The sequence below is a fragment of the Suillus clintonianus genome, assembly GCF_016758775.1.
Source record: "Suillus clintonianus strain FC179 chromosome Unknown DEU56scaffold_90, whole genome shotgun sequence".
NCBI classification, from domain to species: domain Eukaryota; kingdom Fungi; phylum Basidiomycota; class Agaricomycetes; order Boletales; family Suillaceae; genus Suillus; species Suillus clintonianus.
The window spans coordinates 456-134,918 of record NW_024539314.1 but is presented as its reverse complement, the minus strand read 5'-3'; the positions used below and the strand labels follow the sequence as shown (position 1 = coordinate 134,918).

The window sequence follows — 134,463 nt, the reverse complement described above, 5'->3', positions numbered from 1 at the left end:
CAAGTCATCTTCACCTTCTTGCGCCTACCAAACCGAATGAAGATGTATCACAAGGGCACATTCTTCCCATCTCCCATCCTGGAGCAGTAGAGACACAGAAAATCAGATTTTCCAATCTCCACAGTCTTGAGATTGTCTTTGAGCAGGAGATACTTGCTCGCACCAAAAGGGACAAAAGGTGCTGATCTCCACAGCTGGGGTGGGGAAAGGAATTGGTGCAATGATATGAGCTGGGTTGAGTACAGGCTTGGTATTCATGTCACCAGAGTCATCATGGACAGTGTCATTACCTGGAGAAGGACCACCAGTCAAATCTACCATACTAGATACTAGCAATGTTGAAGTCTCTAGGTCCAGCTCTTGATATGCTGCTGAAGATTGCACCAATGCTGGCCTTTTTGGGAAGTAATCATTAGCAGACTTGGAGGATCTTTTCTTTGCAGGCATGTTTCAGATGTATGGGTGAGTTGAATATATTGGAAAAAATAATAAAGTTTGGTATCTTTATTATTCGTGTTCTATATAGTGCTCCACCATTGTTTGAAGATCTGATTAACAATAACAAATGCAATTTGTCAGTCTAGTCCAGGCTCAACACCATAATCAAAACTCTGCCTTGGCATCTTAGGCCTGGAACTGCAAAAACAAATTAATCTTTGAAGTTTGAACAACATATGCCAGTGTTATATCCATGTAAAATAGACCTGATCTCAGGTCAGCGAACCCCATGTCCCCAGCATGAGTCTCCAGAGGGCACAGTGTCTAAAAGCTCTAAACCAACAGTTTGACCGCTGCCCAATTGTTCTTATGCAGACTTGTACACAATACATAGAGCCTTATGTATGTTACAAATGTGTGTGACAAATATTACCAAACTATGAAGTATCTAAACCTTAAACAATAAATTGATAACACAGGGAGCTGAGTAGTTCATTGCTTCTTTCTGTCCTTCATGTAGCAACACCCAGAAGAGTATGTGGTATGGTATGCCAATTGTTACAGTGATTTAGTCAAATTGTCTCTGCCCAAAAAAGCTGAGAAGTACTTCCCCAGGGCTGACTTGGGGAAGATTTTAGAACTGGCAACCATTGTGGACGGCAATGGTTAAATGTCTGGCCATTTATTTACACAACATCTTGTTCCCATCTCACATGGTGCATCAAATGAGCATCCCACTCATGTCTGGCATGTCAATACAATAGCCCCACTCAATGCCATTTTATTTTGGCGATTTTATTTTCTACAAGTGATTTACAAGTGACAGGCTGTGTGATTTTGAGAGAAATAAAATGTGTTCTAATTGAGGTTGACTATGTTATTTTATTTCTGAAGCACGGCAGCACTCGCTAAAATTAGAATATGCTGAGGAGGCACATTGAACGACACAGCTCGAAGGCTTGAAGTCCAACACTGACAGTCATGATGACACCTGCTCGACAAACTCATTTCTACACTGATTTGGCCTCTGGTTTTCGTCGGTTGCCTCAAAAATTGCACTTGAAATCACACCAAACCACCAAACTGTACTAGAAGGTGCGTTACAGATTGATCCTTTCAATGATGGATGTGTCCGTCCTTGCTCACTAATCTTATCCACCAGTCATGATCGTGTCAGGACTTGGCCTCCAGATTGAATTTCAAGCCACCAACAAAACTGGCAGACTCGGATGGTCACGAAATTGGCACCTTGGGCGGACCCACTTCATCAACTTCAAGTTGAATGTCTTTCAACATGGGAGATAACTTGGACTTGGGGTTCCCCACACCTGTCAACACACCATAGCGTATCACAGCAGTGATGACCGATACCTGTACACTCCTAATACTGTTGGGCACTTTGGTAATACCCACGTGCTGCTAAGTACTAAGTCCCAGACATTGTCACATCGGTCCTTTCTGACACAAGTCCGTGTAGATTCCAATCAGATGATAGTTGTTGAACAAAACACCTCTAATCTGCCCTACAATGAGGTCCAGGCATCATATGATCATATTTACCCTCAGCATGTTGACTTGGGGCCTCATTCAAATCCCCACAATTAACAGGTTGATCAATTGTCTTTTATTCACTCAAATACGCCGGCTACAGCACACCTTCAGTCCTATCACTTGGCTGACTCAGAGGGCCTCGCCCCCCCTCACCATAAGCACACAAATCAGTCATCACAAGTGACTTACATTAACTCAGGATCATCTTACACCGCCTCCCATGACCAGTACTACACCAACCAGGCACCAACTCATGTCAGCTCCAGTACATCAATCCCAGTGTCCACAACACCTTTCCCGGCCCTAACCAAGTCACATAATCCACTTATGCATGACTTAGCAGACTATCATTACTGTTTCGGCAACACATAATACCACATGAACCTGTCCTGCAACACCCAAGTCATTCACTCGATTGGACGTACGTAAGGCCAGTGACCAGTTTGAGGGGGGCCTCTAAACAGATTGGCTGAAATCATCATGATTTCAACCGCCTGTGCTACCACCGAACTTCCAGTCAACACACTCCATATACCACATCTGGTAGATCCTCTAATACTTCTCACAATGTTGAGCATGGTGAAGTCTCATATCACAGTGCGCTGCCTCCTGTGCTGAATGCTCTGAGTCAGCCTGCGGCCCTGGTTGTGCCACCTCACGTAACACCAATGCTGCCTCCTGGGCCAGATTCTCAGTCCACAGTCCTAATTCTGCCACCCGCACCCACAACACTGCCTCCTACTGTGCTGTCAGCATCAACTCAATTTGTGTTCTGCGGTCTTGAAGACCTTACAAAGGTCAAATATACAGCCTTACTTGAATGAAATGCCACATCTTCTCTAATTGTTTCTTTGCGGATGCGCCCACTGTCAAGGCATTGGCGCAAAAGTCCTTTGATGCTGCCACCTCAGGCAATGGTAAGTTTTGCAAACTTTTGCCTTAGGAACTATTACTAATGACATTGAGTGTAGCCGAGCTCTTGTCGCTCATTTCAGAGGTTCATATAGTGGGTGGGGTTTGGGATGCGTGGTGAGGCATGTGGTAGCTCAATAGCAGGTGTTCTGGAGAAGGAGCATGATAGGTAGGAGGTTGGAATGTACCTTGAGGATATCAGTGGCTGTGGACTGCATAGCACCAGTGATTGTAAGGGTCACAGTGCACTGGACGGTTGATAGGTGTTTTGCAACCCCGATAGACCCTCTCTGTAGGTTGGCTGTTCCCTCTTGGTATACTGGCGAGAACCAAAGGTCGGCAGCACAAATCATTTTGGGGATTGCAATGAACAAGAGGACTGTAAATGGTGAATGCCGAATATGAGGCTTAGTATTACATAAGTTTTGAAACCTTAAAACATAGCCACTTGAACTTTTGATACATACATTCTGAGTTTTGAGCTAGCGAACTCAAAAGGTATTGAACACATTAGTTAACTACAGAGAGGGGGGTTTTCTACTGTAGAACACACTTAGGTAGTTATCCAAATAAGAAATGTGCGTATAAGTGCGTTGCACACCAAATATCAATTTTTGAGTGTAATTTTCAGAACATGTGATCAAAACACGTGATATCAATATATGCACATCATACGTGCTGTCCTTCTTGATGTGTCTTGTGTTCCCTCTTTAACATAAATCAATACACTCATAGATTCCTTACAATGGCACATTCATACATTCACATCAACTTATGACATTTCCGACAACGATAGCAACTGGGACTCAGATACAAGTTCCAGTTCTCAGAACTCATATCAGACAGACTTAGACTTACAATCTCACTGTCATTCTCTTTCAATCGATTCCACCGACTCATCTGGACCTTGACACCCCTTGGACACCTTCCTTGAATCGGTAGTGACACTGGCAGATCTACCAGATCCCTATGAATTAGCCAGAACCCCTAACAACTCAGCCTCCATCTGGTCAGACAACCCGTTGCCAATCACCCCATTTGGACCCGGAACCAGAATATGATGAAGAAGACTTACTTTTATTAAATACCCCCGGTGCGCTCTATCAGCTATTTCTCAAGGACAAGCTTCAAGTCTGGATCAATTCCTCCAAGTGGTGGGAACTTTTATGTCCGGACTGCGCAGAGTGGTGTCAAACTGACATACACTCTGGTATCAATCTGTGGATACCCGCGCAATTTGCATCCCTCAGTAATCATCAGGGGGGTAAGAAATGCCAGCAGAGGGCGGCTCAAAAGAAGCCAAGTGCACCTCAGAAGGACAACAACGTGTTTGATGTCCCATCAACACATTGTTCGTTTATTACATCAAATCCCACAAGATAAATTTAATTTCGGTTCCATCTTATCACACATATGATCGATCGATCAAAAATTTAGAGCATTACCCTCTCCTCCTCCTCAGTGTAATTGCGCTGGACTTGTTGTAGTCTGGCCTGAAGACCTTTGCCCATTCGTCATGGTATTCCCTTGGAAACATTACCATGAAGGTGCGGACTCAGTCTCCTTCCTTGTCGACCTCACAAATCCCAGCAAACCCTGAATTCATTCTAAGTGCTGCAAGCTTACATCTCCTCTCAAGGATGTGCCATGTGATGAGTGTGCTGACATCTCTCAGCACATCAATCACCTCACGGACACTGCACAGAACCCCAAGTCACACACTAATTACTGCTTTCTGGGCCTTGCACATATGCAAGACCTCGCCAAAGGGTATGCTAATCAAACAAGGCTGTTGAGACTTCAGGTGAATTTTTTTATGTACTTCTACGTGTGCTAACTAGCTATATCTAGGGACCAACTGATTCGTGTAAATACATGCATGCGCTGACCCAACTGGACGACTACCAGCATCTTGTCATGGCGATCTCTGAGAACATCAGGAAAAACCCCTTTGTCTATATAGATCCATATAGCTCTATATAGACATTATAGACATTATAAATTCCATAGAAAGGTGCCTATTATTACAGACTATTACAGACTATACAGCTTGACTATAGAGGACCTTCTACTATATAGCTCTATAGAGATCCTTATTTTCCAACTATACTATAGGTGTTTTCTCTCATTATAGTGCTCAAGTACCAGGAAAATTGTTCAAAGCAGTAATATTTCAACTAAGAGCAGAAAGAGCAGGAGAGGAGAGGAGAAAGAGTAGGAGGAAGGGAGACAGCTAGCAAAATAGAGTTAGAAAAATAACAAGAGAAAGAAAAATAATAACCTTACCAAAAGGCAAAAAAACTCGAAATTTGATAGAGGGCCAGAGAGAAAGAGGAGCAGGAGAGAGAGAGAGAGGAGAGAGAGAGAGAGGAGAGAGAAGCAGAAGAGGGAGAGGGCCAGAGAAAAGCAAGAGCTGAAGCAGAGCAAGAGTGTCAGAGAAAAAACAAAAGAAAGAAGAATAGACTCACCAAAGGGAGAAGGAACCAACATCAAAGGCCCCACTACCAACACCACCAACCACCAACACCCAGGACTTGGCAGGAGAAATAAGAAGGAAGAGGTGCAACAAAAATAAGGAAAAGAGTGAAGAAAGAGAAGATGGTTGAGAGGACTTACACGGTAAAAGTCAACCGTGAAAATTTGTGCAGCGTCCTGCACAAATTCCCACAATAGTTAAGGCAACTCATTAGGGGAAAGACTTAGCAAAATTTTCGCACATTTGACTACTACCATTAGGATTTTGACAAGGAGTGACTATGGTAGACCTTATGAATTTTTTTGAAGAAAATAAAAGTTATAGCCCTTGTCAAGGGGAGTCTTTCCATAGTCTCGTGACATTTTGTGGTTGAGATCCTGTGGTTGAGATCCTAATGAGTTATGAGCAAAATACTACAAAGCACTTTGGTGTGTTCAAGAAAGTTCAGGCACACAAGTAATGTGACTGATGTGTGCTTATTAGGGACTAGGATTTTGATTAAGGACCATGACAAGGAATGACTAGGGTAGACCGTGGGAATCTTTCCGATGAAAATCAAAGTTGTAGCCCTTGTCAAGGGTAGTCTTTCCATAGCCCCATGTCATTTTTTAGTTAAGATTCTAATGAGTTATAAGCAAAATACTACGAAGTGGTGTGTTCAAGAAAGTTCAGGCACACAAATAGCATGGACTTCAGGGACCGTATTAGATTGTTGTAGTAAATTTTGGTTGAATAATCGGTCTAGTAAATATGCATATCAATCCTTATGGTAGTTTCAACATCTTTTCTTTTAAAAATTTGCTATATTGTTCTATTGGCTACTATAATAGCTATAATAGATCTTGTTGACAAAATGTCAAATGATATAGGTCTATAATTACTTGTTAAGTTATATAAAGTCAGGGTTCTCCCACATAACTCTATATAGCCAAAGGGTTTTTCCTGATGAAGGACATTCCTCGCCTTCAGCAGATCGTGAATGTTGCGCTATGCAATGGGGCCAGCATCCGGGAAATAGTCAACAAGCTTGAAGATGCACATGAGGACGCATATTGCCCACGAGGCTATGGGGCAAGTGACCTAGATATTGTGACCTTGGTTTTCTGGCTTGGTAGTAGTCAACTACTTTTCGCCCTCAACCATAGTCTTGGTCTCCCTTCCATATGCACTCTTCGCACCAGGTCCACCTTCACCAAACTCACACTGACCATTGGTCCCATCCGCAACAAACAACTTGATGAAATATTCATTCTGTTGTGCTCAAGTCTTGCACTAACATCACGACACCTCGTGGAGTGAGCCTAATGATAGATGAAATAGCCCTAGAAGAAATGGCGGTCCACTTCAGCAAGTACAACAAAGTTGTGGGCCTCTGCTGGAAACACTCCCGCCTTGTCAACCCTGTACTTCGTACTTACAAGTCTGCTGTCACCATCACACAGAAAATCCATGATAGCGAGGTGCACCTCGGAAAAGAACTTACTGTCATCGGAGTTGCGTGTTTTGGTGAGGACAAACTCTACCCTATTTTAGTGGCACCCAAATGCAAGATCGAAGGTGCTGGTGATATGGAAGGTGTTCCACAACCGGAGCAGCTACTGTTAGACCACTGTGGTCCTTTGCCAATGACAGTGATGCAACACAATGTGCCGCATGTCATAGACTCTTTCTCAAGACACCCTTGTCAACAAACTCGCAGCTATATGGTGTACTTAGTAACATGCCTGGCTTGAATACACTGACAGGTGATGGCAAGGTTACCCTCAACTTCGACTTCAAGCACATCTTTCAATGTATGTACCCTTTATCAATTAATTTTGAATTGTTCTAACCATACTTCAAGTCTGTGCACACTCATCCGCTCCCCCACAGGCATCGTGCTCAATAACGGTTGCGTAATTAACACCATGATGCTCTCAAGGTACCTTGTATGGTTACCCGCATATGACGAAGCTAGCATTATGAAGCTCCTCCACCCCAATGATCCGCAAGATGTCCCCCGGGCCATAGAACTCATGCAGACCATTGTTGACTTCTATAAGTCTTAGCACACTATTCTCAACAACTCATTCTCAACTGACATTGACACACATGCTGACTTGGTATCAATCACTCTTCTCAGCAACATCATCGAGTCTATCCTCGTCCCGTTCATCAATCCTAACCTCTCCCTCACCGAACAAGTTCACTACCTCAGCCGCTATGCCCACCTCACATTCACCATCTTCCGTGTTCACCAACATTCATTCATGCCATTCCAGCTATACTACAACACTCAGACAGCCATCAAGAACATCATATTCACAATCACAAAGCAGCAAGTTCTTGATCTGTACACATCATTCTTCCTTGGTAATTGCGGAGATGATCGCCTTGAACTCATGTTCGAGGCTGTTCATATGCCCAGGCCATTGATCGCCTAGGTGCTGCCAAGGACATAGATGGTGTTTTCAAGCAGATACTCGAACTCTGATCCTCGTCATCAGCATCTCAGCCTCAGCAAGTGGATTGTGCACATTGATCACATCAATTGACTGATGTGGAAGGGTGATATCATTAGCGGCCGCTGTGATCTTCCATCAGTGTGGCAACATGGGCATGAGATGGCAGTCACTATTCTGACTTCTTCTCAGATCAATCACATCAATTATTCTTACACTGAGCTCTCCTGTGATCCCAGAACAGATATGATATGTTACGTCCTATGGGTATGGATAAGTACTTCGGCATCACAGACGAGGAGCGGGAGGACTCCAGTTGAGTACCCAAGATCCTACCTACCATGCCTGTCCCTTTGCCATCACTATGGAAAGCCGGATGCGCGCTCCGTTACATGATGTGACATGCACCAAATGAGGCAATCACATGGTTAAGACACCGGACACCTCGAATGCAAGAAAATTTTATAGTGCCATACAGTCCAACGAGTACATTTCGCTGCAATCTAATGTTCTACAGAACTTCTACTTCATTGTCATTCACGTCCTTGTTATTCTCGTCATTCACTTCCTTTACAAATGCTTTCAGCCCAAAACCAGGCCATTCGCAGTACTTATTACAGGCATGCTGGGTTTTGAAATTGCTGACGGACTCTGCAATATTTCCATCGCCAAAAATATCAAGCTCATCGCTGACCGACCTATCTGAACATCAGCATGTCAAGGTATTGAGTATCCGAGCAACGTACAGATCAGTCATGATTTGAGGATCCGTGAGTAGTACTGTACTCCCTGAATACAATGTTTCATTCCAGCCGAGCATTGAGTGTATCAATGAGACGTACCCTGATAGTCGGATATGAACACAAGTTGGCCGGTCTTGACGTACTGGACATGCTGCGTGAAAGCAAAAAATTCTGCCATGTCATAGCCGTAGTCCAATTCATCGAGCAATGGATTGGCATCCATATTGTGGATGAACTTGAGAAACATATCATCACCACCCTCAATGAGCTCCTCGAGGAGGAAGGCAGCTCGCATTGACCCCGTCTTCGCTCCAGACTTGCTACCACCCTGACTGTAGCACAATGCAAGGCCGGCTTCCACAAATTGAACACGTGGGACCATGAATGGCGGGGGTTTGGGTGAAGATGCGATGGAACGATCAATAAAGTCGTACGTGAGCTGTAACAAAGATTTGGACCAATATAAGACGTTGGCTTCCCTGAATAGCTTGGGTAGCTCGTCAGCGAGTGCAAACCAGCCGACTTTATAAGGTCCAGCCTTCATAGCAGTTGGAAATACTTTATAGAACGGACGTTTGACCACAACCTTATGATGAGGGACTGATCCGAGACTGGTCCTGGGAGAAGCTGTGAGTGTGAGCCATCCGGCATGCGCGGTCTTGAAGCCCCCGATTCCAATGAAGCCTTCCGTCGATGTATCAATAGTGAGCTGTCCAATGGATGACTTGGCTGTGTCCACCGAAAACGAATGATATTGTGCGTTTTGCAAGAGATCGGTAATGGCACGGGTAGGGATGTGGCGGAATTGAATGTTTTCGTTCTGTAGTCCAAAAACTGTAAAATAATAGTAAGCGCTCGCCACTGACACAATTTGAGAAATTGATGAATGTATGTACCTTTCTTGACATTTAAGTTGGCACTTCCTGCGATCTTCAAGACTTCTTTCAGTCGATCCCGATCCGGTGAACAGAGAGCTGCAGGAGGGATGTTCTTCTTTCGAGGCAGAGAGGAAGTATCACTGAGACCACGCTGGTGGGTTCTCTTGGTAGAGACCGTCACAGAATTGTTGGTGGTCGTAGAGGGTAAGAAAAGTGCATTAAGCTCATTCTCAGCGAGTGAAGTTGTTGCTGACTCGGATGAGGGAACATTGCGGCTGACGGCTGTGTCAGCAGCGGCATGTTCACTAGACTGGCTCGTTCGGGTAGCTTTTGCTTGCTGGACAGCAAAATAATGGTTAGTAGTAAGCAGACAACTTGAAGACAAAATGCATACCATTTCAGCACGAAGTTCCAGCCAATTTTCATATTCACTCCACTGAACCTCTGGGACAACAACCATCAGTGCGAATTGTTTAGACTTGAAAATTGATTTGTTGCCTTTGCGAGATGGTTGTAGGCATTGGTCGTAGAAATAAGGAACTGATCGTGGGTGACCGGATAGGTCCACCCATGCGGCATCCCGGATTACGAACTCCTCGACACACCAGATAAATTCTCTGCCAAATTTGTGTAACTTTGGGATGACAGTCTCCAATGCTAGCTTAATGAGCCTAGGCGCATCAATTTGCGCATCAATGTCCTTCTTACCTTCACATATATTCTAAGGAGAAGTGTAAGCAAGCCACAGTATATTTAACATGTAGACATACTCCGATAGTAACTCCACATTTTTTGCGAGCTCCAGCACCTTCATGAACTGCCGTAATTTCGAGCATAATGGTCTCTGCTAGAGACGAAGAATACACAATTTTACCCCAGCGGTCACGCTCAGCAGCGTAGAGGGCATGTTGCGATGAATACCCGATGGCACCCATAAATGGAGTTACCGACGATGAACCTTGCCATGACGTTGGAATTCTGACATCTGGCCCTCTAGCGTGAGAGCTGCCAGGTACGGCAACTACAGGAGGCAGATTAGGTGTAGCTGTTGTGATATAAATAAATTATGAACCTCCATGGTGTTACACTGTAAGCGTAGACTCAGGTAAGAGCTCTGTACTAAGTCTCTACGTGAGACGAAGATAATGCAGAGGTTCGTTATCGTTTATCGTTGGGTCAAAGCTTGGTGACGAGAGTCGGCAAGCGAAGACAAGACTAATGGTATCGATCAAGTATAGGCACTTAAGACGAAGAGTCTTTTAGTGAAATCGTATACGAGAGCTGTCTTGCTCAAGGAAGGTCTATCAGAAGACTGAGTAGATTCAAGTTAGAGAATACAAGACAAGACGATCGACTACTTATAGGTAAAGGTTAGTTCAGGGCAAGACTACCAAGGCAATGGTAAGGGTACAGGGTACAAGATAAGAGATATGAGATAAGACGGCGATCAAGGATGCTGTACAAGAAGGTGATAAGACGTCATATGGCAGTACATGATAGGAGAAAAAGATAGGAGGGTCCGGTCCGTAGTATGTTATCGTAACATATGGTAACACAAATCTGGGGCTTACATTTATGTTGCGCAGCATTGACAGACTGCTGTATAGTACATGGATCGGGAGGGATGCGGTATTGCGAGGTTCGGCCACCAGTAGGTCTCACAGAAGTGGCTCGTTTCTTCCCGTAATGCGTGTGGCGGGATGCACACACATAACGCCTGCGTTGACCTGGCTTGATTGTCGCAATGTAGAAACATGGCTCTCCGGTCCTGATAGTAGCCTGGCAAGACGGACAGTCGCAGATTCGGTCTGCTTTAGCATAGGCATCTTCAGTATACTGGGTGAGAAGTTCATAGTCTAACATAGCACTCTGAAGGCAGCATGCTAAGTGGATGCCAGACTTAAATATTGATTGCGGCATGTTCAAATAAGTGTGGTGCCGCGGATGGCATATGACCTGCGCACCTCTTGCAGCATTCCAATAGCCTCAAGTCCATCTCACAAAGTCGGATGGCATATGACCAGCGCACCTCACAGACTTTGCAACTTGGTGTGGTGTGTTGATGAGATTCCTCTCCGACCTATGAGAGATACTCCAATAAGAAATACATAGCTCAGAATTGATTGAAAGACTGACCAGATGAGGCCTTGTTCACACATGTGAGATGATAGGAAAATTGTCACCGATTTCTCGGGGTCACTCAAGAACATGAGGAGCTTCTCCTTGCGCTGTTTGCCTGCAGATTACCTTCATTGAGTCGGATGGCATATGACCGACACTTGGCACAAGAACACGAGGAGCTTCTCCTTGCACTGTTTGCCTGCAGATTACCTTCATTGAGTCGGATGGCATATGACCGACACTTGGCATATGACCAGTATGGGAGTGATAAACTTCTGTTGAGTTGAGTTCGAGTGAATATGCCGTGGATCTGGTAAAGAGAATATGTCGATTGGGCGTTTAGAGATAAGGAGACTGTGCCATGACTGGTAAAGTGAGGCACAAGTGGGGCATGAGTGGTGAAGCCTAAATGTTTGGGGCAAGTCCGGGCATGAATTGCCATGTGGCCACGGCATGAACTCCTAGACTACTGAAGTGGTAAGTCCAACGCAAGTTACTACTAATATAAAGGTGACGACACAAGCCTAGCAGTAAGCATGCCGCAATGCCCAACCAGAATAAACCCACATGTACGTACCTTTCAAGTCACTCCCACTAACTTCATTCTGAACTCGAAGTAGCGCCGCTGGACGAAATTGCACCTCATATCCTTCGCCTTTGGAAGGCCCGCCAGAATGATCAGCAGATCGTTCAGGAATTACAAAAGCACATCGACACTATGCACTACGGTATCGGGTGAGCAGTGTTTAAACAGGGTCACATGGTTGAAACCATTCGTGATGCGATGCTTGCCCTACGTGATACCTATCCAAATGCTGGAGCCCGCGAGATGGTGAGCTTGCTATATCACAAAAGAGAAATGAGTGTTGCTAGGTAATACATTTATCTATACATTGTAAGCGCTGATTGCTGACCCATAAGTTTTGTACCTTAGGAGGGTTGTGACAGAGTACTTTGCTTTGTATGAACTGGAACTTGTGCGTCAGCACAAAGCTTGTCGCCTTCGAAGGAGACGCTTCTGGGCAGCAGGCGTGAACAATTTATTCGCCGTCAATCAGCACGACAAGTGGCTTCGATTTGGCCTCGGGTTGCACACTGGCATCGAGCCTTTCTCAGGTCGCATAATGTGGATTCGGGTCTGGCACTCCAACCAAAATCCGCAACTCATTCTGAGTTACTACCTCGACACAATTGAGGCTCTCGGTCGTAAGTGTTTTGTATTTTAAAGCATGAACCTAGATTGATACAAATGTTAGATATGCCAATGGTCACTCAAAGTGACCCTGGGTCAGAAAATTACGGAATCGCAAACGCCCATACCATGCTGTGACAGTGGCATGATGAAGCTTTGCATGGTATGCTCCAGCACCGCTGGATGCGAAGTAAGAAAAATGTCATGCCGGAGATTGCGTGGTCTCAACTGCGCCGCCGGTTCACACCTGGATTCGAGAATCTTCTCGATTATGGTGTTAATTCTGGTTGGTATGATTCCAGTAATACCCGAGAATTGTGCGTCATTTTCCTTTTCTTTAAGTGTTAGTCTTAATGTTTGTCTGCAGGATGGTTTTCCGCTGGGTTTTCATACCATGGCTTCAGCAGGAGCTGGATGCATATTGGGAACATGTTAACCACACCGCCATCTTTTGCATTGACGTGCTATCTAGATTCTTCCTCATGGAGTACCTAATCTCATCTACCATTCAGCTGAAGATTTTGGCGCTTTGGATTTCAAGGTATGTGTTACACCAATTCTGCCATTGTCAACAGTACTCTAATCTCAACACTATCATAGATTAAAATTGAACCCGAGGCCCTCAATTATGTCCGAAACCTTTACATCAAGTCTTCTCACATTGTATTCGACCTGGTGCCAGAGGCTTTTGGCAAATGCATCCAGCATTGTTATGACGATCTCAGTCGCCCGGTTGTCACACGGCAAACAGCCTGGAACACATATCGGCTTTTATTAGATGCACTCCGCACGGCTGACGAGTTACCACAGCATATTCAGCTGCTGGATGATGAAGTCGAAGATTTTGTTCCACTTTTAGATGACTATCGAGACTTACCTTCTTGTGAGGAGCCCAATGGCGCCTATTACATGGGCGGTGTGGGCGGAGGGCTTGGCCTTGGTTCATTGTCTCCAATCACAACAGTGCAAATGCTGATATTTGCTAGATACTGAACACCTTCATCAGCTAGATGTTCTTTCATCTAATGATGAGCCTGACATTACCCTCGGGACTGACGAAAACTTGGTCGGTCTTGATCACGCTGGTTTGGTAGTTTGGGAGTTCTCAGACTGTGAAAGTGATGATGAAATAGTAGATGAATGGTGATTTTCTTTCCTTGTCGTACCCTTTGCTATGATTACAGATCACGAATGTTTTGGTTGATTGGATTGGGTGATCACATGACGTGAAGGTGGCTGTGCCTTGGAACCATACACCAAAATCGAGGAGGTTTCGACATTCGCCCGATAACAAATGTAAGACCAAATATAGTAAACTGGAGTTGTGTACATCGATACGCACACATTGATGTCAAGCCATCAAAAAGCATTGCGATGTGATTGTCCGATCAAAACGTCGTACTGGTACGAAACTTCAACAAGTACAAAGAGAGAATTATGTGAGTCAGGGACCGGCGCTCGCGCCGCTATAGTATATTTAGTATTCTTGGATGGCGGTATGCGGAGTCCTACTGCCCGTTATGGATGTGTGACACTTATTAATGAGCGCGCGTGTCCAGCTTTCCATAATCACAGGTCTTGGAGACTGTGTTGCCGTTGTTGGCAGGTGACAGGAGTAGTGAGCTTCAGGGGATGATTTTGATATATTGAATGCTCACCTTTTGTCAAACATGCGACCGAACTGGAATGCGGCTGAATGGCTTGATGCACCTGTTATTGTGCTTAATTTGTATAACATCAAAACTTACCGACTTAAAACAAGGCAAACATGATTGATGACAAAACTCATGTCAAAGGTGTTTTCGCCTTGGGACAACCAACGCAGGCCACTGAAATGATGTATGTCACATTTGGAAACCAGATCGCTACTTTGGACGACATTATCCAAAGCAGTTAATATAAAAGAGTGGACTGCGCATGCTGGAACTGACCAAACGGGTGCACCAGAGTTTATCATAGTCAACACAGAACAGTTGTATTCTGTAAGCATCAATCAATAAACGGAAAAAAAATGACTAAGGATTCCCAAGGTACCAAAGGCCGCACAGCAAGCAATGCAAGGAAAGTGACTGAGGGTTACCAAGAAAGCCCTCGCTGGCATTGGTGAACGTTCGGAAAGCAAGCCTGTCGAGGGAACATCACCTACTGATGGAAGCGCTAAAGACAGTGGCAGTGAGGCTGCGATCACGACAAACACATTCTACGAATCATCCATCCTTCCGGATTACAGAGGTGACTTGTTTCAGCATGTCAATGCGAAACTCAGGCAGCTAGACATCAGTAAACTGATTGTGCCTGCAGATTGGTATTCGAGCCTCAGATGTGGTACTCTTGTCATGATCAGGGCAACTTTACACACCTTCAATTGGAAGGAACACAGGGTAAGTTTCTCCGCTTCACTACAAGAAAGCCATATTAGTTAAACAACCACTTAGGTGTATCAGCTAAATGCGCATACCATCTGTGTAATGGATCCCTCTGAGTTGGAGATAGAGCCGTTAAGCTCCCAACCCAACAGATTTGATTATGGCGTGAACACGTCATCCTCAAAATCACGTGCATCAGACACCATGGCGGGAGTCCAGTTGAAAAAGAGGAGTAGGGAGGATTAAATAACAGAGGACATCTGAAGTGTATGATTAAACTGACTGGGATAGGGCGCTGTATAAAGAACTGCATGAATCAAAAATTTCGGAATGAACATGAAGTATAGGGGTACACACTTGTATTGCTATGAAAAGCATGGGCAGCACACGCCTGGACAAGCAGCATTGTTTCTGGCAAGAAGGGACCAATATGAACCCAAAGGAAAACACCATAAATGATGAAACTGCCCCAACAGGGGACAAAGACTGGATTAAATCACCGCCATCGGCAGGTTCATCATGGTTTATATCATTATAAAGAATGCATGAAGTTTCTAGAACAGCAGAAGAAGATAAGTGGAGTCATGAAAAGATACGACAAGACACAATGACCTCGAGAACCAGATGAGCATCTGAAACTCAATGGGCAGCGAAAAGATACGACAAGACACAATAACCTCGATAACCAGATGAGTATCTCAAACTCAATGTTGGTTGTGAGCGAATGGCCATCATAAGAGGCTGTGAGAATTTCAATTGCTGTGTTGATCAAACAACCTAGGCCTGAGGCCTGAAGACGGTCAATGTCTGAGTTTGAAATTGGTTGACGGAATTGCCCCTGATAGCATCCTCGTCTTCATCACACCCACATGACTTCATTTATTGGCCGTGTTCTTGTATCTGTTGAGTTTGACTCAACATCACAATGTTCTCTCGTTTCTTCTTCAGTTGCTCGTTCGCTTGGCCACTTGGGCTCTGGATTTTGTGTTGAGTTCAAACATGGTGTATTTGAACTGAAGGCAGAACACAAACCACGTTCATCATACAAGATATCATGCAATAGATTGCCATACAATTCGACATCAGGATTAGAACCCGATTCTGTCTCCAAATCAAATCTGCCAGCCATCCATGCTAGATCAATGATTCGACCTTTATGAGTACAGAGGTCAGGACGCTTCAAACGAGTAAGGTCTATCTCATTCAAGGACAAACTGATCCCAAAATCCTTCAAAGGAGTCACAATGTGTTCCCCAGTCATTCCCCGTTTTTCCAGCCCGATCTCCAAGCCCGTCTCTCAAAAAGCCTCCAAACTTACCTTCTGCTCCAAAACGGTCAAATCCTTAATCTGTTTCTTTAACAAAGACACAGCGCAAGTTGATTGACGACCAGTTACGGCTGCTGGACTCTCAGCTACATGTGGACTAGATAAAGCTTTGCGGTCCAAGTTGTTCAAGTCTTCAATAAGCTTAGATCTTATATTTCATCTTCATTACCCTTCCAACGCTAACATGCCCTGGATCACTAAGATGGTGCGTATTGTGTCTTTTGAAGTTTTATATTTACTTTACACTCCTCCTACATTACAATAGGGAAAGATAAACATTGTCGTCCTTCATGACGAAGACACGATGCATATTGACGAAGACGAACCCCGAGACACTAATACAGTGAGTGTCATTTGTCGTGCGATGCATTATATTGACACTGTCCTTCTACGCTGTCACAGGGACAGATGGACGCCGTCGGGCTCACTGACGAAGACGTGATGGATATCAACAAAGACGAACAGCAGGTCACTAACATGGTGCGTATCACATGTCCTACAGTGTTTAATATTTACGCTACACTTATTTTGTCACACTACTATAGGAAGAGATCAACACCGTTGAAGACACGATGGATGTTGATGAAGACGAGCCCCGTATTACTAACACAGTGAGTAGTACTATTGTATGTCTTGTGGTGCTTCATACTGATACTACGCTCTTCTCATGGTGAGACTCGGAGATGGACGTTGTTGCGGTTGATGATGACGCTGTGATGGATATTGATGAGGAATGATTAGATTCCGGTATGTATTGCAATGTGTTCTGTGACACTCTATTCACGCTATGTTCACCCTTCTTTTACTAACATAGGGAGACACAGATTCTGATTAAATAATGTACTACTACTAGCACTATCATGATATCTCAAACCACTGTGCAAGCCATTTTCACATCCCCTATTTGACCGACTTTTCTAAGTTTGAATTCGCGGCGATGCTACCAAGCCATAAGGCCACAGTGTTTTAGAACATTTGAATAATTCGGTTTTCAAGGGGTAAAAGGAATTTTTCCAGGGCTCCCACAAAACCAAATTATGATAAACACGAGGGATAGGACTCATAACAATGGTGATAGCGAGGTAAGCAAAAAAAAGGATACATCATTCAATCAGCACGTTCAAATAATTTGGTTTTTGTGAAGAAAATGGATTCTTCCAAGACTCCCCGAAAGCCCTATTGAAATGAACGCGGTGTTTTGACACCACGATGACAAGCTTCATAGCAATGGTGATGATGAGGGGAAAAAATGACGGTGTTTCTGTACGAACTAAATCACTGACTGCCTTTTATTTACAGCTGATAAAAGAATATATCCATCGTTAGAATTGAATGCTCACGACAAAGCTATCAAGAAGTACAGATACAAGGTGGTGAAGAGAATGTAAGGGTGTTTCTAACATGTTCAATATTGTTGACACACACAACATCCGAAGCAATAAGAAAAAAGAATGACAACGCACATATTCAATGACAGAATCATTCTTCTCGGCACGACTTGTGGACTCTTCAATTACTACAATTCAAGACCGCTTTTTCTGCGGATTAAATGTATTCACATGAATGACGCGACAATGTTTAAAATCAGTCACTTATGTACACAGAGACCACTGTGGGTCGCACCTCCAAAGCGTCTAAAACACTGTGGCCTTATGGGTTGCCTGTAATAGTCTATCCTATGTCCACAGCATCCTGGAAACTGTGGTCATGTGGTTTGACTGTAATAGGTGACTTCGTCAATATTCCATGCAACTGAAGGCGACGATTCGACCACATCATCATAATGGACGTTGACCCACAGCACTACAATAACCACATCAAAGGTGGACTTTAGGACAATGTTATTCAACAGCTGATGGCGCTCCCCAAGGGGATGTCATTAGGAGAGGGTACCTATAAAGATGACTTTGTGAAGGACAGCAATGTCCACACCGGGAACTTCGCATACAAATGCAAAGACAATGGATCAGAATATGAGACTGTACTCTGGGACTATTATTCCTACAGTCGGTTCCATGGGAGGGTTATCAGAGCTCGGTGTATCAGCTAAACATGCATACCATCCGCGTAATGGATCCCTCTAAGTTGGAGATAGAGCCGTTCAGCTCCTGACCCAATGGGTTTGATTATAATTTTTGATTAGTAATTTTTGACTTAATTCATTTCGGCAATTGATAAAAAAAAATTATGAACCTGAGTCTTCTAGTGCAGATAGAAGGACAAAGTAGTTGATGAGTCCTCTCTGGCAATCAAGTTCTGCACCACCTTTGACTGCTTTTAGCAATAACTAGACAATTTTCTTGTCCTCATTGTTACAGTAACATGGCCCCCTATCTTTTTCTCACCCTTTCACTCTGTCACACCATCACAACCATCACCTCTTCACGATTCACCATGATGCTAGATGCACACTTCCTGATCCCTGCCGACCCTGACCTTCTGTGACAAGAAGCTAGATGCTTCCTTTGAACCCTTGATCTTCTGCCTCATGACCTGTACTCCTATTTCCCTTGATCTTCTCAAGAACCCTTGTCCCTGACCTCATGGTCATATACCCTCGACCCCACCTTCCTGATATACCTATCTTTAGTTCCCTGACCTGCCCTGAACACTGTTCCTATTCCCCTATATATAGTTGACTCCATTGTACTGTATTTCCCTAACTTGAATCTACTGGGTTTTACCTGAACGATTACCTGATCTCCTCGACTTGATTACGAACTGCTATACTCTTGGATCGCTATCCTTGAGTCGATATTACCTTTGATTCTCTTAGACTATTCGTCTTTGAGCCGATACCGATCTCTCGCCTAGACTTCGCAGTCAACAGTGAAACCCTTCTTCGGCTTCACCTTAGAAGCTTACCTATCCTTCCGTCATAACCCGACGGCTCAGGCTACCAGGTATATTGACATTCCGACTCCTGATTGATAACTTAGAGGACGTATTCTCTTCGTTAACCATCCCAGTTCGAAACGCGACTTCTGTCGTAACACTCATCTGTTTAATTAGGTCATGCCTGTAGGTGAATTACTAGAAACTGTGTCCCACCAGCTCCTGGATTAAGATACTCCTCCATGAGTGTCCTCTCAACTTCACCACCTCCATGTCCATTGTGGTTAGCCTTGCTGAGAACACCAATGGCTTGCTCATATGGAAACACCCACCGGCATATGCCGGACCATAGGTATTAATATACTTGAGCGTATGGCTGGAAAAATGAAAGTTCAGTGTGAGTTGGCAGTTCATCGCAGCCCATGATTGTGATGCCTCCAACATGAAATCTGAGGCACAAGTTGTCTCTTGAGGTATGATGGATAAAGAGGTAAAAATTTGTGTTGCAGTACAGTAGTGCATCACATTTTGACAGTGAATGTGATAGTTGCAGCTTGTCAATGTCTTCAAGAGCAATGTAATCATCACTCTGTGCATCCTCATCATGAGCAAGGTTTTTGATGCGGCTCTTGTACAGTATCTCTTTCAATTTAATGACAGCTTGGTGGAGGAGGTGCATCTTCATCCTGTTGACATGTCCACATCTGCCAAGCAAATGCAAATGCAACTGGATAAACTTACATGAAATTGTGCCATTCATCTGCTTTTGAATGCTCTCCTCCACTAGCAATCTTGCTGTTATAATTTAGCATAATCAGTTGAAATTTTGAAGCTCATATCAAGCTTACCTTAATTTGAAACTATCCAGGATTGTTCAGCTATCAAGACATTTTCCGAAACTTAGTTAGGTGATCCATGGGCATGATTTCTCACCATTTTCTGGTCCCTTGTGAATATGGAAGCTTCAATGAGAATGAGCCTATTAATCTGACCAGAGGCACCTGTAAGAAAGTTTCGACCACACTTGTAACCATCCAGAAGGTGTCGGAACACACCTGGACCTATTAAGACTGTACTCAAAGGACTGATCCAAAGAGCTTGGCTTTAGCTTATGCGCTGCACCCCTTATCTGAATACATGCTCTTAATTTCCAAGGAGGAAAAAAAGCCCAACCTAAGCTTAGGGTAGCTTGTGTCGACTTTTTCTCGCCATCCAATTCAAACTCAAGAGTTACTGAATCCCCAAAGGCATGATCTGTCATTAACATGGTGCAGATCTGACCAGGCAGATCTGGTGTGTGAAGGCAAATGGTGTCTCCAGCTTGCGAAGAGAGCTTGGAGAACGTAACCTCGCCCTTTTGGGTAAGGGGAATATCCTATCCAGCTTGGTGGTGAAGCTGGATGTCGTTAGGATGAGGAACAATGATTGTTGAGTATTGGTGGAAAGTTTTCTTCAGGAGGCTGCAGTAATACTCCTTGCCCTTGTATTTCTGGCCGACAACTTCTCAATTATGGGTGATATCGGTTGGTGATATGCTGGGTGGGAGGTGGGAAAGATCAAACAGGGCAACAGACCCCTTGGGCATATTGCAAGCGACATCCCTTGGAGGAATGAGCACCATTGTATTAGAAGGGTTTGGCCAGGGGCTTGTCTAGGGGTCTGCCAGGGGTCTTGCCTGGGCCTCAAGGCACCATATAGTTAGATATATAGCGCATGTCAGTAGAGTAGATCCTCACCTATTCCTGCATCCATTCTCACTTGCTTGGTCTGAGTCCCATGGCTTGTCCCCCATGGCCCACTCCACTATTATAAAGTTGTTGCTCTACTCAGAGGAAAACAAGTAGCTGATAGCATCCCTATACTTACCCTGTTTGACCCTGAGCCAGCAGGGGTAAGGAAATTGCAGGCTGAGCGTGTTGACAGTGTTCAGGGGCTATTAGATGTGATATACAGGTGAGAGGGCACCCATGGTGATGTCACGATTGATAAACCCTTCTTCTCCATTTTCTTGGCAAGATATTGCCTTGCAGGTACTGCAATACATTGAGCTTTGTGAATATGTAGATAAAATTAAAACTTACCATTGACCGTGAATAAGTACATCCGTTTTCTGAGAATGTAGGGAGGACAGGGAGCAGATGTACTGCCTCTGCTGTTTGCATTGACCTCAATCCTTGCAATTGCTTCAGAGAGGTCATGCTTGTAAGCTGGCAGATGTGTCATCATCACAGCTTCATACTGTCAATGCTCAATGTCACCATCTTCTTCTTCTTCCTCCTCATCATCCAGTTTGTCGTCCTTGTCATCTTGCTGTGCCTCAAGATCCATAAATAGATTCTCAGCCTAGATAGGATTAGTGATGAATCTATGATAAAAATCAAATACTTACTTTGTGTGATGGACGAGCTTGCAATTTCAAAGTTGTGCTAAACTGGCAATAGATAGTTGGTCATTGCCATCACCTGAGAACAACACAAACCTAGCATCAATCAGTCCACTCATTCAAGAAATGACGACTATTAAGGTAGGTGTGGAATTTGTCTTCCATGGTGCCATATGTTAAATCTGTCATAAGGAAGCACTCCAAGACTGACTAAGCAATGGGATCATGCAAGGCAGGCACATCTTGGATAATGGGGTCGGAGAAGGCGTGATGTGCTGGCCTGTGGGACATCTTCTTTGTCCTCCAGCACTATGACCTTGTTGTCAATGCCCTGTTCTGTAACAATATCTGAAGTCTGATAGTTCAAATTAGTATTTTGATATAGATTAGATTAAGAAAATATACTGTAGATGTGCCGTCCATCAAGTACTTTGATAAAACAACACAAAGTAGTGGTCGCTTTTGATCAGTCTTCTGTGATGAAAGAATCACCTAGGTAATTGTTCACCTTGGTGAGTGTATCACCAAAGCTGGACACTTTGGAGGTCAAAAATTCTCAAAGATGTCCCATACCTGACAATCTGTCAAGGGCAATAAGGGCAACACTGTATTAATATTAGTATGAGCATAACACTAAGGATTTGGAGGACTTACACTGTTCCTTTGCGCGTTTAGCACTTGGCTCCTCCTGGGATATGGAGGCAGCACATTTTGGCATTCCTAGATAGATACTTTGTAAGGTGCATCAATTCTAATTATCTTGTATATAGCAAATATAATTGTACCATATCTATTTTTAAAACATATAGGTGGGGGTGGACGTGAAAAAGAAGTCATTGTGAGAAGCCACAGCTAATATAGGCATGACCAAGGCCATTTGAAACCCGGTTGGGAACCACCAGTGAACTGTGGCTGACAGTTAGTGCCAGCAGACTTTGAAAAAATGTGGTGTTCCCTACATTACAGGCAACTGCATGTCATGCATCTTCTTTTTGAACCATGACATCAATTAAGCATGCACATAGACTTTACCATAGACTCTACCATAGTATATAGAGGTATGTACTCAATGTTCAACTACAGCAAGTATAGAATGCTCATTGTGTATGTTAATATATAAATTGATGAGGCCAGACAGCATTCACTTGAAACACCTCGGCTTGTTGAGCGTGTCACGTACAATAGTAAGTATGTTGTGAATTGATAATATTAATATCACCGACTATCTATATATATCCCACCAGTTGATTTAAATCTCCCCCACTTCCCACACCATGTGTGTCGACAACAACTGTCATATCCCGCGTTCCTGAACCCTATCTCCGATTTAATCTAACAGCCGGTTCTTCGGGCCCGTCCCTTATCTTGATTGTGCTTCTTACCCCATTAGTATTTTCCCTTTGTCTAAACCCCTATATGCCGGATCCGCTTGACAGTTAATGTCCGGTTACATTCTAGATCATAACCCCTAGGCCCGGATTCACTCAATCCTTCATCTCCATTCCATTCCTCAATCGTTCCTGTAGTATTTTCCTTATGCCTGTCAGTTTAGCCTTTCCATATGTTCCTCCCTTTGACCCGGATCTCCGCTGTTTTCCGTCCCCGTCACATATGTCCATAATATATAATACCTTGTACATCCGTAGTAGTTTCCCGATGTAGGAGACGATCTGGCTGCAGCCCCGTACAGCACCATTTCCCCTTACTGGACGAAGTCACGCATACCTTCCACAGGCCGTTGCAGACCATCACATGAGGTTGCGGAATCCATGCACTCATCGCATCGCATCGCATCGCATCACATCGCACTATCCATCCATGTCCTGTCTGCATCCGTCCGTCCTCACTGGACCAGTTACATATCAGTTCCCATGCACGAGGTCGCATAAGTGCTACTTACATATTATCTCCCTCCGACTTCGCGTACATATGCATTCGCTTATACAGTTCCGGTTTCTTACGGACTCTGTTATATACTACGTTGCGGACTGGTATCCATCACTTTCCTACATTCCCTCTCTGGTTGTGTGTTGCGGAGTCACTAGCTTAGTCTTACCTTGTCCTTCCTTGCTTGAGCAATCACTTGTTTGCCTTCTCATCCCGTGCGAACGCTCGCATCGCCATTGACAGCTTGACTATTGCTAGTCCTAGTTGAGTTCCTTGCAAGGCGGTTTCTGCACGTCTTCGCATATACCTGGTACCTAGTTCGCTCTACCCGATTACCTGTTCCGATACCTGGTACCCTACCCGTTTCACATACCTGGTACCCTCTAGACATTCACTCGTTTCTCCGCATCCGCATACCTCGCATCTCCGCATCTGCATACCTCGCATCTCCGCATCTGCATACCTCACATCTCCACGCACCTTGCATCTCCGCGCATTCTCGCATCTCCGCATCTCCTTACATACACAGCCGTTCTGTCTTCAGCGCATCACTTCCTTCTTCACTGTTCCCCTCGCTCATACTTGAGGAACTGCTCTCAGAGCTATCCCCTTGGGTCGACTACTATTCTCGCACCCAGCAGGATCGGTACGCTATCACTATAGCGGACTTCTACGATTTCTCCCACACCGAGTTCGAATATCATCTTAGACTCTGCCTATTCTATCCTCCGTCCCTCTCCGTGTCTAAGGGATTGATTCCCCATACGACTATACCTCCGGCTCTACCCTCAGGTAGTCTACCTCCATTAGTTTCTACTGTAGATCCGTCTACTGTAGTCCACCTCTATTTCTCTGACACCCGGACTAAGCTAAACCCGCTGGTCCGGACCCCATAATTCTACGTCCAAAGTTAAGGGCAAATACTTGGGTAAGGGGCGCAGCACACGAGATGAAGCCAAGCCCTCCGGATCCGCCTTTCAAGCATGGTCTTAACAACAACAACTGTTCTCTCAGCTCATTGTCTGAGTTATCAGAACTTTCTTCGGATGACTCCTTCAATGACATCATGACCGATGGCAGGCTCATATCCCAAGCAGCCTCTACCATCAAAGGTGATGACAGGATCAGCCCTTACAATGTGACCACAGTCCCGTATCCTGAGACTAACCTTCTGTAGCCCAGCACTTGCCAATGCAGGCCTGGAAAATGTAAGTCTTGCAAACGCACTTTATGAAAATGCAAGCAGCACCAGCACTTGTTTCAATCATGACTTGCAGTACTGGGTGGACAACGCGCTGGTCTATAGACTTCTGGGAGTCAACCTTAAGAAGTTGCAAAGTCAAACGAAGAATGTGCCAAAAGATAACATGCAGGCACAGGCAATCATTGAATAGATGCAGTTATGGAAGAGTGACAGAGTGTCAGGGGTTTTTGAAGATGAATTGGGGAATACACTGGTCACATACTTTGGAAGGTGAGTTAAGGCTAAGATAAAGGTGAGTTGATATTAGGCTGTCTTCATTTGTTGTGCTGACAGGTGAACAGACTGATAGAATGTCCGTTGATCCTGAACACTACAATCTAGGGCCTAAGGCGCCTTCTGCACTGGGGCAATAGCTAGCATGCTTGGACAAGGTGGAGTGTGAGGGGAAAAGGTATACTCAGATAGACTCAAGGTATGTATTTTGTATGTAGCCTACTTTTAATCTATATAAGGTGCAGGTAGCTACACAGCTGCTGGTGCACTATATCTGCATGGAACCATGTCAAGCTAGATGGTTGCCATGATAAAGGCAACTTTTTGATGAAGTACACCAAGGATGGTGGTCTGCCCACTGAATCTGAAGACCGTCAGAGCTATATGCTGGGAGGAATAGAGTACATGTACCAAGATGATACATTTACCTCGGAGGCTACCAGTGTTTTACACCTAGTACATGGCTGGCCAGACCAAGCACATAATGTGACCAAGGTAAGCACTGTTAGTCTGTTCTGAATTCAACTCATGTTTATGACAGCACAGGATTCACCCATCCAAATATGCTATCTAGACCCCAAGGGGCACCCCACATTCAGGCATACTTCAACGCCACAGCGACATTGGCCTTGTGGTTGGGTGCAATGTTTCACAAGTCTTTTCCAGACTTTTACTGGAAGTACAAGAAGGTGTGTGATGCAGGAAAGTGGACAGTAGTTGATCCTGGCCCCTTCCTGGGTAGGGTTATAGTTTGGAAGTTGTCTGTGAGCCCCAATCAGGATGGCCTAGATGAAGAACCTGCTGTTATCTTCTCAATGGAGTGTTTCGAGGGTGGTGAATGTTACCTCCCCAATTTGAAGCTGAAACTAGTGTGAGTAGTTCAATTCTTCAGTGCTTTACCCGACACTTATCCTATTCAAGGTACCACCCGGGGGAAGTTATTATTTTAATGGCAGGTGCATTATACCACAGTATAGGAGAGCGGATGCCTGGTCTGGAGTGTCAGAGGATGGGCTGACCTCAGGGTGCATAGGTAATGTATGGTTTTTTCCTCATTCTTCATATGAGGTTTTGAAGAATAAACTGGCCAATTGGGCTCTTCAAAATGCATGAGGTACTATAACCATCAAAAGTCATACCTAGTAGTGTATACTGTCACACCTTGATCAACACAATTTTTTTACAAAGTGTCTGCAATGCAAAATAAATGAGTGCATAGCTAAAGGAATCAATCAATGGTAAAATTTCCAAGGTACCAATCTAATGCCTCTTGATTTGTTTTCACCTGTGAAACTGTGAGTGGAGAGCAGCAAAAGAGCTACTCAAACTTACTTTGCTTTTATTGAAATGTCGCAGTTCCTGGCCTTCTTGTGTTCTTGCTCGAGACAGAGCTACATATGCTTGACCTTGTCAGATAGTTAGGATCAAACTTTGTATTAATGATAGACTTACCCTCTGTAAAGGCCTTATCAAGGTCAATGACGACCTTTTCCAATGTGAGACTCTGGCTTTTGTGGATTGTCATAGTCCATAAAAGGGCTAACGGTAGCTGGAATGTTGGTGAGAATTACACCAAACCCAGAAAGAGCGAACATACCTGTAGCCTGTGTGCAATAACATAACCTTGCCTTTAATCTGAAGTGTGAAATCATTAGGTATGACTAAAACTCATTCAGGGCCACTCATGATAAATTTCACCAGGGGAAAGAGGTTGGTTAAGTTTCTCAGCTCTACCTGAGATGCTAAGTAGCAATCAAGGGGGTAGTATTGGTCATTGACTGCAATGTGGCAAAGAAGGCCAACTTTGCAGCCAGCATGATGATGATCTGTTTGACCTGGTTTGAAGAAACTAACTACACATCCAGTAGAGCCATTAGCCAGGCCATCGCCAAGATTTTAAAGGAGCATGACTTATGCTCCAATATTTAAGTCAATTTTGCTGTCCACAGGGAGCTCCTTGAAGACTCACTGGTCCTTGTTTCCTCAGAGGTTATCAAGAGCATCACAATAAAAATTGATGTCCTGGAGCTGCTCAAGGTGATACTTGTTCATCTGCTGGACTTTGCGGGTGGGGAAGAGATAGATGAAGTCAATATTAGGTAGGTAGTTCAGGGTGATTTGTGCCACTCCAGGGGTTTGAAAAATGCTAGACTGGAGTGGTTAAAGTTGCCCACCCTACACTTGTTAAGAGCAGAAATCAACTCTGTGCGCGTCATCAGAACAGTGTGCAACAGTTAGTGAGGTATGCACCTTGGTCCACTTGCTGGTGAACTGTGGAAAGATAAATAACCGCAGGAAACAAATCTGTCCAACAACTTGCTTCAAAGGTGGGGCCCTCCTTTGAATATTACATGGGGGGAAGCTGCAAGAAATCTCCTATGCCAATAAGCTATGTAGGACGTGAGACATGCTTAAATTGGTGGATGCCCCCAAAAGGTTTGTTGATTTCTTAAAGATGGCGTGCAGCTCTATCTAGGTGGTTAATACATTGGGTAGTGATCATCAGAACTGTGAGGAATGAGTAGCTAGCACATAGGCAACAGTAGGGCAATGTACATTCATCAATCACTAGTGCTTTGGCTGAAAGCCACCTTGCCTTTACCATATCCTTGTGCTCTATCTTTTTTACCATATCTAGATCACATTTCTCATTGCCGCTGACACCTGCCCAAGAATGAAGGGTCTGTCAGAACCTATGACAAAGTAACACAGGTGAGGTCATGGGCTAGGCAAGGAACCAGTGTTCTGCCAGTCAGTGAACCAAGGTCACGGTCATTGACTGTGATTCGTGGGAAAGCTGGTGAAGTTCATTGTCGTTCACCTGAACATGACTTTGAGTGGTTCTGTGGTACTCGGTTGACACCATATCAATGCTTATTGATTAGATATCTTCACGCAGTCTGATTATGAACATGCGGTTTAGGCCTGTTCGGCTGGGGGCACACTTCAAGAACCTGCAGCTACTACTCTCAATGTTTGACACACCAAAGCTGACTCGATGGTGAAGACTGGCAAGAAATTAAACTGAGGATGGTGGTGGGACCACTTCGTCGAACACCCAGGTTATGCTGCCAAAGAAAGTGCTTCAATGGTCAGCGGGAAGGCAAAAGTGATATGTGCGAGGCTCTATGAGCCGCGCATGGCTAACGAGCATGCACTGAATGAACAGCAAATCCACGCAGGTCAGCAAGATGCACCGAGAGATGAAGCTGCAATTGCAGGCACTTGTATGTGAACTCTTGTGTGCTAGTACTAGCTGTTTCCTACTAACTTTGACTTGAAAATATAGTATGGGCCACTGGCAGAATGATTCCCAGTGTGCCGGGTTGATCAGTTGGCTGACAACACTGTTATGTCACCTGCGTGAATCGACTCTCAACAGAAACCCTCACGCTCATCGCAGAACTCAAGATGTATGTTCACGAAGAGCATGCACAAAACAACATTGTCAAGAAGCGGCTTAAGATGCGGAAAGAAATTCAAGGAATTGAAGTCCCGGAGTTGCCTCAAGTTGATGATGTCCTCGCTGAATAAATTTATTACTGATTTCATGTGCCATACAATGTACATCATGTACCATACCCAAGAATACCAATAGCAAATATGTTGTAGCAGATGATATGTAGAAGGGAATATGTTGCAAGTCTTTCAATGTTCATTCACTCTTTCTTCATCATCCAATCATAAGTGATTATATAATATCCAGACAGGATTTCTGGCACTGAACAGGTTCAGTTTACTTGCATCCATGGGATTGTCATTGCTAAATGTACACTTACTCTGATAAATGTTCATTGATCGGCAGAACACTGCAAGGAACTCACCTCTAATCTTCTAGGGTGAAACACTGGTGCTAGAGGTGACACCTACATCATCAATGGTATTATATTTGATCTGCAGCCCTGATAAGATATGTCTTGCCAGTACCTTTGACTGCTTGAATATAATTATAACATCTCAGAGACAGTACATACTAGCCCCACCAGTAATGAAGGCCCCTGTGCCATCCATGACTGTGGTGAATATTTTTTTCTGCTCAGAGTTTAGAGTAGAGATATTGGCCTGTAGGAGGTTGAGGTTTGCACAATGTAGATACTGTGCTATTGGCGCTTGGTCAATTAGATAGTAACCAAGAGGCTGTCACGCAGGAGTCATAAGGGTTGTTTAATGAGTGTTTGGGTATAATAGTGGCCAAGAAAGATGAAATCAAGCGTATATAGAATGATACTAATCTGAGAGACTAGAAAGAGTGCATATACTAGGGATGGTGATGATGTAATTTGTTATATAGGGTAAAGGAAACTGAAGTGGACATGGCACAGATACCTATAGTGCCAACTCACCTGCAATTCAGACATACACATTATCTCATTGCCAGCACATCCTTAGCCATCAGTGACCTTCGTGGAGCGAAACTGCTAGATGTTGTCCAATTAGGTCATTTGCCTAGTATTTCACATTTGTTTGTTATCCAATTGGATGGTGACAGGACCATGAGGTGTGTAGTGGTCCTCAAAGATGTTGGTCTGAATATATTATCCGCATACCCAGGCTATAAGTGACTAGGTGAATATACAAGTGCACTCAACTAATTGAGACTGTCACGATGGTGATGTCGACTTCAGCATGGGCAACGACTTTGAGGATGGTGGTTGAGGAAGAGGAGAAAATTACATAATGTCAGACAATACTTGTGTGTAGGAATCAGTGTTGCATGTGCCATAATCCATGAGAACAATGTGTCATGGGAATTTATCATGTGATATTAACTACCATACCACAGCTGTCATTGGGAAGCAAGAAGTTGAGATGGGGCAGCTCTGCATTGACGAGGTATCCTCTCACCTGATGTTCTGGTTATTATCTTGAAAGATCAGGAAAGGTGGGCTAGGTCAGCTACCAGATTCTGGATGCACAGATTATTTAGGACAAATGTATTGGCATAATGGTGATATTCCTTCACAATGTGATGACCTTATTCTTTGAATCAGATTTAATAACAATGAGCAACCAAGGGCACAACACAATATGAAAAATTAGGACACAATAAAGCATTATGCATTACATGAAAATTACTGCATGTAAAATGATCTACTCTAAAAGTACAACACAGAAGTCCATCTAACTATTGTATACAGAGTGTCTCACTGGGGCCTATCCAACGACGATTATAGAGTACATACTGACAACTGAAGGTTCATGAGAGCCGTGTGAGTCCATGATGAGTACACTATAAGCTTATCGGCAGTCACATATGAAGAAGGGCCTGCTAACGCCTGTGCGACGAGGTCAGCTGGACCAAACTGAAGAGCTAACCACCACAATATTCCTCCGAGCGACAAAAAGCGACGAGCGAACGGTTTCTTGAGCAATTCTGTAACTCTCAGTGTGTAAGCATCCCAGTACTGGGGGGTTCTGAAGATTTAAGCTTATGTACTGATCACGAGTGGCTAGATAGGCCGGTCAGGGGTCGAGCGATTCAGGTGTCACATTTTCACTGGCAAATGGCACCCTAATCTGGTAGGGTGCTCCAGATCTAAGCAGACCTGGTATGGAATCTGCTGGGGAGGCGCTGGGATTGACAGACATGTCATAGGCGATGCATATGGCTGATCGAAATGTTGTGATTAATTGGCCCGTACGCTGGGCTGGAACAGCGGGGAAAGTGACACCAGTTATAAAGACTGGTGGTCTGGTGAGTTGCAAGTCTTTTATCCCATAAGCGTCATTAATGCTCTGTGAGGTCTCATGAAAAAATAAATTAAGACTTACAACTGAGAAAGTGGTTGGGGTATGGGTGCAGTGTCATCCAGGACCTGTGGGGCGGATGAGGGGGACACGCCAACATCTAGCAGTGGACAGTCTTGGAGAAGAACTGGTGGCTCGCTGGTGAGTTGTTTGTGTTGGGCGGGTCGTTGATTGCTTGTGACTCCACAATACCTCTTGGCCTCAGGAGCTGAAGAAGTGCTAGCAGAAAGAGTGCGCTTCCTGGAGGAACCGCTTTCTTGAAGCATCACTTGTTCCTCGCCAGGCGGGGAAGGAGCACGTGGATGTGATCCCTCGCAGTCCGTGCTGCCACTCCAGCCATGACAGATGACAGAAAACTACCCACAAGGTCTAATTCCTCCTGGGAGAGGGGGGTTGGCGAGGTCTCATGTATGCTGTGGTCTGGTTCAAATATGTGTTCCTCTACAACATGAGCAGGAGACGATTCCCCTTTGTTTTGTGAGAACTCAGTGTGATGCGCTGTCATGTCCACATCAGTGATGGAGGCTTCAGTAGGATCATTCAATATATCCTGGAATAGCAAACATATTTCACCTGAGGGTAATTGCTCACGCTTCATCTCGCACCAGTATGCCCAATGTTTGTACTCTCTCCTAGAGATCACGGTCCTATCTCCACTGCTACTGACTCGATAGAAAGTAGCCTCTCCCATAGCCGGCAAGGCAATGACTTGATGTTCCTCTGGTGGGAAGACTTGTGACTTGGTCTTCTAAGTTCGTTGTAATCACTAGCCTTGAGCACTTTTGGGTCAAAGGGGCCAGTGTCTGTAGGAAACCATTGATAGTGCATTGGGACTTGGTGCTCAATAAGCATCCATAACTCTTTGAAATGCAACTTCTTGACATCTATTATGCACCCTCAATATGTGCATTCTGCGAGACCGGCGCTGATTATTAGATCCTTGACGGTTGATAAGTCCAGACGTGTTATCCAATCAGGATGTTTCTTGATCTGAAACACTATGAACCCATACTGCTCCAGTATGTGGTATCGGGCTTCTGCGACCTTCGCAGCTAATGTCTCCTCTGTATAGAATTGATCCTCTAACCAGTGTAAGGAGAGAACAGGAGGGAAGGTGCACTTGAGGTTGTAGGTGGAGATGAGAGTGTCGATTATTTTTCGCGCGTTTTCATGTATGCTAAAAATTGCTTTGCGCATATCTAACGTCAAATTCCAATGCATACGGCGGTTACTAACACCCCAATCCGAGACCCAATGACCTGCGGGGAAGTTAATGTCATTGCCAGGGTTTGAAGGGACATAAGCGCGGTACGGGCGATCGCTCAACCAGTAATTAACTGTTATAGACCAACCTGAGACCAGGGGTGGCGCCGGACCTATCATGGGTTTGTCGCTATTGATCACTACCCAGCAGTATTCCTGTCCTGGCACTGTTCTGGTAATTACATTCCACCACACCAAATTTTCTGTCACTAGCCACTGGATACAGGAAGGTTTCACAATGCGCATCTGAGGCATATCTTCGAATGGAACTTGGGAACATTGTCATTCCAAAATTCAGACAATAGTATGTGTATGAAGTATACAATCCGGGAACATCGATGTTCCAAGAATCAGACAATATTAGGGGTATGGGAAAGAGAAGTTTAGCAAAGTATGTGTACGAAATGTAAAATCCGGGAACATTGTCATTCCAAGACTCAGATGATAGTAGGGGTACGGGAAAGAGAATTTCAGAGTTGTGGGCGAAAGAGGAAGGTCCTCACATAGAAAAAGTTGCTATTTTATAGTGACCTTATATTTCTTCATTGTGATAATATTTTCTTTGCACTCAGCAGAGAAGTAGTTTCTACAATGGTACAGGCCTGATAATTTCATATCTATTTCAAAGTAGATAGACTTGGAAAAAATATCTACATCATCAATTCAACAGTAGGAGCAATGTATTAGGAGATAATGACCATAGGACAAGATCTTCTTGCATAATGTATCTCTCTCTTCTGATTATTTACCCTCTATTAAAAGTTTTCCTCTAGAATTGGACCTTCAGGAGGGTAGGGAGTCTATTTTTATGCATATTTATAGTATATCTATCACATAGGTACTACAGTAAACCTATAGGCTCCTTCAATAGGAATAGAAATAGGAAAATTCACATTTTTGACATTTTTCAATATCTTACCCTTGCACACATGGTCCAACATGCTGATATATCATCACTTGTACATATATATATATATTTTATACCAACAATCAGTTTAGAATAGGCCAGAGGTTGGAGCCAATGGGTATATTTGCTATTTTTACTGATAAGAAGCTTATATTATTAACACATCAAAATTTGATAGATATACTATAAATATGCATAGGAATAGACCCTCCATACTCCTTAAGGTTCAGTTCTAGAGAAACACTTTTCACATGGGGTAGACCACCAGAAGAGAGGGATACATTACACAAGAAGATCTTGTCCTATGATCAGTATCTTCTGATACATTGCTCCTACTGTTGTAGATGATGTAAATCATTTTCCCAAATCTATTAACTTTGAAATAAATAGTATTTTCCCATATAAATGTTATATATATTGATTTTAAGCACTTCAGGGGGTCAGATATGTGAGTGAACCTCTTCATATACACTCCTAAATATGTCCTGAATATCATAAACCACTTCCTTATCAAAGAGGCAAAAGTGCAAAATATTCTGCACCCTAGACTATTTTAAAATGACCCTGGAGGGGAGCTATGATATAAATACACAAAAAATGTGGTTTATTATATTATATTTCATTATACATATATATACCAAACTACTACTTATATATGAAGGGGGACCTATTGTAGTGTAGTGGTGAAGCTGCAGTAAGGTGGGAAGAGTGGAAATAATTGATATTGCAGAAATTCCTAAAATGGGTGATATTTTAGGTGTTGTGGGGTAATTTCCACAGTAGGTGGTTAAAAGTGAAAATATATGGAGTGGGAGAATAATGTAGGAAGGCTCTAATATGAAATTCCCACAGTATGTGGCCAAAAATACAGTTATTAGAGGTGTAAGATTATTATGGAAATTTCTTGACAGGATCATTTACTGATATATCAGCCCTATGGGTGATAGATATCTATGTACTATAGCAATTAATGTATCACACTTGTTCTACAACTATAAGTATGTAATATATCATTGTTACCGTATGGCCTCTGATGTTTTCCTGATGTGATGTTTTCATTAGTGATGACTTGTTCTGATGCTAAAGCATACCCAGCATGATGGGAAACAGAGTAGTAAATCTCATATATATATTTAGGGACTAATTGCTATATGCCCATTCCTTGACTCGCTTATCAAATTTGATGTTGTATCTTATAGTTATGAATTGAGCAGTTAAGTTTGGAATGCAGTATTCTAATGTAGTTCAGTTCAATGCATGCCATACTGACTACATCAACCTTATCTGTGTCTTCACTGTCTGCCCTGATCATGGCCAGTGCTAGTTCTTCAATACGATAAATCAAAGCTACTTTTTCCAACTGTGCTGAAACATTCACATTTGACAAATCAAAGGCACTTTAAGTCTTTGGAACTACCACTATAAAACAAGCAGTAGAATTTGCTAAACCAAGTCTAGCATTGGTGATCACTGACTCTCACCATTAGGATGAGAAGGAGAAGCTAGAGATAAAATTACTGGAAATGTTTACTTCTAATCTAGAGCCTTATAAGTTCATTCTTGGCTAAACAACAATGACTAGCTAAGTAATAATGTCCGCTAGCGCTCACTGACTACATATCATAGCCACTGATAAACTAGGCAAGAGGGCACTCGCCACCATATTTACTCTGACATGCAATGCAGACAGCTAGATACAAGATTTTCCAGAGCACTTGATACATGCAGAGAAGAAATGTGAGCTCCTGCATGCACTAAATAGCAAACTTACTGCGGATGTAAAGGAGGCATAAGCCAAGCATGCCTATGTAATGAACCAAGCCTAAAAAGGTGTGGGTGGGTAATGAGTTCGAAGGGGAATGCTGAGTGGACAGTGAGACTTTGTTTGAGTTTAAAAATAACAGACTCGGGAAACTTGTAGCTGAAGGCTTCTGATGGACACGGTAAGGCTTTAGATCACTGAGGGGGATTAATTCACTGATTAAACTAGAGTTACATGCAGGTATATATACAAGACGTGAGGGTCTAAGCATGTGTGGCAAGAGTCATTTGTGGCTGAGTGCATAGTCAAAGAATAGCTATGGAGAATGAAAGGTGGGTGGCTGAGATGGCGGTCGAAGTGTTTAGTAGTACAAGAGTGAATGGGGACTTGAGGTAAAATGAGAGAAATAAGGACAAAGGCTAATAGTGTGAAGTCGTGACATGTTGTAATTGTGTACCGAAAAGGAAACTAATGTGAAGGCAGTGCATAATGTTGCAACCATTGAGGTCGTTGATGTAGTGCTCATCCAACATCAAAGCTGTAAGCTTTCTTACAAAGGTATTTAGAAGTTTTCCTACTACTGATAATCTTTTACCCAAAATTTTGTTAGATCAAGAGGAGTCAAATAGGCAGCTAGCAAACACCAAAGCTGAATTTGATGCTAGTATTTATCTTCATAGTTGGTCTGTTGAAAACTTCAACAAACTAACAAACCAAAAATGCTACTGGTCAATAGTTTATGAAGGGTGAATAACACCACAGTTTGGTGTTAAGATCCAGGGTGTCACCTGCATAAGTCATCATTCCCAGTGAAAAGTCACAAGAGCGATAGTGAGGACCAGCGAGTCTGAGCACTCCTTGAATTTGGCTTGCTGGGCCTCTATATAGTAGCCATTTTCTCGCTCACCCTATATTTGCAGATCTTCGATATTGTCAGAAAGAGCCTCAGAGAGCTCGGATTGGAAGCAATTCTGAGGTTTGCTAGGGCTCTCTAAGCCTAGATTAGCAAACTAACTGGAGAGAGTGACATAGAGCAAGTACAAAATGTATTCATAGCAGTATGTATCTGTTCCTAGCTAGTACTATGACAACATGGATGCATGTGAGAATAGCTGCGTGGATGTAAGCGAGAATAACAATATGCATGTGAGCGAGAATAGCAGCGAGGATGTGAGTGAGGATAACAATATGATGAATGTGAGCAAGGAAAGGCAGCAAGAACTATTGGAACAAACACAATAATACAAGTTTCAATGGAAAGGAGGCTACTTGATGGTGTCATCATCTGCTAATATTGTGGCCACAATGGGACCGAGGGAAGCGGATGCGCTTGATTTAGCCTATGAAACCATATTAGATAGCTGCTTTAGAAATAAAAGCACCTGCCCGTGCCCCCTTAGCCTTCTTAGAATGATCATCGTAGTCCTAATAGATGTGGATAAGCAAGCTACACAACAGTAGTAGGACAACAGGAACTTACTTGTCTATCCCAGCCTGCCAACAAAGTCCAATATATAGAAAACTCACCCACAGTTCCCTTTTTGTGAGTCTTCTTCCATTCGATGCCACATACATTTCTGTGGAAAGAGATTCCGAGCCAGTAATTGAGTGAGTGATGGAGACACAACCCACCATGCAGTGTAGGATTGATTCAGACAGCATTCAGCATGAAGATTGGTTCCATTCTGTCCGTTTTTGGTGACTGGCGGTGTGTTGGCGACAGCAGCCTGAGTTGATGGCATGGAGTTGAGTTCTGTGGCATCTGTTGCTATCATTGTTGCACGGAGTTGGTGGAGAAACAGACATTTGCATCATGGTTAAGTCCTCGCTTATCCACTGATGACGAGTGAGTAGTGTGATCATGGTTGAATGTGTTGTGTTTGATGATGGGTGCGCTGAATAATGTTGGTTGAGGAGGCAAAGACGTTGAAGATATCAACGCGGCAATTTCACCTTCGAGTTAACAAAGGCAGTATGCAGCTTTTTCTCCATGAGCGGAGGCTTCGGTGCCGTCAACCACAAAGGGTGTTTATTGGACGATGTGACAACTTCTTGCTTGACCAACATATCTACTACTTTCTGCTTCACGTGCGTAGTTGCTTCTGGGATTCATGGGCAGTCACTCCATTGCAAATAGTGCTGGATGGCGAGGAGGTCTGCTTTCCAGTGACCATGGCACAAGCAAAGTTTAACAAATTTTGTGCGCACCAAATGGAAGAAATTGTCTGCAGCAAGAGAACCAATCTTTGTCCAGGTCACCGGAGCATGGCCATAATATTGGAGTGTATACCAGAGTTGGAGTTGGTATTCCTGCATCTCCTGCTGGAGCTTTTGGGAGCAAACCACGCCTTCCATGTTTTCTAGGAATCTGTGTTTCCCAGAGTCATTGTTAGACTTGGTCTGCAAGGTACCGCAACCGTTATCGTAGTTGTTGGTGTATTTGGCGTGATCCCAGTACACAACACTAGGATAATTATCTTGGTTGAGGATAGAATAAGTGTCAGCATTAACTGCTGCTTGGACAACCATGAAAAAGGGGTCTGAGATTGAAACAGGTGGTGAAGGGGTGCTCATTACAGTGGAAAGAGAGTTGAGGTGATCAAGAAGTTTATTGTACATAATTTTAAAGGATTAAATCATACATATCAAATTGAGATGACAAAGCACCTACTTTGAATTTGCAACTTCTCCTAGTTATTCTCTTTTTGCACTCAAAGTTCGCACATATAAGCAGTATGCGAAGGCTGGTAGTAAGAATCAGAACTTTGCGATGATGAACTATCTCCGGTCATGGAACACTTGTTGTGGGAGTAGTGGTCCTGTCAGGCGGGTCAGTATTTGGGCTTGGGGGGCATACGAAATGACTACATACATCACAGAATGATCCCAGCCCAACGTCTAGGCTCATTCAACCTGAGACATACTCCGATGACTCTGCTGAATAGTCATATTCTCATTGTCGGTAAGACTTGACATTATTTACATCAAATGTATAGGAGGGTTGCAAAGAAGTATAGTTGGTGGGCATAGGCAGCAAGGGCAGCCTTTTGTTGCTGTAGTGCCTTGACTCAGAGGACATTGTGGTTGGGCACGAAGTATACCATGCAGTAGCTTACATCAGCACCTTGATCTAAGTCCTTCCCTTTCTCTGCCGCATGCATACACAAGCTTGACACCAACACTCACATTGCACCACACAGTGCACTACAATCACCAACAGAATGAGCAATCTCGATGCCAACATTTTTGACTGCAACTGCAGTACACATACTGACACTGGCAACACTCAACTTCCTGTCTTCAAGTTGTCTAGCACCTCTGAGAGCACTTCCGAGAACAGAATTTTGGATCAGACAGCTGTCGACATTACTCGCAATACTACTAGTGTTGGAAATATCACCCTGATGGATATATTTGGGGTCACACTAGATCACAATATGTATACAGTCCGGTTTACTCCAAACTCACTCGAGGAACAGGTAAGAACTTCATTTTCCCGCACCAGCTTCAATTAAAATACCTTTATTGCCAGACTTTGGCCTTCCGAATCTTTCCTGCTATGAGCCCCACCTCTGTTGACATGCCTGAGGGTGATGGTGCTGATAAAACAGTTGTCCATGTAAGTGTATTCTGTAAGAATTCTCACTGTTCACAACCATCCCAGCCTCTTCGACAGCCAGGGATGAAGAAATGGACTACCAGCTATTATACGACAAGTCCTGCTGTGTTGTGTCATCAATGCAAGGGAAGAGTGACTGATTGAGTAGGTGCTTTTCCTCATGCTTTTTGCTTTTTTGTGGACTTTGTCGTGCTGCGCACATGTATTACTATGCATTGCAAGTTTCTTTATACCTGTTGGTCCTGAACATGTACATTATTGCTGTCTGTATTTGAATCATCGTCCTCGAGACCATCTTCAGGATTGTGAACGTAACCTCCCATGTCTGCCACGTCTAAACCAGGTTTCTCAACAACAAAATATTGGTTGTGTCCTTGAAGTGAATGTGGGACCATTGCGACAACGGCTTTGATACATCTGACTGGAATGACCACAAGTGCACCCTCACCATGATACTCACATGACCACACAGTGAATGACGAAAATTCCAGGAGTGCAGGATCAGGGGGACCATAGACGGAAACTACTGCAAGAGCTGCAGGTGGTTGACCAGATTCCAGATAGGCTTCAAAGAAGTAGAGTACTGCAGCAAAGCACAGACTACCATCAATGTTGAGCTAATAAAATGTTATTTTGATGAAACAAATCTGCGTGTATCTGTACCTTTACATTGTGTGATTGTCATGCATTGGGGTGAGTTTCTCTGAGGCACCAAACTGAACGGTTAATTTGACTCAATGTCATGCAATCTCTATTCAGTGATCAATACTCGGGACTCGGTGATCCTCGGTGAAGCGAGAATTGAACTTTAATGTTTGACACTCGAGATTTGTTGATCCTCGGTAAATAAATTAGAAGTGACAGAGCAATATATCGAAATTTTGGTAGTGTACATGATGTGGGCATGTTAATGAAAATTCAGAAGTTTACATCTTATTTGACTACTATCAGAAATTCACTAATTTACATTTGAATTTGATCTTCAAACTGATGAATCGGGGAATCTACTACTTTGAGCATTTCAATGCTTAACCATTCAGCTCTCTGCAACCTCTGGAGGTCCACATCAGCTCTTCTGAGTTTATCAGATGTTTCTGCCCAAGCCATTTTGAATGGTTGCTCGGCCTTAAGTAGTTGTTGTATGGAAGAGTCAGGAAGACTTTCATTACAGTATTTGTAACCACCAAATCGATCTTAAATTAATTGCACTTGCATAAAAATTAGCAGAAAATAAATAATCTACTATATCAGATACTCACATCCTATATTAGCCCTCCACACAGATATTGATGTGTTGGATAGAGGACTACAGACTACCAGAACAATGTTAGTGAAAGAATCAACCTCTGATGACAGTCTCATTACTTTGTGCAAGATTTCTTGCTGATGATGCCAATCAAATTTATATACTTCCTACCTCATCTGTCAGGAGTACTCTGGCCAGTTAGGCGAAGACTATACAGATGATTGTGCACTCTGTTGCAATCCGGGAACCCAATACAATTAGACTAGACTGGCAGGCAGGGGCAAGCCTTCAATTTCAAGTGGACAGATGAATTAGATCATCAGCCTGGCAAAACTACGCTTTGCCATTTGCAATAAGGCCCAAAGGCTCAAAACCACCCTACAGGATCTTTTTCCAACTGACTTTGACCTATTCTCATTTTCACTTGACCTCATTCATGATTGGCCTGATGATCATACATCACTCTTTGATAGAGAGGATAATAACAGTCTTCAATGGCTTCATAGAAAACCTGTGGGACAAGTTAGGCCAAAGATCAGGAACACTAGTAGGCAAAGACTGTGTAGTCATGCAGGAGAACCGACTCCGACCAACAGCTGCTACTCACTTTTTGCGCAAATGTGAAGAACTGCAGAAATGCTTGATTTGTTCCATTTTCACTACCATCAGCATCTGCCTAATGCCCTGGCAGGATGGTGAATTCTTATACTGTCCTATCAGTGACTACCCTAAGAATCTTTGGATGAAGATGAATTTATTTGTGTTAATAGGGGAACCTTGAGCCAAACAGACAGACACTCTTGCCTTCAATGCCTTCTGGGCACTACCTCCACAATTGGGCTCTGTGTTAAGACCAAGTTCAACGGGTCGGACCGGAGGGGCTTAGCTTCAGCTCGTGTGCTGCACTCTTTACCCGAGTACTTGCCCCTAATTTACAGGGGGGGTAGATATCATCGGCCGAGGGGTATGAACGGGTCGGACGAAAGAGGGAAGACTACCCGAGACTTCGTCCGGGTAGAAACTAACAAGGTATGGACTATACGAAGGTAGAGGCGGAGGTATTTTAGCCTTAGGGATATAATCCCAAGGCTCGGAGGATCGGACTAGGATAATAATCCTAAGAGCCGAGAGAACACGAGGATTGAACAGAGTATAAGTTAATATTCGAACTGAGGAAATACTACGGGTTACAAAGGGTTTATATACTGTAGTGTATCTGATGGGTATCCGGCCGAAGTGCAGTCTTCGGATCAAAGGGCTATGTAGAAAATGTACTAACGGATATGAACTGCTGCGGACAATCAAGAATGGAGCCGGAGATTAAATGAAACAAGGGGGACAAGTTAAATGAAAAGGAAATGAATAGACTAGCGGACAGATCAGAATGAACCCGGATATGAAATGTCAGAAGGATCCGGGCATATAGGGGCATCAAGAAGCATATACAAATGGGGACACGGAGACATGAATTCTAGGACAGACCCGATAGAACAGACGGACCAGACCGGACGAGAAGCTTCAGGTACAGAATATGACACTCTGTCATCATGTTCTATCTCAACATAGACAGGCCTGTGGAGATTGATTTGATGAAGCAATTATTCATTTCCACATCTGAAGCTCAATTGTACATCTTTGTTCACACCTGGGCCTCATTAGAAGCTCTCTAGAGCCTGGAGTGGGGACAGTCGGCTAATAGACAAGGTTGAGGCCCATTACTCATATCTAAATATTCAGAATAGGTTTCCTGAACTTCAAGGAGTCAATCTCAATTTTGTTCATACTCTTTTGATGACACAGGACCTCAAAATGAATATTTGTAAATGTGTTATTGCATGCTTCTTCAAATGAGACAAGCTTGATTATACTGTTGGTGGCGCCCAACAAGCTTTAGGTAAGTTTAAATCTTGTTAAATATAATAACATGTTTGCTTATTACTCACAGGTACTAAGCTCCATCAATATATACACAAAGCTATAGCAAAGTGCCAACCTGCCCTCATGACTACTATTCAAAATTTTCAACTCCTACTGTGAACAGTTAGAGTCCCTATATGACTTGAATTGGGGGATTCCACATTACCAAATTGTCCGTCTTGAGCCTTTCCTTACCGATGCCCAGCAAGTTGGACTGCTGTCCTGATGAGACCAGCTCATGACCACTGACCTTAAGCATTTGCTGAAGTACAATACTAATTGATCCAATAGTAAAGGCTATCACTTTAGCTAATATCAATGAGAGTATCTCTTTACTAACATAGGAATCAAATTCTTCAGCAAATACTACAATTTCCTAAAGTAGGTCCAATATGAACACTGATGAATATCCAAGAAGGGCACCAGCATATAGCTGCTGCTGTAATTTAGTGCATCACACAAATAGCATATCCTAGGCAAGTTGTGCAAGCTACAAATTCTGTTAACTAGCAAAATTAATCAACACAATGTTGGAGTACACCTGTATGCTAAGATGGGATTAAGCAACATATTAAAATCTCATAGGATATAGAGGACTAAAAAAGGAGAGCATAGCATGGGAGTTGTTTAAGCATGAAAATATGCAGAGCACACAACAGATTAAAGGTCTTGAACTTGCATGCAATATTCAAATCCAGTGCCTCAAATGAAAGGATTAAGAGACTTTTAAAGCCATACATTGTCTGTGTCTAAGTAGACAGATTGTCAGTTGACTTCTAAATGGCTTGAGCTAATATCACTCTCTTGACTCTTTCACTAATGCCCTTACCACTATACCAATAAGTGACAAAACAAATTTTAATATTAACAGAATAGAGTACTTACCGGCTTGCTAAGGCCAGATAGGTAATGACACAGGCCAGCACACTAATGCAAACAATGGTGCTGCACCAAATCATATGAGTAGGTACTATTGACAAGATAATGTACTTATCTGTTCGCTACAAATGTCAGGAAACATTGAAGACCTAGCAGTAAGAATACCTTAGGCAATCATAGTGAGTTAGTTGTTCTTATATCTCATATTGTTGTTGACAGGGGTCGTATGTTGTTGTGCATGAAAACAAGGCCCGGGTGTGTCACAAGATTCCCTTACCGGTTATCTAGCCCATAGCACATTGAGAATGATGTCTATTTGTCTTATTAGCAGAACAAATGTGAGCAGTGCTGGGAAGGCTATATAATGAGTTAAATCGAGTAGAATATATGCTAGGATTAGAGAACATGTAGTAAGGTGATGGCTCAACCAAGAGGACATGAGCAGGAGTATTATTAGAGAGATGGTAAGCATTATTTTCAGCGAAGAGATTACTTGAAGGGGGACTAGGCCACCTGAGCTCATCTGCAAGTACTAATGGACTGATCATTATGCATCAATAATATTAAAAATAATGAGGTATGATGAGTGTATTTTTTTCTAATATGTGTGTCTCACATGAATAATTTCAGGCTACCAAAGGACCTAGAGGCCCACATGGAGATCATAAAGTAGATGCTTCCTCTGGACCTACACAACCATATAGTATCATGGCTAGTGTGGGCTGGCATTGGTCATATGAAAGATACCGATATATTGTTTTACATTCCCAAGCATGGAAAAAGAAAATAGAGTTTTTATTACATTCATCTAAATTATGAGCTAACATAGCTACACAGCAAGTTTAAATAAATTATTCAATATTGCTCAGAAATATTATGATCATCTGTTCACTTAATTGCCACATGCTGGACACAAATTGGTGTTAGTTTCCAGGGAGTAAGTGATTTTTATCAGATAATGATCAACAGGTTGATGATTTTATAGGAGGTGTGTTCCATCCTTTGCTACAACCTCTCTCAATGAAGACACTTCACCTGAATATTTGTTTGCCAACTTACCCTCACACATAACAGTTTTGCTAATTAAATTATTTGCCCAAGAATTGTGACCACATTCCAATTGCACATGAGATGTGGTGAGTGTCTATGTGTGAACAGACCAAGAGCCTATTTATTTTGATTCCAAGGTTGACCAATATCATATTGCTGGTGGCGCATTTATCTGCGGTGAATACAACATTGGTGTCAATTTTTCAAAGTAAGTATGTGTACTGCATGTTGCAATACCCTCTAACATTACACCCAAAGGTGTCTGGATTAGTTGAAATCTTTTGGAGGGGTCAGAAGGACTTTTACTACATAATGCAGAGCCAGAGCCCAACTAATATGACCTATTGAGGTACTTCGGTGCAGCTTATAGGTGGTGGTATCAGTGCTGTTGGTAGATTTAACACCAAGGGTGACCCCACTCATGCATGTAATACAGATGAGAAGTAAGGTACTTGTGACAGTTTCCAAGGCATGTGTTTTAACTGAATGTAATAATGGGCATTTGAATCACAGTATTATCTCAATGAATATAGAAAAGATAAAGAGCTGAATCTGCTACATCATCAATGAAATAAGATTAAAAGGTAAAGAAATGAGACAGGTAAATGGAATAGTGGTAGTGACCAAAATATATGTATAATGACATAAGAAAATCCAACAATGAGTGCAGCATGATCTGGTAAACCTTGTTCAGTGTTTCTGAGTTTTGTACTATGCAGTAGAATGATTCTACCTAAAACTATGAGACATATGTTAGAAACATTCAAGTTCATTCATCTCCCGTTTATCTAATCCATAGGTGCAAATCATATACATATGTAGGTTTTTCTCATGAGCATTGCCTCTTTGTATACTCTTATGGTATTCTTATGTCTGCCAAATAAAGAAATGAATGCTTAGCCTCAGTGAGTTATAAATACTCAACAAACACTTATGACCTGTGTGATAGACTACTCTGATTGGTGAAGTTTTGAGTGATCTTGAAGTGACATGATATAGCTCAAAACATAATCTTAATTAAATTCAAGATTAAATCACACTGCAAGATATGATCTATATATAATGTATTGACAGTCACAATGACCTACTCTAATCTCCACTATAGCTAGCCATCTTAAAGCTACTGCTAATGTATGATATTAGTTGAATACAGAATTTGAACCAAACATTAAACACCAGTTGACAGCAGAGGTCTGTACAACTACTCATTATGAGAAATACATCAAATAATTCTAAGCTTTGTCATCACTTAATGACTCTTGTCACCAAGTCTTGACACCAACAATGATACACGAACCTTTACATCATCTTCATCTCCGTTGAGACTTAGTACAAAGCTTTTACCTGAGTCTACACTTTCAGTGTAACATTCCACATATCTCACGCATTGCCTATACTTCCACACATCTTCATGCACCTCTGCATATCTTCAGCTTCCAGCTGTTCCTTGATCCCTCTCATTCTTAGAGAGATTTGCCTCAGTAGCATCCCATAAGGAACAATTCTACTAGCTCGCCTCTCAAGGTTTATATCCTTGTGACTCCCGGGAGTTCACATCTCTATTTCCTCACCCACCACGACCACTATGACATCCTGTCATCCTCGCTTCCTCGTCTCTGAAGGAAAATATCACGAAGGTCGCCACTAATACAGGGAGGGAACATGAGTCAGAAGCCGTATTACAACCTTCACGTCCTCCTCCTTTTATTGTTGCCCGCATTAAAATCACGAGAAGCAGCTGTTCAGCAATGCAGTTCCAACTCAAATATGAAGGTCACCCAGTGCCATAGATCTAAGAGGAATGAGCCATTGCATGAGCCTGTGAGTCAATATACACATTTTTGATTATGGAAATGATGGATAAATGAAATCAGAATACTGGCGCTAAAGTTCAGGCTCCAAATCCAGTGTGCATTATGCAAGGAAACGAGCAGGGGATCTCAATCACTAACTATATTTACCTCACTGCTGATCCTCGTTTGACGGAGGGCCCATTGGATGCCTGGGCTAATCAGGTTTCTGCAAGCATTCGCACCTGTCTTAAGGACTTGAAAATTCCTCCCCATGACAACAGACGAGATTTGGAAGTGCATTGAACAAAAGGGTGGATACGAACCTTTCACATGGCAAGCTATTCTTGTGAAACTGGACATTCCAGAGGAACACACATCACCAATCCTCATTGTGATGGCCAATGCAAGTAATCATTATATTAGTAAGTTTCAACTCAGTCATGTTGTTTGTGGGCTTGGGTTAATTTCTTGGCATAATTTACCCGAACAATTTGTTTGATTTAGCTATGGTGTGAGTCAAGTGGTGATATACTCAAATGTCATTTTTTTAGGTTCGGCCTAGTAATAAAAATTTGATTTGATCTTGACCTCTTCTGTTAAACTCTGGATTTACACAACACAATATAAAGTAAGTTGATCACAATGCTCTTATTCTTGTTGTATACTACACATGGCTCGTATGGGAAAGGTTCAATGTTCATGAGCAAAGTTATCAGCGGCTCAAAAAGCAGAATGTTGGGCTCAACTGGAAGCTTTGACCACTGCCCTTGATTCTGCCAAGTCTGGGTATGCGCAGGAGGCCATCCATATTGCAGAAACACACAAGCGGTAAGGTCAATATGTTGGAGAACTGATTTATTGCTAACTTCACATATGGGCTTAGTTCACTAAAGTGGACTCAAAGCCAGCTATTCTTGAAGAGCCACTTGCTTCAGCAGTGACAGGGTGCCAATTTATGGAACAGCACAACTCAAGGAGGCCAATGAATGTATGTCTTTGTCTCAGTGTGTTGGCTACATCAATGGACTTACTTTCATGCAGATCACGAAAAGGGCGAGCATTTCAAGCTTACAGAGTTCATTGCTCAGAATAAGACAGAGCTTCTCTGTGCTTATTCCAAGCTCACCTTTGCGCAGAAGCAAGTCTACAAAAAAGACAGATTCTCGAGGCACGTGAAAACAAGCAACGGACTGCTTGGGCCAACCCAAAGGCAGTTTGACATGACATGAATGCTTCATCGGCCTCGATGGATCACAAAGTATGTAGTATTTGTTTTCATTTATTGTATTGACTCAGCTGATTATTGTCTCAGTGGATGGCACTCTGCGCTCAAACTGACACAGAGGGGTTTTATATCACAGTGCATGGGGGAATTGAAGACCTGTCAGAGCCCAAGATTTTTTTCACTCAGAAGGCGGAATTTTTTTAAGGACATTCTCCACATGGAATCACGGCACCTTGCACTCAAACTAGAGTCTTATGTTATCAGTGGCTTGGGTTGGTTCCTTCCTTCTCTTATTAATGTATTAAAATGTGATTATTGTCCCCGCAGATGAAGGTGTCACACCCAACCACCAGCACCCATTAAATAAACTCATCAGTGAATGCTGTACCTTTATTCAGGACGTGCTAGGTATTAATTATTTTTCACTTGGTCACACACATCATCCTGATACTCAAACAGAGTCCATTATGCTCCAGAAGAAAATGAAACACTCAGTTAAAATGAACTATACTGACTATGAATGTAAAATTGTCAAGCACCATGGTGTCAAACTGGTGAACTGGCCTCTCTGTGGTCTAGTGTGTAATCCAAGTAAAGTAGGTGGCAGGAACGAGGTTGAAAATTTATGGGAAGCCTTAGACAAGGGTACATGCCACTGGGTCATTCTGTCTGATAATCATCATAAGCACGGATGCAGCTCAACCGTGAGTGCCACGCCAGGGGTGAACCAGTGTATGTGATGAGGAAGCAGAAGAGCGCAAAAATGAGCCATACTACCATAGACATAGACACTGAGGATGAGGATGACAACAATCAGGTGCTCGACTTGGGGAATCAAATGTTGCGAACTGGGGGGGGCAGGGGGGATGTAAGAAATTCCCATGACCCTGGTAGATCGTCCAATGCCAGATTGGCTGTTGTATATGACTGATACAATCATAGTGGCCAGTTCTTCTGCGTCTGACTCAGCTGCCGGCCACCTCATTGTTAGAGAGTGAGAGCTAAGGTAGTGCGAGTCTCAGTCAATGGTAGAAAGACTGAGGTGCGAGGATAGCGTCTAGTCATCCTTAAGTAGAAAAGAGAAAATGTCAGTAACTAAGGTGAATGACGTGCAGTGACACTAGCAAGTGACACTGGCAGCTGAGGTACATGGAAGTGAAACAGTGAGATATATCTATGTGGAACCGGCTCGGGTGCTCTGATGGATCACCTCTCAACACTCATTTCTATGCTGCCCCCAGGCTTTTCTGAAATGGATGTATCCCAAATTGGCGTACTTGAACCAAGCGATGATCTTCAAGTACTTCTCAACATCCCAATAGATGTCAATGGGCTCGGTGATGCTCGATCCTCCATGGGTGTGCACACAGATGGAGAGATTAGAACCCAACAAGTTCAAACCCACGAAGTATTGTCGATTGATTTGGTTTGTCAGAACAAGATGTGCAATTTCGCCCATGTAGCTGATTGTATCGCTGTTGAGCTTTGAGCTATCGCGGTACTTGATTTCCATCACAGAGATGAAGTTTGCCCACTGAAAGGTGTCTGTGCGAGGTGCCTGCTTCATCAGGACAGCGTCAGGCTTGCGAGAACCGGACCCATGGCGAGATGTGATGTTGGCACTGCTCAAGGGGAAGACGAGCATGGTGCTAGTGTCACACCACTCCCGCGCATCCTTACTGAGCGTTTTGACCATGTCATAGCCCTGAACCTCAATGATCATCTTATCCAAAGCAACACCAGTCTATGAGACACACATGAATATCAAGTCAAGCTACAGGATCAGATATTACAAACATTGTTAAAAAAATTGACCACATCCTTCTCCCTAATCTTGTCACCCCCAAGCAAAGCAGGGCAGTATCCGGTTTCCCACCAACTCATCATACCTCCTTGCAGCGACAGCTTATCAAATTCATGACCATTGTTTTTGTAGTAGAGACGACATTCAACTACCTGTCAAAGTAGTAGTTTGCATCAATGGGTCGCAAACTTATCACCAATGGTAAGTACATACCTCATTATACCACTTTGTTGTCACTACTCGAGTGTCAGCTTCGGGGATGTCATGATGCTCAACAAGGTAATTCTCCACAAACTTCTTCCCCTCCTCGACGTTGGCACGAGTTTCCTCGCACAGGGATTTGGTGCCCCTGTCATGCATAACATGGGCTATATCCCTCAGGTCGGTGTCCAATAGCATGGCCACAGTACTCCTAACAAGCGCCTCCCTAAGTGTGGAAAACGAATAGTGATACTGGTGCTCCTTGATGAAGGTGAGCTTTGTCTTGTTGATAATATCGTCATTGAGGAATTTGGGATTGGAAAATGGACCATGCAACAGGAGACACAAATCCCAAGGACATCTGTGAGCCCCGTAGCGGACGAACTGCAATTGCAAGTGCAGCATGATAGGGTTGGAAACTCGGGGAAATGTGAAGTTTGTGGCTCCGTATCCCCAAATAGAGTCGTGGTGGTGAGCAGAATGTCAGTTACACTGCTCGAAAGATCATAAGTTTGGGGCCTACATGATGACGAACTCGATTTACAATCATCTCTTGGAGGTGGGGTTGGTTGGACTTGTAAAGAAAAGAAATTTCCCACGTGTGAGTTCCATCACCGCAGTTGGGCTGTTACTCACCATGTTCTACATGTTGTATGCTGTGAAGTTGCAGTGGATAGTACAAAACTACGCTGATCCGATGGAACACTTCAAAGCTTCAAGTGGGAGGACTTAGCCTTGCACACTCAGCAGCCATCATTTCAGCTGGCACTGATTCCCTCGATTGTTTTACGACAACGGTCGTAGTCGGACTGGGATGAGTAAGCGAAGGACGACGGTCCTAAGCTATTGTGTCGTGTATCGGTTGAACGTCAATATACCTGGTAGCCTAAGCCGTCAGGCTGTGACAGAACAGAAGGGGAGGCAAGCTTCTAAGGCGTGAGCCGAAGAAGGGTTTTGTGTTCAACGGTTAAGTCTAGACGAGGGATTGGTATCGACTCAAAGACAAACAGTCTAAGAGAAAAGAGGTATCGACTCAAGGATAGCGATCCAAGAGTATAGCGGGTTCATGATCAGACTCAAGAGAGTTAACTCAAGAGAATATACAAGTCAAGGTAAAACCCAGTAGAATCAAGTTAAGGAATAATAGTACAAGTGGATCGACTATATGTATATAGGGAATGACTACAGTGTTCAGGGCAGGTTTGGTAATCGTACAAAGGTCAAGAAAGATATATCGGGTAGGCAGGGTCAGGCAGGAGTCCATGAGGTCAGGGATGGGGATCAATGGGAACATCAAGGGAAATGGAAGTACAGGCCATGAGGCCATAGATCAAGGGTCCAAGGGAAGCGTCCAGCTTCTGTCACAGAAGGTCAGGGTCGGCGGGAATCAGGAAGGTGCATCAAGCATCATGGTGAATCGTGAAGAGGTGATAGTGTGACATTGTGATGAGGTGAAGAGGTGAAAGGGTCAGAAAAAGATAGGGGGGCCATGTTACTGTAACAGATTGCAAAGATAGATTTCGATTTCGATCAGCGCAGACCAGGTTAGGAAGACTAGCTGGCAAAGACTCTGAGGTATGTTGAACTTGGGAATGCATGATAAAAGCAATCCATGCTATAAGTGTGGGAATTTTGTGCTGGTTGGGGGTGCAAAGGCGCTACAAGGTCTAGAATTACCATATTTGGTAACCCCCGCTCAACATCTTCAACATCCACCAGAAACCCGCCATTTTTTTGCAACACAACATCTCCCATGACATTTCCACTGACCAAAGAGTATGTCCATCTCATTGTGAATGCCCTGCAACTGATTAGTAATGATGAGGCCTCCTTGTTGAAGGACCAGCTGTTATCGCATTACTCTTCCTATTTTCCTGCTCGCAGATTTGAAGAAGAAGTTCAAGAAGGGCAATCAGCTACAGATCAGGTGAGTTTTTTTTCAATTTGTAATTTGTAAAACCGGCCCTCACCCATTTACAGCTCCACCCTGCAACCAAGCATGCATGTGCACATCATGGTGTTCCATCTGATCCACACTGCCCGAGGAGGGGTGGCCTGTTAGTCGCAGGAGCAAGGTGGACCATTGGAGAGAACACCACATGTTCCTCCAACATTTCAGCTGAAGCGATCATCGGTTCTATAGTGTCCTTCAATGCTTCTCACAAGATGGATCTCACCTCATGGATCTCCAGTGTGCTTGGCACCCTCAAAGCCGAGGAGAATGATCCAAAGACTGGAGCCGGACTGCCATGTCTGGTGGAACATTGTCGTACATATTCTGGAATGGGAGTGGGATGGAGCTTCATGACTATGGTGAGCCGACTGCAGCTAGCAGTGAATTGTCTCAGGTAAGTGTTTTGTTGGCATGCTCTTGTGTTCACTGTGCTCACACAATCAATTTAATTCAAAGTACCATACGATCGCACCCAATGATATCTACAATAACAGAATTCTATGACACTAGGATAACACCTTTAGAACCCGGGTTGAGACCAGAGCGAAGCAGCTTCTTTTTCTGGATCTCATCTGGGGTCAAATTCATGCTCTTGGCAGGTGGCGGTTCCATTTACGCCTTGATTCTTATCGCCGCCAAAGACTTGCGCTGGAGCATCACCACCGCCCCTGCAGAAGTGTCTTGGGAGGTTGGGAAGATGCTGCGTCATCCAGACAAATGCGCTGGTATGTCTTACATGTCATTTTTGCGTTAAACCCTAAGTCTCACTAGTAACACAAGCTCCAGAGATGCAGCTTCTTATTCAAGGGAAGATCATACCTATCATCGCTGCATTGAGGAAGTGCTTTCCCTTGAGCATGCCCAATGTGATCAATGGGTCCATCTCTCTCCAGCTGGACTGTACATGTATCAGAGATGTGACCGCTTCATTGATTCTGTACCAATCAAGTGAGTTTTATTGCTAGGAACGTTTCAGTGTTAGACTCATGTGTTAATTCTCAAAGTAACTATACACTTCCAAAGCGGTCAAGAAAGCACTGGGATGCCTGCTACATACCATGTTGGGAGGATACAATCAGCCTGGAGAACGGTATTAGTGGGACTTGCATCACACAGCAGCCTGAGGCCCCACTCTTAACGGCACCCGCCGTCCCCTCCAACACCATTTGTGTTTCAACCACTTTCAATCATAATCACGCTAGCAACCTTCACTTCCCAGGAAGCCACAACAGGGTGAAGAACTTATCATGGATGATAGAGCAGCGCAGGATAGTGGAGGATGGGTGCATGGTGATGAGCGACATAGATGAGCTGAAGGAGAAGGTAAGTCCACTTGTTCTATTGGCTTAGATATGCTTACATAGATTGAGACAGCTGTCTACTTTCTATCCTGGGGGTGTCAAAAAGGCGGATTCCTTTCTAGTGGTTGCCATGTCCATCATTCCAGGCACCTTGGACATTCGCAACTCAGACGGCAGCATGATGGCCCTTATCTGCACGAGTATGCCTTCTAGCATGTGATCGACCTTATTTTCATTGCTCAAGTCGGCCTTTGATGGCCTGGACATTTTCAAGAATCGCACTGTGACGTCTATTTCTGAAGAAAGTCAAGATCCGCAAGCAGAGGCAAACGAGCCATTTAGCTGCACACACTTCAGTCACTGGAATCACTATGGACTGTTGGTAAGTTGAAACAGTATTCTTTAAGTCCTAGATGCTGATGCTTCTTGTAGGGTCATATTGCGCCACAGGGTGTCCATCCTTATGACTTAGAGGCTGCCGGTGGGAGAAGAACTAACCTTAGACAGACTTTACCTTATGCATCCAAAGAGACTTTTACTCACCAGCAGCTGTACCTGAACATCCAGGCCAATTTGGGCAATGTATTCAAATGGATTGAAGAAGAGGTGAGTCGTTATTTCATAATTTCACTCCAACAATTATTAATTAATGGTCAATCAGATCTCACATCACCTTCCGGATGAGTACAAGGTTCTGGTCAAGCTAGTAGACATTCTGCCAAATGCTGAGGGATCTCCAGTCAGACCTTTCCTCTCGTTGGTCATGAATATTGATGTGTGCACGGTGGCACATAGGGATGCTAAGGACTTTGAACTATGCCTAGTGTTGGCTGTAGGGGAGTTCACTGGTGGTGGACTAGTGATGAGAGAGCAGGGGCTGGTTGCAGAACTCAGAAATGGGGACTTTGCAATATTCAGGTCAGGAGAAACTACTCATTTCAATTTGGATTATTTGGGTAGGAGGGCGTCTCTGGTGATGCATACTGATGGTGGGTTTAAAACATGGGAGCAAGATCACAATGGTTGGAAAGATCACTCCCACTTCACATATTTATGACCTACCCCTACCATTATTCAATATTAGATGCATGGGGAGATAATGATTACTAGTACGTCCGCTGTGTGGCTGCACTCAGCAAATTTATATTTAATAAGTTCATTTTTCTTGTTCAGATTTCCATTCCAACCTCATCCACCCATGGCACCCAAGAAGGTGACTTCAGCTGGCCCTCGTCCAGCTACTCATGCCAGCACTGGTAGTTCAGGAACAAGAGTCAAGCCTACACCTCAGGGTGCCTCCAGAGCAAAAGCTGCTCCTGCATCCAAGGGGAAAGTGAAAGCATCAAGTTCATCAGCTAAAGGGGGCAGAAATGCAGACAAAGGCCCAGGATTGACTGCAGCAGAAGAGAAGATTCTCAAGGATTTGGCTGTGAAGAAGAAGAAGGTAGCTGAGGCTCAGAAAAATGGTAAGTATCATAGAATTGAAAGACTATCGCTAACATAAAGTCTCAGCTTCCAGAAAGTGTGCTGCTGATTGTCTCTTGGAGGAGGCAGGAGAAGACGAGGAGAGGTCTGACATTGACTCACTATGTGACAGTCCACCAACCACCCGTCGACATCTCCTACGTTCCCCTGTCGAGCCTGAAAGGATTGATAAAGGTAGTAATATAGTAAGTAAGATTTTAGATGATGGTGCAAGTAGTGAGATAGAGGTGGATAGTGACCAGGTTGGAGAGGGCGGGGATGAGGGTCACCAAGATCAGGAGGTGGATGACGTGGACGAGTTGGATGAGGGCATTCAAAATCAGGAGGATAAAGAGTTTGCTGGAGAGGAGGTAAGTGTACTAGCATACTAGAAAGGATTAGACTGATTTTTTGAGGAACACTCCAGACCGTTGTTGGCCTGAAGGAAGAAGACCAGGAATCCAACAAGCACTTCAGCATCACTTGTGTTCCAAGGAGCAAGGTGAAACTCAGCAACCTGGACAGTCCACGTACCAAGTGTATAGCTTGTCTGCGCTCACAAGGCAATGCGCCTCCATGTAGCCACAGTTAACAGCTTTTCTTCAGCTTTTGACAGGGAGGAGCTCTGCTGGGACCTATTGGTGTCTAGCACTAGGGATAACGAGGTGTTGTGGGAGAAGATGTCGCTCATTCAAAGTGATGATGACTTGAAAGCTTACTTGATAGACTATGTGAGTATTTTCCTTTGATGCGCCTCAGTTGCTCATTCTGTACTATAGACTTGGAAAGCTGCCGGCCATCTCAGAGGGGAGTTTGTCGCCAAAGCCCGCATCAGTGTCCCCAGTACCTACGGAATAGGAGAGCTAAAGCACGAGGAGTTGGAGAAGGCTCTCAAGTGGTTGTTGGAGGACGCTAGATTCATACACGGAGGGATTGATGTCAAGGTAAGTGTCCTGTCTATTGAAAGGCTTTAGACATATTGAAGCTTGAAATTTCTGGTACAGAATCTCACCTATGATGACGCTTCTCCCCTCCAGAACACCATTTTCAGGCTGCTACTATCCGTCCAATGGTGGGGTCCCAAGGGAGAAGAAAGAAAGTGGGGGCAGAAGAAAAATCCATTTTTCAACAATATACCCATCCTGGCATTGATATCAAGCGCAGTGAGACCTACATCTACCTTATATCCCTCCCACTCATCACCGATGAAACTTGAATCCACAGGTTGAATGTGTTTTATTAGGTATCATGAGAGGACATCCCATGGACTTTCTGAAGCTCACTTCAAACCTAGGTTTGATTTTTTTTTACTTCTAACGTCAGTCAGCAGCTCATTTTACCATCGGTTTTTTGTTAGATGGGATCACTACGTGAGCCTCCTGGAGAACTTTGAAAAGGAATGTCCTAGCTACCTAGAGATGATTTGGGATGAATTGAAGGAAGGGGTTTGGTGCGTAATATTGTTTTTCCACCTTGATTTTACTGACTGTTTGAAATAGGAATGGTAATGTTCCTGGTGCGGAAGACGCTCCTACCACCACTTTCAATTTCTCTGCTCTGGAGACTGCTGGACGTGCAGCAAAGGCTAGGAAATCTGGCACTGAGTAGGAATAAATTTTAGTTGTATTTGATCGCTCAATATCATTGGCTTTTGTTGCCTTTTTTTGGCTTTGTTTTGGCTTTTTTTTTTGGCTTTTTTTTCATCTAAAGTGATCTCTAAGTGAAAAATAATACATTAAAAGACAACTATAGATGGTCCCTGCTATTCTGGAGCACATCGTTCTAAGAGCAAGAATTGCAATTAGTGTGAGCGCTCTGCAATAATTGCAATAATTGCATCAATAGTCAGGTTTCTTGATTTTTGACAGCATCTCTCTAAGAGCAAGAATTGTGATTATTGACTCTATATGTCATTTAAATAAGGGCACTTGTCTTTTTTTGCTCTGAGGGATATAGATGCTATATTTGCATAAATAGTGCTATATTTGCAATTAGTGCAAATACCATTTTTCCTGATGCAGGGGATACCCTCAGACTCCCACTCGCAATTGAGGAGGTTCACCCGTGGACCGCGCAAGAACAGCAGCTCAATATGCTACCATACCTCATCATGCCAATTCAGAGGCAGGAAGGCAAGTGTACGATTGACAGGTCCAGGAATGGCATGTGCAGCATGGTGCAGAAACCATACCCAGCTCGCAAAAACCCTACCCGTTGAAACCTGGCACAGCACCCATCAGATGCCGTGAATGTTTCAGTTGTGGAATGGCAACGTTGCCACCACATCAGTCCTATGAATGCCCTAACCAGCCACTTCCCCCCCAAGAGACCAAGTGGAGAGAGACCGTATTGTGCTTGGTCTCGAGAATGCTGGCATCAGCAACCACACCAGGACCAACCACGAATGTACAATTTGTGGCACCTGCAGCAGGACCCCCCAACAACATTCATTATGCAGCTCCACAGCCTATAGGGTACCCGCAGTACTCACAGCCTTAGCTGTAGTATTTGGCCAAACTTATATGGTTGTTGCCGTCGATCAGTTGACAGATTCATTGGATCTTTCCTCTAGCCAAATTGGGAAGAGCTTGGGTTAGGGTTAGGCCTACCTGCAACATTAGGTCACCTGATATTTTCGCATTTTGAGCCACCTACCGTGGGAACTTCCCCACAGCACTCAATGAGGACATCTCGATCCCAGAATATCCGGGACATCCAGGACATCCGACCCATGCTTGCATAATGCAAATCTCACAGTCACAACGTACCACGTGACCCACAGCCATGATGCGTGCATGTCTGCTGACACGTTGACCATGGCTGCTACCCAGCCAGCGCTTGCAGTACTGCAAACACTACAGGCTGAACTCTCTCCTGGCGCACCATTGACATTCAGTAGCCCTTTCAGGTTCATGACCCTGGCATTGACACTTAGGAACGACATCTTACTCATCCAAGCTGCATCACACCCCTCCAATACTGCTCCCGACTTTATGTCTCCTGCCATCAATTTGTTCTTGGCAGCCTGCTATGGTCTCAGCGAAAGTGATGTAGATGTGCACTGGAAGGTTCTCAAGGATCTTGTGTGGCATAGCGATGGAGACATATTTGGTATCGAGGACATGTTCCCCTTGTTTGCGAATCATGGGCGACAACATGGAATCAGTGCATATTATCATTTTATACAGGGATAACTACTGAGAGCATCAATAGCGCCACAAGCACTTTACCTTCCTCACCAGACGTGCCTGACTGAAGGCTGTCCCGCTCATGCGAAGGCGTCTGTCCTCAAGAAAGCCGAGCAAAGACAGATCGTTCTCTATACATTGGATCATGGCCCGATTGCTACATACTCTATCCACCTCTATGGCGCAGGTATGTTCTACTATCCAGTATGTGATCTCATATTGAGGCACTTGTGACAGGGTGCAACACCAATTACCACCATGAATATAGTGTCAAAGACAAGACTCGTATGTTCTACCCTGGCATTCCTGACATCATACAAGTCGGCGGACACCAGTTCATGGAAACTAGGGTTGTGCGTATGTGGCGCACACTGATGCTTGTCTTGTGGTGAGTACACGATGTCCAGCTGACTATTTTGTTCTGATGGAAGCCTTCACAGGATGTCAATGTCCAATTGCACACGGCTATACAATGTATCACTGATGCAGAATGTGAAACCTCCTCCCGACTTCCCATGGAACTTTGAACTTATGGGAGATCACATTTGGCACGGTTTTGTGCAGTTCGCTCTTATGGAAGACTGCGTCGAGCACCACACTATATTATCTGTTCCTCAAGATGGTGACCAGAGAGCACATTTTATGACCGACAACTGACGACACCCACCGCACACAAAAACTTCGTTAAAGACTTTGCGACACATTACACCCAGCTTGCAAGGCTCCCGTACTTTGATTTGGTTCACCAGGTCATAATCAACCCCATGCATAATCTCTTCCTCGGTTATCTCCATTTGGTTTCTCAATTCATTGCATGCTTATAACCCACTAGGTCTAGTCAAAACCCATTTCTACAACATTTGGGTGCAAGGAAAGGTACTTCGTCCAAATAATGAACTAACTATGTTTCACACAATGCTTGCCAACGTAAGTTCATATTTTCTTGTTTCATATACCTTATATCTCACATAGTTCACTATACCGAGCTCTTGTGGCAAGCTTCCTAACGACATTGGAATGCCCTCCGGAGGATTGTTGACAGCGGATCAACGGCTCTTACTTTCGACCGTCTACGGCCCCATCGTTGTGGGTGTTTCTAACTCTACATAACGACAACTTGTGCTGACTCAGCAATCATCTTAGATACCTCAACTCTGGAGCACTTGTCTCCTGGGCACTGAGAGTGACCAAATTCTACAAGATTGTGTGGCACAGATCAAACAACTCGAAACTGAGAAAGCTCGGCAAGCTGAGAAGAAAATAACAGATCGAAGGGTGCTCGAGGAAGCGAAAAAGCGAGGTAAAGAAGCTTATGCACTTGAGAAGGTTCATATTGCCAAGGAGAAGGACCAGGAGGCCACTGCAAGGAATGACACTAGAGTTAAAGTCACCGCTGCGAAGCAAGCGGAGAAGGTTCAACTTGCTGCTGAGAAGAAGGCTAAGAAGGCTTGTATCTCCGCAGAGAAAAAGGCAGCAAGATATCGCAAGAAGGTATGTATTTGCATTATTTATTTCCTTCACTTACTATCTATTCTACAGGCAACACAGGCACCTCGCTCCGACTTGAGCCCTCAATCAGAAGCACTCCCCAGTACTAGTACCGTCACTAGTACAACTGCTCCTCCCAACAAAGTCCCCCCGATGACTGATGTAGGTGACGAGGGTGAAGACAAGATCAAATTTGGTTTTCACCCAGATGACCCTGCCAATTTCCTCAAGCTATCTAGAGTTTAAAAGTCCGGTTAAGTCCGGTCTTTTGCCTTATTTGGAGGCAACCGGACCAGGACCGGTCTTTTTATTCCCACAATATCAGCGAACCTGGACTGGACCCGTAAAGACCGATGTTTTTGGTCTTTTGTGGTCCTGCAACTGGTTTTAGACCGGTTGCCACCACAACCAGTCCTGTGGCAGTGTAGTACCCCTTCCCACAATTCCAACGGTCTACTTTTTGTAGTAAACAGTTAAGATCTGAGCAAGATATGAGCATTATAAAAAAGGGTTCCTAAACTCCGCCCTGCATGTGAGTAAAATATGAAATGTCATTACTATGCTTAAGTTTCTTGACGAAATATGTGCTGCTAGTCAAGGCGATACTATAGCTAGTCTTATCTAGTCAATAGGTGTTAAGACCTTGTTCAACGGGTCGGACCGGAGGGGCTTAGCTTCAGCTCGTGCGCTGCGCTCTTTACCCGAGTACGTGCCCCTAATTTACAGGGGGTTGGATATCGTCGGCCGAAGGGTATAGACGGGCCGGACGAGAGAGAGAAGACTACCCGAGACTTCGTCCGGGTAGAAACTAACAAGGTACAGACTACCCGAAGGTAGAAGCGGAGGGATTTAGCCTTAGGGATATAATCCCGAGGCTCGGAGGGTCGGACTAGGAAGACAATCCTAAGAGCCGAGGGAACACGAGGAATGAACTGAGTCTAAGATGATATTCGAACTGAGGATATACTACGGGTTACAAGGGGTTTATATACTATAAGGTATCCGACGGACGTCCGGCCGAAGCGCAGTCTTCGGATCAGAGGGCTATGTAGAAAATGTACTAACGGATATGAACTGCTGCGGACGATCGAAAATGGAGCTGGAGATTAAATGAAACAGGGGGGACAAGTTAAATGAAAGGAAAATGAATAGACTAACGGACGGATCAGAATGAACCCGGATATTAACTGTCAGAAGGATCCGGGCGTATAGGGGCATCAAGAAGCATATACAAATGGGGACACGGGGAAATGAATTCTAGAATGGAACCGAGAGAACGGACGGACCGGACCGGACGAGAAGCTTCAGGTACGGAATATGACAATAGGGTAAGATATAAGCAAGATATAAGCTTGACAAAAAAACGTTATCAGGGTTAGGTGTCTTGATGAAATATGTGCTGCTAGTCAAGGCGATACTGTAGCTACTCGTATCTTGTCGAACACTCAAGGTTTGGGTAAGTTATGAGCCAATTGGTGATTTTGACTCGCCGTTCTAACATGTCTGATCTTTGTGCTAGTCTTGGAGCATGATAAATCATCAAGAGTTATCTAAATTTGATGTTCCATACCATTTTTGAGGTCTACGAACACACTGGTAAAGGTTTTTAAGCTTGGAAATCAACCCTGGTTCAGTGCCAACAAGCCTAAAAACATGCCCCACAGATTTATACGAGCCATTCTTAAAATGCTTGTAACTTTCCCAAATCTCAACCGATTTTGAAGATCAGACCACCGATAGAATCGCCTAAATGAGCACTACCCATATATAGGCAACCGGTTCCACAATGGACCGGTTGAGACCGGTCTTGGACCAGTCTTTCATTTTTCGCAAAAGTTAGGCAACTGCAACCAGACTTTTCTGGACCTGAGGCAACTGGCAACCGAGGTCCGGTCTTTTTCGGTCCGGTTTCGGTCCGGTTGCGGTCTTTTTTCGGTCTTGCAACTGGACTTTTAAACTCTAAAGCTATCTGCTGCCCTCCATGTCTTGATGCGACATACCTTGTCTGATGCAGACATCGACTCCACAGATACTCTTATCCGGAAATATACAACTGACTCAAGGGATGTCTATGGTGCGGTTCACTTAGAGGCCACTACTTTTGACCAAGCGCCAAATCGAGTCGTGAAAAATGCAGATGTAACCCTAACCCTAATATGACATGTGGATCCTAGCTACAGAGGTACACTAGCGCTAGCTTCGATACTCGTGAAACAGATGTCATTGCTTGCCTGAATGTTCAAAAGTTTGAGTGAGTCACGACGTGACGAGTAAGAATGGCCAACACACACCAGAAAGCAGCAGCAGCTCGTGCAAGAGCTGCAAGGCTTGCAAGAAAAGCCCCAACACATCCACCTCGTGTTCGCATGTACAGGTGAATGGATGCTCACAGGATGGGACTCGGGACTGTGGACGCACAGCTGCAGGTCAAGAAATTTAGTTCAAGACAGTACAAATCTCATAGACGTATTCCAGACACAGTAGCACAAGTTTTTGACCAGTAGTACACATATGCGCCAATTTGGGGTGTCCCGATATAAAAATCTTGCTCAAATTTGATCCAGAGAAAAATCGCTCTTGGGTTTTTATTCAACACATCAAAAGGAACATTTTCCCAAGAGGGATTGAAAAACTGACGAAATTTGAGTGTGGGAAACATTTGGTCAAAAGTAGCGGCCTCTAAGTGAACCGCACCATAGTTCACCTGTCTCACTTATGGCATGCTCACTAATTTGCGCTCAATATCTAGCTTTACAGCTTGAATGTTATCAAACCGAATCACCATTATGCTACACACATTGCAAGTTTTGTGTGCAACTTCGGACCACTCCATGACTTCTGGACCTTTCTATTCGAGCGCCTCAACAAAGTTCTAAAGTCCTTCAAAACGAACAACCATGCAAATGGAGAACTTGAAACAATGTTCTTCTCAGAATTCCACCAAACATGTGAATCAAGTTGCTTGGTATGTCTCTCGCAGCTTTCATATGATTAACTTCATGATTCATTTTCTCTTAATAGACATACACATTACTGCAAATTCCCAAGGAGTCTCTGCCATGTGAAGTGGCAGAGCACATGCTCAAAGCATCAGCCAAAGAACACAGTACAGTTGCGGCTCTATCTAAAGAGTTAGATGATGTTAAACAACGATGGTAAGTAACTAGTACTAGTACTTCCTTCTTATGATTAGCTGACTTCTTTCATTTTACGTAGCTGGACAGATCTATGCACTCAGCCCACGCCGTCAGAAAACTTCAATGATGCTGGAGACATGCCGCTTACTAGCGCAGTCAATCTGTTTCCGCTCACCTCTCACTCCTGTACACTGCCGATCAGACCATCCTGTCGTCCCTCACAGTATCCCCCTCAATCATGAGGCTATGTTTTTTGATTATGTCATTCTTGAGGGCAAGTGTTATTACGCATCTCATACCGTTGGTCACAATTCTTCTTCTCTCGTACATGCTGTCATCCCCAACTTGCATGGCAAAGGGAGCCGTGATGCATACGGGGAATTACTCGAGGTATTTCAGTTTGAGCAAGATATTTGTTTTGCAGGTTGATTGATGTGGTTTGCCCATATGCGATGGTTCAGGCCATGGCATGGGTCAAGCGCGTGTTGGGAAGACTTGTAAGTAATCACCTCGTTTGTGACATATTTTACATGCTGATTAGTTTGAAGTGCTGCTGTGAGTGTTCGTCTTTGGGAAATGGAGGAATACCAAGGATCGGACACACAGCTCCCTACCCTCATAGACCTTAATTGTGTACAAGGCCATCTAGCGCACACGGTAGTTTCAATTGGTACAGATCAGGTGAAGGCATGGGCAACCATTGATCTGTCTAAGGAGAGTCATTATCTAACCACAAATCATTCACAGAAACTGACTTTTGAGAACTGCAGTAAATTTTATTGCATGTGTCCAGATGTATAGCGCACTAGATGTATAGCGCACTGCCAAGATATGTCAAGATATTCGAGTTCACGTCACCATGAGTGTGATAAGTTATTTTCGATGAAAGCTACTCATCCGTGTTATCCTCCTCATCCGCCTGCCACTCTTCCAACTCAGCGAGGTATTTCTTATCTTCTAATGCCAGGTCTTCCTCACGCTCATTTTTACGAAACTCCTTTGGCCACTCTGCACCTTCAACCACCTTTACCTCTTCTTTGTGCCTCTCCAACCACACTGCATCGACCATGGTATTTAAGAGGGCCGTGGACTTCCCCGACTTGGGGAGACGATGACTCATATCAGAGGGATGTGCGTCGAAGGTCATCTTGAGTGTTTCCTTTCCCTTTCCCCTGCCCTTGGCTAGCTTGTGGCGCTTTGCTGAAGGCTCCGTAGATCTGTCCTGCGTATTGGCTCCTCCACCACACCTATGTATCTCATCTAACATGCGGAGAAATGCTACATACTGTCAACAAGTCAGGTAAGTAGTTCAAACTCTTGTATGAATTGAATTCTTACGTCTATTGATTGCCACTCTAACCCAACAACTCTGCAACTTGTCTTGCCTTGGCCTTGGTCCTTGCGACGGTCCTTCGTGTCAGTGCTCAGCTTAGCCTCGTCGTATGACAGGATGTCTGATCCGTAGTCTGTGTCAATCAGCGCAACTGACCCTTGGTGTTCATAGGATCTCTCAAACTCCGGAACAGCTTCGTGGCGATGATTTGCCGCCTGTTAGTATATATATTGGTAAGTGATCATTTATATATTGATGAGCCACAAACAACTCACAGTTTGACGTCGTCCACGACGACGAGAATTGATTTGCTTGTTGGTAAGCTTTTCTGTCTTCTCAGGCGACAAGTGGCTAGAAACTTGCTGACTTAAGTTTCTCCAGTATGATTTTGCAATCGTGGTGATGACGCTGCGAGTGTAGTCCTCGTCTAGCATCTCTGGTTTTTTCTTCAGATCGTTTCATAAGGACTCATGGGGTGATCAGCTAGGATTTGAACTTGAAGCCCTCACTGTTTCGTTATCCCAGACACGTTGAATAACTTCCGCAATATATAGGGCATTTACTTTATCGTCAATTTTTGCGCTCCATTGTGGCCTCCATATGCTTGTTCCGTTCACCACCTCGAAGGGTTTGCCGTTCTCGAGAGGCAAAACCTTTGCAAGTAACTCTGTTCGTTCTCCTCAATCCGTGCTGACATCTCATCCACATAGTTCGAAGGTTACGGGCTGAATAATGGGCTGATAGTAGTGTGGTCAGCGTGCAATACATTTGATGGTGCGCAGTCATTTACCTTTAATGCTGGATGTTTATTTGAAATATTCTTCTTTCCCAGTGTGCTTCTAGTTGTGCTTGACACCATCATGTGTCGATGTTTTGCATCAACTCATTGAGCGTATTCTCGTATTGGTGAGCATGTTCCTCATTTGTTTTCTGGTTTGTGATAATGATTTGGCTAGCAGATTTGATAGTGGTGAGCCGGACATTCATTTTTTTGCATTTTGGTGAGCAGTTGTTGCTGGAAACTGCCCTGGTTCATTGACGAGTCATTGCGAAGCATAGCATTATGAAATTGGGGTGTTGGGGGCATCAAATACCCTCACAGACTCGGATGCTCACTTATCATGGGTGTAGGAGGAGGTATGGAATGCCCCCGAGATCCATGGTCACTGCCATATGGTGTAGCATGCGGATTATATCCTGTGGGTGTTTGGTCTAATTGGTGAGGATGCATCTGATTTAATACAGGTGCACTCTGCAACCCTCCAAAGTCATACATCCTGACCCCCTTGCCATACAAACCTAGTGCTGATTGGTTGAAACCAGCTTGGCAGTCTCCATGTGTTGTATCTATAAACAGGTCATTCTGGGGTATCGCCGAGCCAGGGTGCAGTGTAGTGCCTTGTAGCCCCTGTGGTGTATTAACAGGTTTTTCTACAGGCACACCAGTTCTGTCAGATTGATGCCGCATGCCTTGATGTCGCTGAAACATGGTGAGACAACGTGCACAGCGGTGGGGGTTCAACCAGAAGTGCAATTATTTGCAGGGTTTATCGAGGGGCAGCGGCATAGGAGGATCTGCCATAGATTTTATTGTTGCTATCTGTATCCTATCTCGACTCAATCTAGACTTGAACCATACCCTATCCATACCTAAGGACTGATATATTTGCTTCCTTTCTACACACAAACTTGGGGATGGATTGTATTACTGGCATCAACCTAGACAATGGATACTACATTTATCTAGAGTACAGTTAAAGTTCGAGTAGCCCAACCTTCCATACATTTTTTGGACTTAGGCAGATGTACTTGCCTCTATCCAGTTTAAGTATAGTTAGAACTTCTATTCGTACTCTATCTGGATATGGACAAAAACTTGTTTCCGCAGTGACTATAACAACATATATTTTTCTAAAAAAAAAAGTTATTAGCCGTTTAGTATCTCTATCTTGCCGGTTCCTGTCACTCATGTTTTATTTCACTCTTTTTTCTGCTGAGGTGTGCTCACCCAAAAGCACCCATCCTCCAGACTCGCACTTTTGTTGCTCTATCATGTTGCCTCATTGTGTACTTTCTATTCTCTGTTCGCAATAAAATTTTGACTGGGTCCCCCAAGCACGGAGCTGAGGGACTGGGACTGCTGAGTGCTGCAGGAAGTATAGCTGCCGACACGAAAAACCACGGTCCAGTCACAGTGTGACCGAAGTGACTGATCGTGACTTTCTTTGTGACCTGATCTGCCCAGCCCAGTGATCGGGCGAGACACCCAACACCCCCCACGCTGCACGAACTGACACTGATACTGGGTTGCCCCAAGGACAACAGACGGCAGGCGACTGCCCACCACCCACCCCAAAGACAGTGGGGCAGAAATGGCTCCCTTTTCGCCAGGGACTCAGTGAGCCCTGTTTTTTTTGGGCAGGGGAGGAATAGAAGAATTGACGGCTGCTGCATGTGCGCTGGGCATGCACCACACACAAGAACTCAGAGGGGACCTGGTCACTTCACTCACCGAGGGCATATGGGGGGTTTGGGTCTTGGAAATGAATGTTGGAGTCTTGATGGCGCAAACGAGAGCAAAGGAAGGGACAGTTTGTGAAGGGGTCTGCAAAAGGTGTGTGCTGACTTGTGGGGCCTAGGCAGTCGCTAACAGTTTTCTGCCGGCACCAATGTAGGTTTCCGAACAAGACTTTGCAGTCCGCAATGTCACGCCCATTTGGGAGGGTGTTTTTTTGCCCAAGAAACCCATGGCAGATGGGTGAGATTCCCTGCCAAAACGGAGGGACGGAGAGTTGGACTGTGCTGTTTCTCCCCCAAAAACACTGTCCTTGTGCGCTAAAGACAGTCCTGCGCATGCTAAAGACAATCCCTAGCACATGTTCCCACTCTGTTTATTGCGGACCTACTAAGTCTGGTCCACTTATGTTGCAGGCGAGGCACCATCTGCGTCTTGGAGGTCTCTGATCCACATCTGGCTCGGGCAAGTACAATATCATCATTCGCCTCTGGACACACACATTCCATCAACTCCTTGAGGCCTCGAGTCGTGCCTTTTTTTCCTTGCCCCTAGCTCTTGAACACCTCCAAGATTTTATATATTATGCCTACACTCTCTACACCAGCCTTCTTGAGGAGCCCACCTGCACTTGTTCTGATCTGGCTGGCTTGAAGCTCTTGGAGACCTTGTGTGCTATCGCATGGCTGCGGCCCCAATGGTTACCAACAACCAATTGAAAGGCTTGGCACTACTCACAGACACTGTTTCAAAAGTGGCCACAGCATCTGTAGATAGCAAACCTGTGACAGCCAAGAGTGAGTCACAGATTGTCTTACTGCCCAGGTAGATGACCCACCAATTCTGAATACTGGCATTGTTGCTGCGCAGATAATTGATGTTCTCAGAGCCAGAGAAGGAGTGAGTGCTGGCGAATTATTTCAAAGGAGTGGTAAGGCGCTCAAGGCCAGCACCCCAGCCCATGCTGAGCATTGTGGCAGGCTATCTTAGTTTGATCTCAATGGTGCACGGCTCTTGATCAACGCATGCAAAAAACTTGGTGCATAAACTGCTTTCTCTTTGCCAAACCCTCTTAGACTCTACCATCTGATCTTACAGTGGCTCAAAAAAGTGTCCAGATGTTTGTGTGATTTTGAGTAATTGGATCATAGCAAGCCAGCACCTAAATATAACATATTGGTATAGGGACATGTCTGAAAGCCCTATATCATGGCTCGAATCTGAGCTATGTAGCGTGGGACCAAACCCTTATATGGGCAAGATATGGTAATTCTATTCTTATGACTCATTCGGACACTTTTTTGACTTTATATTAAAATCACAAAATGAGACCATTCATACATAATAATCTTAATGAAAGTGGTACCATAATAATAATATGGTATGATTTTAATATTATTTGAATATATAAACCCACATAAGATCATGAAATTTAACATACTCATCATGAAGCCCATCTCCTCTGCTCAAAAGGATAATATCCTTGTTCTCTCTACCTCTGGTTTATCTATCAGGAACATTGCTTCCAAAACTGGTCTTGGCAAGTCTACTATTGCTACAGTTATAAAACAGAACATACCAGATAAGGAAAATGTCAAAATGGGATGTCCTCCTAAGCTTACCCCACAGAACAAAAGAGCTGTTGTTCATCAAATTCTGTCTGGCAAGGCTTCAAATGCTGTACAAGCCACCAAGTTCATCAATTCCATTATCTCTACTCCTGTCTCCACCCAAACAATCAGAAACACCCTCAAGGCAGCCAATCTCAAGGCTGTAACCAAGAAGAATAAACCTCTTCTCTCAGCAGCTCATAGGAAGAGAAGATTGGCCTTTGCTTTAAAGCACCAACATTGGACTGTGGAAGACTGGAAGAAGGTCATTTGGTCAGATGAAACAAAAATCAATAGAATGGGGTCAGATGGTCAGGAATATGTGTGGAAAAAGGCAGGAGAACCTCTAGGAGAAAGAGAAGTTAAGGGTACACTGAAGTTTGGAGGAGGAAGTATGATGGTATGGGGCTGCATGGGGTGGAATGGTGTTGGGATTCTCTGTGAGGTGGAGGGAAGGATGAATGCAGAGCAGTACACCTCTATCCTAGAGGAGTGTTTACTCAAAAGCATGCAAGAGTCAGGAATTGATGAAGAAGACATTATCTTTCAACAAGATAATGACCCCAAGCATACCTCAAAGCTGGCCACAAAATGGTTTGAAGACCATGACATCAATGTTTTATTATGGCCAGCACAGTCCCCAGACCTCAATCCCATTGAACATCTCTGGGAATTACTCAAGAGACTACTTGCTGCCTATCAAGATCCTCCAAAGGGGCTATTTGAACTATGGGAGAGAGTTGCAGTAGAATGGGCAAAAATTGCCAAGGAGGAGTGTCAGAAATTGATAGAAAGTATGCCTAGAAGGGTTTCAGCAGTAATTAAAGCCAAGGGAGGCAACACAAAGTACTAGAATCATACAATAAGATTGGTTTAACACAAAGTCAAAAAAGTGTCCGAATGAGTCATAAGAATAGAATTACCATATCTCGCCCATATAAGGGTTTGTTCCCACGCTACATAGCTCAGATTCGAGCCACGATGTAGGGCTTTCAGACATGTCCCTATACCAATATGTTATATTTAGGTGCTGGCTTGCTATGATCCAATTACTCAAAATCACACAAACATCCAGACACTTTTTTGAGCCACTGTAGTTCAATCTTAATGGCACGCAGCTCTGATCAACACTTGCAAAAAACTTGGTGATTAAATGACTTTCTCTTTGCCAAACTAAGCCTGACTCCACTCTCTATCCTAGTTCAATCTCAATGGTGCACAGCCCTGATCAACATGTGCAAAAAACTTGTACTTAGGCCGGATGGTCTTGGTATGTTTGTGTCTTGAGTCTTTGGCAGCTGTCCTTGACAGGTGGTGGTGGGGTGGGCAGTGGGAAGGTGAGTGGGGTTGAGAAATCAGAAGGTGGAGTCACATAGTGGGTATGGGGCTGACGTCTGTCTTGCATGGTGTGTGGAGCAGATGTGTTGGCAGTTTGTGGTGAATCTGGTGTGTTTGTTTTTTTGTGTTTCCTTTTTCCATTGGGAATAGTGTGTTCGGGCACTTGGACTTTTCTCACTCTTGGAGGTGCAGATGATTTTGAGGATCGTTTTCCTGAGGGGCAGCAAGCTCACTGCCCGTCACCTCATCTCCAGACAATTCTCCACACACCCGTTAAATACCCTCACTGACGCACATTATCTAGGACCCGGATGCTGAACTCGAGCTTGACGAGAAAATCCTCTTCTCACCAGAGGGCGCACGCGTGCACCCAGGGTGCATTCCATGCTGTATTTGGGCACGGACCTGCCATTGAATTGGACTCTTATGTCATGTATCATGCCCGTGAGTGTGTATTGCTTTGTCGTTCATTGAGAAATTGCTGACTTTTCTAATCTGCGTGTCTTGTAGAATTTGAGTATGGAAGGCTACTAGCACGACCAGGCGACAAGGATGCTGCGAGGCAGCTAGTTCTACAAGTGATATCCTTTTCTTGCTGCCTGATCATCTTCACAGAACCTACTCACTGTGCCCCAATTTAGGGTTAGGGTTACATTCCAGAACAGATTTCCGTACGTGGAATAACCCTAACCCTAACTAACTGGGCTAACCAAGCCTAACCACTAAGGACAAAGTGCTGTTCTGACGAGAACTTGCACAAGGTTCACAACTGGTGCTACAACATTTCTTTCTACCATCACTCTGTCTCTTGATCTATCATTGATCATTGTGAACCTTTCAACCTTTCATCTTCAATTCTCAAATGTTCTGACGGATGTGTCATCAGCAAGTTCTTGTCAAAATCTTGCAACAACCAAATTCTGTCTCGGCCACAAGTTTGTGGTAGTGCAACATAGACATTGAATGGAGTAAGCCCCGTGGTAGGTGTACTTGTCTAACATTAATATTTTCTTCTCCAGGACATACACCGGTGGATACATCAGTTTCACCATCGCAGCTGTCGGCAAGAACTCTTTTTTGCATAACAACTCAATCATGTCCAACCAGCACTCTCGAGAGGTAAGTGACATTCATATAATCATGCATTTAACTGACCATTGTTAGTACAGGCACTGTATTATCAAAACTCGCCATTCTTGCAAGACGCTGGGATCACTGCATCCCTCAGCCCTATTTCAGTCACTAGGTGTGTACCCTCCCAACACTAAAAATCCACCATGTCAATCAGCTTCCACCTAAGTTCTTGCCCTCGACCGTCCAAGAACCCCCAGGATTGCTGGGCACTTGTCATATACCGTACACTGAGCCCCTGAATCATATCCCATCTCTCGCAACACACAATGTCTGGACCTGCGAAATGTAGCCAAGCTATACCTTAACCCTATCCCTACCCCTCGGCAGGATAACTCCGCATCCCAGTCTCCACAGCAGGATCTGCCCTGCTTTCCTATACATCGGACGTCCTATACGTCGGACGCCCTATTCATCGGTCCTCCTCCTGCATACCTCGGATCTCCTTTTCGTCGGACGTCCTATTTGTCGGATCCCACTCATGTTGTCCACTCGTCCACTCATCCACTTGTCCGCTCATCCACTCATCCACTCGTCCACTAGTCCGCTCCTCCTGTATTCGTCGGACATCCTATACGTCAGACCCGCTCGGGTCCACTTAACCCCTAAGCATCGGACCCTAAACATCGGACCTACTCAGATCCTGAGCTTCAGACCCAGGTCCACTTAACCCCTAAAACATCGGATCCACTTCACAGTTCATCTCTGTCCCCATTTCCCATGATCTGCTTGACAGTTCATTTCCGGTCCTGCTCCTATTCTGTTACCCCATTTGTATAGTCCCCTTGTCCTAACCCCTATATACCCGGATCTGTTTGACAGTTAATATCCGACTTCATTCTCGATCATACCTCCTATGCCCGGATCCATTCGATACTTCATCTCTGTCTCTGTTGCTGTATTATTTTCCTTGCGCCTGTCAGTTTAACCTTTCCATATGTTCCTCGCGTTGACCCAGATCTCCACTGACTCCGTCCCCGTCGCACATGTCCATAGTATATAATACCTTGTAAACTTGTAGTAGTTTCCTCAGTTCAAATATCACCTTAGATTATCCTCATTCCTGTTTCCTCGGACCCGGATCCATTTCCATGGGCCCGGGTCCACTTCCCTGTCCAACCTCTGTGTCCTAGGATTGATTCCTCGGGCTATACTCCGCCTCTACCTTCGGGTAGTCTACCTCTGTCAGTTTCTACTCTGGACATTGTCTAGTGTAGTCTTACCTCTAGCTTCTGTCCTTTCGGACATCCTGTCCTCTCGGACTTCCTGTCCTTCTGTCCCCTCGGACTTCCTGTCTTTCTGTCCTTACACCTGTCTGTTCTGTCCCCCATGTCCGCCGGACTAAAGCCCCTATTCTCCGGGTGTACTAAGCCCCTATTGTCCGGCGGACTAATCCTCTTATGTCAGCCAGACTAACCCTCCTTACGTCGGCCGACGAACCCCCTTTATGTCGGCCAGACTAATCCTCTTATGTCGGCCGGACTAATCCTCTTATGTCAGCCGGACTAACCCTATGATCGGCCGGACTAACCCTCCTTACGTCGGCCGACGAACCCTCCTTATGTCGGCCGGACTAACCCCCTGAACATCTGCCTGACTCTCCCTCGAAAAGCCTACCAGACTTATCCCCTTGAAGTCCACCGGGATTCATCATCCTCCCTCGGACTTTGTTTCTAGCCTTCGGAAATTAAGGGCACGTACTCGGGTAAGGGGCGCAGCGCACGAGCTGAAGCCAAGCCCTTCGGATCCGCCCCTTGAGCACGGTCTTAACAGCGCTTATCAGTGTGGGCATCAGCAACTCAACTACATCTGACCAGCACTATGTAAGTGATACATTCATCTTTTCATGCGTCTAAGTGACTGTCAGTACAGGCGCTATATTATCTCCCAACATCTCACCCTTGACCGTCCATGAACCCCCAGCACTGGGTATTCCCCAACCATATTTCAGTCACCAGGCACATTGTTGCTCATTGCGACCAAACATTGCATCCCTCCTTTGAAGGCAAACATAGGTAAAAAAAAATGCACAATTATTTAGGGGCAGCACACTAACTTGTTCCTGCTGCACATCTGGGTACTAGCTCAGATACACCAGCGCTCATCAATAAACTAGAGGGTTTGCTTGTCATCATGGGGATAAACAGCCTGTGGGAGGTATGTGCACCTGCTGCTTGCCGGATTTCAAACCTCAGATGCTTTACAGTTACTCGAGCCTGCAGCGAAAATGGTGCCTGTCATCTCTCTTGCCCTCCAGGGCCACTACATAGGGCCCGCCCCTCACCTGCCCTATGTGGTAGGGGTTGATGCAAGGTTAGCATTTGGATATCAGCAGCCATGTCCACATTTGACACTAAATGTCTACTACCATCCAGCGGATGGTTTGAACAGTGCCAACAAGGCAAGTGGCATTGAGCACATGCTCAGACTGGGCAGAATCCCGCCCTTCAAACATTTCTATTTTGCCTCGCTCGACTTACTCAGTACCCAGTACAACTGGTTTTCTGCTATGATGGTAACCTGCGGCCTGATGTCAAGTGAGGACATAAGGTGTCTTCTAGAGAACACTGGATGGTCAAGCCAACGAAACACATCCTGGATGTTTTCAACACACAGTGGATCACAGTGCGTTTCCTTTACCTTGTTTTGTTTGTATCATCTAACTTTAGTACATAGGCTGCAGGAGAAGCCGAGGCTCAACTTGCCTTGATGAACAGGGCTGGTGTCATTGACACCATAATGACAGATGACAGTGATGTCTTTGTGTTCAGTGGGAAGACTGTCCTCCGAAAGTAAGCTTTTACTTTAGACTTCAATCATCTGTCCCTCATGTTCTTGCCTTAGCTCAACATTCTCCGCGGACACGATCAAGATATATACTGCTGGTGCCATTCAAGACCAAATTGATTATTGTCTTACTGGTGATGCTTTTATTACCATGGCTATTTGCTGCGGTGGTGATTATGATAAGGCAAGCTTTGATCTTGTTATGTGGACACTACACTGATATTTTCCTTCAGAATGGTCTTCTAGGCTGCAGGTGTGAGATAGCACTTGGCCTGGTTTGGTGCATGGACAACAGTATGCTGCACAGTGCTGCATGCAGCAGCAATCAGGACAGGGTCCTCGATCAGTGGCGAAACATTTCTCAATACCACCTTTTGAGTGATCCCACTGGAAGAATGGGCCGATCACATCCAGCACTTTCTTGTTCACTCTCTGAATCATTCCCTAGTGTGGATGTCATCAACTTGTATGCCTACCCTGCAGTCACCTCACTCGCCGAGCTAGCCAAATTGCAACTGCCAGCTCCCCCTGACCTTGCTCAGCTCACATCTGTAATTCAGCAACTCCTGGGCTGGAGCTCAAAGAAGCTTCTTACTACCTTCCATACTAATATCTGGCCTGTTGTCGTCCTACATGAACTCCTGGAGGATCTTGCTAACAATTCGCCCAAGAGCAATGAGGTCTGTGATTGCTATAACATCTCAACACACTGATAGACATGTGATCCAGATTAGTCTTGCCTCCGGCTGCACAAGGGCAGTGTTCCTCAACCATGCATCACGCGCAAAGAAGACACTTGCCGGAATTTTGGGGCACAATACTGATGTGCCCACTGATATGCTTGAGAAGGCCACACTTCAGCTGCTCGACCCAGAGGAGCCGGCCTCAGGCTGTCAGGATGATATAACACCATCACATAAGTATGTTCGAGTATGGCTTCCAGACAGGATCTATGACAGCTGGGTGAAGACAATGTTTCTATCATTGTCAGGTGATCCCTGCACAGCAGAGGTGCATCCCTCAGCCACGTCATTACTGCCCTCGCTGACATAGAGATAGAGCACTCCCTCGTCAATGCCATATGCTGTCCGTCAGTTGCCTGCGCACACCACCCCTGATTCTGCTGCCAGTACCTCTTCTATGAGTATCATTGACCTCACAGAAGACGAAGATGCAGGGGAGCTTGCCAGTAGCATCATCATTGATCTTACAGGTGATGATGATAATGATGACTTGATTGATCTCACTCTTTAATTCATGATTCAGTACTATACTTGTATCTTGTTCTTGTACTATATGTGACTTAATAAAGGTGCGGTTGCAAGCATAATAGGACAGGGAGCAAGTCTATTATTTCAATTTTCACCTACTCAAGCACATGAACAGCACCGCCCACACTGTCTGCACTTGATAGTTGGTCACTGGTTTGGATCAAAAAAATGCTCTTGTGGCTCCGCTGGGTCGTCGTTTGAAGATATAAGATACTTAACTATTGTCATGTTAGTGAATTTGGTGCTCCACCCGCCCCACTCACAAATCCTTCTCAGATGCCAGTGCCTTTCTATGTGCAAGTATTAGCAGCCTCCTTGACGAAATGAGTGGGTGCTGTAGGGAGCAGGGTCAATATTTATGTCGAGAAGGTTGTTCCAAAAGAGTTCCAAGAACTGTTCTGAGGACTTGAAGGCCACATTTAACTATTTATGCCAAGGTACAAAGTGGTAACGCACCATAGGGCTGTTTGCCTCTGCTATGCGGTCACCAGATGCCACTTTTGGGAAAAGGTAGCCTGATGTTAGCTTAGACTCAAGCAGCCAGGCAGTGAGTGCCTGTGTGGGACAGATATGGGCTTCATCTCATCTGAAGGGAGAACCCAAAGGTAAAATGGCTTGATATCTATTACACTTTTCGTGATTCTGCAAGCTCAATACAGATTCAATACATACCTCCATTTTGGTGGGTCCTTCGGAAGGGGAGGTATAGCACAACCCGATTTTTCTATGCTTGGATGGTCCAGTTTTGAGGGAGGTGGTTATGATAGTGTAGTTTAAATAACATTTCCTGAAAGAATTCAAATATTGCTCAAAATGAACACATGAAAAATTCAACATGACTCACAGATGTTATAGCATGGGCACTGTTAGCAACCTCGCTGGCCTGTACCTAGTAAAGCAGTTAAATAGTCAGCTACAAATCATCCAACATTTTTAGTGTCACCTTGCACCTCCGCAGCGAACACATAAACAATGACACCTCAACAGAGATCGAAGGATTGCTGACCATAGTGCCATCACCAGCATTGGACTCATGCCAATGCATGTTTCTGAGACTTCCCGACTTTCACACATTCATAATCCAGGCCACAATGACCCACAGAGCATTGGGTTGTTGTTTCTTGTTGAAGAAGTCTTCGTCTGACTGCAAAAGCCTCATCCTAATAGCAAGCGAGAGGCATGAATTCATTAATCTTCCATGCCACATGAGTAAATGTCAGCCTATCAAAGCCACACAGTAGTAGGACTATTCACCTCTTGTATTCAGCATCTGTGCCCTCTGTGACCCCCTTAGAAGTGTCCATGAGAGTCGCCTGCAGTTTAGCAAACTCAGAAGCATCCATTGATCTATTAACTGTCATTGTTGAGGCACTTAGTTCAGGGCCAATCAGGGTTTCTTGTTCTGCTGCAACATCCTCTTCGATACTGGCATCCATCTCGAGGTCGGTGGTAAGTGGAAGCACACTCCGAAAACCAGCAAAGTGTTGCTTAGGGTCAATCACTGTCGAGGTCATGGGTGCTGGTCAATAGAGAGTTTGTGTCTGAGTGCATCAGTGAAATTGTGGTGACCATACTTGTATTATTAGCTGACATATCCTAAACTTTGTATGCACAAGATAAACTATCCACCGCACTTCATGCCAGACCTTTGCCGGTCAACTCAATGAATCTTTTTGCAACAGCAGATGCCTTTGTCATGACGAACTCTTGTCCTCCTCTCCGGTAGGTAAAATGAGTGTCGAAGGTGGCACCAAACTCTCTGTGTGCCTGTTCTGCAAGGCGAGAGTCAACTGACATGCGTATATCATGCAGCTTCTGGATGATTGTGGTAAACTTCATGTGCTCTCCTTTGGCACTGAAGGTGGCCCAGAACTGCTCAGGACTGCCTTGATGGTAACGCTCGATGACAACCTGAGCACCGAGAGAATCAAAAGGTCAGTCAAATGTAGGTGGCGAGCATCCAAAGGGTATACTCACCTGCCAATCATTCCATTTATTCTTCATGCCCTGCCACTGCTGCTGTTTTCCATAGCGATAGAGTAACGGCCAGTATTCGACTGTGATTGGGTGACCACGGATGACAATGACAGACAGACCTTTCCAATGTTCAGTATGATCATCCCACATGTCATTGAGGCGCAGGATATCATGTGTAAAACTGATGGCAGGGGGATCAGGAATCTCGCTGGCATCCACTTCCAAGACAGTGCCATCTCTGAGCTGGAGTAGCTGTGGCTTCCCTGTCAGGGATTCTCTCGCTGCCTCACATTCTGATGCAGCAATCTCAGTGCTGGAGCGAGTGATGGCCTTGGCACCTAGTATAGGTGGGGACTGAGCAGCACTGGTTTCGTGGAGGGCACCTTGAACAAGGCTGACGATTTTTGCGCTCACATTTTGGATGATGGTGTCCTGCAACTGTTACTACCGGTTAGCTTGTGGCAGGAGAGATGTCAACGAGGAAGCACACCTCATCAATGTAGGGAACAGAGGGAATATTTGCAATGGTGGTCAGACAAGTATGACTGGACTCGGCACCAGCAACTGGAAGCACAATATCCATTGGCTGGTATGGATACTCTCTGGTGATCATCTCAGCTTATCAAGCCATAAGTTGGTCATTTCAATGAAGGAGGAAGGAAGGAAGGAAAGAAAGAAAGAAAGAAAGAAAGAAAGAAAGAAAGAAAGAAAGAAAGAAAGAGTGGCTTACCCATGGCAGCAGCGCTGCAACTTCAGCGGAGGTGTGTGTGTCCTTAGATCGGTCAATGACAGCAGTGGCAGCAGTGGTGCTGACCAGCTGTGCATGGCATTGCATAGACTGCTTTGTGCGGCCTGGCCTGGCTATGTCTGTGGGCCGATTTACGTGAGGCCCCTTGTGGGACTTGTGGGCACCTGGACGGAGCCTCGAGCAAGAAGTCAGCACCTAGTCACCATAGCAAAGTATAGCTGCGCACCTGTCCCATGAATCAGGCTCACAACTGAATTCCTCCAGCCGTTCAATCAGCATGGTCTTGCTGCCTGTCTGGCAGAGGTCAAACTCGGCACAGTGCTGCCTCAGCACTTTCACAGTCATATTGTAGCTATAGTACCAATGTCAATGTCTGATGGAAGTGAGCGAAGAAGACAGCATAACTTACATCGAGAGATGTTGAACCACTGGTTCTCTCTCCTGCCTGAATCGCCATGGGAAGGGAAGTGATCGCTCATGAGAGGACATTGATCCCTGAGTGGTGTCGCTGGTCATTTGGTCGTGTGCCCCAACATCAGCACTCCAGAATGCCTTGTTGTCATCTGAGCTGGGATGTGATCCAGTAGAACTGACCACATTCATTTTCAGGAAGCTTGGAATGCTGTTGGTGATGCTACTTTCATTGTTGTCGATGATGCAGAGGAAAATTTTCTTCCACAATGGATATGTTCCTATGAGAACGATGAATGCTGAGACACCCAGTATGACGGCAAAAGAGCTGGACTCGTTGAGTTCGTCTGGTGGTGCTAGAATGTCAGGGGCAGCAGTAGCAGTAGCGGTTGCTTCTGCTGCAGCCGAGCTGGAAGTGTTTGAGAGCTGAGTGAGGTTGGCTTGCAGTGAGTGCAGGAGTCGTGCACCAATGGTATTAGCAGAGGCGAGTGCGTGCGCCACATGCTGCAAGTTGGGATTAGGCAGTGGGATCTGGGGGACAGGCAGGTCAGCAATGCGAAACACTGAAACATAGCGCAAGCGAGTGACAGGAGAAGGGACTGTCGTCGCTTAGGTGGAAGGCCGTCACGGCGACGGCAACACTGACAGACAGACAGTAAAGTGGAAGAGCTTATGATTGAAGGTATGGGACGGGGGTAAGGTGTAAGTACATGTACGGCACTGTATATATACGAGTCAGTGTATCATGGTGTCCAATGAGGAGTGAGGATGTTTCTGTGAAGGATGATGTCGTCCGATGATGATGTAGCAGACTGACGTAGTAAGCCTATGCTTACACCCTTCCTCTCTATGGTTTTGAAATTTTCGTCTCCCAAGAGTCAAGGGCCTCGCAATCTTCTAACTGCCGTCGTGGCAACCACTCATCATCTTCCTCGCCGAATCCAACCCAATGAATGAGGTACTGTTTTCCGCGGCCGATCTTCCTCTCGTCAATTATCTTCTCAATGAAATTTTCGAGTTGTCCATCTTCAGTGACTACCGGGCCCGGCTGGGGGAGTTCTCGAGAGGGAAAAAGAGTTGCATTGTTTGGGTGATACAGACGTAGTTGGCTAGCATGAAAGGTAGGGAAGATGTTTGGTGAATTTGGTAAGTCGAGGGCGAAGGTAGATGTTTCTGGATGTGCGTCGATGATGGTGTAGGGACTGTCGTAACGTGGCATGAATTTTGCTACCCATTTGTCTCCCTTTTGAATGTACTCTCGACACCGATGTTTTGTCGCTAGTAAGACCTGATCGCCTGTGTGAAGATTTAAGGGTGGTGCACAGGTTTTGTTCACGATTGTTGCCTGTGCAGCTTTCGCAGCGAGTAAGTTGTCCTGCGCCTCCATAACATCATGTTTGAGCTGTGAGAGCAGCTTGTTTGCGCATTGGTGTTCTGGTTCGGGTGTAGCAGGCTCCTCAGGCAATATGGTGGGTTACATGCGGGGAGATCGTCCGAGATGTAGTTGGAAAGGCGAGAAGCCGGTACTTGCATTGATGGTGTTCATGATATTGAAATGTACGCGTGGTAGGGCGCGCACCCATCCTTTGTGATTGCGGTTGACATAGTAACGTAGATTTTGATTGACGGTCTTGTTCGTGCATTCACTGGCACCGTCAGTTTTGGGGTGATATGATGAGGACATCTTAAGTTTTATGCCTGTCAGTTTGTGAAGCGCACGCCAGAATTTTGACAAAAATATCTTATCGCGATCCGATACTATTTCTGAAGGCAACCCATTTTCGCAAAACCAGTTGTCGAAGAATAAGGACGCGAAGTGTTCGGCCGTTATGTTGTCCTTGCAGGGGATTAAACGGATGTTGGAATTCAGTCGATCCGTCATTGAGATTAGCATGTTGTATCTGTTGTCCTCAGGTAAAGGGCCGATGAAATCAATAGCTACGGAGTCGCCACGAGAGTCTGGGATTGGTAAAGGGTGGAGTGGACCCGCGGTAGCCGTAGTTTTGGACTTGTTACGCATGCAGTCCATGCAGGAGGGGATGTACGAGTCAACTAAGTCCCTGCACATACTTGGCCAGTAATAAGACGCCCTAAGCAGTGCATATGATTTGTCGGCGCCAAAATGACCAGCTGTGTCGTGTACCACGTGGAAGAGGTGCTCGCGCAAGTTGTCCACTCTAGGAATGATGAGGTGTTCTGCGATGCGGAAGAGATCATGTTCGTCTTTCGACAGACCTGGTAATGACCCCAGGAGGCCAGTGAGTTTCTTGCACCATGGATCCAGTTGATAACCTTGAACAATGCGAGTCCTGATGTTGGTATCTGCTTGTAGAGTCAGTATGGCAGCGCAGATTTGTGATGCCTCAACCGTATCCGTTCGTCTAGACAAGGCGTCAGCTGCTGTATTTAGTTCACCTTTAATGTAATGTATGTCGACGTCATATTGTGACATATACTCTGCCCAGTGCACCTGTCTTCTCAACAGATCACGCTGAGTGTTGAAATTCTGTAACGTGCAGTGGTCAGTGTAAACATCAATATGCGCACCAAGTAACTCTGTGCGCCATTTCTTTAATGCTCTCATGATGGAGAGTAACTCCTTCTCATGCATGGGGTAATTTAGTTGTGCGCAATGTAGTTGTGCCGAGTCGAAGGTTACTGGACACGCTGTCTGGTGTGTCGGTCCCCATGATAATACTGCACCAGTCGCATAATCGGAGGCGTCACAGGTAAGGAAAATTTTGTTGTCACCGGGATTATCATGATTGATTGTTGTGAGGCAATGAGGGCTGATAACCAGTTCTTTGATGGCTTTGAAGGCCAGCACGTGTTCTGTTGACCAGGGAGGGAATTGGGTTTCTGCAGCTTTTGTGGCCAGTGCGGTTAACACTCTTGTGTACTTAGCAATGTCAGGAAGATGATCTGTGAGGTAGCGAACCATACCGAGAAATGAGCGGACATTGGACGCTTTTCGAGGCTGCAGCCAGTCAAGTATCTGTGTGATCTTCGAGGAATCTGCCTCGATACCGCGAGCTGAAATGTGGTGACCTAAGAAGTCAATTTCGGTGTTGAAAAGCGATGTCTTCTTTGGCGAACAATATAGGTGAGCCGCCCTTAAGGTGTTTAGCACGAGACGGACATTGGCTTCATGTTCCTTAAGCATCTGGGACCAGATGATTATGTCGTCCAGATAGACATGGCATATTTTGCCGATCAGATGATGAAGGGCCGTTGTCATGCGCCGTTGGTGTACGGTGGGCGCGTTTCTGACGCCCATTGGCATGACTGTCCACTCATACTTACTGAACGGTGTGTGAACGGCCAGAAACTTCATGTTGTCTGGATGTACGCATGTCTGAAAAAATGTGTTAGTCATATCAATCTTTCCAAAGAACTTTCCTTTTGTGCAATCTTTTAAGATTTCATCAATACGTGGGAGAGGGTGATTGTCGGCAACAGTGTTAAGGTTGAGTTGTCGAAAATCGTTAACCCAATGCGGTAAGACTGAAGGATCTGCCTTCGGAATGATGAATGATGGCGACGACCACTCGCTATCTGACGGTCGTAATCGCCCACTCTCCAGATGGGAATCCAATAACATTTTCCAAGCTGATCTGTACTTCTTGGGGCAATCATATGACCGAAGCTGTACAATTTTATTAGCATCCTTTAAGTTAATTCGGAACAAAACATTATCTGGCATGGCGTCGTTATGAGGGATATCAGAGGGGAATCGGTCATGGAATTCGGCCTTAATTTTGGAGTCCATGTGCTGTAGTTCTTGTTGGTAAGCCAGATCTTCAATCTTCACCGATACAGCGCTAATGACGTCGATTCTGTTTACTTGTTCACATTCGCTGTCGACGATACATTTCAGTTCCGGAAGTACACTTCGTAATTCGTTTACGACACTTTGCTTCTTCCAGAATAGATCAGGACCGAACGATGGCGTTGGAGGTGATTTCAATGGAGGCGGGGTCGTTGGTACATGTAAAGGGTCGTAATTAGTATCTTTCACAATGCATGTACGTAGTTCGTGATCGATCACAATTCAATTATGTTGAAGAAAAGGACCGCCAAGTAATAATGGCGTACAGAGGTTTGGTGCAATGAGTGCACGTACAACACGAGAAGTGTAAGACTGGTCCAGAGAGGTACAAGAAAGTTTGACAAAGTGCGATAAAAGGAAGGGCTTCAATTGGGAGAGTGCGAGGGAGATTGGTAACATTTTTGTGAGTTTGCGACAATGAAGTTGCAGTTGGTTGACGAGGTCTTCACTAATCAGAACTAATGAAGAACCATGGTCAATAAGCGCAGAGACAGAAATAGGAGAGGAAACCACTGGCCCATCAACAAGACAGTTCCAACGGAGGTGGGGAGTCTGTAGTGGGGCCACACACTCTTCGTCAGAATCAGTACCATCACCTAGTACCGCTGACGGCATAATGACCACCACCATGTTCTGTTCCTCATCAGCGATTTTTACCGCTGCGACTACACCACCTTTACGAGCCTTTTTGTTGGCGACACTTGTGGCGTTCAGCGTTTTGTAACTTGCACCGTCGGGGAATCCCTTAGAACAAGATGTCGATGTATGTCCCGCGAAGGGTTCAGGCCATGGTGTCATATTAGTGCATTAAATTAATTGTAGTTACAAGACAAATGTAGTGCATTAAACATTGTAACTATCAGTACACCAATCACTTACATAATATCTAATGATAACTAAATCTCCAAGGCAGAATATAATCCTAGCTAACCCTAACTAACTGAACCACTAACCACTAACTACTGACTACTAACCCTCTAACCACTTACCACTAACCACTAGCCATTAACCCTCTAACCCTCTAAAAACTAACATCTAACATATAACCCTCTAACCGCTCTAACCACTCTAACTAAGATTAAATTTTTAATTAATTAGCAATTACAATGATTAATGCACAACCTGTATCTTGTAATTACAATAGTAATGCATTATTACCACCTCACCTTGTGAAGGGTTCGCGGCATTTATAGCAGCCATCATTGTCTCTGAGCAGTTGGCATTCAATGTCAGTCAATGGCGGAAGGTGAATGAAGGCTTTGGTGGAGGAGTTGGGCGTGGTAGTGCTGCTTTTTGAGTTAAAACAGCTGGAGGAGGACAGTTTGTTATCTGTGGTAGGTTTGGGTATGCCGACACGTGCACGTTCTGTGTGTAAAGCGGCTTCCACAGCGCCCTTTTGACGAGCAAGGTAGCACAGATGTTTTTCATCAATCAAGCGCACCTTTTCAACCCATTTGCGTAAGTCTAACTCTTCAATGTTCTCGGCGTAGTAATCAGCTGCGAGGTTGGGGTGCATGTGTGATTCGAGATGGTAGAGAATATTGATGTCGTCAAGGTGAGACTTGGTATCCTGCAAGAGAGTGTTTTGACTTTGGATGTCGACCGCCCATTCAGAAAAGGGACGTTGACCTTGGACGGAGGCAAGCATCTTTCTACGGACCATGTCAGACCAGTCAGTCGGTAACCAGTAATCTCGAACAGCAGCCATGTAGTCCTTAAAGGGCATTGCATCAAGATCTGTTTGGTTATTGAGGTACCAATCTTGCACGATTGGATCTTGCATGCCCCATGCTACCTTCTTTACCTTGTCTCTGTCTTTGACGTCTTTGTGGAGAAAGAATTGAAGGCAACCCATTTCCCAAGCACGTAGCGCTTCGGGTGTGATTTCGCCAACGGTGAGAAATGGTGGTTTGCTTGCTGAGGACTGTTCTGCACGTGTGATCTTGGTGGTGGTGGACATGGCATGAAGGGGATAATCGGCTTCGGATTCTGAGGAGGAAGACGATAGTGTGTGGCTCGGAGACGGGTGACGAACGGGGGATGTTGTCGACGTGTCTGGAGTGTTAACAGTGTGATCGATATTCGGTGGAGTAGCGCTTGCCTTTCCACGACTGCGTGTAGTGACAGTCGTAGGAGGGACGCTACGAGAACGAGTAGGAGGCAGTTTGACTTATGCACGGTAGCGGGCTGACGTGAGTCAACACCCTAACAAATCGTTGCGGTTTCAGTGGTTCCTTTTAATGGGAGAAAACAGTTCGGATGGCAGACAGGGCTCGACTGGACTTTAAAAAGAAGTGGAAGGCCATCATGGCGACGGCAACACTGACAGACAGTAAAGTGGAAGAGCTTATGATTGAAGGTATGGGACGGGGGTAAGGTGTAAGTACATGTACGGTGCTGTATATATACAAGTCAGTGTATCACGGTGTCCAATGAGGAGTGAGGATGTTTCTGTGAAGGATGACGTCGTCTGATGATGACGTAGCAGACTGACATAGTAAGCCTATGCTTACATTAGGTCAGCGTGCATAGGACGGTGTTTGCCGAGCGTCACGCCTGCATGCGGACGGTGTTGTTTTCGAGAGAAGTGCTGAAGTGCTGCAGCATAAGTAATCCCCCTACTACTTAGTAAGGAAGATCCTATCACATCAACATTACTAATCAGTGCTATTAATGACAGGTGCCCAGATCCTTCAGTGAAAAAAACACATGACCACCCAGGAACTCCTTCGCGACGAAATCTATCGATTGCAGCAATAACCTTGTGTGCGTTCATGCTATGTATTCTACGGTTTGATCAAGTACAGAAACAACTTACAACAGAAGATGATCGTGCTATGCGGTTCAGGTTTGTATTATGCATGTCTATTAGTCTCATTTTACAACGGGCGCGGCGGCCCATCTCGCCTTGGCTCAGCTTGACTCTCGATATCAAGACGGCACCTCACTGCATCTTCCCCAATACTCTCGGCTGACTCAGATCCGCAATGTTAATGAAAATGTCATCCGCAGGGTGTCTGTACAGCGGCGCACGGAGCCTCTTCTGGTCGAGATGATGGCCGATGAAACCGATGCTGCGGCCTAGGACGAAGAGCCCGTTGAGGGTTCCGATCTTGATGTATTCGTCGGCTTCTTCGGGAGTGAAGGCACCGGAATCGCGGAGGAGGTCGACGAAGCAGACAGCGATACAGCCGTCGACGTTGAGGATGAGCTGTGTAGACGGGCGTTAGTTTTGTTCGAGGAAGTTTAAGTTGATCGATCGAGGAACGAGGAAGGAAGGAAGGGCGCGAGCGAGAAACGAGAGGGCGAAGTGAAGGAGTAGAAGAAGGAACTCACAGTATCCTTCTTACTGGTCGTCACCTTCTCAACAGCAAGCGCATAATCAAGAAGCGAATGACTCGGGAAGTTCTTCCTCACGTATTCCTTGACGAGCTCGACACGGAGATCGGGGTTGTTGACTGATTTGATCTTGTGGCCTATACCAGAGACTGTCGGAATTCGCGTTAGCCTAGTTCCACAGCCAAAATACGAGGGGCACCAAAGAACACCGAAAACGGGTGAAAGAGGGAGGAAAGAAACACTCACTAAGCTTGTTAGCCTTGCGACTATTATCCACAAACTCCCTAGGCGTCAACCCCATATCCCTAGCCCCACTGAACATACTGGCAGCCTCATCAAGCGCCCCACCAAACCGACTCCCAATCGTCAACAACCCACTCGCCAGACTCGATATCAAATCTTTGCCTGCACGGGTAGCGACGATGGTGTTCATCGCACCGCTAACGGCTGGACCGTGGTCTGCGGTAAGCATCAAAACCATCTCGATGAATTTAGTGGCCCAGGGCGGGAGGCGGCGTTTGAACCAGAGCAACGAAACAACACCTCCGAGACCGATGTCTTCGCGGAACACATCAGAGATCCGCATTCCAGCATAGAGTAGCTCCTGTCCACGCTCATCAGAGATCGTACTGATAAACGCAGCCGGTTTCCGAATAAGACCCAGCTCCTGCGCCCATTTATAATCCATGGGTATAACAGGCGGCTCGACTTCTTTCACAGGTGCAATGACGCCTTCTCTCACGAGCGACTCGTACGTGTCTTTGAGAGCTTGAGGGAGCTCCTCGAATGTGGTGGGCACGATGAACCCTGCTTCGCGCATAGCTTTGTTCTTAGCGTCTGCGGTCTCGCTATCGCTGTTTGCCATGCTGCCTGCATGTCCGAATTGGACTTCGGTAGCGAACATGGATGCGCAGGTGCCGATTGCCCATGCTACGATCGGTTTTTTGATTTGCCCAGATTTGACAGCTTCAATGACGCGGTATTCTTCGACACCACCGACTTCGCCGAGGAGGACGAGCATTTTGCAGGCGGGATCGGCTTCGTAGCGGAGAAGGTGGTCGATGAATGTGGATCCGGGGTAGCGGTCACCGCCGATAGCAATGCCTTCGTAGGTGCCGTTTGTGACAAGGCTGAGAATGTTGTTGAGTTCGTTGGACATGCCTCCGGATTTGGAGACGTAGCCAACACTGCCAGCCCGGTAGAGCTTGGAGGCGATGATGTTGTCCATCATGCTGTGTGGCATCAGGGAAGAGAAATATCGATGTCAGCGTACGCCGTTCAGAAAAGTCAAAGACACAACGCACCCTCCAGAATTCCCAATCCTGAAACACCCAGGCTTAATCCCACCAACGGTAGCAGGCCCAATAATCAAAACACCCTTCTCCTTCGCCTTCCACAGAATCTCCCTTGCCTGTCTTTCAGGCACACCCTCCGCAATCAACGCAATAGCTTTAATACTCTCATACCCCAAACACTCCATCGTACTGCTATACACACTCCTGCTCGACGCGAAGTTCACGACGACATCGACGTCGGGGTGTTTCTTGACAGCTTCTTCGAGAGAGGTGTATACGGGGAGGAGCGTCTCGCGTGTTCCCCAGTAGAATTTCTGGATATGGTGTCCTCCGAAAGGGTATATCATAGCTGCGACACTGGGGCGCGCGCGTTTACAGCTGTAATCAAAGTCCAGCATGCCCTGGATCGCACGCGGCTGAAGACCGTACACGAAACTGCGTGTGTCTTCATCGAAAGGTCGATATGCAGGCCGTGCGCCTTTCTCACTGAGAGAATCGAAACGCACGACAACGTCGTTGGGCTGGGTGCGTTCGCCGCTGGCGTGGATGGTGCCGACGTCGCTGGCGCCGGGCTCAGGGGTTGCAGGTGAGATCTTGGGGGAGCCGGGTGCGGTGGCGGGGACGCTGATGGGTGCTGTTGCGCTTGTTGTGGATTTGAGACCAAGGGCGAGGGGGACGATCTCGGTGATGTGAGTGTCAGGGCCGAAGACGCGGATGGGGACGCCAAGAGATTCGCCTGTGTTATTGTGAGTATATATGCGTTTGTAAGAGATGAACGAGACTCACCGAGTAAACGCATGGCTTTGAGACCTTCTTGCCAGTTTGGACCGCCGCGGCGGACGTATATCTTGGCTTTGTGGGCGATGAGCTGGGCTTTGTAGGAAGTGAGTGCGCGGATGATGCCTTTGAAGGTGGCCGCGACGTTGGTGAAGTTGGCGATACCACCACCAATAATGAGGACCTTGCCGTCAGGGCGGGGAGGTGGGCGAGTGAGGAGGTCAACTACGGGGGTATATTAGTATAATTCGATTGAAGAGAAAAGATACGGACGGATTGTCTTGGCATATTCGAAAGTCTGACCCTCGCTTGGGGCACCAGAGTACTCGCCATAGTTGGCGAGTTCATGGGCGAAACCTGCGGCTGCAATGGCGTCACTGTAGACGACTGATGCACCACCACCTGCGACCATGGTCCAGACACGACCGGTGGGGTTGAGGACGGTGAGCTTGAGGGAAGCACCGGTGGAAGCATCAAGTTTTTGAATATAAGCTATGTAAAATTAGTACTATGCAACGGTAATCGACATTGAACGCACCTTCTTCCTTTGTAAGATCTCTACCAAATGGAGCAGGCCAGGCCATGGGTGGGCCACGGTCAGCGGTGACCTTTGAGCCGGTGGTGGTAGCAGCTAGGCTAGTCTCGTAGACAGTGAGGTCTCTTGCGACAGCCCACTTGGGACCACATATGCTCTCTGCCGTCTGGTCGAGTTTCGCTGCCATATCGAGGTAGTGAATGGAACCGTCATCGAGGACGACCAAAGGGTTAATTTCAAGATACGCAAAGTGAAGATCGACATAAACAGAGTAGAGTCTGACGAGGAAATCGGTGAGGACTTCTTTCTTGTGCGCTGGGACTTCGCGGAGGAGGGTCTTCTGGAGGTCCGCACGGGTTGGGAAAGGGCCTAGAACGGGTATGTCTAGCTTGAGTGCCTTTGCATCGACATCGCCTACGTCAACACCACCTGAAGTGGTGAAGAGGAGGGTGTCTGCGTGACGTGCTGACGTGATACAGATGTAATACTCCGAGTCCGATGGGTGAGGGAGGAAAGGTTCGACGATGAAGGAGCTGAGTGTGCCAGTGACTGATTCCACCTGTTATAGAAAGTGAGTTAATTGGTTAGTTGATCGAGAAGGGAAGATGGTAATTACCCTCTGGGGTTTACCGGCTCTATCTTGGATCCATTGCTTCGCGTCTTGCCAGTCTTTGTTGAGGGCGAGTAAGCCTGCTTTGCCTCTGCGTTTGATAAGCTGATCTGGCTTTGCGACGAGCTTGGTTGTGGATACCCAAGAAGGGAGAAGGGTATCTGGAGTGATGGAATCAGTTGCAGGATCCCATAAGATCTGAGCTACGCGTGGAGCTGGAAATTTGAGGGTAGAAGAAGGGGATGGGGTGAAGTTTGGGTTTGGTGCTGGTGCACGTTGAAGCCAATAGGCTAGGAGAAGCTTTGCGTCGTATTCTCTGATTGCTACAGACGGTGATCTAGTTAGTATGAGTTGGGTATTAATCGCGATGCGAACCTTTTGAAGACATTGTAGGGGAGAAGGAGGAAACGATGTCTATCTGATCTTGACAGAACGCTATTTTATGGCACTGAACCCCAATATTCACACGACCTAAAATTTACACAGCCACACTCGAACCACTTCCTGCAATCGAACCATCCAAAAAGATCGTATCACTAGTCGATACTCGGTACAGCTCTGACACAGGCTCATTCGGGTATGTAATGATACACAAGGCAAACACCTGCTACCTCGGGAACGAACAGATTCTGCTGGAAATTCAACGATAACTCAACGTGCACCGACCAGCTCTGCAAGGACGATGTTTGCTGGTGTGCAGATGACGCTTTAACACATGTAAAGATGACAACTTGTCACATAGGCTAGCTAGGGATTTGCAGTCAATGACATTAATGTGGTCTTCTCACCCGAGTTTGAACATAGCTATTAATACATATAATCAAGTGAGTGCGCTCTACGCATACGGTTAATCACATCGTCCCTGTAGAAATCGGGATCCTGCTGTATCCTAAAGCTTTGAATAGCCGAATTTGCTTAAAAAAATTTCCATCTTAGCCATTGTACATCAAAATGATCACTGGTCTTATCATTGCGAGAGCACAGAATCACCTGGCAGCGACTTGGTTTTCAAGTACGTGCTGGTTTATCCAAGGACTGATTGGCTAATTATCTAAAGTTCTCGGGTGTCTTTGCTAGAATAGTAGTGAGTGTTATTACGCTCACCAGGGGATGCAGATAGTAGCCTTGTAAGTATTTCATTCCGGTAGTACGTACTTATTCACTAAACAATCCGATGGTGCAGCTTCTGAAATGCAAAACCCACGGAGGAATATTTCCAAAGCTATTCACAGAGTTCCCTACCCAAAATTTTCTTTTTTTTTTTAAAAAAAAAAAAAATTACGTTGAGCATCATGTTATCTCACGATGAACAGCCTCTTGCAGCTCAGTATACTCTTGGCGTTTTCGTTGCAGGCCCCGGGATCAAATCACACGGACCTGTTGACGGGATCTCGTTTCTTTGCAAAGTCGCCATTTACGATTGTGGCCGCATGATGCAGACTTCAGAAATACGAGGTGTGTGTACTTAAGTTTTTCCATAAAGTCGTGTTTCATTTTCCACTACCATGCAGTGTTACCCACTGTAGTCGGCGCGGGCTTCATAACCAGCGCATTCTCTGCAGGTAACTCCCTCCTATTTTGCTCTTCACGTATCCTCTATGATCTAGCATTTCATAACCAAGCACCCCAGTTCCTCCTCTCTCGCTATCTGTACGAAGAAAGGCGTGCCTATTGTAGCAGTTCTCTGTTCGGTAAGAATAAACGCTTGGCTAGTCCTAAGTACCACGGACGCTGATGTGGGGTCAACAGGGTGATTTTGTTGTTTTTAAGTGGGACTGCATCCTTCGTCCCGTCCAGTGGCTTCACAAAGCTTGGGACTTTGTGTAACCATTTGGCATGCTTATGAAGTATCTGAGACCTTTGACGAAAATCCTAGTTTGCTGATGCCAAACCCAGCACCACAGCATGCAACTCGTAAAAATAAGCATATGCATGAAGAGTTTATAATACATAAAACTATCCTTCCCAACCGAACCAATTATATACAAGTTCTAATTCAATGCGAAGTTTGACAAGAGCTGGTTAGATTTGGTAGTGCTATTAGAGACAGCCGCTGCCAGGCCGGTCATAGATTCCCGTACTCGACTTCCCCATCGATTACAGTTGCTGTTACTTTGGCACCTAAAATATCCTCAACGGGTACCGTCATAATATCACGATCGAGAACGACGAAATCAGCTTTCTTTCCAATTGAAAGTGAACCAAGGGTATCCTCGGAGAAAGACGCGTATGCAGTGTCGAGTGTCATGCCTTTGAGTGCTTCAGCGCGCGTGAGGCGTTCGGATGGGTACCTAGGAACAGGGTAATCGATTTACCGCATTTGAAAGTATAACAGAACCTTACCAGCCTCCGGGACCATGGGGCGAGCTGCCTTTTACAGAAAGGCGTGAAACAGCGGCGTAGAAACCAAGAAGAGGGTTGATGCCCTCGACAGGGAAGTCAGAGCCAAGGGGCAATACTCTGTTTGGAGACGCGCTGTGGTGCATCAGCGACAGCACAATACGAGCCGAGAAGTGAAATATCTCACTCGAGCATAGCTCGATACGCATACGCGCCTTGGATTCTCTTTGGACCCTGTGGGAACCCGGTTTGCTTTGCTGTCTAAGATGTAACAAAAAAATGGGGACATACCAACCGATCCTCGGCATACCACATGTCACTTGTCCTGCAAGGCGGGTTGTGTCAACTAGACAGTCGATAAAGTGTATCGTCGGACTCACGCATGGGTTGGCTGCACACTAGGTATCACTGGATTTATACCATCGATAACGCGAACGCAAAATACGAAACGGGAGGCCTCTTACCGCCCAACTTTCCAGTCCGTTTAATATCATGCTGTGTCAAGATCTGCGCATGCTCAATACGAGGTCGCAAGTTGTCTGTGGAAAATGAAGCGTTGGCGAGCATATCCTCATAAATGTCAAGTACGACATGATTTGCCCGGTCCCCGATGCAGTGGATGTTCTAGTGCGAAGAGCCAAATTCTTGAGCTCATGAAAGGACGAACGAACGTGACAGCAAGACACTTACAACTTGCCAACCATCTGTAGAAAACTCCCTCACCAGCTTCGCAAGTGCTTCCGGCTGCACCCGCATGATACCGCTCGTTGACGGATTATCACTGTACTAATCATTTATATCAGCACAACGATGCCTGAGCCATGACGTGGATGGGTGCTCACGGGCTCGAGGAGCGCAGCACCAAACGAACCCAGCGCACCTAGTTATTGAAGATGAATATAAGAACAAAAATTGTTTCGAATAAAACTGACCATCCGTGAAAAGTTTGACGCTGCGCACCGTCAATCGTCCACCAACTCCATGCTGGATCAGTCTCGGGATTTGGTCTCCCCAATAGTCATCAGAGTTCACACTACCCATGAGATAAAATCGGAGCTGCACGTGTTCAACAGACTGCTATGTTCAAGGAGGCAAAGAACTGACGGGCAACTTCTGAGTCTCTGAAATTCTGGAAGACGATTAATTCGAGATCTGGAGGGAGAGCATGTGTCACGCACTTCTTGTAGAACCGTATTTCCTCTGGGACTGACATTGCGTCATGCACTGTAGTCAGACCCACTGCGAGCGCGTCAGTAGTAGCGCGGGTGAAGTACTCCATCGCACGGGTCTCGCTGAAGGGTTGTGAGGGAACGAGATCCATAGCATTGTCGACGAATATTCCTGTGATTCAATAAAAGCTTCAGACGAGGAGTACTACCTCAAGAATGAACATCATGAAGGAGGAAAACACACCGGTAGGTTTTCCGTGCTCGTCGCGAATAATCAGCCCACCATCGACGTTCTCTGGGAGAGGTGCCATGAGCTGCAGCACGCGGTTGGACACCCAGGAGGCATGAACATCAATACGAGCGAGGGATATTCGCCGACCGCGAAGGAGTGGTTCCCTGTCAAAGTCATCCTTGAGTGTTGTCAGTAGATGTGAAGAGGGAGGAAATAGAGAGACACACGGCATGAGGATATTGCGCTCCGAGCCATTTATTCTGGTCCCATCCCATACCCTCTATAAATCGAGTGGGATCGCCTAGAATGTCGGGATTCGATATAACATAAGCTTTCAAGTAGCTCAAGACCTCTTTCATGCGTTCAGTAAACTGTTGGTGGACTACAAAGTGAGTTGAAGCAAACCATCTACAGAGGTACAGTCCTCCAAGTTTAGATTCATCTTAAAGCCATACTGCAACATATGAGCATGAGCATCTTCAAGGGTCGAGAATGAAAACACGAATTTAGAATTGAATTTGGTGACTTCATACCAGTCAGTCCGGGAACTACGATACTGTCAGGTTGGATGGTTATTACTCTCAGAGACGGCTCGAGTAAATTGAATGGCCATGGTAGCTGGATGACGCCTGGGATCTCTGATAACTGTCGTTGCCTCCAGCGTAAGGTTATGTCCTCTGTTCATAATTGCAGCGCGTGAGTTGTTGCATCAATAAGGCGACGTTGCACGCACCTAGATCACCTGTGTCTGAGATGAGGGTATCATGCACGACGATGCATTGGACATTCGGAAGATCCGAGTCGACTGTGTAGACTTTGCGGTTGGCAGAACAGACTGCATAGTCCAAGGAATGGGTTTCAGGTTTGAGCCATGTCACGGTCGCTCCCAGCGCAACCAAGAGGGCGAGGAACCGTGATCTAGTTAACCAGCTTCGACGCTGAGGTTGATTGATACTAGTACTCTGCCCACTTGCCGGCTCAGACTTGACTGGGACTCCTGAGGAACTCATGTCGTGCGAGAAAACACACGAAGCTTAAGCGAGTTGGGATACATGTAGAGTTTAAAATTAGAAGTTGAATGACACACAATGATGCAATGTACATTATATGGTGTTCAAAGTCTGTAAGTATATATAGGCTGAACTTGGGCAAGCTCGCAACTCAGACTAATCTATTAGCAGGCCTCAACTTGGGACTTGACGCCTCTCATCGAAGGCTGACCCCTCAGCTTTGAGTTCAGCATGGCCCATGTTTTCCAACTTCTTATCGAAATCGCACTTCCGATATCCTGACACAATGCGTTCGAGCAGCTCCGAAGTAGACACACCCGGTGTACGGCGGGTAGGAATGAATTTACCTGAGCATGTCAACTTTTAACGGAGTAGAGAGAAAAGACAAGGAACAGACCTTGTGCCTTTACAAATGTGTAGACATCATCATGACCATCCGAGACGTAGGGGAGTTCGTCGTGGGCAACGTAGTCGATATTCCACTTGTCGAGAAAAGCTTGGTCGAGGACCCATGGGGAGCCAGGAATGACCTCGTCAACCCAGCGGCAATGTCTCACAGCCTCACATCTATCAGCAATGATTAAGTATTAAGATACGGAGAACTTGAGCATCATACCGCTCAGCATGTGTCATCACACAGCGTGCTTTATTGGCGATGACGTCCTCATCGGAATTAACACCGACGAGTAGATGTACAGATGGAAAAGACAGTTTGGCTTGCCGCAATTGCAGTGCATGACTGGCTCGACAATCAGTACATATGGTTACACAGGAAGGGAGGGACGGATATACCCAAAATGAAATAGATCATATACTCCTAATTTGAATTAGCAAAAAGCTTCTATAAATTAAAGGAATGTTTACCGTCCGCAAAAATTCTGACAGGCCGATTTAGTGGCGGTTGGTTAATCTTGTAGGACCTAGAGGGTTGGCCTTCGATTGCCTTGCGTATGAAGGCCTGAATATGGTCGGGTGTGAGGGCAGCGGGGTTAAATGTAGACATTGCTTCAGCAGTAGGCATTGGTTCATCGGGTGCAAGCGCAGCAGGTTTCGAAGATGGCAGGACATCGTCGATTTGAGATGTCAATGTTGAAGCGGATGAAGAATGATGAAGGGTGGGATGTAATGATGTCTTATTGAAGGGATGCGAACCGGCTGCTGCTGTGACGCTGCTCTCTACATCACCATCATATGTTTGGGAATCAGTGCCATCATCTGAGAGCATGCTGGAGGCCAACTGATGACGTGCACGAGATGCTGCCTTTGATTGAAATGGTGGTTTAGCTGAACGAGAGACGGTTGGAAGGGACATGGCACTAGAGCCTCCGTCATCGGTACTGAGAGGGTCATTATCTTCTTCTGACCTGATAAAGCGAGGTAAACAACATGAACAAGGACATGTAAAAGGAGTAGTACTTGCGCGTCATAAGTAGGAGAATCTGTCGAATGGTGCTTTGCAAAGGAACGCTTTGAATGCAAAGTCTTTTTATGATGATGAAACGATTCAGTTGATGAATCCATAATGTAGTTACTGATAGACTAAAGTGGGTGATATATTTGGCCCATCTATGAGATGGCATCACGTGATAACTTGACTTATGTAATTAAGGGCGTGTGAGTGTATACGTGTCATTTGCGTGTCCTTTGAAAGACATAAATACACCGGAGCTGGTTCACCAACCAAGTACCAACTTCTCTTGTCACAACAATGTCTGGTCGTCCAAGTCGCGCCAAATCATGGCGTATGGCGTCCTCCCTGTCTCTGTTTTTCCTTGCATTCCTTGCAATCATTTGTTTCTGTCCCGCTGTCGCAGCAAATTCTAACAGTGAATACGGTACGGTTATAGGCATAGGTAAGCGTACCTACACTGCGTCACTCTTCAAATCACTGACCTTACTAGACTTGGGAACCACTTATTCTTGCGTCGGCGTTCAACGTGGCGGTCGTGTCGAAATTATCGCCAACGACCAGGGTCACCGTATAACACCCTCATGGGTCAGCTTCACTGATGACGAGCGGCTGTAAGTTTTTTTATGTAGCCCATGCAATCAGTGCTGATATATTCCATACAGAGTTGGTGATAGCGCCAAGAACGCGTTCCATTCAAATCCGACTAACACTGTCTTTGACGCCAAACGTCTCATTGGCCGAAAGATGGACGACCTGGAATTAAAGAAGGACATGAAGCACTTCCCTTTCAACGTTGTTGACAAGGGGGGTAAACCAGCCATTTCCATTGGTTTCAAGGGTGAAACCCGCCAATTTGTGAGTACCAAGACCAATCACTGAATGTTTTCAACTGACTGTTCCCTCTAGACTCCGGAAGAGATCAGCGCCATGATCCTTACAAAGATGAAGGAGACGGCAGAGGCCTATCTCGGCGAGAAGGTCACCCACGCGGTAGTAACAGTTCCTGCATGTAAGCCTATAACATTGATTTCACCATCTCTCGCTAATGAATATTGTTTCAAGACTTCAATGACGCCCAGCGTCAAGCCACGAAAGATGCCGGTACGATTGCTGGGTTAAATATTCTCCGTATCATCAACGAGCCCACTGCTGCCGCTATCGCCTATGGTCTTAACAAGAAGGGCGGGGAGTCCCAAATTATTGTCTATGACCTTGGAGGAGGAACTTTTGATGTCTCCTTGCTCTCGATCGACGATGGTGTTTTCGAGGTCTTGGCAACTGCTGGTGACACGCACCTTGGTGGTGAGGATTTCGATAACCGCGTCATCGACCATCTTGTCAAACAATACAAGAAGAAGACCGGCACTGATGTCACCAGCAACCTCCGCGCCATGGGCAAGCTGAAGCGCGAGGTTGAGAAGGCCAAGCGCACTCTGTCCAGCCAGCAGTCGACCCGCATCGAAATTGAGTCCTTCGAGGACGGCAACGACTTTTCGGAGACGCTCACTCGCGCGAAGTTTGAAGAGCTAAACATGGATCTGTTCCGTAAGACCATGAAGCCCGTCGAGCAGGTACTCAAGGATGCGAAGATCAACAAGGAGAACATCGATGAGGTCAGGCGTTTTGCGTCCCTTATTTACGCTGTCTAACATGGTTGCAGGTTGTTCTTGTTGGTGGTTCGACCCGCATTCCCAAGGTTCAACAGCTCCTCAAGGAGTATTTCGGCAAAGAAGCGTCGAAGGGTATTAACCCCGATGAGGCTGTCGCTTACGGTGCCGCTGTCCAGGGCGGTATCCTCTCTGGTGAAGAGGGCACCGAAGACGTGGTCTTGGTGGATGTCTGTCCTTTGACACTTGGTATCGAGACCACGGGTGGTGTTTTCACCAAGCTCATTCCCCGTAACACTGTTATTCCCACTCGCAAGTCACAGATGTCAGTGTCCATGTTCCTGCGCATCAATGCATCGTACTGACAATCTACAAAGCTTCTCAACGGCAGCTGACAACCAGCCCACTGTTCTAATCCAGGTCTTTGAGGGCGAGCGCTCGTTGACCAAGGACAATAACCTACTCGGCAAGTTCGAACTCTCGAGCATTCCCCCTGCTCCTCGTGGTGTTCCTCAGATCGAGGTCACCTTTGAGATCGACGCCAACGGTATCATGAAGGTCGGTGCATCTGACAAGGGAACGTAAGTCATTGGCCATCGCTCAGCATTATAGGACGCTGACCGTGCTCTTAGTGGTAAATCCGAGTCAATCACGATCACGAACGAGAAGGGTCGTCTTTCCAAGGAGGACATTGAGCGCATGGTCCGCGAGGCTGAAGATTTCGCCTCAGAGGATGAAGCCAACCGCAAGCGCATCGAGTCACTCAACTCCCTCTCCACGTTCGTCTACGGACTCAAGTCCCAACTCGGTGACCAGTCTGGCCTTGGTGGCAAGATTGACGATGATGACAAGAAGACCATCCTTGCCTCGATCAAGGAGGCCACGGAGTGGATTGATGAAAATGGCCAGAGTGCTACCACTGAGGAGTTCGAAGAGAAGCTGTCGGAGATTCAAAGCGTCGTCAACCCCATCACGAGCGAGCTCTACAGTGGAGGTGCCAGCGAGCCTGAGGATGATGGACCTTATTATGACCATGATGAGCTGTGAGGCGGGCGCGGTGGGATAATCCCGATAAAAGTTGTACGTCAGTATCGGTAACATAGAGCCATATTATTTCAATGGACGCATTCCAACTTCTACAATGCCTCGCGGAAATGAGCGATATATATGCGCGCCATTCCTTGCGTGATGAAAATTTTCGGTTATTCGCAGTTTCCACTTGATCGCCCTCCGTTAGGATTTATGAACTGCCCTTCAAGTACGTCTCTCGATCGAGTTATTGGTAGTTGTCTCGTAGTAGTCAATTGTCTGTCAATACACGCGTTCCAGGAAGCGGTGTTCTGCCGGTCGCGGCTATTAGTGTGCAGTACTATACTTTCGTTTGATCAGATAGTCCTTGTATATTGTATATTCCGCAAGTGTATAGAGACTAGTTGTGACGTTAACATATCCATACATATAATACTATCGAGCACACGACTACTTAGAGCTCACGTCCAGACAATGCCGATGACCTGGCTAGTACATGTGAACGAACGTCACTTCGTCTGCCTTCTTTAGGTCCGCTGTGAGACCTCGTGAGACCTCACACGTCCCCGCCTTCCATCTTTTCGTACGTGATAGCGCCGACAATCCCTGAGATCTATAGATCGTCGTCAACGTACTTTCCACGTCATACGACACGAAGAGCAGATAAGTATGACGCTCCAAACCCCACTTTAATAAACTGCGCGATACACAACATTGAGTGCGCGATACACTATAGAGTGCGCGATACACAACAATCGCGTGCGCGATACAACATCGAGTGCGTGATACACTCACTGATGCGCGATACACTTACTGAGTGCGCGATACTACTGTACTGGATTGCACTCCAACGTCGCCCCAGTGCCTCCCGACGCGATGCTACCATCCCAGTGAGCTCCGTCTGATTGGCCTGAACATCGATCTGGCAAAATGCGCTCCGTACAGCGACACGTGTGGCGTGCACAATGTCGAGCACTTCTTTCTCGACGATGCGCAGTGCATTCAGCTGGTAGGATGGTTGTGTGGCAAGGACTATGATTGCTAGCTGGTGTGCGGGAGTGTCACAGGGACGCAGAAAGTGGGCGTGATTGGCGAGTAGGTTATTGATGTTATCTGTATGAGCATGCATATATGTAGTGCTGTGGCAAAATTCTCGGAGCTGTAAGTGGCTACACGCATGAGGGTGGGGAGGAGCTCTTCACAAAAGTCGACATCATCCATTCCATCCGCTTCGTCGGATATGTAGACGTGTCGGCTGTCCACAGTCACGACAACGGGTTAACGTTTCCAGGCTCGAGCGGACTAAGCGGGAGATATTGTTGCCATTCACGTTGGCGTTGACGAGAGTATTCCCAAAGTGAATGTTTGCATTGTCATTTGAGGGGCTCTCGACTGAGACATGGAGGGCGTTGGCGAGGGTATGCCCAAAGTGAATGTTTTGTTTGCTTCTGTTAGATTTTGAAGGACGCAGCACTGAACCAGGGACCACTGCTACCCGGGTATACCCGTGCAGTCCCCTAAGCGCAACTGCTACTCACTCGAATCAACACGACTTATTTCGCTCGCTTTGAAGTACAACATCAAAGAATTCTTGCCGCATGCTTTCGAGCGCCTCATTCTAGCTAGCATCAATGACATGTCTGATGACGAATGTCACGCTGTTGGGCCCATTGTGTGGAACACAATATTCAAGGTCAAAGAATGTCTGGATGTACACCGTTGGATTATTGCATGTGAAGCCCCACCTATGGTACATGCAGGAACTTGCACGAAGCAAAAGAGATGCGAGGAGGACTGGAAACAGCTGTGGTGGAACGGAATGGGTCGGTTTCTGCTGGATAGGCGAAATCCACAACCTTACAAGGACTCCTGCCATCGAACGGTTTGAGAAACTCGACATTGGCGAGATAAACCCAGATTGCTGGAAAGCTGTATTATTCATTGTGAAAGGCCAAAGTGCCTTTGATCACAAGCGAAAACTTATCACTCGCACAGCTGACAATCTCACAAAATACTCGATTGTCAAGCCCAACTTCGAAGATTTTGGCCGTGCAGTTTAGTAGCAATATCTACGTTTTTATTGTATTGTGCACTCGACGTTGTCTATCGCGCACCCGATGTTGTCTATCGCGCATTCGGTTGTGTATCGCGCACTCAATGTTGTGTATCGCGCAGTTTATTAAAGTGGGGTTTGGAGCGTCATAGATAAGCCTTGTTAATTGTGTTGTTAGCTACTGTGATGAAAGTACAATTGACCTGTAAGTACAAGTGTGATGGTATTGTGAGAACGAATCGAGAAGCTCTATACGTTGCGATACTCGAAGGCAGGGCTTCCAGGTTCGGAGGACTCCACGATAGTGCGCGTGAAACCAGGACCCTCTCTTTGCAACGCCTCCTCAACAGAGAAAACTTCCACATCTTCCAAACTCAAAGACTTTTGGAGATACGGCAGTAACTCCTTCAAAATTTCAGACTCAGAGAACAACAAAGTTCTCCGGAACGCAGCATTAACCCCAATTTCTGACATTCGTTTCTGCATTTTCGAGATGATATGAGCCAATAAAAACGGTAATGGACATGTCCTTACCTTGAACGCCTGGATGAATGGCATAGCGCGCTTGTCCTTGATCAACCCTTTCTCTATCAGGACATCGCGCACTTTAGCGTCGTCTACCTTATCCTCCAGTGTTGAGTACGAATCCTTGACAGCCTGCACGCAGGTCTCCTGCCACTCAGGGAACTTGGTCGCAACATAAATCCGGACGGCCTTGGGTTTCTTGGGGTCAAACAGCGCAACTTCCCCACCCTTACCTTTCTTGCCCTTCTGCATCCTCTTCAACAACGTGATCTCCGCATCACGGATAGTTTTTAGCGTTCCACGCATGTACACACCGGTCTCGATGATCGCCCTATCAGCAGTGCGCCCTGTGTCTGGCCACAGGGCCAACTGTACCGAACGAGGCTCCTTCAACAGCTCCGTCCAGATGTGCTCCGCAAAGTGAGGAGCAAAAGGCGTGATCATCAAGGCAGCGACACGGATCCAGTATTTGACCAAGTCTGCGTGCATTCCGATGTCGGCGGTCACTTCTCGGTACCAGTCACGGGCACTCTGCAACTCGTAGAAGCCAAACTTCAGAGCGTCCTTGAAAGCGGTTCTAACGTAGACAACTTAGAGCATGATGAGGAGCTTTGGTTGGGTGGAACTCACGCGTCGAAATGACTCTTTGTGATGTTTATCAGGTCGACAATCTCCTCCTCGAACACGCGATCATGGTAAGAGTTCTTGGGACCAGTACGCAGGTTGGACTCATCCTTGAATATTTCCTAAAGCAGTCGTCAGTACGTTGTGTCATTGGAGGCCGAAAATTTTCATACCTCGCACCAGGTCATCAAGGTATGCAAGCGCAGGATGTTTGCGTTGGCAGTCTTCTCATCAAAGTTGGCATCTTCCACGCCATCGCCAGCATCCGCCAACGACAAACGCATGGCATCAGCGCCAAATTTCTGCACGCCCTCCCTCAGCGTCAGTGAGTTTCCTGTGCTCTTCGACATCTTCTTGCCATTGAGCATCAGATGTCCATTCGTGCGGATGCCCAAGGGCCACTTGTCCTCAGGAAAGATGGCGGCGTGGTTATACAGCAAGAACGTCAGGTTGTTCTGAACTAAGTCTTTGCCGGAGGAACGCATATCGAAAGGGTAGAAGTAGTTGAATTCGTGCTTCAATGCGTCGGCTTTTTCCTTTGGGAACGGCTCAGACTCTGGCCACGGTCCGTTGCAGAAGACGTATTCCCAGGCCTCGTCCGTCATCTGCTCGGCACTGACGCCCAGAGGCCCAGGTGTCCGACCAAAGATGTCATCTAAGTTAATGTGGTCAGTGAGATGATAAAAGTAAGTTCTGACACCTTACCGTGCAACAAATGTGCGACAGTGTAGTATGCCATGTAGATAGTCGAGTCACTCAAACTTTCAACCATAAATTGTGGATCCCAAGGCAGCTTAGACCCCAGGCCGTATGTCCGAGCACACGCCCACTGATTCAGCCATGCCAATGTGGCTTCGAATAAATTCCGAGTCTCAACTGTCCACGTCTCCATCTTTGCCAGTAAACTGAAGGCAAATGATAAGCAAAAGAAAAGGGGGAATACGAAAAACATGCCTTTCGGCTTGTGATCTCCACTCAGATTCGCCGTAATCCATATACCACTGGTCCATCAAGGCAACAACGCACTCATCCGCGCTGCGCGAGATGACCGGGTTCTCTGGCTCGGCGTATGCGAATGCCAATCGTTGTTCGATCATGCTTGCGCGCACTTTGGGCTTTGCCTCTTGAACGGACAGACCCTTGAACTCGCCGACCAACATCGTTCCACTGTAGAAACCCTCCTTGTACGCGATCTCCTTCGCCTCTGCCAGCTGCTTGACATCTTTCTGTGACTGAATCTTCAGTTTCTCAACCAAGCGGGGCGCGGTCAGCTCGCCATAAGTCGGAGTCGTCAGCACGGGAATCGGATCAATGGATACAAATTTGCGATCGATCTTGTAAAAATCGGGCTTTTTGCGCAGATCGTTAAGGGTTGCGAAATCATCGGGGGAATCTGACGGTACAGAAGTGACGACACCGGTACCCTAAGACAATGTCAAAAACATCTACTACAAAGCTACGACGACTGACCTTCGTAGCCAAAACATTATCCATGGGCAGGACATATACTTCGGGAACCAGTCCAAATGGTGCTTTAATCTTCGTGCCGATCATGTCCGCGCCATCGATCTCCAACAGCTGTTGAGTCTGGCCGCGCTCAGGCGATAGACCTTGGAATGCCATGTTACGGGCTGCACGATAAGTGCATACAAATGCTTCTGTATCGTTGATCGCGAAGACTCCGTATTTTATGGATGTGCCGACGAAGCAGTTGGTTTGGCCATACCTGTGGATGTACTAAGAGACAATGTTAAGATGAAGACGAGGATACCGACATGGTCTCGGGACGCAACGTAGCAGCCACCAAAAATACTTTCCGACCATCTACTTTGCCTTCAATGACCTTTGCAGCTGGACTCCATTCTACTACCTCCATCTTGACACCAGTGTACTCTTGGGGGTTGACGCCTTCACCGTCGGACCGATCATGGTCCATACAAGGTTGTCCGTCTTTAGGGCTGTAGATCGTGTATCGCTCCCCAAACTTGACTTTTCCCAGTGCGTGTAACTTGTTCATTTGCCAACGGACGAAGGAGTCGTAGTAAGGGTTCAGGTCAGTTGTGACAAACGAACGTCTCCAATCGATACGATTTCCCATTGCGTTGTTATCCTCCTGTAGTACATAAATGAGAAAAGTAGAAAATTAACCGACGATCAGTTTACGCACCTTGCAGATTGGAGGAAAGTGTTCTAGCCAGTGATGAGGATCTGCAAACTTCTTGACTTCTGTGCGCGGGACGCCGATTGACAACATGATCTGGAATTGGTATGCTAGTCCTGTGGATTTTGCGGCGATCTTGCCCTTCGTGGCTTTCCCGACTGCTGCTGAAGGTATGGCTGGGCCGTTTGGCGCCGCTTTTATAGGTTTGTCGTCTTGCGCCTCTTCATCAAATCGTTCAAAATCTGGTCCAAAGATCTCCATCTCACGAATTATTTTGTCAGCAGCAGCCTGTGCAAGAAATCAGAAATCAGACAAACGATCCCCAAATGACTGGTATTTACTCACCTTGATCGGCATGCCAGTTGCATGCAAACCATGAGGGAACAAGACACGCTTGCCCAATAATCTCTGGTACCCGGCGGCAAATTCGATCTTCGAGATGGTGAACGCGTGACCCAGATGCAAAGAGCCGTTCATGTATGGGTAAGGGAAGTTGCCAAACCACTTGGGATATTTATCCCGGACTTCAGCAGGCGACAAGCCCTTCAGCTCGTCGGGTGAAGGGGCATTAACTTCGAATATAGAATCCTCCTGCCATTTCTTTTGATACTTCTTTTCCAGCTCTATGAGACGATCGCGTTTGCCTGTCTGTTATGCATCCGCCTTGTTAGTAGGGAAAGTTTATTATTGACGATGAGAAACAAACCTGGACTAACTCCATGGTATTCGCCATGGCGTATGAATTTCCTCGCGTATAGCGCCTGACTTGGCGACTCGACAGTCGCAGAATTGTTGAAATAGATATGGTGATCTGAATGACTATATATATATTATAAAGTTGACTCAGAGTCATTTTGCCAGAGAGGCCCGTAAAATACCACGGCACGTGACCTCGCTGACGAATCAGCAAACCCGACGCATTAGTGTAGAATCACTGGTTGACACTACTGTAGAGATACGACACTAGGTTCGTCACAGGTCACAGCCATCAACGAATCGAACCTATTTGGTGTGACTGTCACACCAATTTTTTGGGGGCCGAAGCTAATTTGTGACATGTGGTAAAAACATACAGAAAAACATATAAAAAACATACAAAAAACATATAAAAAACAACAATGTCCAGCTAGATTCTACCTGTTACTTCTCAACTTTATAATAAGATATGAATCAGACAAGAAGCCTTGACAAAATCACAATTTCCGAAGCTATTTTTTATGTGGTCACAGGTGACAGGGTAATTCGAAGCTGTGACACTAAGCGTGACTTTGTCACGTGCTGCACGTGACGAAGCTAGTGTCGTATCTCTACAGTATCATTCCTTGACACACTTGGCCATAACTCATTAAAATAATGTTTGATACACCTCAGCAGTGCGGGACATGTACCTCAAGGGATCTGTATGTCCGAACGTGCTCACAGATGGCGAAATAATACCCAGCGGTCGACTAGAGTTCAGGGATGTAGATGACGTGGTCACTCAGGCTGCGCATGAGTGAGCAGAGTTTGCACAAGGACGAGAGGAATTGGACCCTGAGAGATTGAAAACGCGAGCAGAGGGTGCAGGTTCTGATCCTGAAGATGAACGTGCAGAGTAGGGGCTTGGGTGCGAGCGCATGGAGTGCAGAGACCATAGGGTTCCCTCGATGAATAATTTGGGGCTCTATCAACAAATATCGTTAGTCCAAGATTGTCGACGGCGGTACCGGGACTTACAATTCCAAATGACGTCCTCCGTTCGCTTGGGTCTAGTCCTGCACTGACACCAAGGAAGCCACCAGCTTGTGATGCCGGTGCCATTTGACGAGCCCGTAATCACGGACAGTGAGTCTCTCCACGCATGGCGACTGGACAACGGGACAAGATCAGGCGGCAGCATCAAAAAAAGGTGAGGAGCATGATGAGATCAATGAACAGACGGACTGACCTCTGCTCAATCGAAGAGATGATGCATCTGGATGCACAACGTGCACCAGCGACGCGGTTGGTTGGATGATGCCACGCACTTCAAGGACAGCGCCAGTGGCCTATAATACTGAGCAATGTTGCAACGGGCGCTTGACGACGCGAGGAAGACGAGCGACGGGAAAACGAGGAAGAGGCCAGGTGCTGGCATTGATTCGACGAAGAGAATGACACAACTTGAAAGCGTAGCTGTAGTGTGACCAGATCTTTGCAGTATCCGGATAGGGGCTAAGGAGCGGAATTCAACAGATAGTACTGTGGGAAGGCTTTCGACACCCTGATACCTTTTGGGGTCAACCAGATATTTTCGGCGGTTGGTGGTGTAGAGCACTAAGTGATGGTGCGTTCTTCATCCCCAGTGAACTCTGGACATGGTCAAAACGGTTGAGAACGAGCGGAATATGACGAATTTAGAGTCACAATATATCACAACAGGAGACTCGCTCTTGGGACGAATACCATATTTCGCGAATGTTCAGGTCTTCTCGCATATTGTAGGGTATGTTAAGAATATGAATATCATTTTTCAACATATTTCAATTCTGTTCCATTGGTGTGACAAAATCAGTTGAATTCGTGCTAATTGTGCTATAATCTAATGGTACAAATAACTCGACCCGTGATCAGAAAATGCGAGAAAACACGATACGGGGCAATAATGACAACATGGAGCGCGATAGCGGAAATGACACAACAGCGACATAACAGCAGGCATAGGGCAGCGATAAGGAAGGCAAGCAGATGGTAGGCAAGACGAGAGGGTCCAGTGGAAAAAGCAGTGACATCGCAGCAAGGATAGTGGTCCAGGACCAGAGGATTGAGAAGAATAGTGCAGGGGACGACGGCAACAAGATGGGATTGTGATGCGAAGCTAGTACATAGCGCCGTCGAGAATGTCGCTGTTCTTTGTCCAGAGTCCTTCTCGTTCCTAGATGTTCATAATTAGACTAGACAATACAATGACTGTTTCACCTACTAAGCGTGCAGCCTCTGTATCATATAACTGTAGAGAGGTTAGGTGTAGAAGTACATACAAAAAGTAGCAAACACATACCTCGATTTGCTCCTTGTCCAACTGAGAATAGTATGTGTTAAATTCCTTCGTGGAACCGCCGCCGGTATTAACTTGCTTGAGCCATCGAAATGCGCACAAATTCCTATGTAATTGAATAAGTGCCGATTCTGTGAGCGAACAAATGGACTTACCGTCCATTTTTCTTGGGACCCGGTCGCATTCTGACAATTTTCTTTGATGATGCAGAAGTATCGGGGCCGTCGTTAGGGGACGCGAGTGGAGTTGACTCGGATACAGGCTTGAAAGAGGGACTGGCCGAATTTGCGATAGTCGAGGAAAGTGCTTCTGCCCCCTTAACAGCATCAGATGTACCTGGAAGTGGTACAGTGGGCGTCGTAGCGGCATTGACCATAGCTGACTTAGTCAGTGGATGGCGACTCGATCCAGTGCTACTGGTACTAATACAATTAGTTTTGTGTTGCGGTTGAGAAAAAAACTTACATTGGGTTGATTAGAAGAATCGGTGGTGGACGAATTGAGGGAGCAGGAACCAATGTAGCCGCAGGCATATTTTCTTTCCCCGAGTCGGGTGATAGTAGGGCCAAGGATTGGGTGTTAATGTGATCGTCGAGAAGCATTGGATCTATAAACGGATCAAGGGGCTCATCAAGCGGAGAACCCAGAGATGTAATGAAATTTGTACTCAGTTCAACTTGGTCATTGACAGTGCTTGAGGGCCCCGCAGATTTCACACTGCCAGCAGCAGCCTCCTCGGCTGTTGACAGACATATCAGCGTGTGACTTCAAGTCACAAATTAGAAGATAAATCACATTCAAGAGCGGGAGAGCTCGTCATTGCGTCGATGGGAGAGTTTATACTAGTAGTTGCAGCGGGAGAATTTGTGATTGCAGTGGGAGGACTTGTAGTTGCATTGGGAGGACTTGTAGCAGTGGCATTGGAAGAGTTCGAGTTCGCAGACTCGCCTAGTACAGATGTACATGAATATATGCGTCACAAATCAGAGACACTATACCTTTGACACGTTTTTTGGTGCACAGTGAGTCTGGCTCTGGGCTCCACGCTCGTTTCCTGTCCCGAGCATCCGATTCGCCATTGCTATTTTCCTCTTTGACCTTTTTAGAATGCTTAACGTAGTTACCATTGGCGTCGAGGTGATTCTTCCGCCACGATGGGTAGGAAGTGCTGCATAAGAGGTCCAATTTCCATCCGTCCGTCGCTAGCCTAAACAATGGGTGCTTTTCCTCCACGAGGCTGTGAAAAAGTAATCTGGTTGAGTGGATTAACTTGCTCCAACTCGTCGGGAGGAGTCCTTTAGTTGCGAATTCGAACCAGATGCTGCGAATTGTCTTGCGAATAGCATCAAGTAATTCTTCGGTGACTGGCTGGCCATCCTCGTGTTCTAGGTAAGGTGCGGGTCCGCGTTTTACCTTTTGCTTGAGTCCCTGAGGCGTCGAGTGCCATTTCTCCCAATCTGCACGGCTCCAAAACTTGACATCTGGATGATCTTGTTTGTCGACAGGAGGTATCTGGTTGCATGTTGGAGTAGCAGTAGTAACTCGAGTGGGATCTGTATTAGTGAGCTGCACGTTGCGTGCAAGCTCGCGGAATGCAGACCTCATCAAATAAGTAGTACCAAAGTAATAAATTCAACGAAATAAAATGAAACTTACTCTAATGTTGAATATGCCGTTTTCGCTTGAATGAGCTCGATTTGCAGCTGGTTCACCTGATTTTGTAAGGTGACGACGCGAGAGTTACTGGGGCCATGTAAATATCCATTCTGAAATTCAAATTTGTGTCGCAAAATCAGATCTTTGTGTGCTAGTTGTGACTTACTTGAAATAGAGCAGAATTGCTATCGTTTGACTCCAATTGTCCTTGAGAAAAATCGAGTGCAGCGGAGCATAGTTCGAAAGAACCGGAAGGAAGTGGCGATGGTGTGAGTAATGGTGGGCTGGAATTATCAGAAGACTGGTAATAAGGAATCCGTGTGGAATAAAACGACATGACGGATGCAGAGAAAGAGGGGCATACAACTTGAAGACGTCAGAATGAGAAGTGGAATGGCTTAGTCATTATGTCGTCTAAGTCTTTTCTCGTCTAAGTCTAAATTTCTAAGTCTCTCCCTAAATCCTGCTTGTACATATATTATGCCTTCCATGCCAGCCTCATCTCACGTTATCAACTGGACGGACAAAACAGTTTTCCGTGACAATATCCTTGTCATGGAAGTTGAAAATCTCCTCAATGGTTGGCCGACATATGAGATCAATTTTACACCACAAAACCCAGGACCGTTGGTAGGCTATCTACATATCTACTAATACAACTATTGCTTATATGCTGATGTCTGCACCACAGAAACTGCTCATTCGCCTCAAAGATGCTGTGAAACTCGTTGAACTCGAAGATTCTTCAGATAGCGAAGCCGAGGAGTTGTTGCCTGGCAGCAAACTGAAAGGACGGAAGACGTGACATTTTCATTATTTTCCCTGAGCCCATATTAATACACCTTCTAGTACCTCTCAATCTCATACCAAGGACTCCGAGTCCAACGTCAAGGACTCGTCCCATCCAGACGTAATGCAATCAGATGCCGGGGACTCGTGCTATCGGGCCAAGACAATGATATCTACCGAGTAAGTTTTCTCTTCCGTTCACTCCTGCAGTTGACTGACTATGATTTTATATCCAGTAACTGCTTTCATGCAAAGCCTGTACAACTCATCGGAGTTCTCAAAGACCCTGTCTCCCGTAAACGTAAATTCCAAGAGAGCGAATGGCCACCTCGTCGCCGCCGCACGTACAGGCATATCTCTCCCAGCCAGGATATCAATGCGCTCCAAGCTTTTAGAACTTTTCCTGCCGCTGTCGCAGTGGCAAAAGCAAACACCACGAAGTAGATTCCACCAGATGTAAAGTTTCGTTCTATTTGCTCTGTACCTTTCGCATGCCTCACTCTGCACTTTGCTCCGTGTTTTTTTGGCACCTTGTATCCTATCTCCTTTCGCATCCTGCTCGCATTCCATTCAACATTCGAGACAAAGTATTGTACTGCCATAGTGACTGTCATCACCTGTATTGTTGTTATACCAGTTGAATTGTACAAAAAATTGATCGCGCATTCAAAGCTATGTGTCCGTTTCATTATCATCATCATGAATGTCCTCCTCTCCGTCCTCAACTTCTGTTGGATCACCCAAGATGCCGAATGTTGCAACATTAAGGCCCGGTTTTTCGACCATAAAATAACGATGTTCTTCAACACCAGATGGTAGCCGAGGGTAATGCGGCACCATCGCAACGACATCGGTGATGCTCTTCACGTCAATGACACAGATGTTATCTTGTTCATAAGTGCACGAGGCGACAGTATGAAATGACAACTCAAGCAGGTCCTTGTCGGGGAGGGAATATAGCATGACAACTGCAACATTAAGAAATGTCCATTCATCACCATTATCCTCGTCTCCGTTGGCTTCAACTGCGAGTTGTGAAAAGTAGCGGACTTCACCAAAACGTGTCGCACCATCAAGAGTAAACTAAAAAAATGTGTCAGAGTTAAATACAATAACATGAATGAAAAAAATACCTTGACATTTCGAGAGACACGCAACTTATGTGGAGGTTTCAAAGATTCTCGCCAATGCGAGCGGGCAATCTGACCATTAGGTAGCTGGAGACGAGCCCACTTAAATATCTGTGGAGGGGGCCCGTCAAGAAACAGTGCAATAGCTTCTCTCTCGGCACCTTGTGGGTAAGCTGGTCGTGGATCTCGCTTGCGGAGAAGTGCGTAACCACCCCCAAGGTCAACTGCACCAGCAGGGAGACCTTTGGGTGGTTCGTCGAGTTCGGGGAGCATCGCTTTGAGGGTATTAACTTGCGCACGACGGATGCCCTCTCTAGAGAGGTTCTCGTAAGGTTCGGATGGCTGCCGAATTTCCTGACCTAAATTGCCGATGGTCCTCTCCATTGTCCACTGGGCATAGCACACGGGAGGGCCCTTTTGCACAGCTTCGGCTACAAGGTGATTAACTTGATGAGCGCATGGACGGACGAAATGAATCCGGTCCTCTCGGCGCTGATAGTACAATGTTTCGAAATCAACCTCCCACTCGGCCAGCATGTCATGAGCTGTTTGCATTTGTGCAAAACTGATACGGTGCTGACATATGATGCGAAATCCATGGACTAACTTGCAATAGTTGCGCCAGAAAGGCTCGGGGAGGATACCATACAGTAGCGCGGGACCGAGAGCAAATAGATAGAGCTGAAATTCCCATGTTTTGTAGCTCGTGTTGATTTTGTCGGCAATATTACGTGGCTTTCGGTCGAAGGATCCCGGAAGGTGTTGACCTGCAGCTGCAACAGCTGCGCCATGCGTCTCCCAAACATCGCCGTCACTTAGAACTGCCCAGTCCCATGATGCGATATCATCTGTCAACGCACAGTCCATTGTGCCTCGCCAGAGCGAGAGTAGGAGGTCGCTTAAAAGACCCGCAAGATGCATAATGTCGGTCGAGAAACAGACTGGCACCCTGAGTGTGTGAGACGGGTGGAGTCCAAGAAGAAGACTCGGCTTCGTGATCCCAGTCTCTGTCTTTCGCATCCCGTATTGCCGCTGGTTGGGTGATGACACGAGGCGATGTAGGTTTGCAACGTACTCGTGTGATGCAGCGGGCGGAAGATTGAAGACGTCGACATCAGGGTGATTGCAACCTTCGACGTGAAAATTATTTGGTCGTAGGAGCACAGGATAGTAGTGTGTCCCTCGTCGTTTTCGCCGACCAATGAGACCACAATATAAGCGACAGCCATTTTTTCCGCAATGGCCAACCATTCCGTCGAAGTATACTAAGCCGGGGCCGTCGGCAGTCGCAAGAAACAGATAAAGGAAAGAGATGTATGCAGCGTCACGTCGAACGTCCCAGATAGATAGCCCTTCATTTTGCAGGGCAGCGAGGTGATGAAGTCCAGGAAATAAGAACGAGTCGACGTTTTTGGGTTTATTTGGTCCTGGGATGAATCCGCCTGGTAGAACATGTTTCTTCTTGTATCGAATGTCGGGAGCGAGGTTCATTATCACCCATATGTAAATCCAACAATCAGAGACCTTGCTCTCATAGAGCTGCACACCGTCCATTGAGATCATCAAGACCACGTCGTTTTCAGCGATATCGCCATTGACGACAGCTTGAAGATAGTCGCTGCCCATAACAAAATCGTCGTAGGTATCGATAGCCCCCCCTGCTTCGCGAATCTCCCGTAAAAGTTGTTCTGTGCGTTCATGCCGGTAGCGCATTTGCTTTGCACTCTCTGCGTCACGCCACAGCGCTTGAATCTGTGGTCCGATGGGAATTGTGTGGAATTTGCGGGCAACCTTGCTGCGGCCACCACTCGCTTGGAATTTGATCTGGTCATAACGATGTTTATTGCACATGGGACATTTCTCGAGGTCTGTGAAGGGGCCAGTGAATGCGACACATGTATCGAGGCACATATCGTGCGTAATCGATTCTACGCCAGTGTATTCAGCGATGATGCGTTCAATACGACGGAAGCTAGGCATGGCCTCGGCGTCAGGGTAAGTCTGTGTTGTGGAAGCACGAATACGTTCATAAGCATTTTGGGAAGAGTGTTCGAGAGCATAATATGTTCTGATTGCATGACGAACAACAGGATCTATGATATCGGGAGGTTCATGAGGCGGATTGCGTAGGTTTCGCTTCGCATCTTCATCGAGTTTTGCCACGGGATCATCTAATGAGGCTGATCGGAGGGCTAGAATGAATTGCATGGTGGTCGTCATATTAGGTAGAATGGCTAAGTCCGCAAGTTCGTCGAGATTGACAGGTGCACGTTCCATCTGAGCACCTACTTCAACACCACGATCCTCTGGCTCGTTCTGTCCTTCGGCATGATCATCTGGCTCGGCGTGATCATTCTGCCCTTCGGCGTGATCCTCTGGCTCATTCTGCACTTCGGCGTGATCATTCTGCCCTTCGGCGTGATCCTCTGGCTCATTCTGCACTTCGCCACGATCCTCTGGCTCCGAGTTGTCATTCTTATCACCCGCAGCTCTCTCAACGTGTCCTTCGTTATCACCTGTATCTCCGTGGGCGTTTTCTTCATCATCAAGATTGTGCTGATCAAAATCTGTGCATTCTTCATCTAGGGCGCACTGATTAGCACCAGTTGCTGACAGGAAGTTCAACATACCTGCTCGTATGCGCTTCCGTTGCATTTCGTGTACCTGAAATTCGCCAGGACGTTTCGGCAGAGTCACAGACTCGAGAGCCATCACATCTGCTCGGGTGGGATTGCCAGAAGGCACAGGATGCGAAGTTGATGCAGTCTGGCCATCTGCATCAATGTGGGCTTGAATTTTCGCCTGTAAGTCTGAGGAGACATTCCCAGCGCGTATGGCATTCCTTTCTTCTTCTGTTTCGGCCGCTTGGAGATGTCTGTACCACTCTGTGCGGGACACGGCGTGAGGGCGACCACCGTCGGCTCTCTTGCAGACGCAATTGTAGTCCCTACCAGGCATAGTTGTGGCACATATACTGACTGGAAGATGCGATCGTTGCTATTGATGTGATCGATGCGAAATACAATCGAGACGTTAGAAATGTACTTACCGGAAGATGCGATCGATGTGATTCAGATAGATGCGATCGATGTGATCGATGCGAAATACGATCGAGAGCAATACGATTTGACGACGCAACGCAGCGCAACGCGAAGGTGAAGCAACGTGAGAATATTGTACACGATTGTAAGATACATAATATGTGTAAACAATATTTCGGCTTATCCCAGCCGTTTTGACCATGTCCAGAGTTCACTGGGCTTCATCCCTGGAATTAAGAACCATGGACCGAACCATAGAGAACTGGACCAAACTTTTAGTTCGGTTCGAACCGTTGTTCTGGAATGCATATACCCGGCTTTCAATTTGAACGACCACCTGGACCGCGGCACGTAGCCACGTTTGCCAGAACTGTGACACCCTTGAATATTGATATCCTGCAGCGGGCGAGCCGTGTCTTTGCAGATGAAAATTTGTTTTCAAAGGACTGTGCGCGGCCCAGGGCATGGTGAGTAAGGTGCGCCATGATCATCAAATACATCATGATGAGCTGGTCCGTCCATTCCATCCCAAATAGGTGAACTACCAATATCGATGTGGATACACCACCTTTCCCGTTCCCAACTTCCACGGCACGGCAAGGAACATATCTCGAATGTGTGCCATCATGACACCTCTCCGGTCTTCGATAATTTTGCAGACCACCTTCTTACTCGTCCTTGATACGGACTGTGCGAGAATAGCAGTCGTTAACTCCTGTTAACTCACGCACCACGTCGATTTCGACTTAAGGGCAGCCGATCTTTGCCATCCCAGTCATCATACCGTGGGTCTACCAACAACTGAGCTCCATTCAGCCATGCAGATATCATCAACCGAGCTTCATCGAGCCATGCAGATTACTGACTGGTTTCCATAGGCATTATCAGGGGTCCTGGTCCAAGTCTCCGTTTTCCTGGATTTAACGAGAAGCACTACGAAAGGAGATCCGGTGGGCCAAAGGGCGAGGATGAGTGTTGATTAATTGATTACTAAGGATCACTCTCACCATAGATCTAGGTGTTTACTTTATCCGCTGGCGCCATTACCTTACCGTATCTGGGGGTAACTATTGTGCAGTCGAATGAAGCTGGGACCTTAGTGCTGCCAGGTATTATGCGAACCGCCACGTCTTTCTGCCATGCCGATAGAAGCACATCAATATTCGCACCGCTGACCGGTACAGGTCACCATTCTCTTGACAGGGAATTTAAAAGCCATTCTTCACATTGTACCGTGAATCATAGTTACAAAGAGTCCCTTCCTTGCATCCTATCAACCATGCTACAACCTGACATGCGCATCTCTGACAATTCACAGCTCATCCTCGGTGCTGCGGCTTGTCTTGGTGTCGTAATTGCTTGGGCTTACCGCCGTAAATCACAGAGCAACCTTCCCCTCCCGCCTTCCCCTCCCACTTGGAAACTTGGGGGGCATGACCTGCCAGAGCAACAGTAAACTTTCATATTCGACTTATTGACTTTTGAACGCTGATTGTTCTTGTCGCTGATAAGCCCATCCTTCACTATAGGGGAATGGATTGACGAGTACGGTCCTCTGATCACCCTTCGGTCAGGATTTGAGAAGACCGTTATTGTTGGCCGTTACAAGGTCAGTCTTTACGCTGTTTTGTCATATATACGCTCAAACATTCTGCTGCAGGCCGCTGTGGATATTTTGGAGAATCAAGGCAGATTGACAGCTGACCGCCCTCGCATGATTGCTGCTGGAGAAATGTTTCACGGCGGAATGGCTATCGGATTTGCCCACTGGGGGGAGAGATTCCGTCGGATGCGTAGGTTAGTAGTCTGTGATACTTCCCTCATCTATCTCAAATTTTAATGTGATGCAGAGCACTTCATGCGCATCTCCAGCCTAAAGCAGCTGAGACCTACGGGCCCCTGCAGATGTCACACGTGAAGAACACAGTTCTCGGCATTCTCGATGATCCACAGAACTTTCAGAGCCATGTGCTAGCGTAAGAGCTTTCGGTTATGATAGTGCATTGCTTACAGGTGGTTTGAAGTTACACTTCGACAACAATTATGAAAATTACATATGGGAAGAATACGCCCACGTCTGCGACTGATCCTGCAGTCATTGCCATTCGTCATTTCGTTAAGGTGGGTACTGCGATCGTGCGCCCTTACGCTTATCTGGTGGACACTATCCCGTGGCTCAAATACGTCCCATGGTATGGGCTCGACTTGAAACGGGAGTATGAGAGCGTCAAGAAACTTAACCTTAGTCAGTTGAACCGCGTGAAGGAACAAATGGTGTGCATTCCTTTTTAATCTTCACTTCATGTCTGACCCATTGCACAGCAGAGCGATGTGGATATCGGCCCTTCGTTCGCGAGACATATCCTAGAAAATGGCTATGGTTTATCTGAGACTGAGATGGCCTTTCTTGGCGGTTCCTTTTTTTCAGCTGGATCCGAGACGGTGAGGCGTTGTTGTGTTGCCTCCGGAGATATGTGACTGACATCGGGCGAAAGACTTCTATCTTAATTTGCACGGTATTCATGGCAGCAGCATGTTTTCCTGAGGAGCAAGCTAAAGTTCAGGCCGAGCTCGATGAGGTCATCGGAAGGCACCGAGGTAATTTGATAACCTATTAGAGTTCTATGGATTCAATAATTTCTGCACCAAAGCGCCAACCTTCGCCGACCAAGAATCCCTTCCTCGTCTGCAGGCATTTATCTCTGAGGCATTGAGATGGAGGCCACCCTTGCCTACCGGTGGTGAGTATCTTTCTTTTGGTTTGTCCCTCAATTTCACAACAATCACATTGCAGCGGTGGCTCACCGAACAACGGACGATGTGATTTGGGCAAGTCATCTTTGAAAGGCTTTACGCACGGATGATGATCTGGCCCATCAGGAAAATTATTGTATTCCAGCTGGGACCATTGTGGCCGGGAACCATTGGCAAGTATTGTGTTTCAAGATATCAAGGACCTAACTAACGGTCACTGCTTTAGGTCGATCTCTCGAGATCCAGACGTCTTCCCGGAGCCTGACGCGTTCAAGCCTCAGCGCTGGATTGACGATCAAGGTCGCCTGAAAGACGATTTCAAAGTCAAGTTATTTGTCTATGGCTTTGGCCGGCGGTGAGCACTGCTTTTCATTTATTCGTTCTTTTAATGACATTGTTTTTAGCGTATGCCCCGGTCAACATATCGCAAATAGGTAAAGCTACCCTTCCACGCACATCGTCTTCCGAACTCACTTTGACCAACACAGATCAATATTCCTCAACTCGCTTCTTATTATGTGGGCCTTCCAGCTTGCTCTGGATCCTACGAAGCCATTGGATGACACTGGACTCATGCACGGGTCGATGCCAGATGTCATGCCGTGTTCAATTAAGTTTGAGAAGAGAATTCCGGAATCGGAGCTCAGGAGCATGATGGAGCATTATCCTGAGACGTCGCCTGAGAAGTTTTGATGCCTGGATGCTTCAAGGAAAGAACAAACTTCGAACCAGTGAGACAAGCTGTATTATGAGATCAGGGGCTTCAAGGTACCAGTACAATTGTACGAGACGTGATTAGTACAAATTGAAATCCCGATGTTGCACACTCGCCATTCAACGTTATAAAACACCGAGGATCGTGCGGAGTAGACTCGTGAGTCGTGAGTCGTGATCGGTTGACCACCGGGCTTGCCTCGTAAGAGGGCTGGTCACAAGTCTACATGCGGAGCGTGAAATGGCACTTGATACACTGCGCACAGGATTCTTCGATGATGGATTTTGAACCCCTGTAGTTGTGAGCCTGTTAATGCAACTAGTTTCCGTCAAACTTCGCTAAATTTAATTAAATTGTCAATTTGGTTGATCAAGCAAGCGACCGTCGAATTGAATAAAATGGTAAAGGCATAAGGACTGATGCCTTGCAGATTGAAGTTAGCATAATGGAGTCAACTCATCGCAATTGGTGGATTTATGTATTGTAATTCATTAAGTAGTATGGAAATCAAAAAATAACCCATCGGCAATGCACAAGACAGCAGGGTATGACCTAGTTCCTATGTCCCATCATGTCCCATCCCCATCATCCCCATTTGTCGATCCAGCACTCTCTAGACCTGCCTTGCTCACTCGCCTCATCGGCTGCAAAGTGTTCTCATCCACCGGAGCCCGCCTGACATGACGATACCGCCCCTCCCGGTCCCTTATCTCCATGTCCTGGCCCATTTCCTCCCCGGCTTCTTCCTCCTCACGGTCCCATGAAGGCATCGGGGGCAAACTCTCCCTCACATGCGCTGGTCGCCTACCCGTGCCAACACCGACGTCGCCAACACTACTTTCACTCACTGTAGCAGATGGCTTGGGCTTTGTCATGCGCCCGAGCTCTGCCTCCTCAAATGCCATGAGTTCGCTTACAAACCCGATGTTCGGGCTTATACCCTTGCGACGCTCTAGGACGAACTGGTATGCGCGTGCCAGCGGCCAGTGATGGCTGTGGATAAGGTACGCCATCACTGCGGTGACGCTACGGGATTTTCCGGCTTTACAGTGCACATATGTAGGTGCGTTGTAGAGGGCGGCTTCGTCTGCATCGGGAATTAGTCCATGTACACCGAGGTATGATGATGGAAACCAAGAAAAGCGTTGAATAAAAAACACGATTTTCCACTGGCGGAAATATCGAATTGCAAGGCATGGATATACGAAGACGAAGTACTTACCAAGCACATCGCAGGCCTCACTTAGCCCCTTACGTACTCCTTCCTCCTCGACACAATCCCTCATCGGAATATGCACATACCGCTCAAACCGTTCCCGAAGCATTAGCCCGCGATCGTCTGTACATTCAGCCGCGATGTTAATGATTCGTTTCACGCCCAGAGATTGTAATTCTGAAACATGTGAAGGCAAAATGAGTTCAGGGCCGAGGAAGAGGAAGTTAGGAAGGATCGTAGAGATGATGAAATCTTCTCGCTCATTTTCGATGTCGGAGGCGCCAGGTGTGGATGTTGTTGGCGTCGGCCGTGCGGTGGATGGTGTCATGGGCATTGAGATGGGCATTGGTGGAGATGGGCTCGCATTCCCAGTGTAACTACCATTGGAGAGATTGAAATTAAAGCTCGAGTTAAATGCGCTCGTTGGAGGTGTGTGATTGGAATGGAGAAGTGTGAGATGCGACGGGGATGCGGGCGGCGGGTGGAGGAACACGGCCTGTTGCGAGGGTGTAATAGGGAGCGTTAAGCTGCGCGTTGGAGCCGTGTGAATCTGAAGCCGCGGGAGAGTTGTCACAGCATGTTTGAGGGGCTTCGCCAGAGTCTGTCCGCACTCTACGCTACTATTTGCTGCATCACTGGTTCCATTTGCCCTGACACTATCAAGAATGAGATTACTTGATCTCCGTGGGGGAGGTGGGCGGCGAAAAGCGAGTGTGGAGGGCGGAGAATCCGTAGGGTTGTCAAGGGTGAGCGAGAGCCCAGGCATGATTGGTAATGGGGAGTGTCCTGGTCGTTCCGCTTCGTCTCCATGACCTTGATCTTCCTGCTCGATTTGTACGCTGGTACTAAGCCCGGCAGCGCTGTGGGTGTCAAGTTGGAGGAATGCCCTTCCTTTTGCACTCTTGGGTGGTTTTGGCAGTCGCAAAGAGGCTTGGGAAGGAGAAGGAGGAGGATGGGGTGCATGGATGATGTTCTTTCGGAGTCGTGCATGAAGTTGAGCACCTACAATTCCTCCGCGAAGATACCACACCTTGTCCGGGCCCAAAAACCCCGCAAGAACTGAAAGCAGGGCCCATGCAATGACACCTGTGTTATCTCTCTCCCGTTCGTCAGTCTCTTCCCCATGAACGATGACAACATCCCCATCAACGTCCCAGGTATCAAAAACGTCCTTTCCCTCGTCACTGGTGATGAACTGGCGAAGTGATGCGAAAGTAGGTAGTGTACGTTTTGAGCGCTTAAGAATGAGGGACGGCATGGCGATATTAATACTCCCTAAAAGGTGAGTCGCGGCATAGGCAGCATGAGGGCGGGTGTCGATGAGGAGTGGACGAGTGGGAGAGGCGAGACGGATCAGTAACTCAGTGGGGTCCATAGCAGAAGTGGGAACGCGGGGAGAGGGCATAGACGCAGAGCGCTGCGGAGGTTTTCGGGCATGGCTTGGAGGTTCGGGGGGAGACGAGGCAGGAGGAGGAGGGAAGTTAACGTCAACGGGGGTAAGGTACGTGCTGCTTGCGCTTTTAGGAGAGGAAGAATCTGAATCAAACCGCTGGCGGTGGTATTGATCTTGACGCCATGGAATTGCGGTGACATTTGGAATAGCAGTCTTTGGTAATCTGCTGAAGGAACGAATTGGTCGGAGACGAAGATTTTTCTGCACGGATTGGCGTAGCTGAGCAAGTGCTGCCAAGTCTCGGGACAACTCTTCTGCATCGGGAATGTTCAAGGCTATGGGGCTCGAGGAGGATGAAGAAGAAGGAGAGGATAACTGCAAGAGCTCATCATCCGATGCGAGCGGAGATTCTGAGATTGACTCGGAAGACGTATCGAGAAATGCAATTGACTCGGATTCGAACGAATGCGATTTTGGCTGAATCGTTAATGTTGGTGGGCGTAGTCGCGTCATGTCCCCAGAAGGAGGGTCACTTCACCGACGTTCGTTATGCGACAAAAGGTATCACCAGCCTAGTTCTAGTGTGGACTAGAACCTACACAGGCTCGCTTGCTAGCAGAAAATCAGTAAAAAAACAGCAACAGAGATATGAACTCAGAACAACAAAAAGAGCGCTCTCACCTGTCGTGCTCTTGGTTACTTACACTACTTGGTTACTCGGATTCGGAATACCTCCTGACCCCGCTTGGGCCGAGATCCCGGCCGGCCGGAGTTTCCCTCTTAACGGCCCATAATTAATTAATTCATCACATAGGGACTCCGGCCGCCGGGTTCGACCGCATATTTTTCTACTAATACGTGCACGCCTCGTACATCGCACACAATATTTACTGCACTCCACGTCCAGCTGATAGAATAAACAACAGAGCAGGATCTAGACAATTTACTCACCTACTAAGCGCATCACAGGTTTCGTATAGGATTCACACTCCACTGGGTACAAATGAGGGATCAGTGTTGCCCGCCTCAGGTCATGTGGTGCCCAGCCAGTCTTATCGATATATCACCGCCAATCGGATCGTTGAAACGTTGATCGTGTTCAATTGTTCTCGCCTCTGCCACCAGTTCGACTGATTGATGTCGCGGTCATCAAGATAGGCATGCTACTAGTACTATGAGTATAATTATGCATGACTATCAAGGTCCGCGTTAATACTAATTTCAGAGGGCCACAATCATATCTTTATCTGCGAGCATATAGAGGCCAGAACGACTTCCTTGTCTATATACATCCTACCAGATGTCTGGTCAACCACCTATCGAGCGAGATTTTCGAAGGAGGCTGAGCACTGAGCCTAAAATATACTTAGCCGATCAACTCACTATTATTATAAAGCTCGCTCATCTTTTGATATCAAAGTCTTCTCATTGGTAAAACATTTGCTTAACGAAGATAAGAATAAACGACGGTAGCTACTGAAATAGCACCGGTCCCTACTCATATGCTTCGTGATCAGTCCACTGCCTCGCAAAGCTTTAGCGCAGAAATTCCTCGGAGTTAAACCACTGAGCTACCAGTCTCAGTCTCAGAGGTGGTGTGAGGCGCTGCAGCCGAGCGAGTAGCGAAAACCAGAACCGTTGGCTGCGCTGTTTCGATACTCCACGCCCTTCGCCTCACAACACGAAGAATTAGCATTTGGGGGGAAATACACTAAGAAAGATTTGAGCAACGGAACCTCGAATACGACAGCTATCGCCACTCACGGTAAACATGCCATATAAGGAGAGGAAGAGAATCGAGGTATCGCTTTCAATGCCGAATGACACGAGGAACGCGATCCCAAATAATGTGTATGGCAGCGCAGACTCGATAACAATGGCTACTGCAGTGAAGTATGCCTTCGAAACTTCAAGACCAAGGTGGTTTTGCATGCGCCTTGCATAAAACATTATGCGGCCACATATGAGACAAGTAGTAATGAAGTTGAGGCCAATGGTCAAGGAAAAATACACCAATCCAACGCGTGCTGCCAACCCCTCATAGAAATCGCCATTTGGGGAACCACTAGCGATGAGGTCGAGAATCCCGAATACTGTTTGATTGACTGAGTGGTTGCAAGCGAAGAAGAGGACCATCCTACCGAGAGACGATATCCAGAGGCAACAAGGAACGAAAAGCACGCGGTAACTTCCACGCCAGACCGTGAAACATCGATGAATCTGATTTATCATCAGTGCACTTATTCCCAGTCGAACTAGAGAGTACACTCACGAGTAGACCATCAGTCATCAACTGCAGCAGGATGGAGGCAACTGAACCCATCGTCTGATACCACGCTGAAACGTGGGCAATAAAGTATGCGAGAGCTCCACCAGGGTAGCCTGTATTGATAATCCACATCTCCTGCCCCAAAACTGATTGCGTGGCGACAAAGATCGTGATAAGAAAGAGTAATATAGTACTGAAGATCATATAAAACTTGTCGGAGGGCCTGTGCTCTAATTGTTTTTCGAGGTACGCTTGCATGGTGTTGAAATACAGCACCAACTCCACACCTGTAAACCATCAAGTCAGAAATAGTAACCTCCGTGGTCAGAGTGCTTACCGTATAGAATGGAATTGAAAACATTACCGATGTAGAATGAATTTTGAAACAGTGCATCGGACATGACTGCAGCCTCAGTCCTGCTAGGATACAAAGTCAGTGGTCAGCATGCGTACCTTGGTGGAGAATACCTCTCATAATAAGTATCTCGAGGCTCTGCCACAGAGCGTTTGAAGGCGGTGATTCGGATGCCACGGTGGCCAATGGATGCAGACGCCAGAGTAGCGCTACCGCAGCGGAGACTCTAGAGAGTCCAGAATGTTGGCTCGACGGAATGTGGGGGCCGTCGATACTAGTGGAGGCTAATCATCACATGCATCGCCAGCCTGAGACTGGTGACGCCCCAATGATAGCATGCTTATGCTTAGTTTAGGGCTCAGGCATAGCACGATGTCAAGGATATTGTGTGATACAAGGGAGCATCACGGATCAGAGACCTAATTGCGGTGATAGCAGTGTTGGCCGAGATCGGTGCGTGACACCGTGTCAAGAGGAGGACTCGGTTTAGCTTAAAAACATGATGCTACTTGTTAGTGAGAACTCTTGAGAACTATCTCCGGAGGTGACTCGGAAAAACATTGGATCCTATCATGGGCCATGCAGAGCAGTACTTACTAGTTTTCACAGCAGCAGCATCGCTTGAAGGGTAAAGGTGCCATCATGGGGGCGGGAATTGCTTCATGTTTTCGACAACTCCGATGAATCGTTCGTTCGGTTATGTAGACAGAGTTAATAGAGAGCTCACGTATGTTACCCGAACAACGAGGAAATCCAAGACGGCTATTCCGCTCGCACCGACCGCGATACATCAGGTTCACTCAAGAAGTCGGAGTAGCACGCCACTCGAAGGACTCCTCGATGAGCCCTCCCAGTCTTATTCATAACATGACGAAGTGGTGCTAGAACGGTTCAATGCAACACAATGCAAACTATAGAAACGTGATATCAAGAGTAAAAAGAAGAAACAGCATGAGCGCTAGCACAAACAGCGAAAGAAAAAAACGCTCAATAACGTCAGTATCAAGCACAATATCACACATACGTACAAAATCCAGCTGAAAGCGCCTAACGCACATTCATCTACTGCCAGTATTGGCGGTTCGGCTGGTATGGATAGAAATTGCCTTCTGAATTAGCCTGCACCTGGGGGTACTGTCCTCGCACACCGCGCCCCGCAGGTTGTTGTTGCACGCCAACCCCTTGCCCTGAATCTTTGCGATAAGAAGCCTCAGGCGACCCGGTTTGTGCAGCCACCCCACGACCTAAGAACCCTTGCCCGTGTCCATACAACTGCCTCTCGCTGGGTGTATGGTGGTTGTTTTGTGTCTGCTGCTGCGGGGGCTGGTGGTACCCGATGTCATCGGCATACCCGCCAAATCCACGCTGCACGCCTGCTCCCATACTCAACCCGTCATTCTGTTTCGAAGGCTGATGTTGATGCTGGAACATTGCTGGCGGAGTAGGAGCAGGGTACTTGACGAAGGGTGTAGGGTAACCTTGGTTGTAGGGAGTACCATAGTACTGGTTTTGAGGATACGGATAAAAGTAGGGCATAGGCGGTGCGTAGGGTTGCTGTGCGCTTGTCGCTGCAGGCTGCGATGACTGAGACGCAGAAGGAGGGATGACCGATGAGGGAGGTTGCGAATGTTGGTGCTGGTGTTGGGAGGTAGGAAGACCCTTGACATCATCATGACCAAGGACATTGCGATTGCCGCCAAACCCTGGAGATTGCGCATACGAATCGTAAAAGCCCTGCTGAACATTTGATTAGAACACAAACATCACAAGTCAGGATAGTGTACTGACGCGTTGATTATCACTGTAGTATTCACTACCTCCAAAGCCGCTAAGGTGACTCCCTTGCGATTGGTGTTGCTGATGCTGCGTCCCAATCTGTCCGAAGGGACCCATACCACCACTCATGGATGCACTGTAATCCTGCTGTTGAGGGGGCGTTGGTGCGTTGAAGTACGGTGCATCTTGCCGGAAGTACGCCGCAGACTGGGCCTGCACCTGCTGGGCAGGGCTGTATTGTTGAGACTGCGTTTGCGGGCTGTCGAGGTGCAAGTGTGCAGCATACGGCTGAAGCTGCGGCAATTGCTGGGGTTGATGCTGAGGTTGGTGTTGAGGCTGATGTTGAGGTTGGTGCTGCGGCTGCGGCTGGTGTTGCGGCTGGTGCTGGTGCTGGTGCTGCGGTTGCGAGGGAGGCTGTTGAGTGAAGCTGGTACTCGACGGCGGAAGGGTAGGAAGGGACATTGAAGGTGCAAGAGCATGTTGAGGTACCTGCGGGATTGGTGCTGTTGGTTGGGGAGGTACGAATTGCGTTGTCTGTGAAGGTGGTAGAACAGGCTGCACTGAAGGAGGGAGCATCGGCTGCGAGGGAGAAGTAGCGATAGAGCTAGCGACAGACGGTACAGGCGCAGGAACGCTCTGTTGAGGCTCTTGTTGCTGAACGGGTGCGGGAAGCGCAGGAGGTGAAAGGGGCTGCGTGGTCTGCTGCGGGGATGGCTGCTGTTCAGCTGCGGGAGGTTCGATGCTGACCGAAACATATCAGCTGACTATCTTCATATCAGTTCCAGATTTTAGCTCACGACGTGGGCTCAATAACATCTCCACCAAGACTCAAACTTCCAAACTGCATGCCCACTTTGTCAAGGCCAGGCATGAAACCAGTTGACGAAGGCATGACAACAGCCTGATCAATGCCCTTGTACTTGCCACGAACTGCGGGGCGGGAAGAAAAAGACGCAGGCGATTTGGACCTAGTGGGCGCATCCTGCTTTTGAATTTGAGCAGGAAGAGCCGAGACGACGGCCACAGGCTCAGGTGCGGGGACAGCAGGCTCCTCTGGTAAAGTGGGAGGCTCAGGTACTGGTTCTGGCTCCGACGTTGGCAGAGGCTGAGAGGAAACCCAAGCGTCTGCGGGAGGCTGATGTTGGGCTTGGGGTTGAAGTTGAGGCTCGTCGTCCCATTCAGGAGGCTGAACAGTCGTCGGATCCTCCCAACCTTCTGATACTGGTTCTACATCGCCATTGACAACTGGTGAAAGAGGAGGGTGTTCAAAGACCGGTTCGGGCGCAGGAGGGACGACTGATGGTGCAGATGGTGCAGGAGGTGACGCTACAACGAGCTTCTCTTGCGGTCTGCGCTCAATCAATGATCAGCTGTCGAACGTTAAACCAAGTTCTTAATGCGCACTTTGCGATTTGGGCCCAGGAAAGTTTGGAAGTCGCTGGGAGTTTAGCAGATAATATAGGAGGTTTGGGCGCAGCAGCCACAGTACCCCAACTAGTATTAGCACCCCACGAAGCAGAAGTTGTAGGCTGCGATTGAGCAGGAGCTGGTTCAGCAGTTGTAGGCTCTGAAGGCCAGGTCATGACTGTAGTCGATTCATCCTGCGCAGCACCCCAACCTTCATTCGACTCTGGCTTGTCAGCAACATGTTCAGTGAGATCCTCAACCTGTGCTGGCTTGTCGTCGGGTGCGGGACCAGAAGCTTTAACACGAGAGGAAGCATGACCATTGACTCCAGGTGCACCCCTTGCGCCACCACGACCGCGACCACCCCTACCAGGACCACCGCGACCACCACGCCCACCTCGACCACCACGCGAGTCGCTACGTGAGATGTTCGGGTCCTTTGACGGTGCGTGCTGAGCTACAGGAGTCTTTTTATCCTTTTTGCGCGTAACTGAGCCCCATTGTTCCGCGTGCCCTGTGGGTCGTTACGGAATTAACAAAACCGCGACAAGAAAAAGCAAAAAAAAAATGACATGCCTTCGGAAATTCGAGTCGCCGCAAGTTCAAGGTCACCACCGACTTCATTGAGGAGAGACCGGAGGTCTGAAAATAAGGAGAATTAATGGACGTCACATTGCAAAATAAGGACGCACCTTCGTTTGACCAGGAGGGGAATAGTTCTTGGAGTGTTTGAACTTGAGGATGTAATTTTGGTTCCGATGGATCAGAGGGTTGTTTGTTTCTGAACGCGGCTGATTTATACGAAGACATATTCAACAAGAACGACAACGACGAGCAAAAGGTAAGGAGGACTGGTGGAGTTTGAAAATTCTAAAATACTAAATTATCCGGCCGCAACATCCAGTAGGACACCGCCTAGAGGGGGGTCACAATGCGGGCTTCAAGCATATTCAGGGATATTCAATCATACGTTCGTCCTCCCCTGCAAGCAAATTGTGAGTGCCTTTCGAGAATCTGTTAGTGGCACATGCAGGGATTTGGCGCTGACTGTAGTGATTTATAGGGTGTAGTTGAAATGCCAGAGTGTCTGTTTTCCATTGGTGAGTGGATCCATGCTGGTGGCAGTACTTGCCTCGGACTGCCGACTTAGACGGGCACGGTGACCTGCCTGCGTCGTCGTGAGCCATGCATCTGCCCCGAATAAAAGTTACATTGGATGGTACGGACACAACTTAAAAAATCGCTGATATCATGGCTGCGATAGAAAATACTCAACGTCACAGAACGTCCTGTCGGAAGAATTGCCCTCCAAAAGTGCTCCTACTTAACACAGACTAACACTACGCCTTTGGCAGACTCCTACCCACTCGGCAAGGGTGTGCGAATCCGAAGGCAAGTTGACAGTTTGTACCTATTTGTACCTGATTACTTAACTTTTTTGAACTTTATATTGTGCTGACACAAGCGGGAGACTACAAACATGGTCAAACCTCGCGCCAGTCTGCGCCTTTGGGTGACTTTGTCTCGCGAATTCTATCGAGACGTGGCACCAATAGGATGAACTTTGCGAACCATTCACGTTTCCGTCGGCACTTCTTGCAGTGTATGACCGTCGGAGCGCTCACCATAGCCCAACGGCTTCTCTTGGTGGTAAAATGATAAACATCCGTGACCCGTCGCACGATAACGTACAGCCTCAGGTGACAGATCGATTGGCATGGAGAACTTAAAAGTCACTCATCACTTGAATGTATCACAACTAACCATGGGTTCCCTCCAATCCCTCCTTTCGCTCATCCCATACAACACAGCTGACCTGCGCATCTCTGACAATGCGCAGCTCGTCCTCAGTGCCACCGCTTGTGTTGCTGTAGTGGGAGTAATTGTTAGGGCCTACTATCCTAAATTACCGAGCGGCCTTCTCCTCCCACCTTCCCCTCCTGTTTCTTCGAGACTTCAAGGGCACGTCCTGCCGTATCCAAAGTGAAGTGTCTCATTCGACTCATTGACTTTTGAATGCTGATTGTGTATAATCGCCGACAAGACCATTTCTCACTGTAGAGGGATGGATTGAAGAGTACGGTCCTCTGATCACTATTCGATCAAAATTTGAGAGGATTGTTATTATCGGCCGTTACCAAGTCGGTCCCTCCATGCTGCGTTATCATATCCAGGCTAAACGACATTCTGTTGCAGGCCGCCGTGGACATTATGGAGAATCAAGGCAAATTGCTAGCTGATCGTCCTCCCATGGTTGCTGCTGGTGAAATTTTTGGCGGGGGAATGAGCATTGCCTTTTCACCCTTTGGGGACAGGTTCCGTCGGATGCGTAGGTCAGTAGTCCGCCAAACTTCCCTCATCTATTTAATTGTACGCCATGATGCAGAGCGTTACATTCGCATCTCCAGCCCAAAGCAGCTGAGGCCTATCAGCCACTGCAGATGTCACACGTGAAGAACATAGTTCTTGGCGTTCTCGATGACCCGCAAAGCTTCCAGCACCATGTGATAACGTATGTATTGTTGGTTATGATTGTATTAGTGCTTTGCTTACGGGCGCTTTAAAGTTATGCTGCAACGACAATTATGAAAGTTGCATATGGGAAGAACACGCCCACGTCTGCGTCTGATCCTGAAGTCATTGAGATGCGTAAATTGGTTGGGGTGGTCTCTCAAATCATGCGCCCTGGTGCTTATATGGTGGAGTCGATCCCATGGCTTAAATACCTTCCTTGGTATGGTCGAGACTTAAAGGCATGGTTTGAGAGGAGCAAGAAACTCAGCCTTGGTAACCTGAACCGCGTGAAAGCGCAAATGGTATGCATTTCTTTTTAAATATTCACTTCATGTTTGAGTCGTTCCACAGCATAGCAATGAGGACATCGGCCCTTCGTTCACGAAATATATGCTAGAAAACAGCCATCTCTATGGATTGTCAGAGTTAGAGATGGCCTTTCTTGGTGGTGCCTTTTTTGGAGCTGGATCGGATACGGTGAGATATTGTTTTGTTGCCTCCGAAGATATGTGCTTAAAATCAGGCGAAAGACTTCTATGTCAATATGTACGGTGCTCATGGCAGCCGCACGTTTTCCCGAAGAGCAATCTAAAGTTCAGGCCGAGCTTGATGCGGTCGTCGGAAGGCACCGAGGTAGCTTGATTGATTTATCTATCGTGGTGTTGTGCAATCAATGATTTTTGGATTAAAGCGCCGACCTTCGCCGATCAAAAATCCCTTCCTCGCTTGCAAGCATTCATTTCTGAGGCTTTGAGATGGAGACCTGTAGCTGCTGGTGGTGGGCGTTTTCATTTTCGTTTTGTATCTAAATTTCACAACATTTACGCTGCAGGATTTGCTCACCAAACAACCACAGACGTAATTTGGGCAAGTAATCTTTGAACAACTTATCGCGCGAATGATAATCTGGCCCTCCAGAAAAACTATTGTATTCCAGCTGGGACCACGGTATACGGCAACCATTGGTAAGTAATTTGCATCAAAAAATGAAGGATTTAACAGTCACTACCTTAGGTCGATCTCTCGAGACCCAGATGTCTACCCGGAGCCTGACGCGTTCAAGCCTGAGCGCTGGATCAACGAGCAAGGCGGCCTGAATGATTTAAAATTCTTTATCTACGGCTTTGGTCGGCGGTAAGCACCGTCTTTCGGCTATTCGTTTTTGAATGTCATTTCTTTCAGCGTATGCCCCGGTCAACATGTCGCGAACAGGTAAAGTTATCTTGCACGTGCGCAGTCTTCCGAACTCACTTCAGTTTGTACAGATCGGTGTTCATCATGGCACTCCTTATTCTGTGGTCCTTCAGGCTCACTCTGGATCCTACGAAGCCATTTGAGGACATGGGATTCATGAACGGGTTTATGCCAAGTGTTATGCCGTGCACATTTGAGTTTGAGAAGAGGATTCCGGAAGCGGAGCTCAGGCGCATGATGCAGCATTATCCTGAGGCTGCATAAAAAGATTTGATGCCAAGATGGGCCAGGGAGAGAATGAAGAATATATTCTTCATGAATCACCCATATCGGTGCATAATCCGCAGTACGTTTTAATATTTTCCAAGCCCATTTTGAATTGGGCATTATATAGTTGTCTCCATATCCCATTATATCCTGTCTTCCCTCATACAATGCAGTCTATGATAACATAGTATCACAGAGTCCACGTCAAATGGTTGTGATATTCGTATCGCTGTGTGTTCGCGAACACAATTGTCCTGATGTTCACTTGAGCAGCTTACTCATGAATGACACACATGACAGTGTTAAGATGCTAATAAAGCCTCGGCGACCTCTACAGTGGCTGTCACACACTTGCTGCGTCAGGATTCGCAGAAGGAACCTCCTTTCTCCTTCTGTATGGTCTAACTAGGGAGACCACTTGGACCCCTCCAATTACCGACTCCAAAGCGGAGTTGTATGAAAGATAAACAAATCAGTACGCCATCACCGGGTGAAGAAAACGGAGTGCACTGCTCAGTCCGTCACCCAATGGGAAGAGCCTTTCGTGAGACAAACTGGTCATATTGTGTCATAAACACGTCCTACGACATGGTCATAGGTCGTTCTCTTGTCGGTGTGGTGACTTTGTCGCTCTTGTCATTTTTGCCTGAAACGAACTACCAGCATACTCTGCCTCTGCCAGTGCAACGGACAATCAAACAGGAGGTAACGTGGATGAACATATAATGACCGGTCCCTAGACTTCGGCTGCATGCTGCATGGCCAATGGGGGACTTGAAGGAGGAGTCCCGGACTGTACGCGCCTCACGGTCCTCCAAGTAGGATATTATTTAAATCACACACGGCCTGTGAAAAAAAGGCTGTACCCCCGATTGTTGGGTTAGAATTGTTGATCATGCTTATGTCTCTCAAAGGGCACGTTCAGAAATCAATCAATCTACTAGCACTATGATCATTCCTCCTGTTTGACACTTTGACGTATTGGTGTCTTGAATCATTTTACCGCACGCCTGTTGAATGCGATAGTGGTGATGCTAACATTCTGAGGTCACTCCTTCCAAGTGGTTGGAGGTTCCTCGGGATAATGCTGCATCATGCGCCTGAGCTCCGATTCCGGAATCCTCGTCTCAAACTCAATAGCGCACGGCCTGTCTACTTTCTCCCCGATCATGAACCCCATATCATCCAATGGCTTCGTATGATCCAACGTGAGCTGGAATGCCCACAGGATAAGAAGAGAGTTGATGAACACCGATCTGGGTCAATCAAAATGAGTTCGGAATATGTGCGTGGAAGAGTGGCTTACCTGTTAGCGACATGTTGACCGGGGCATACGCTGAAAGGAGATTTGATTCAAAGAAGGAATGCTGAAAGACGGTACTTACCGCCGACCAAACCCATAGATGATGAGTTTTAAATCGTCTCGCAGGAGACCTTGATCGTCAATCCAGCGCTCAGGCTTGAACGTGTCAGGCTCCGGGTAGACATCTGGGTCTCGAGAGATCGCCCTAGACAGTGACTGTTAAATCCTTCATTTCTTGAAGCACGATACTCACCAATGATTCCCAAATATCGTGGTCCCAGCTGGAATACAGTAGTTTTCCTGATGGGCCAGATCATCATTCACGCAATGAGTTGTTCAAAAATTACTTACCCAAATTATATCTTTGCTTGCGCGATGAGCCAATCCTGCAGGGTGAATGTTGTTCATCCTAGATACAAAACTAAAACGAAGATACCCACCACCGGAAGGCACTGGTGGTCTCCATCTCAAAGCCTCAGATATAAATGCCTGCAGGTGAGGAAGAGATTCTTGGTCGGCGAAGGTCGGTGCTGTAGTGAAAGACTTATTGAATACATGGAACTCCGGTATCGAATAAGAATACCTCGGTGCCTTCCGACGACCGCGTCGAGCTCGGCCTTAACTTTAGCTTGCTCTTCGGGGAAACATGCTGCTGCCATGAGTACCGTGCATATTGAATTCGAAGTCTTTCGCCTGACTTCAGCCACATATATTTAAAGGCAACAAAACAACATCTCACCGAGGTGGATCCAGCTGAAAAAAAAGATCCGGCAAGAAAGGCCATCTCAGTCTCTGTCAAACCATGGAGTTGGCTATGCTCTAGCATATATTTTACGAACGAAGGGCCGACGTCTACATCGTTCTGCTGTGCAATGGCTCAGACATGAAGTGAAGATTAGAAGGAAATGCACACTATTTGCTGTTTCACGCGGTTCAGCTGACCAGTGTTGAGTTTCTTGATCCTCTCAAACCCACGTTTTAAATCCCGCCCATACCAAGGAAGGTATCTGAGCCACGGGATTGAGTCCACTAGGTAGGCACCAGGACGCACGATTGAACTAAGCAACACAATGAGTGAATTGATTTCAACCACATCTGGATCAGTCGCAGATGTGCGGGTATTCTTCCCATATGCAACTTTCATAATTGTCGTCGCACCATAACTTCAAAGCAGCCGTAAGCAAAGTACGATCATCACCAAGAGCACTTACGTTAACACAGAGTTCTGGAAGTTGTGTGGATCATTAAGAATCCCGAGAACTGTGTTCTTCACGTGTGACATCTGCAGGGGTTCGTAAGCCGAAGCTGCTTTAGGCTGGAGATGCGTATGAAGTGCTCTGCATCACGTTCGTTGGAAAGTAAGATAGGTCAGAGGAAGTATTGCGGACGACTAACCTACGCATCCGACGGAGCCTGTCCCCCCAGTGAGCAAATCCGATGCCCATTCCGCCGTTAAATATTTCACCAGCAGCAATCATGCGAGGACGATCAGCTGTCAATTTTCCATGATCCTCCAAAATATCCAAGGCGGCCTGCAACAGAATGTTGAGCCTAGATATGAAAATTCAGCATGTATGGACCGACCTTGTAACGGCCGATAATAACGATTTTCTCAGATCTTGGCCGAATGGTGATCAAAGGACCGTACTCATCAATCCATCTCGCTATAGTGAGAAATGAGCTTATGGGAGATAGGACGGAATCAGCGTTCAAAAGTCAACGAGACGAATAGGAAAGCTTACTTGCGCTGCGGCAGGGAGTGCACCCCAAATCTCCGAATGGGAGGGGAAGGTGGGAGAGGAAGGCCACTCTCTGATTTAGTATGGTAAGCCCGAGCAATTACTCCTACGATACCAAGACAAGTTGCAGCACTGATGATGAGTTGTGCGTTGTCAGAGATGTGCAGGTCAGGTAGCACGGATTGGAGGGAACTCATCGTAAGTCACGGTGCATTTAGAAGATGAATGGCCTTTTAAGCACATGCCCAATATCAAGAAGTAATTTACTGAAGATGTTCACCTGTACCCCGGGGTGTGGATATGAAATATACTGCTGGCACGCGACGGTTCGCATACTACCTGGCAGCACCTACCACCAAGAGAAACAGTTGGAGAGTACTTCCGACGATGACACCTCACACATACACTCAGAAAGACTTTCGTTCCCCCATTTACCTCACTCTCACGAAGCTGGGATGTATGCGGTTGACTACACATACTGCCCTCGCCCCGTGTAACCCATCGACTCCCATCTCCGCGCTTAGCCGCCGCACATTGTTGGACCGTGGCGGACGTTTTGCAGGTCGTTCAGCAACGTATGCTTCACAAGAGACAAAATACACCGCACAGCACCTTCCTTCCTCTGTACGGCTCCTAGTTTTGCTCTTGGCGGGGCAAATGCACCTGGAAAGTAGTATCGAATCCAGTGACCAAGTCTCGGTAACTTGGAACCATGCTCCGCATGACAAATGGGACGGAACTCTGGATCTGGTTCCAGCACGACGATCGGGGATGAGTTTTTGGCCAGGCTACTGTAAGATTGTGGCCTGTTATGCACAAGCAACGGCAAATCCATATTGTCGGTGATATGCTTCCTACTTACATAATGCTATGTTGACGCATTTTGCCCGTCAATATTGTACCATTTGAACAATCCGACGTCGCTGTGTTGCCGTGCACAATGATGATCACTATATGATATCGGTAACGCCGCTCACGCTCCAAGCCCCCGACACCTGGCTCACTCAGGCCCTGCATATTCAATTGGACATTATAATTCCAAACCCAGACGAACCTATGTCAACGTTGATCCAAGGATTTACAATCCTGATAATTTAACAAGTAGCAGGCTGCAGGCCCACAAAAGCATGGTTAATCCTTCTTGTGTCCTGCAGACCTCTTGGCGGGAGAACTGTTGAATACCTCAGATGCTTGTCTCGCCGCCAACGTTTGTTATGTCTCACAGCACAGCGATTACATTTACGGTTCAAATTACAGTTCATCGGCGTTTGCCAAGTCCAGTACAGTACTAGTGGCTGCGACGAATGGTAGAGACGAGTGGTCATTTAAATTTAACAAAGCCCTCCAACCACTAACGTGGGTGTCGGGGGCAAGTTCCTTGCCTCGAGTGCGGATGGAGAGTTCAATCCCAAGGTTATGTAATGACATGAACCGATCTGGTTCGGGTTGAACTGGTTTATCCCTAATTTTCTAAACACAAAAAGAAGCTCACCGGGTTTTTGGCAGAACTCTGCCCACAACGCTATCGACGACGGTCCGCCCCACCATGATTTGGCAAGCAGCACTAAAAGTTGCAACGGCAATTGTCATCACCATTCATTGCAATATCAATACAACCGCGTCTTTATTACAGTGTATTGCGTATGGAACTGCAGTCCAAGTTTGATTTTCAAAAACTCGGCTTCGCTGCCTTTACTGGAACTTTCGCCTACTTTTCCCTCCTGGAAAGAAGGTATCGGAAATCACATTTGAATGGGGTATAGTTGTCGGACCTAATCAGGGTTAAGGGTCCAGCGCCTGCCGACAGGTAGTTTGCTGTAGCATGAGAATCATTACATGCCAGCAGTACTCCAAAGCTTTTATTCGCACCTCAGATAGTGCGGGCCAGGGTTTCCATTGATATGGGATGCTCAAAAACCCAATCTTTACTCGATTTCATTGTGGTTTACAGCGAGTTTCTTCCAATCCTCCTTCCCATCGATCATGTCACAACTATCTGACCTGCGCATCTCTGATAACGCACAACTCGTCCTTAGTGCTGCAGCTTGTCTTGGTGTCATAGGAGTAATTGCTCGGGCTTACCGGCCTAAATCAGGCCTTCCCCTCCCGCCTTCCCCTCCTACCTGGAAACTTGGGGGGCACGTTATGCCGCCTCGCCAGTAAATGTGTTCGGCTTATTGACTTTCAAATGCTGACTCTGTCCTATCGCCGATAAGCTCATTTCTCACCATAGCGGAATGGGTTGAGGAGCACGGTCCTCTGATCACCATTCGGTCAAAACTTGAGAAGATCGTTATTGTTGGCGGTTACAAAGTTGGGCTCTACATGCTGAGTTGTCATCACTAGGCTCAACATTCTGTCGCAGGCCGCCGTGGACATTATGGAGAATCAGGGTAAACTGACAGCTGATCGTCCTCGCATGGTTGCTGCTGGTGAAATATTTCTCGGCGGAATGGGCATCGGATTTGCACACTGGGGGGAAAGGTTCCGTCGGATGCGTAGGTTAGTAGTCTGTCATACTTCCCTCATCAATTTCAATTTCAATGTGATGCAGAGCACTTCATACGCATCTTCAGCCTAAAGCAGCTGAGGCCTACGAGCCCTTCCAGATGTCACACATGAAGAATACAGTCCTTGCGATTCTCGATGATCCACACAACTTCCAGGACCATGTGTTAACGTAAGAGCTTTCGGCTGTGATATTACTTTGCTCACAGGTGCTTTGAAGTTATGCTGCGGCGGTGATTTTGCAAGTCGCATATGGGAAGACTACATCCACATCTGTGAATGATTCCGCACTCGTCGAAATTCGTCGTTTCGTTAAGGTGGGTAGCGCGATCATCGTCCGCCCTGGCGCGTACCTAGTAGACACAATCCCGTGGCTCAAATACATTCCTTGGTATGGACGAGATTTAAGAGAGGGATTTGAGAGGAGCAAGAAACTCAACCTTGATCAGCTGAACCAAGTGAGAAAGCAAATGGTGTGTATCTCCTGTTCACTCTTCACTTCATGTCTGAGTCATTCCACAGGAGAGCGGCGTAGCAATGGGCCCTTCGTTCGCGAAACATATTCTAGAAAACAATCATGGTTTATCAGAGACTGAGATGGCCTTTCTTGGCGGCTCCTTTTTTTCAGCTGGATCCGAGACAGTGAGATGTTGTTTTGTTGCCTCCCGAAGATATGTAGCTGACATTGGGCGAAAGACTTCTTCCGCTATATTGACGGTATTCATGGCGGCAGCATGTTTTCCCGAGGAACAAGCTAAAGTCCAGGCCGAGCTCGATGCAGTGATCGGAAGGCACCGAGGTAGCTTGATTCACTATTGCAGCTCTATGATTCACTAAAATTATTTCTGCACCAAAAGCGCCGACCTTTGCTGACCGAGAATCCCTTCCTTGCCTGCAGGCATTCATCTCTGAGGCTTTGAGATGGAGACCGCCCTTGCCTAACGGTGGTGTGTATCTTTGTTTTTTGTTTTGAACCCAAAATCCACAACATTCGCACTGCAGCGGTGGCTCACCGGACAACCCACGACGTGATTTGGGCAAGTGATCTTTGAACTGCTCTTCGTGCGAATGATGATCTAGCCCATCAGGAAAACTATTGCATACCAGCTGGAACTACAGTATATGGCAACCATTGGTGAGTATCGTGAGTATCGTGCGTCAAGAAACAAATGATCTAACGGTCACTGTCTTAGGTCCATCTCTCGCGATTCAGACGCCTACCCAGAACCTGACGCATTCAAGCCTCAGCGCTGGATTAACGACCAAGGTGGCCTAAGAGATGACTTAAAATTCTTTCCCTACGGCTTTGGTCGGCGGTAAGTACAGTCTTTCAGCTATCCGTACAGTGAATTACGTTTCCTTCCAGCGTATGCCCCGGTCAACACGTCGCGAACAGGTAAAGCTACCCTGTCACGCACATCATCTTCTGAACTTACTTTGACCGTCAGATCTATATTCATCAACACGCTCCTTACTCTGTGGGCGTTCTATCTCACGCTGGATCCTACGAAGCCATTGGATGACATGGGGTTCATGATCGGGGAGAAAACAGACAAGCCGTGCGCTCTTGAGTTTGAGACGAGGATTCCAGAAACGGAGCTCAGGCTTATGATGCAGAATTATCCCGAGGGAAACAAACCTTGAACCAGTTCAGATTATTCAAAATGAATATCACCCAGAATTGTCGCATCATGTACATACCACTATCCCAGTTTGAACATGGCTGATTTATACAAAGACATATTCGACATTCAACTCATCCACGATTCTAAGTCAATGATCGGCCCTGGGTACTTGCAGCTTCTGTTTTCACAGGCTGCGTGTCACATCAAGGAAGCAAATTGAAATCGTCGCAACAACCATAATATTGTGCCTACGGTCGGCGTTCCTTTTCAATATGCGACGAAGCTTAGAAGCCACTAGGAAGCCACTACATTGGTGTATTTGAATTTCTGGGTGCCTGCACCCAGGTGAACCGCGCTCTGCCCTTATCCTCCCTTATCTCATGGACTGCCAGCTAGCTGCTACTGCCAATGGTAGCCAGCCCGTCTGCCGCTGGACTGGTCAGCACGATGGTCAGGAGCGACGAAGGAAGATGCTAGACAACGATGATGATGATCTGTCTCTGTGTTCTACATGCAAGTGCCTACTGCTGCGACCCCGAACTCCCCTGGACTCCTAACACCCTGCTACCCCTGCTTCTGCCTAAACCAGATCCGTCCGAGTCCCGCTAGATCGCTCCGCTCCATATGCCCCCCCCAGAAGTGCGACCCTCCGGGGACGCGTGATGTGCTACTCGTCGTCATCTAAATCTTCTGCAATCTCTGCTTCCATATCCAACTCTTGCTCCTCTGCAGTGGGTTCTTCTTCGTCATTCATGCTTGATTCGCCTATAGCGTTCTGTAGTGCCGCTAGTGCTGTACCGTTTCGTGGTATGAATCTCCGTAGACGTCGTGCGTTGAATAATCCGTTAAGTGGGAACCCTTCCAAGGTTGCGAGTGTGTAAGAATTGCCGATTCTAGTGATGACACGCCGTGGCGCTGACCATCGTGGCTGTAGTTTGCGTGTCGAGGCCATGGTAAATTCTAAAGCATTAGCGTAGACTTGCACTAACTGTCCAGATTCGAATACTACTTCACCTGCATGTGACCGAAGAACCTTACGATCGAACGCCGCTTTGCGTTGTGCTGTGTGCGCCACGGTATGGTCTGCGCCATCGAGGCGTTGTTGTTCAACATACGCCATGTGCACGTCGACTTCTGATGTGCTTAGCTCCACGGA

General features: G+C 46.2%; 37 protein-coding genes across 37 annotated transcripts in view; 16 read left to right on the top strand and 21 right to left on the bottom strand.

Moving 5' to 3' along the window:
* Nucleotides 1-447, bottom strand: part of DEU56DRAFT_962850 (uncharacterized protein) — a gene marked incomplete at its 5' end in the record, with an annotated part of 2,369 nt that extends 1,922 nt beyond the window's left edge. The window contains 2 exons of the mRNA XM_041359364.1: nt 1-24; nt 164-447. The exon at nt 1-24 is cut by the window's left edge and continues 178 nt beyond it. Coding sequence (XP_041204428.1) covers nt 1-24; nt 164-447 — 308 coding nt within the window. The remainder of the gene's footprint in view (nt 25-163) is intronic.
* A 2,588-nt stretch (nt 448-3,035) lies between these two features.
* On the bottom strand, nt 3,036-3,362 carry DEU56DRAFT_744003 (uncharacterized protein; the record flags this gene model as incomplete). The annotated part of the gene is made up of 1 exon (XM_041349043.1): nt 3,036-3,362. A coding segment is annotated over one exon (327 nt), but the record flags the coding sequence as incomplete, so codon positions are not given.
* Nucleotides 3,363-5,080: 1,718 nt separating this feature from the next.
* Nucleotides 5,081-5,449, bottom strand: DEU56DRAFT_825849 (uncharacterized protein). The gene has a single exon (XM_041354310.1). It carries the CDS (start codon nt 5,389-5,391, stop codon nt 5,149-5,151), a length of 243 nt encoding a protein of 80 aa, XP_041204426.1. The 5' UTR covers nt 5,392-5,449; the 3' UTR covers nt 5,081-5,148.
* Nucleotides 5,450-6,322: 873 nt separating this feature from the next.
* On the top strand, nt 6,323-8,138 carry DEU56DRAFT_873149 (uncharacterized protein; the record flags this gene model as incomplete). The annotated part of the gene is made up of 9 exons (XM_041355839.1): nt 6,323-6,641; nt 6,674-6,952; nt 6,973-7,174; nt 7,221-7,404; nt 7,426-7,729; nt 7,768-7,823; nt 7,864-7,887; nt 7,924-8,076; nt 8,097-8,138. The coding sequence occupies 9 exons, from the start codon at nt 6,323-6,325 to the stop codon at nt 8,136-8,138; spliced, it is 1,563 nt and encodes a 520-aa protein (XP_041204425.1).
* A 191-nt stretch (nt 8,139-8,329) lies between these two features.
* DEU56DRAFT_916677 (uncharacterized protein) lies at nt 8,330-11,302 on the bottom strand (the record flags this gene model as incomplete). The annotated part of the gene is made up of 7 exons (XM_041357889.1): nt 8,330-8,516; nt 8,565-8,607; nt 8,661-9,395; nt 9,458-9,776; nt 9,834-10,160; nt 10,210-10,484; nt 11,011-11,302. 7 exons carry the CDS (start codon nt 11,300-11,302, stop codon nt 8,330-8,332), a joined length of 2,178 nt encoding a protein of 725 aa, XP_041204424.1.
* Nucleotides 11,303-12,104: 802 nt separating this feature from the next.
* On the top strand, nt 12,105-13,899 carry DEU56DRAFT_759413 (uncharacterized protein; the record flags this gene model as incomplete). Its single annotated transcript, XM_041350316.1, is given in 10 exon segments — nt 12,105-12,129; nt 12,181-12,295; nt 12,315-12,392; nt 12,495-12,766; nt 12,817-12,827; nt 12,927-13,069; nt 13,120-13,183; nt 13,225-13,293; nt 13,353-13,692; nt 13,739-13,899. 10 exon segments carry the CDS (start codon nt 12,105-12,107, stop codon nt 13,897-13,899), a joined length of 1,278 nt encoding a protein of 425 aa, XP_041204423.1.
* Nucleotides 13,900-14,520: 621 nt separating this feature from the next.
* On the top strand, nt 14,521-15,364 carry DEU56DRAFT_759412 (uncharacterized protein; the record flags this gene model as incomplete). Its single annotated transcript, XM_041350315.1, has 4 exons — nt 14,521-14,591; nt 14,614-14,734; nt 14,837-15,133; nt 15,188-15,364. 4 exons carry the CDS (start codon nt 14,521-14,523, stop codon nt 15,362-15,364), a joined length of 666 nt encoding a protein of 221 aa, XP_041204422.1.
* A 4,114-nt stretch (nt 15,365-19,478) lies between these two features.
* Nucleotides 19,479-22,381, bottom strand: DEU56DRAFT_759410 (uncharacterized protein; the record flags this gene model as incomplete). Its single annotated transcript, XM_041350314.1, has 13 exons — nt 19,479-19,729; nt 19,806-19,984; nt 20,022-20,075; nt 20,129-20,140; nt 21,017-21,102; nt 21,147-21,187; nt 21,272-21,313; nt 21,362-21,487; nt 21,539-21,623; nt 21,670-21,686; nt 21,904-22,018; nt 22,237-22,268; nt 22,318-22,381. 13 exons carry the CDS (start codon nt 22,379-22,381, stop codon nt 19,479-19,481), a joined length of 1,104 nt encoding a protein of 367 aa, XP_041204421.1.
* Nucleotides 22,382-25,354: 2,973 nt separating this feature from the next.
* On the top strand, nt 25,355-26,045 carry DEU56DRAFT_759409 (uncharacterized protein; the record flags this gene model as incomplete). Its single annotated transcript, XM_041350313.1, has 4 exons — nt 25,355-25,522; nt 25,627-25,716; nt 25,807-25,898; nt 25,949-26,045. 4 exons carry the CDS (start codon nt 25,355-25,357, stop codon nt 26,043-26,045), a joined length of 447 nt encoding a protein of 148 aa, XP_041204420.1.
* Nucleotides 26,046-30,490: 4,445 nt separating this feature from the next.
* Nucleotides 30,491-32,293, bottom strand: DEU56DRAFT_759408 (uncharacterized protein; the record flags this gene model as incomplete). The annotated part of the gene is made up of 5 exons (XM_041350312.1): nt 30,491-30,719; nt 30,800-31,099; nt 31,443-31,659; nt 31,696-32,034; nt 32,128-32,293. The coding sequence occupies 5 exons, from the start codon at nt 32,291-32,293 to the stop codon at nt 30,491-30,493; spliced, it is 1,251 nt and encodes a 416-aa protein (XP_041204419.1).
* A 4,498-nt stretch (nt 32,294-36,791) lies between these two features.
* On the bottom strand, nt 36,792-37,281 carry DEU56DRAFT_916668 (uncharacterized protein; the record flags this gene model as incomplete). The annotated part of the gene is made up of 2 exons (XM_041357888.1): nt 36,792-36,863; nt 36,916-37,281. The coding sequence occupies 2 exons, from the start codon at nt 37,279-37,281 to the stop codon at nt 36,792-36,794; spliced, it is 438 nt and encodes a 145-aa protein (XP_041204418.1).
* Nucleotides 37,282-38,553: 1,272 nt separating this feature from the next.
* DEU56DRAFT_743976 (uncharacterized protein) lies at nt 38,554-38,919 on the bottom strand (the record flags this gene model as incomplete). The annotated part of the gene is made up of 1 exon (XM_041349037.1): nt 38,554-38,919. A coding segment is annotated over one exon (366 nt), but the record flags the coding sequence as incomplete, so codon positions are not given.
* An 8,017-nt stretch (nt 38,920-46,936) lies between these two features.
* Nucleotides 46,937-47,176, top strand: DEU56DRAFT_743969 (uncharacterized protein; the record flags this gene model as incomplete). Its single annotated transcript, XM_041349035.1, has 1 exon — nt 46,937-47,176. The coding sequence occupies one exon, from the start codon at nt 46,937-46,939 to the stop codon at nt 47,174-47,176; it is 240 nt and encodes a 79-aa protein (XP_041204416.1).
* A 473-nt stretch (nt 47,177-47,649) lies between these two features.
* On the bottom strand, nt 47,650-48,846 carry DEU56DRAFT_916666 (uncharacterized protein; the record flags this gene model as incomplete). Its single annotated transcript, XM_041357887.1, has 3 exons — nt 47,650-48,180; nt 48,234-48,392; nt 48,454-48,846. 3 exons carry the CDS (start codon nt 48,844-48,846, stop codon nt 47,650-47,652), a joined length of 1,083 nt encoding a protein of 360 aa, XP_041204415.1.
* A 1,348-nt stretch (nt 48,847-50,194) lies between these two features.
* DEU56DRAFT_916665 (uncharacterized protein) lies at nt 50,195-54,768 on the top strand (the record flags this gene model as incomplete). The annotated part of the gene is made up of 18 exons (XM_041357886.1): nt 50,195-50,368; nt 50,422-50,789; nt 50,852-51,120; nt 51,176-51,343; nt 51,400-51,455; nt 51,512-51,718; nt 51,770-51,896; nt 52,008-52,078; nt 52,129-52,302; nt 52,358-52,614; nt 52,870-53,162; nt 53,209-53,531; nt 53,588-53,708; nt 53,767-53,891; nt 53,940-54,104; nt 54,165-54,259; nt 54,518-54,610; nt 54,660-54,768. The coding sequence occupies 18 exons, from the start codon at nt 50,195-50,197 to the stop codon at nt 54,766-54,768; spliced, it is 3,195 nt and encodes a 1,064-aa protein (XP_041204414.1).
* A 1,208-nt stretch (nt 54,769-55,976) lies between these two features.
* Nucleotides 55,977-57,005, top strand: DEU56DRAFT_743984 (uncharacterized protein; the record flags this gene model as incomplete). Its single annotated transcript, XM_041349038.1, has 4 exons — nt 55,977-56,284; nt 56,363-56,535; nt 56,586-56,736; nt 56,789-57,005. The coding sequence occupies 4 exons, from the start codon at nt 55,977-55,979 to the stop codon at nt 57,003-57,005; spliced, it is 849 nt and encodes a 282-aa protein (XP_041204413.1).
* A 3,580-nt stretch (nt 57,006-60,585) lies between these two features.
* On the top strand, nt 60,586-60,792 carry DEU56DRAFT_707052 (uncharacterized protein; the record flags this gene model as incomplete). The annotated part of the gene is made up of 1 exon (XM_041347428.1): nt 60,586-60,792. A coding segment is annotated over one exon (207 nt), but the record flags the coding sequence as incomplete, so codon positions are not given.
* Nucleotides 60,793-61,862: 1,070 nt separating this feature from the next.
* Nucleotides 61,863-62,884, bottom strand: DEU56DRAFT_743985 (uncharacterized protein; the record flags this gene model as incomplete). The annotated part of the gene is made up of 4 exons (XM_041349039.1): nt 61,863-62,258; nt 62,312-62,521; nt 62,582-62,752; nt 62,816-62,884. Coding segments are annotated over 4 exons (846 nt in total), but the record flags the coding sequence as incomplete, so codon positions are not given.
* A 4,780-nt stretch (nt 62,885-67,664) lies between these two features.
* DEU56DRAFT_759399 (uncharacterized protein) lies at nt 67,665-69,142 on the top strand (the record flags this gene model as incomplete). The annotated part of the gene is made up of 9 exons (XM_041350311.1): nt 67,665-67,701; nt 67,730-67,768; nt 67,920-68,007; nt 68,074-68,213; nt 68,280-68,347; nt 68,385-68,440; nt 68,789-68,888; nt 68,939-69,015; nt 69,058-69,142. The coding sequence occupies 9 exons, from the start codon at nt 67,665-67,667 to the stop codon at nt 69,140-69,142; spliced, it is 690 nt and encodes a 229-aa protein (XP_041204410.1).
* A 2,434-nt stretch (nt 69,143-71,576) lies between these two features.
* DEU56DRAFT_743994 (XPG I-region-domain-containing protein) lies at nt 71,577-72,400 on the top strand (the record flags this gene model as incomplete). Its single annotated transcript, XM_041349042.1, has 3 exons — nt 71,577-71,692; nt 71,745-71,886; nt 71,921-72,400. Coding segments are annotated over 3 exons (738 nt in total), but the record flags the coding sequence as incomplete, so codon positions are not given.
* Nucleotides 72,401-73,261: 861 nt separating this feature from the next.
* DEU56DRAFT_743973 (uncharacterized protein) lies at nt 73,262-73,537 on the bottom strand (the record flags this gene model as incomplete). The annotated part of the gene is made up of 2 exons (XM_041349036.1): nt 73,262-73,363; nt 73,415-73,537. Coding segments are annotated over 2 exons (225 nt in total), but the record flags the coding sequence as incomplete, so codon positions are not given.
* A 1,056-nt stretch (nt 73,538-74,593) lies between these two features.
* On the bottom strand, nt 74,594-75,085 carry DEU56DRAFT_743988 (uncharacterized protein; the record flags this gene model as incomplete). The annotated part of the gene is made up of 2 exons (XM_041349041.1): nt 74,594-74,869; nt 74,936-75,085. 2 exons carry the CDS (start codon nt 75,083-75,085, stop codon nt 74,594-74,596), a joined length of 426 nt encoding a protein of 141 aa, XP_041204407.1.
* A 7,472-nt stretch (nt 75,086-82,557) lies between these two features.
* Nucleotides 82,558-86,891, bottom strand: DEU56DRAFT_825847 (ATP citrate lyase). The gene is made up of 9 exons (XM_041354309.1): nt 86,855-86,891; nt 86,486-86,802; nt 85,873-86,428; nt 85,608-85,826; nt 85,344-85,559; nt 84,567-85,293; nt 83,509-84,494; nt 83,260-83,411; nt 82,558-83,134 (listed from the first exon to the last, which is right to left on the bottom strand). Exons 1-9 carry the CDS (start codon nt 86,865-86,867, stop codon nt 82,868-82,870), a joined length of 3,453 nt encoding a protein of 1,150 aa, XP_041204406.1. The 5' UTR covers nt 86,868-86,891; the 3' UTR covers nt 82,558-82,867.
* Nucleotides 86,892-87,771: 880 nt separating this feature from the next.
* On the top strand, nt 87,772-88,214 carry DEU56DRAFT_916656 (uncharacterized protein; the record flags this gene model as incomplete). Its single annotated transcript, XM_041357885.1, has 2 exons — nt 87,772-87,934; nt 87,991-88,214. The coding sequence occupies 2 exons, from the start codon at nt 87,772-87,774 to the stop codon at nt 88,212-88,214; spliced, it is 387 nt and encodes a 128-aa protein (XP_041204405.1).
* Nucleotides 88,215-88,544: 330 nt separating this feature from the next.
* Nucleotides 88,545-91,230, bottom strand: DEU56DRAFT_743987 (amidohydrolase family-domain-containing protein; the record flags this gene model as incomplete). The annotated part of the gene is made up of 15 exons (XM_041349040.1): nt 88,545-88,770; nt 88,823-88,954; nt 89,007-89,053; nt 89,111-89,144; nt 89,200-89,227; nt 89,284-89,443; nt 89,510-89,605; nt 89,662-89,699; nt 89,752-89,896; nt 89,994-90,160; nt 90,233-90,398; nt 90,448-90,572; nt 90,626-90,697; nt 90,754-90,897; nt 90,954-91,230. 15 exons carry the CDS (start codon nt 91,228-91,230, stop codon nt 88,545-88,547), a joined length of 1,857 nt encoding a protein of 618 aa, XP_041204404.1.
* Nucleotides 91,231-91,256: 26 nt separating this feature from the next.
* DEU56DRAFT_825829 (uncharacterized protein) lies at nt 91,257-92,762 on the bottom strand. Its single transcript, XM_041354308.1, has 6 exons — nt 92,651-92,762; nt 92,095-92,594; nt 92,023-92,047; nt 91,847-91,969; nt 91,628-91,797; nt 91,257-91,577 (listed from the first exon to the last, which is right to left on the bottom strand). The coding sequence occupies exons 1-6, from the start codon at nt 92,749-92,751 to the stop codon at nt 91,405-91,407; spliced, it is 1,092 nt and encodes a 363-aa protein (XP_041204403.1). The 5' UTR covers nt 92,752-92,762; the 3' UTR covers nt 91,257-91,404.
* Nucleotides 92,763-92,873: 111 nt separating this feature from the next.
* On the top strand, nt 92,874-95,631 carry DEU56DRAFT_825826 (heat shock protein 70 family). The gene is made up of 8 exons (XM_041354307.1): nt 92,874-93,083; nt 93,132-93,252; nt 93,304-93,496; nt 93,548-93,650; nt 93,704-94,254; nt 94,302-94,573; nt 94,626-94,829; nt 94,881-95,631. Exons 1-8 carry the CDS (start codon nt 92,939-92,941, stop codon nt 95,293-95,295), a joined length of 2,004 nt encoding a protein of 667 aa, XP_041204402.1. The 5' UTR covers nt 92,874-92,938; the 3' UTR covers nt 95,296-95,631.
* A 1,836-nt stretch (nt 95,632-97,467) lies between these two features.
* On the bottom strand, nt 97,468-101,466 carry DEU56DRAFT_825821 (uncharacterized protein). Its single transcript, XM_041354306.1, has 11 exons — nt 101,347-101,466; nt 100,986-101,288; nt 100,647-100,928; nt 100,255-100,592; nt 99,950-100,205; nt 99,434-99,903; nt 99,185-99,384; nt 98,653-99,134; nt 98,486-98,601; nt 97,865-98,432; nt 97,468-97,810 (listed from the first exon to the last, which is right to left on the bottom strand). Exons 1-11 carry the CDS (start codon nt 101,371-101,373, stop codon nt 97,580-97,582), a joined length of 3,273 nt encoding a protein of 1,090 aa, XP_041204401.1. The 5' UTR covers nt 101,374-101,466; the 3' UTR covers nt 97,468-97,579.
* Nucleotides 101,467-103,476: 2,010 nt separating this feature from the next.
* Nucleotides 103,477-105,649, bottom strand: DEU56DRAFT_759389 (uncharacterized protein; the record flags this gene model as incomplete). The annotated part of the gene is made up of 9 exons (XM_041350310.1): nt 103,477-103,533; nt 103,582-103,608; nt 103,660-103,762; nt 103,812-104,078; nt 104,122-104,395; nt 104,452-104,604; nt 104,655-105,256; nt 105,313-105,422; nt 105,479-105,649. 9 exons carry the CDS (start codon nt 105,647-105,649, stop codon nt 103,477-103,479), a joined length of 1,764 nt encoding a protein of 587 aa, XP_041204400.1.
* A 152-nt stretch (nt 105,650-105,801) lies between these two features.
* On the top strand, nt 105,802-106,545 carry DEU56DRAFT_916649 (uncharacterized protein; the record flags this gene model as incomplete). The annotated part of the gene is made up of 4 exons (XM_041357884.1): nt 105,802-105,942; nt 106,004-106,113; nt 106,162-106,281; nt 106,338-106,545. The coding sequence occupies 4 exons, from the start codon at nt 105,802-105,804 to the stop codon at nt 106,543-106,545; spliced, it is 579 nt and encodes a 192-aa protein (XP_041204399.1).
* Nucleotides 106,546-111,566: 5,021 nt separating this feature from the next.
* DEU56DRAFT_744020 (cytochrome P450) lies at nt 111,567-113,719 on the top strand (the record flags this gene model as incomplete). The annotated part of the gene is made up of 13 exons (XM_041349046.1): nt 111,567-111,724; nt 111,785-111,881; nt 111,933-112,069; nt 112,123-112,248; nt 112,297-112,546; nt 112,595-112,714; nt 112,768-112,870; nt 112,924-113,013; nt 113,067-113,068; nt 113,120-113,208; nt 113,253-113,381; nt 113,431-113,460; nt 113,515-113,719. The coding sequence occupies 13 exons, from the start codon at nt 111,567-111,569 to the stop codon at nt 113,717-113,719; spliced, it is 1,536 nt and encodes a 511-aa protein (XP_041204398.1).
* A 443-nt stretch (nt 113,720-114,162) lies between these two features.
* On the bottom strand, nt 114,163-117,051 carry DEU56DRAFT_825804 (uncharacterized protein). Its single transcript, XM_041354305.1, has 2 exons — nt 114,964-117,051; nt 114,163-114,828 (listed from the first exon to the last, which is right to left on the bottom strand). Exons 1-2 carry the CDS (start codon nt 116,861-116,863, stop codon nt 114,311-114,313), a joined length of 2,418 nt encoding a protein of 805 aa, XP_041204397.1. The 5' UTR covers nt 116,864-117,051; the 3' UTR covers nt 114,163-114,310.
* Nucleotides 117,052-117,908: 857 nt separating this feature from the next.
* DEU56DRAFT_744016 (uncharacterized protein) lies at nt 117,909-119,020 on the bottom strand (the record flags this gene model as incomplete). Its single annotated transcript, XM_041349044.1, has 5 exons — nt 117,909-118,061; nt 118,115-118,443; nt 118,492-118,570; nt 118,623-118,906; nt 118,957-119,020. The coding sequence occupies 5 exons, from the start codon at nt 119,018-119,020 to the stop codon at nt 117,909-117,911; spliced, it is 909 nt and encodes a 302-aa protein (XP_041204396.1).
* Nucleotides 119,021-119,900: 880 nt separating this feature from the next.
* DEU56DRAFT_584371 (uncharacterized protein) lies at nt 119,901-123,453 on the bottom strand. The gene is made up of 8 exons (XM_041346934.1): nt 123,206-123,453; nt 122,850-123,139; nt 122,734-122,799; nt 122,369-122,671; nt 122,155-122,317; nt 121,548-122,099; nt 120,763-121,492; nt 119,901-120,708 (listed from the first exon to the last, which is right to left on the bottom strand). The coding sequence occupies exons 2-8, from the start codon at nt 122,965-122,967 to the stop codon at nt 120,037-120,039; spliced, it is 2,604 nt and encodes an 867-aa protein (XP_041204395.1). The 5' UTR covers nt 122,968-123,139; nt 123,206-123,453; the 3' UTR covers nt 119,901-120,036.
* A 469-nt stretch (nt 123,454-123,922) lies between these two features.
* DEU56DRAFT_916643 (cytochrome P450) lies at nt 123,923-126,129 on the top strand (the record flags this gene model as incomplete). Its single annotated transcript, XM_041357883.1, has 13 exons — nt 123,923-124,140; nt 124,202-124,298; nt 124,354-124,490; nt 124,544-124,669; nt 124,724-124,973; nt 125,023-125,148; nt 125,202-125,304; nt 125,363-125,449; nt 125,504-125,529; nt 125,590-125,636; nt 125,686-125,805; nt 125,854-125,883; nt 125,937-126,129. The coding sequence occupies 13 exons, from the start codon at nt 123,923-123,925 to the stop codon at nt 126,127-126,129; spliced, it is 1,560 nt and encodes a 519-aa protein (XP_041204394.1).
* A 918-nt stretch (nt 126,130-127,047) lies between these two features.
* DEU56DRAFT_892704 (cytochrome P450) lies at nt 127,048-129,371 on the bottom strand (the record flags this gene model as incomplete). The annotated part of the gene is made up of 13 exons (XM_041356325.1): nt 127,048-127,388; nt 127,439-127,468; nt 127,518-127,640; nt 127,689-127,735; nt 127,787-127,821; nt 127,876-127,965; nt 128,019-128,121; nt 128,175-128,300; nt 128,349-128,598; nt 128,647-128,772; nt 128,831-128,967; nt 129,020-129,116; nt 129,178-129,371. 13 exons carry the CDS (start codon nt 129,369-129,371, stop codon nt 127,181-127,183), a joined length of 1,566 nt encoding a protein of 521 aa, XP_041204393.1. The 3' UTR covers nt 127,048-127,180.
* A 1,786-nt stretch (nt 129,372-131,157) lies between these two features.
* Nucleotides 131,158-133,326, top strand: DEU56DRAFT_744017 (cytochrome P450; the record flags this gene model as incomplete). The annotated part of the gene is made up of 13 exons (XM_041349045.1): nt 131,158-131,333; nt 131,391-131,487; nt 131,540-131,676; nt 131,729-131,854; nt 131,903-132,155; nt 132,205-132,324; nt 132,379-132,481; nt 132,540-132,629; nt 132,685-132,723; nt 132,763-132,817; nt 132,876-132,998; nt 133,049-133,078; nt 133,131-133,326. 13 exons carry the CDS (start codon nt 131,158-131,160, stop codon nt 133,324-133,326), a joined length of 1,545 nt encoding a protein of 514 aa, XP_041204392.1.
* Nucleotides 133,327-134,463: the final 1,137 nt, after the last annotated feature.

Coding starts and splice junctions, on each gene's coding strand:
- DEU56DRAFT_825849 (XM_041354310.1), bottom strand. CDS start 5,391: ATGTTGGTTCCTTCTCCCTTTGGTGAGTCTATTCTTCTTTCTTTTGTT.
- DEU56DRAFT_825847 (XM_041354309.1), bottom strand. Junction 85,560..85,607: donor CGAATATGCCAAGACAATCC/GTCCGTATCTTT, acceptor ATACCCCCGTAG/TTGACCTCCTCACTCGCCCA. Junction 84,495..84,566: donor AGGATTGGGAATTCTGGAGG/GTGCGTTGTGTC, acceptor GATGCCACACAG/CATGATGGACAACATCATCG.
- DEU56DRAFT_825829 (XM_041354308.1), bottom strand. CDS start 92,751: ATGGATTCATCAACTGAATCGTTTCATCATCATAAAAAGACTTTGCAT. Junction 92,595..92,650: donor GATTCTCCTACTTATGACGC/GCAAGTACTACT, acceptor TCGCTTTATCAG/GTCAGAAGAAGATAATGACC. Junction 92,048..92,094: donor TGTCAGAATTTTTGCGGACG/GTAAACATTCCT, acceptor AATTCAAATTAG/GAGTATATGATCTATTTCAT.
- DEU56DRAFT_825826 (XM_041354307.1), top strand. CDS start 92,939: ATGTCTGGTCGTCCAAGTCGCGCCAAATCATGGCGTATGGCGTCCTCC. Junction 93,651..93,703: donor GGTAGTAACAGTTCCTGCAT/GTAAGCCTATAA, acceptor TATTGTTTCAAG/ACTTCAATGACGCCCAGCGT. Junction 94,574..94,625: donor CCCACTCGCAAGTCACAGAT/GTCAGTGTCCAT, acceptor CAATCTACAAAG/CTTCTCAACGGCAGCTGACA.
- DEU56DRAFT_825821 (XM_041354306.1), bottom strand. CDS start 101,373: ATGGCGAATACCATGGAGTTAGTCCAG. Junction 99,904..99,949: donor ATAATGTTTTGGCTACGAAG/GTCAGTCGTCGT, acceptor ACATTGTCTTAG/GGTACCGGTGTCGTCACTTC. Junction 98,602..98,652: donor CCTTGATGACCTGGTGCGAG/GTATGAAAATTT, acceptor CGACTGCTTTAG/GAAATATTCAAGGATGAGTC.
- DEU56DRAFT_825804 (XM_041354305.1), bottom strand. CDS start 116,863: ATGACGCGACTACGCCCACCAACATTAACGATTCAGCCAAAATCGCAT. Junction 114,829..114,963: donor TGAGGCCTGCGATGTGCTTG/GTAAGTACTTCG, acceptor TTCCCGATGCAG/ACGAAGCCGCCCTCTACAAC.
- DEU56DRAFT_584371 (XM_041346934.1), bottom strand. CDS start 122,967: ATGTCTTCGTATAAATCAGCCGCGTTCAGAAACAAACAACCCTCTGAT. Junction 122,318..122,368: donor CAAGCCAGAGTCGAATGAAG/GTTGGGGTGCTG, acceptor CCTGGCCTTCAG/AGCCTACAACTGCTGAACCA. Junction 121,493..121,547: donor GATGTTATTGAGCCCACGTC/GTGAGCTAAAAT, acceptor TGTTTCGGTCAG/CATCGAACCTCCCGCAGCTG.